At 34.6% G+C, this 116,519-nt stretch overlaps 14 protein-coding genes, 1 long non-coding RNA gene and 7 pseudogenes across 17 annotated transcripts; 14 read left to right on the top strand and 8 right to left on the bottom strand.

The window, feature by feature from the left end:
• Positions 1-9,563: 9,563 nt before the first annotated feature.
• Positions 9,564-12,930, bottom strand: LOC120156663 (annotated as a pseudogene).
• Positions 12,931-15,674: 2,744 nt separating this feature from the next.
• LOC120156661 lies at positions 15,675-17,983 on the top strand. Its single transcript, XM_039167958.1, has 3 exons — positions 15,675-15,768; positions 16,023-16,210; positions 17,503-17,983. Exons 2-3 carry the CDS (start codon positions 16,029-16,031, stop codon positions 17,687-17,689), a joined length of 369 nt encoding a protein of 122 aa, XP_039023889.1. The 5' UTR covers positions 15,675-15,768; positions 16,023-16,028; the 3' UTR covers positions 17,690-17,983.
• Positions 17,984-19,123: 1,140 nt separating this feature from the next.
• On the bottom strand, positions 19,124-19,921 carry LOC120156683 (annotated as a pseudogene).
• Positions 19,922-22,312: 2,391 nt separating this feature from the next.
• Positions 22,313-24,317, top strand: LOC120156660 (IST1 homolog). The gene is made up of 5 exons (XM_039167957.1): positions 22,313-22,790; positions 22,878-22,981; positions 23,385-23,556; positions 23,666-23,806; positions 23,990-24,317. The coding sequence occupies exons 1-5, from the start codon at positions 22,698-22,700 to the stop codon at positions 24,311-24,313; spliced, it is 834 nt and encodes a 277-aa protein (XP_039023888.1). The 5' UTR covers positions 22,313-22,697; the 3' UTR covers positions 24,314-24,317.
• A 7-nt stretch (positions 24,318-24,324) lies between these two features.
• Positions 24,325-26,631, top strand: LOC120156659. Of its 2 annotated transcripts, none has more exons than XM_039167956.1 (2): positions 24,325-25,037; positions 25,338-26,631. In XM_039167956.1, the coding sequence occupies exons 1-2, from the start codon at positions 24,363-24,365 to the stop codon at positions 25,434-25,436; spliced, it is 774 nt and encodes a 257-aa protein (XP_039023887.1). In that variant the 5' UTR covers positions 24,325-24,362; the 3' UTR covers positions 25,437-26,631. The 2 variants fall into 2 exon arrangements, with proteins under 2 accessions (XP_039023887.1, XP_039023886.1); XM_039167955.1 differs by having other exon boundaries at positions 24,353-25,037.
• A 3,254-nt stretch (positions 26,632-29,885) lies between these two features.
• On the top strand, positions 29,886-33,188 carry LOC120156662 (annotated as a pseudogene).
• Positions 33,189-33,725: 537 nt separating this feature from the next.
• Positions 33,726-35,230, top strand: LOC120156582 (60S ribosomal protein L31-like). The gene is made up of 3 exons (XM_039167881.1): positions 33,726-33,828; positions 34,006-34,116; positions 34,813-35,230. Exons 2-3 carry the CDS (start codon positions 34,034-34,036, stop codon positions 35,090-35,092), a joined length of 363 nt encoding a protein of 120 aa, XP_039023812.1. The 5' UTR covers positions 33,726-33,828; positions 34,006-34,033; the 3' UTR covers positions 35,093-35,230.
• A 423-nt stretch (positions 35,231-35,653) lies between these two features.
• On the bottom strand, positions 35,654-38,224 carry LOC120156579 (asparagine--tRNA ligase, cytoplasmic 1-like). Its single transcript, XM_039167878.1, has 6 exons — positions 37,662-38,224; positions 36,821-37,411; positions 36,487-36,743; positions 36,275-36,404; positions 36,125-36,183; positions 35,654-36,045 (listed from the first exon to the last, which is right to left on the bottom strand). Exons 1-6 carry the CDS (start codon positions 38,100-38,102, stop codon positions 35,862-35,864), a joined length of 1,662 nt encoding a protein of 553 aa, XP_039023809.1. The 5' UTR covers positions 38,103-38,224; the 3' UTR covers positions 35,654-35,861.
• Positions 38,225-40,766: 2,542 nt separating this feature from the next.
• On the top strand, positions 40,767-43,379 carry LOC120156581 (vacuolar protein sorting-associated protein 32 homolog 2-like). Its single transcript, XM_039167879.1, has 8 exons — positions 40,767-40,893; positions 41,033-41,136; positions 41,515-41,614; positions 42,227-42,312; positions 42,421-42,512; positions 42,671-42,785; positions 42,890-43,082; positions 43,214-43,379. The coding sequence occupies exons 3-7, from the start codon at positions 41,524-41,526 to the stop codon at positions 43,079-43,081; spliced, it is 576 nt and encodes a 191-aa protein (XP_039023810.1). The 5' UTR covers positions 40,767-40,893; positions 41,033-41,136; positions 41,515-41,523; the 3' UTR covers position 43,082; positions 43,214-43,379.
• Positions 43,380-44,949: 1,570 nt separating this feature from the next.
• Positions 44,950-45,906, bottom strand: LOC120156685 (transcription factor RAX2-like). The gene is made up of 3 exons (XM_039167974.1): positions 45,711-45,906; positions 45,504-45,633; positions 44,950-45,436 (listed from the first exon to the last, which is right to left on the bottom strand). Exons 1-3 carry the CDS (start codon positions 45,844-45,846, stop codon positions 44,950-44,952), a joined length of 753 nt encoding a protein of 250 aa, XP_039023905.1. The 5' UTR covers positions 45,847-45,906.
• A 1,285-nt stretch (positions 45,907-47,191) lies between these two features.
• Positions 47,192-48,207, top strand: LOC120156580 (annotated as a pseudogene).
• A 1,263-nt stretch (positions 48,208-49,470) lies between these two features.
• On the top strand, positions 49,471-51,271 carry LOC120156583 (annotated as a pseudogene).
• A 186-nt stretch (positions 51,272-51,457) lies between these two features.
• LOC120156744 (ATP-dependent 6-phosphofructokinase 3-like) lies at positions 51,458-55,962 on the bottom strand. Its single transcript, XM_039168007.1, has 13 exons — positions 55,545-55,962; positions 55,206-55,252; positions 55,090-55,129; positions 54,799-54,861; positions 54,562-54,699; positions 54,080-54,238; positions 53,913-53,966; positions 53,761-53,829; positions 53,514-53,643; positions 52,990-53,246; positions 52,836-52,884; positions 52,551-52,705; positions 51,458-51,917 (listed from the first exon to the last, which is right to left on the bottom strand). Exons 1-13 carry the CDS (start codon positions 55,653-55,655, stop codon positions 51,741-51,743), a joined length of 1,449 nt encoding a protein of 482 aa, XP_039023938.1. The 5' UTR covers positions 55,656-55,962; the 3' UTR covers positions 51,458-51,740.
• A 20,981-nt stretch (positions 55,963-76,943) lies between these two features.
• On the top strand, positions 76,944-77,941 carry LOC120156640 (annotated as a pseudogene).
• Positions 77,942-78,478: 537 nt separating this feature from the next.
• LOC120156641 lies at positions 78,479-80,434 on the top strand. The gene is made up of 3 exons (XR_005519075.1): positions 78,479-78,539; positions 79,039-79,148; positions 80,250-80,434. It is a non-coding gene; the product is annotated as an uncharacterized LOC120156641 (long non-coding RNA).
• Positions 80,435-85,008: 4,574 nt separating this feature from the next.
• On the bottom strand, positions 85,009-88,946 carry LOC120156639 (phosphatidylglycerophosphate phosphatase PTPMT1-like). The gene is made up of 6 exons (XM_039167936.1): positions 88,714-88,946; positions 88,486-88,608; positions 88,204-88,297; positions 88,027-88,109; positions 87,827-87,916; positions 85,009-85,411 (listed from the first exon to the last, which is right to left on the bottom strand). Exons 1-6 carry the CDS (start codon positions 88,921-88,923, stop codon positions 85,148-85,150), a joined length of 864 nt encoding a protein of 287 aa, XP_039023867.1. The 5' UTR covers positions 88,924-88,946; the 3' UTR covers positions 85,009-85,147.
• Positions 88,947-92,664: 3,718 nt separating this feature from the next.
• On the top strand, positions 92,665-94,073 carry LOC120156650 (annotated as a pseudogene).
• A 244-nt stretch (positions 94,074-94,317) lies between these two features.
• LOC120156630 (acid phosphatase 1-like) lies at positions 94,318-96,573 on the bottom strand. The gene is made up of 3 exons (XM_039167929.1): positions 96,135-96,573; positions 94,679-94,888; positions 94,318-94,591 (listed from the first exon to the last, which is right to left on the bottom strand). Exons 1-3 carry the CDS (start codon positions 96,539-96,541, stop codon positions 94,414-94,416), a joined length of 795 nt encoding a protein of 264 aa, XP_039023860.1. The 5' UTR covers positions 96,542-96,573; the 3' UTR covers positions 94,318-94,413.
• A 1,985-nt stretch (positions 96,574-98,558) lies between these two features.
• Positions 98,559-99,179, top strand: LOC120156600 (profilin-4-like). The gene is made up of 3 exons (XM_039167898.1): positions 98,559-98,729; positions 98,816-98,953; positions 99,045-99,179. The coding sequence occupies exons 1-3, from the start codon at positions 98,601-98,603 to the stop codon at positions 99,177-99,179; spliced, it is 402 nt and encodes a 133-aa protein (XP_039023829.1). The 5' UTR covers positions 98,559-98,600.
• Positions 99,180-101,321: 2,142 nt separating this feature from the next.
• On the top strand, positions 101,322-102,971 carry LOC120156671 (profilin-1). 2 transcript variants are annotated; one of them, XR_005519079.1, is made up of 4 exons: positions 101,336-101,557; positions 102,099-102,236; positions 102,596-102,811; positions 102,871-102,971. XR_005519079.1 is itself a non-coding variant. In XM_039167963.1 (3 exons), the coding sequence occupies exons 1-3, from the start codon at positions 101,435-101,437 to the stop codon at positions 102,728-102,730; spliced, it is 396 nt and encodes a 131-aa protein (XP_039023894.1). In that variant the 5' UTR covers positions 101,322-101,434; the 3' UTR covers positions 102,731-102,841. The 2 variants fall into 2 exon arrangements, 1 of the variants encoding a protein (XP_039023894.1); XM_039167963.1 differs by lacking the exon at positions 102,871-102,971 and having other exon boundaries at positions 101,322-101,557; positions 102,596-102,841.
• A 128-nt stretch (positions 102,972-103,099) lies between these two features.
• LOC120156670 (glucan endo-1,3-beta-glucosidase 13-like) lies at positions 103,100-105,677 on the bottom strand. Its single transcript, XM_039167962.1, has 4 exons — positions 105,511-105,677; positions 103,747-105,012; positions 103,517-103,550; positions 103,100-103,389 (listed from the first exon to the last, which is right to left on the bottom strand). Exons 1-4 carry the CDS (start codon positions 105,563-105,565, stop codon positions 103,236-103,238), a joined length of 1,509 nt encoding a protein of 502 aa, XP_039023893.1. The 5' UTR covers positions 105,566-105,677; the 3' UTR covers positions 103,100-103,235.
• Positions 105,678-107,858: 2,181 nt separating this feature from the next.
• Positions 107,859-108,510, top strand: LOC120156645. Its single transcript, XM_039167945.1, has 2 exons — positions 107,859-108,093; positions 108,196-108,510. The coding sequence occupies exons 1-2, from the start codon at positions 107,891-107,893 to the stop codon at positions 108,461-108,463; spliced, it is 471 nt and encodes a 156-aa protein (XP_039023876.1). The 5' UTR covers positions 107,859-107,890; the 3' UTR covers positions 108,464-108,510.
• Positions 108,511-116,519: the final 8,009 nt, after the last annotated feature.

The raw sequence follows: 116,519 nt of genomic DNA on the forward strand, positions 1-116,519 counted from the left end.
TTATGAGGTTATATGAGAAGATTATAGGAGTTATATGAAATTGAATTAAGTAAACATATTAGATTATATATAGAGAAATAATAGAAGTGAGATTGTTTATAAGTCTGCCCTAGATGAATACGAAATATAAGAGTGCTATATATATTATATTAGTATGATCTTGAGGATATATATAATATGGTATATGAAAAATAATAAATGAGATATTATATACACAATATATAATATTTATATATATAATATATATATATATATATATATATATATATATATATGTCTAAGAGAAGACATAAGATTAAGATATAAGCAATGTGACTATAAGTATATGTGCTTTAAGTGATATGACTTATAAGTATTTCTATTATAATGTTACATGATTGTTATGTATGTTAAAGGAATTATGTGATGGTAGAATTGATAGGAAATATTATGTGAAAAACAAGTATATGTTACGAGACAAAACTATGATTATAAGCTACGTGAAAGTGTTCATATATGTTATATGAAATATATGATCATAGGTGAACAAGATATGATGAGCATGTGAATTATATGGAAATGATCTACGTGTAAGTGAACTACGTGACTATGTGATCATATGAAAAGAAGCTATGTGATAAGATATGTGAAAGTGAATTACAAGTTTATATGAATATTTGAAATGAAATAAATGATAATGCCCATGTTAGTGTCATGAGAGCTAGGGGTATAGTTGGCATGCCAAGAGTCGAGGGTCTACGCGGTTCTTAGGGACATATGTATATTCTTTGGAACATGTGTGAAGTCTGGAAAGACACATACTTGATCCCTAGCATATGTATATGATTCTTAAAGAATTCTATGTGGTCCTTATGGACATTATACATGGCACTACGGTGCAAGTCTACGCGGTTTCTAGGGACATATGTATATTCTTTTGGAACATGTATGAAATCTGGAAAGACACATACTTGATCCCTAGCATATGTATTCTTAAAGATTCTATGTGGTCCTTAGGGGACATCATTATATGGCACTACGGTGCAATTCTACGGGAACTTCGGTGCATTTACGACGAGCTGTGGTGACAGCATAGTGCACACCTCTATAGACCACATATAGATAGTTCTCACATATGTACATGGGCTAATCCAGAGATATGAACAAATAAGTTAGTGGTATGATAAATGCTATAGAAATGATATGTTGTGTATAGTGTTGATGAAAAAGTATGTGATTATATGATAACCTGTGATGATGAATTGTGTATGTATGTATTTACTGCAATTAATCTGATATGATTTTATATATGAAAATGCCTGGAATTGCTAACATGCATGTATCAATATAGTTTTAAAGTGCATTATAAGTGGTTATGCCTCACTAAGTCTTCGACTTAGCGTGTGATTGTTTCACACGTAGGTTTCGAGAAGAGTAAGGAGGGATGCGGAGCAAGACAGGTCAGTTTTCCTTACCAAAGATCAGATCAGAAATATTTGACAAAGTATGTATTTGGTTATGTATAAAGTGTTGGCATGTAATAAGTCCTTAAGTACGAGCACTCTGATAAAGTCTTTATTTTGATTTAATAAAGTTTTAATTTCCCGGGATTTTTCTTAAGAGTCAAGGTTTGAAAAGTTAATGTGACACTTCGGACTCGTATCCGGGTCGGATACGGGTTGGGGGTGTTACATTTAATGGTATCAGAGCTATGGTTTAGCCGATTATCGGCATAACCGAAGTCCAAAATGTCATAAAAGGTGTACATGCCAACATAGATTAAAAATTTCTGATCTGATAGTGTAAGGAATACGTTGTCTTGCTAATAAAATAAGAATAGTTTAATACAGTAGAAATCCGATCGTGATAATTTCGAAGTAAGTGAAAGGTGATTTCCTGATTGTGACAGCTATTCACTTGCCCTGGCCAGGCAGGATGAAGAGCGGACACCTCAGGAACTGCCTAGTAAGATTAAAAGTTGATTTCATAAAGCTGAAATCATATCGAATAATGATAGAAAATTTTCATCGTTTGGAATTGGAAAAACGATGTAGAGTAGTTTTGCTATTATGTGAATAAGATAGAAGATGGTGAACGGGTGTCACCATAAGAATGTTAAAAAGATCTAATGACGTGATGATTACGTATAGAAAAATTCAAGGATAAGTGCATCAGTGACAAGCGTATAAGATGTATATGTCAGAGCTTATGAGTTCGAAATGAAGGAATAACATTGTGTATAAGCCAGAGCGTTTATATGATAAGGGTTTGCAGTTAAGACGGAAAGTTAGCGTTAGCTAACAAGAATATGCGATGGGAATGTACTGGAATTATAAGATTATAAGATATTGTCAGGATATGATAACTAGATCTGCAATGGATCTGGATATAGTTGCATTTTGGATCATAGTAATGTGGTATAGTAAAGGAAAAGGAAGTAAGAATTTGTATATTTAAGTAAAGCTGAGGATGATAAGAAGAGTTTGAGAATGTATATCGATGATCAGATTATAAGACACAGGAAGTCAGAATGTTGAGTTTGAGCAAAAGAAATTTCAGGATATATAAGAATAGAGGTGAAATTGATAAGTTGAGTAAGTGAATTTTAAGATAATTTCGATTTGAATGGATGTATGTGTTTAGTTGATTAGGGTTTGTACCCTAGATTGAACATATGTTATTGACTAGTGTCAGAGTAAAGGTGATAGAGTTATAAGACTGAAGGAAAAGACAAAGTGGAGTTAATTGATTATGATGTGAATTTGAATATGATTGTATATTCTGAGCAGATAACTATGATGTAGAAACTGAGATAAGTATTTGCATGGAACCTTCAGGAAGGAAAATACAAGTATAAGAAATGATAAAGAATGAAGTTATGTATAAGAAATGGGTTATTAAAGTAATGAGGATGCAATGAAGATTGGTACATAAAGATGAGTATAAGTAATAAGACAAGAGTATGTGAACATGAAAGGAAATATATGATTAATGTATAAGGAATAAGGAATAAAGAAATGAAGGGATTGAGTTAAAGGATCATATACGATAAATATGGAAGTACAGAGGACAATTTTGATATGGAAATAAGACCAGTGTGCAAGGTGATGTGAAAATATTGTTTGACTCCTTAAAATATATGTTTAATCACATTGAAGAAGATTTAAAGTGAGTTTTGGTCAAATGATGACGACATACAAGTTTGGTATGGTTATAAGGTAATTAGAGAGTTATGAAGAAATAGATGGATTTATGATATAGAGATGGATGTTACTGTCAATGTGATGAGTGACATTATATGGAATTTTAGAAAGGTCAAGGAAAAATGCATAGTCGAATGAGAGAAAAGACAACAATGGATTGGTATTACTGGTTATTGTTTATATGATAAGCAACAGAAGATGAATGTATAAACGAAAAGATAGTTGGAAAACTTAAGGATTGAAAAGTAAGTTTCCGATGATGACAAGAAAGAATAAGTCAGGGAAGCAACATAAGAATATTGGAAGATATGTTCTTACTAGATGTTCAGTGAAAATTCGAGGGCGAATTTTCTTATAAGGAGGGGAGATTTGTAACATCCCGAAAGCGGGGTCAGTGACTAAAATGTAAATTTTGGGGAATTTAGTGCTCAATTTTGAAATAAGTTAAAAGTTTTGGGATTTAAGTAAAGATTTTGATGATGGATTAAATAGCATAGATGGATAATTAAAGGGGCAATTTAGTCTTTTCAGCTTAAAGAATATTTTGTATTTCTTTAAATATAAGTGATACACGTGGGTTTTGGGAGAGTTCTGGAAGCCTTCTTCTTACTCTCTTCTTCTTCTTCTCGTAGCTTCAACTTAAGGTAAGTTTGATTTTAACTGTTAATTTCTGGAATTTATAAGTTGGTTTTGAATCTTTGGGTATTAAATAAGCTTAAGGAAAGCTTATATAGGATTTAAACAATAAGATAAAGGAATTATGAAGGAATTTACAATATGAGTTTAAGATGGAATTTTGATAGGGTATGGTTGTTGAAGTTTTATGGATGAATTTGACTTGTCATCAATCTAATTAAGAAGTATGAGGTGTTAGAATTGGAATTAGAACACATTGAAATTTTGGTATGATTTTTGAATCTCGTATGGAATATAGGATTTTGAGGTTTAAGATGAAATAAATGAATATAGATTGGTTTAAGTATGTGTACTAGAGTTAAGAATGAAAAGGAGATGATATATGAAGTGTTTGAGAGGAAATGAAGTAATTTTCGGGTTGAAAATATGATTTCTGGGCAAGGGGAATCGGTACCCATTCAAGGGGAACCGATACCCCTTCAAACGAACAAGAATTTCCAGTATGTCATGGGGAACCGATACCCCCATGGGGGGGAACCGATTCCCCCTAAAGGAAAATTGGGAATATGGATTTAATAAGTCATTTAAATTGATAGTATCCAATTACAAGGTGTAGGTATCTATGATTGTCTCGAAATGTACATTTATGTAGATTCTACGCATAAAGAAATTCCGAAACGTTTGGCAAGTAAGATCGATCAAGGGAAAGATAAGAGATTTGAATTGGCTAGTGAGGCCAGGTGAGTGCATATTAGTTAGTTATGGTGCTAAATGGAAACAAGACTTGCGACAAGTCTATTTCCTATGTTAGAATGCATGAATATATGATTATACGTATATGAATGACATGAATTGTATGTATGCATGAATATATGTGTTGATATGCTTTTGAATGTAATGTTATGAGAAGTATGTGCTATATAATGTATATATATACATATGTGAAACTGAACTATGTGACTGCATGAGAAAGATATGAGCCATATGATATGATATAGGTGAACATGAGAAAGCAAAGTATGAGATATAAACTATGTGGTCATAGTAAAATATATATTATTATATGATAAGTAAAATAAGCTGGATAATATTGATCTATAGGATGAAGTGAGAATAGTACACTAACTAGGGGATTTGAACATAAATGATAAGATGAACGTATAGATAAGCTAGATGGGAAAGATTCATAGGTTAAATAAAACTATAACACATGGGTTGTATGATAGAAATTTATGAGGTTATATGAGAAGATTATAGGAGTTATATGAAATTGAATTAAGTAAACATATTAGATTATATATAGAGAAATAATGAAGTGAGATATGTTTATAAGTCTGCCCTAGATGAATACGAAATAAGAGTGCTATATGATTTATATTAGGATGATCTTGAGGATATATATATAGGTAGATATGAAATGAATGAAATGAGTTATATGAATACACAATTATGTGATGAAATGGTGAATTACTGAACATGTGAATATATATATATATATATATATATCTAAGAGAAGACATAAGATTAAGATATAAGCAATGTGACTATAAGTATATGTGCTTTAAGTGATATGACTATAAGTATTTCTATTATAATGTTACATGATGTTATGTATGTTAAAGGAATTATGTGATGGTATAAGAATTGATAGGAAATATATATGTGAAAACAAGTATATGTTACGAGACAAAACTTATGATTATAAGCTACGTGAAAGTGTTCCTATCTGTTATATGAAATATATGATCATAGGTGAACAAGATATGATGAGCATGTGAATTATATGGAAATGATCTACGTGTAAGTGAACTACGTGACTATGTGATCATATGAAAAGAAGCTATGTGATAAGTGATATGTGAAAGTGAATTACAAGTTTATATGAATATTTGAAATGAAATAAATGATAACGCCCATGTTATGTGTCATGAGAGCTAGGGGTATAGTTGGCATGCCAAGAGTCGAGGGTCTACGCGGTTCTTAGGGACATATGTATATTCTTTGGAACATGTGTGAAGTCTGGAAAGACACATACTTGATCCCTAGCATATGTATATGATTCTTAAAGAATTCTATGTGGTCCTTATGGACATTATTACATGGCACTACGGTGCAAGTCTACGCGGTTCTTAGGGACATATGTATATTCTTTGGAACATGTGTGAAGTCTGGAAAGACACATACTTGATCCCTAGCATATGTATATGATTCTTAAAGAATTCTATGTGGTCCTTAGGGACATCATTATATGGCACTACGGTGCAATTCTACGGGGCACTTCGGTGCATTTATACGAGCTGTGGTGACAGCATAGTGCACAACCTCTATAGACTCACATATCGATAGTTCTCACATATGTACATGGGCTAATCCAGAGATATGAACAAATATAAGTTAGTGGTATGATAAATGCTATAGAAATGATATGATGTGTGTGTATAGTGTTTGATTGAAAAAGTATGTGATTATATGATAACCTGTGAATGATGAATTATGTGTATGTATGTATTTACTGCGATTAATCTGATATGATTTTATACGATATGAAAAATGCCTGGAATTGCTATAACATGATAGAACATAACATGCATGTATCAATATATGTTTTAAAGTGCATTATAAGTGGTTATGCCTCACTAAGTCTTCGACTTAGCGTGTGATTGTTTCACACGTAGGTTTCGAGAAGAGTAAGGAGGGATGCGGAGCAAGACAGGTCAGTTTTCCTTACCAAAAGATCAGATCAGAAATATTTGACAAAGTATGTATTTGGTTATGTATAAAGTGTTGGCATGTAATAAGTCCTTAAGTACGAGCACTCTGATATAGTCTTTATTTTGATTTAATAAAGTTTTAAATTTCCCGGATTTTTCTTAAGAGTCAAGGTTTGAAAAGTTAATGTAACACTTCGGACTCGTATCCGGGTCGGATACGGGTTGGGGGTGTTACATTGACTTCACAACACGTTTCGTTATCTTTTTTTCAGTACATGGTGTAACACGATGTTCCAAGGTATCGACCTTTCAAATGTGCTCCGTCAACTATAATAACTGGGCGCATGCAAGTAATAAACGAACGAATCTACCAAATAATATACACAAGAAATATAATCATTTAAATGTGAAATGCATGTAACTAACAAAAATGAGTCAACAAAATTATATTGATTTACTAACCGTAGCACCAATGGCGATAAACAGCAACTCAAAGTGTCCATCTCTATCTGTTTTGATATGAGTTACCGACCCAGGATTTTTCAGCTTTAAATTGTGACAATAAGCCGGCAGTTGGGCAAACGATGCTTCTGGCGACCCCCTCAACAATTCCAAGGCATAACATTTGGCTCTCCAAGCTTGAGAATATGATATACTAATCTTGAACCGAGCATTCATGTCAGTCATAATTTCATGTCCCCGATATACCCTGCCATTCAAAAACATTAACTCAGCCAGAAAACCACCCAACATCTTTTTGTTTGTCTGTCTATGGTGAGGAAAAACTTGGGTTCTTGAACATGTATGTTTATCAATAAAAGTCCTAACTTGAAACATTTCGCAATCTTTTATTCTCTTTGCAATCATACGCCACGTACAGTTTTTGTCAATCATACACCTTGTTTCGAAACGATCTTTGCTTGATTTGTTAACTTTTAGTTGATAGCCATCTTCCACACATTTCGTATACAAAGCTATCTTCAAGTCTTCCTTTGTATCAAAACAATCATCTTTCTTGATACGAATAACTTTTGTGTAACAATCAACTGCTTTCTTTACCAACTCTTCTTCCGGTATCTGAAGTAATTCTGGCATATTCCAGTTATACGCCGTGGCATTTTCTTTTCTTCGGGGACTTTTTCTTCTTCAGGATTATATGAATTACAGAATGGATGTTCAACATGTTCATTCACAGTCGTAACTTCCTCCTCATTATCATCAACAATACATTCTTCGGCAACGGCTGTTTCATCATCAAAATTCGGGTATTGACCAATATCAAAATCATTACACGCAGGGTCTGTTCTTCTTCTGAAACATCATCAAAATCCGTGTATTGACCAATATCAAAGTCCGGATATTGACCAAGACCAAATTTCGAATACTGACTAGTACTCACAATTTTTCTGTTGGCTCATCATCGTCTAACTGGTCAATACGAAAACCGGAATTTGGTGCTGAAAGTTGATTGGGATTTGGATTAGAGAAAGGTTGTGGGTTTTGAGAAAAACTTAGTTGATTACTACCCGCTACTGACCCAACAATACTACTTCTAGGTTCAACAACATACAATGTAACATCATCTTGTGAAACACTAATGTAAGCAATGAATCGTTCAACATCTTCATTGTCGGTTAACAAATAAACTTTATCATTCTCTGATAAGATAGCCTAAATCCACTTAGGGGCTCTAAATTCAATTTATTTGAAACACGTAGCATTAGAGTTTCATAAGTTAACTTTGTAAAGACAATTTTAGTTGAAGATTCATGGGTAAAGGCATATATTGTAAAACACCATGAACATTATCCCATGACCCTCCAATACACAAATCTATCCAAACATGATCAACATTAGATGATTTCATGGTTGTAAATTAATTTACTAAACAGACGAGCTGCGAAACTAAAACCTGTTGCCGGATTGGGAAGGATGTCGTTGGATATAGGAACGGATGTCGCCGGAGAGAGTGATAGATGGAGATGGAATGAGTTGCGATTTAGGGATTTAGTTTATGATTTGCTGCTGTTGCGTACTTATATACCCAAAATTTCAGTGTTGTGATTTACAGATTCTCGTTGCGATTTATGGATTATCGTTGCGATTTACAGATTCTCGTTGCGATTTACGGATTATCGTTGCGATTTACGGATACGCGTTGCGATATACGGATACGCATTGCGATTTACGGATACGCGTTGCGATTTACTGATACGCGTTGCTATTTACGGATACACGTTGCGGTTTACGGATACGCGTTGCGATTTATGTGTTCGCGTTGCGATTTTTATATTCGCGTTGCGATTCTTGAAAATCGCAATGCGAATTTGTACTATCGCATTGCGATTTTCAAGAATCGCGTTGCGATTTTGGAAACTGATTTGCGATTCTGGGGATCGCGTTGCGATTTTTATTTCGCGTTGCGATTTTGGTCATTTTGGCAAATCCAAAAAAAGTTGGTTAAAATCGTATATTATAAGGCATTTTTGGTCACTGAGGCGATTTTCTCAAAATATAAATACAAAGACACATGGTTTTAGTGAATTATGTTGGAATGATTGTTTAGGTCATTAAAGTTTTAAATGTTACTAAATGATTATTAGAAATTTTAAACAATTACAAATTAATCATTGAATTTATCAAAATGATAAAATAATTACTAAATTTTATGAAATATTAGAAAATGATGATTGAACTTATTAAATTATATAATTTATTATAATATCACAATAACTATTTTATATCTTTTAAATTTTCAATAATTAAAATAATTATTTGAAGATAAATTAATGAACCTGAGCATACTTTATCCTAAATCTATACAATGTCTTACAAGAAACACGACTCATACATACATATATATATATATATATATATATATATGAACATAGGACGGTTAAAAGAGCTGGATCGACGTAACCAATAAATACCATTTTGAATACATATATATTATTTTTATATGATAATCTAGGCAAATCTTATTATACAAAAAATTAATATGAATTAAACAAAATGATATAAATATTTTAAAATAAGTTGAAATGAACTAATATTACATTCCAGATGAAAGAGCCAATATATGATTGTCTCGTTCTCGAGCAGTTGCTGAAAGCTGGAATACAAATGCATTAAGAATAGCACCAGCAGCCTATGCCATACAGCTACTCGTGCCTTGAGAATACTTACTGTCGACAATATCAGCGCATCTTGTAGAACTGAACTCTCGAAACCACACAACGTCTACCGTTCAACGAATATTCACCATTATATCGACGTCTCTCAGGTTCTTCTTGTTTGGTGCAACAGTCATGCTCCCAACTATTGCCTCCCCTTCGCAAATGGTTAGCACATCCTCTAGGTAAAGGACTGTTTGCTTCCAATGTGTAGCTCCGATTTCGGCCTGTATTTTGTTTTTATTCGAAAAAATCGATCTTAGTTTTTTTTAGATAAAAATCGGAAACATGGACATGAGACTTGAGCAGACGCATTATTGTATTGTTGAGTTAAAGGTGATACATAGAATGAAATGGAAATGCAGAAGAAAGTAAAAGATGTAAACCTGTGGAGAAGCCCATCAATTTGTGGCACTTGGTAAATGATACATCGAAGTATGCAACGAAAGCATGGATATAATCATCACGTTGTGCAACGAGCTTAAAAGATGCAGTGAAAGAAGCATCACCAGGAGCCATTTTGGAGATATCCATTGTCTGAACACAGCAGATGAGTTCCAAAGACAATAAGTGGGAGATATGCATAGGTGACACTTCTGCTATTTATTCTCACCTTGAGAAGGTGGCTATTTGTCACAATTTGATTCTGGTCAACTGTGTCCACAAGAGGTTCCATCATAGCTTGCTTTTTGATGCAACTCATGTCAAACCCGTAAACATTATTCCAAACTGTAACGAGGTTATGTCATGGACAGATGTGTAATATAAGAATATGATAACTAAATTCCAAGGAACCACGGTAGAAAAACTGATTGAAAGCACATAACTACTTATGAACTTGAATACAAAGAATGATATCAAAGGATCAGTCTACAATGCTCACATTCAATCTTGTCATCTTTATAATCTGCATCCTCAATTGCTGTCAAGTAAAGAGAAGCCTTATCAGGTAGCACAACACCATCATTGACCTGGCACAGGAAACAGAATAAGAAAACTGAATGAAAAAAACAAATGCAGCATATGGGGAACCAACAAAATCTTGCTTTCAAGAGCAAAGCAATAAACTTAAGGGCAACTCGGCCACCACATAAAACTACAAGCACAATATTACTCAATAGACAATGAAACAAGGGTCTAGTTAAACTCTCAATCGATTAACAGTTATATCTGGAACCTAATCCCTCATTTACAAGCCTCGTTGTGCAAATCATTGCATCCAACAGAGAACGTAAGCAATCATGTTAAAGATTTTAGACAAAGTGCCTCAAACCAAATGAAAAAAAAAACAAGTGGAGTGTTGGAAATGTCAAGAAAACATGGATATTGACCATGCATCATGCAGTTTGTTGTATTAAATTTTTAGATCAGTTGCACAAGAGTAAAGTGGGCATAAATATCATAGGGAAACAACCTATAGAAGGTAACCTTCTTTCATTTTCAGTTGACAATAACCGAAGCCATACCTAACACATACAGCTCCATAAATGTGCCATAGATAGCATACATTATGCTCACTTTTTTGGCCTGTATATGCAAGCATGTAATCCAAGTTGCATGTCAGTTTTACACAACATGCACGCAAATGAATCATCAAGGAACTTTTGATTACATAAAATAAACACAAAAGTACATCTCTATATCAGAAACCATAAAACATATGAAGGAGACTTTAGAAGTACCAATAGAAACAGCAACTTACGAGCCATTTATCACGAGCATATAACACCGTATTCAACATGTTCTCAAACAACAAAAAGTAACCCATCCACTCTGATATAATTATGTCTACTTTGGCAACAGGAAGCTCAATCTCTTCAATCTTTCCCTTCAAAACTGTAACAACTGTAACATAAAATAATCCTCGCGTAAACAGTGGGATGAAATAGAGAAATCAGTATGACAAGACACAACAGATTTTAGTAAAACCCCACCATCAGACAAGCCATTTGTTTCAACAATTTGTTTAGCCATGTCTGCCATCTGAGAGCACTCAACCTAGGAATGGGAAAATATTAACCACAGTAAGCAAACTTGGGATGGAGACTAAGAATGAAATAAATGTAGGTCAGAGAGATATTAAAAGATATATCGAAAATACATATACATATAAAACACAGAAACACATACTGCATAAACATGTGCAGCCCCTGCCTTCGCACAAAACAAGGACAAAATTCCAGTTCCAGCTCCCACATCTAGAACTACTTTGTTCTGGAATAGAAACTTATTCCGATAAATAACGTTTTGATATGTCTTAGTTCGCACTCCATCCTTCAGCATTTCCTGAAACACAGGGACTGTCATCAGAAAGTAAGCATGACATAAATTCGTGGTCAGTTCAAATAAAATGAACAATTACAGCTGAATCTTCATTTACAGACGTTCACCATCCCATATATCAAAAGGCAATTGTACCAAAGCAAAACTATTCTATAAATAACTGAAAATAACCAAGCAAGACAAAGAGCGGCATTGAATAGTCCAAGTCCAGCACACTTACTTCATGAATTCCTGCATACGAAAAAAATGAAGAAAACAAATCAAAATAAACTTCAAAGAACGTATTATCTGAACATAAAATAATAAGAAGCCCCAATATACACGTGCTACATCTCTAAATTTATTGAACATATAAGATGTAATAGGAATAACTAGAACTTCATTAGCTTAGATATAACCAAACTATTGAGCTGAACAAGCTCTTATTTTTGCGAAGATAGAAACTTTCTTCCCTCACGCGAAGCTTCCTCACAGGCCAAGTTAAAGCCAACACTAAAAAAAATCCTCATTCTTCCATAGTTTTCTAATCAACAAGACAAACATCCAAGCTTTAATGAATCTTAAACAAAATAAAAGGAATAACATACCGAAATGAGAGTACGAGTCGAAGTAGTAATCAGCACTGGTTTTATCATCAATATCTACAAAGGTGACTTCGGGCTCTCCCATGGATACATCTTCAGTAGCTTTATCAACGGCGAGGACTGATTCATCGAGATTGGAGCTGTCGGCAGCGACTGCATCGTCGTCGGCGTCTTGGAAACGAATCTTGGTTCCTTCGAATTGGCTCGAAGAGTTGGTGGAGGTTTGACCCGTGTTGCTTCCTTTGCGGCGACCCATTTTCTTAGTGACGGTGATTTAGGGTGTAGCGGAGGAGAGTGGGAGAAGGTTTAGGGTTTTTGAGAGGGCTTTTCTGCTTTGTATTGGGGAAAAAGGTGGGGTCCACTTATGGGCTATCGCAATTTGCTTTGCGTTTAAAAAATTATTGGTTGGCCGCTTGTCGGTAGATTTTTATAGGGACGAAAGTTGTTAATTTTCCAAAAGAAAAAAGGTTAATTTACCAAAAAATTCAAACTACTATGAATTTTTAAATTAGTCCTAAAATTTTAAATTCTTCCTTTCAAGCTTTCATAAGTATATTGTAATGTTGTATTAATTATGTTATGCCATTTGCTAAATGCACTAGTTTTACCATTAAATGCATCTAAAATCTTACATGTGTTCATCAATTAAGTTTTTATTTTTTTTTTGCATCAAAATTTTAAAATATTAGTATTGCATGGACACCATTCTTCCATTTATTTATCAATTAATTTAAAACCACGTATGTTTATCACAAACAAATTAGATCTAATACGCCAAAAAAGACATCAATAGCAATAAAATTCAAGGATGTTATCAAATCAAATTATGTTAAATTTAAGTTATTCATACAATAAGTACACATGTCTTGCCCGTCTGGCTCAGTTGGTAGAGCACAAGGCTTTTAACCTTGTGAATCGTGGGATCGAGTCCCACTGAGGGCAATTTATAACGGAGGTCTTCAACGGAAGTTGTTCTCAAGCTGGTGTTGGGGGCAGCCTACTATCCTACCTCCCCCTTACCCTTTTACATATGAGAATAGAGTCAGCTAATTTTTTTTATACAATAAGCACACGTATTCTCGTTTTAATATACATATTTTAAATATATTTGAAGACATTTAACACCCAAAGAATAGTGAATGGAAAAACTTGATTAACACGTTACTAGTATTTTTTAGGGTTCAATTCGAATGGGTACTTTTGGTATGAGTTGGAAATGAAAATAAATTATTCTACCTTATTATCAAAATTAGTTTTTTATTTTTTATTTTTAGTCTTTGTTAAAAATTGTAATTTCTTAATATTTCTTTTGATCATGTTAGACACTAATAAATTTATCTTACCATTCTCTATCATTTTTATTGATTTAAATTCTCTTGAAACTCCTTTTAAAACTCATTAAAGTAAACACAAAAAATCTACCATTTTGATGTTTTTGGTGTTTATTCAAAAAATTTAAACAATGAAGAGTATTTTTTCGATAAAATAAACTCATACATCAAAATTAGTCTCACCGAATGATCGTAAAATGAGATCAAAGCATTAGAAACTTAGACATTTGGATGGATTTTCACTAATTTTAAACGGATTTTGTGAAAAATCAATCTAAATATAATAAAAATGACTGAAATACAAATGTTTGATATTAATATTGTCACGAATGATGACTAATGACAAGTGATAATTGATCAACAACGAAAACTATAATAATTTACTATTTTCTCCAATAAATTAATTATCTTTTTTATCACATTAGTAATAATTTAATGATCCAATATCGTAATTGATACGCAAACTAAAATTAAACTCAGGTATAGAGAGAGAAATGTATAAAAATTAAGCAACGTAGAAAGGTATCTTAGCAAAAGTAAGAGTTTAAAAAGTGAGAGAGGTGGTTAGGGATGGGCATTGGTCGGGTTAGGTCGGATTTTTGGTTCATCTGATTGATCTGACTAAAACAAGATTTCATCCAAATCGAACCCGAAATATAACTTAAAAGTCCGACCCGAAATAATAAAAAGAAATGTTGTTTTTATTCAATAAAAATAATGACTTATTTGAAAAAATAATATACAGATAGATATTATTATAATTATTCCTAAATATATAAGGTAAAATTATGTATTTTTAGGTCGGATCGGATCGGATATTTTTACCCTAAAGCCGATCCCAATCCGACACAAACACCACATTTAAAAAACCGACGACTCGAATTCATTTTTTTTTAAAACCTAACCCGGTTAAATCGGATCTGATCGAAACCCGTCAGATTCGAGTTTTATGCCCATTCTAGGTGATCAAGAATAACGTCATATCTAATATTTATAACTCATTATGAGATTTGATTAATTATTGTTCAGAAGCTGATATTCACATTTAATTATTCATAACATTATAACTTGAATTTTTATTTATAAATTTACTGTTTTATTTTGTTAAAATAACCGATAATCAAAGATAATCTTATATATTTAAATAATAATATTGAATGAATCAAATATTAATGGATGGAAAGGTGATGAATCATATTTAGGAGGATTATGGGTTAGGTCGGACTAAATTATACATGGTTCATTTGAATTCGATTTTAGTATAACACTTCTTCTCTTACCATTCAACAAGATTCTTAAAGTAAAAATTTACACTCAATCATACTTGACTTTTAACTCAAATATATATATCTCACCCGACTCTAATATATAATTATTATTTTTATCATGTAAAAAGGGATCTAATTAAAAATATATATAAATAGATGAGTATTATAGTAATTGTCCTTAAATATATAAAGATGAATTATATTATTATTCTTGGATCAAATCGGATATTTTTCACCCCAAATTTAGATCCAATTCGATTTGATCTTATAATTAAAAAAGGATCAGCTCAATCTGACCCGAACCTCTAAACATATTAATATTATAAAAAAAAACTTTACGCCAAAAAATGGGGTCAAATACCCATCTATAATCGTATTCTAACCCATTCTTTAGTTGCTAATTGGTTGTTGATGAAGTTTGGACCTTGCAAGCAGCATATTTGTTTCGATTTTTAAGCCTGCTTTGTTCAGGCTGGTCATTAGCCCACTGATCCCAAAAGCCCGGGTGTTCTTCCCAAGGTAAAGCGGCGTGATAAGCCTAGAGCAGTCCACCCTTCAACCTTCTATCGTCTTTCATCTTCCACTTTTATCTCATCAAAGGTAAGATTCAGTTCCTTTGCTTAGATCTACAATTTGCTTGATCTTAGAACATCTCCCATTGTTTTCTTATATTTTTTATTCCCATATCTATTGATTTTAGAGATCGATCACAACCCACAGTGATTTTGTTTTCAATTTCCTTTGCCTTTTATGTTGATTTTTTTTTTCCGCATTCTTTTCGATTGCACCGTTATTTTGGGCAAAACAATATACTGTTTCTTAAAACAATTATTTATGTTTTCAATATGGTGCAGATTTTTATGGCATCAAAATTGCAACAATTGCAATCTAAGGCGTGCCAAGCGTCTAAGTTTTTGGCCAGGAATGGAACTGCTTACTACAAGCAGTTGCTGGAGGAGAACAAACAATACATTCAGGAGCCACCGACAGTTGAGAAGTGCAACGAATTATCTAAGCAGCTGTTCTTCACTCGACTTGCTAGGTATTTGTTTCTTGGCTCTGGTTATTTGTGTTTTATGGGTTACTGCCGTGAAGACCCACAAGTTCTGTTAAATTAATAGGCGCAATGTGTTGTTTAGCACCTCACTTTTATTAACTTAGTTGCCACTTCCACCATGTGCCAATATATATTCTGATTTCATTAACGAGTTACCGAATATGCCTCTATCAAATTGACCACTAAATGTATGCTAGGATGTTTTTTGTGTATTGCACCTACATTATCATTTAAACAAGATTCCATGTGTGTTGGCCCTTGTGACGATTAATGTTAGCCGGACCTGAGGGAGTTTATATATATATGGGGAGAATCATAACCTGCACCTATGTCCAAATATTAGCCACACATGCTATATGGAAAATGAATTCCGGGTAATGTAGATGACTAAGTTTATGGTTCTATTCTAGTGCCAGCGGTTTTGAGCAAGGAAGAATGAGACTGAGACATTAATGTTTTTGCATGTCAAACGTATGTTGTAGAGCTCCAAGATTTTAGGCCTAAAATTTAAAAAAGGCTTATTCAAATTTGCTCTATTTAACTGATGAATACAGTAATTTGAAACTGTTGTAAAAGATATATGATATAACTAGTCTAAACATCAATCAAGTTGATTCTAGCAGTATTTCTTAGACATAAAGCAAGAATGAATTTTTTTTTTTTTTTTTTTGATAGAGATGGCCATTTACGAGGTTGTTTTATAAGAATTTCAACTGTAAAGTCAAATCATGCAGTAGTAACATGATTTTCATTTAGTTCAAAGCTGTCCACAGCCCCCCTGCTATTGCAAAGTTAATGTTTTCGTTGCTTTACCAGTATCTGCTAAAACTTGTGGTTGTTAATAGAGAATTGGATATATTGGCTTGTTAGATGAAATTGCAAGACTTAGATGGTCTTCTGGTTGTATATTGTGCCTGGGAGAAAGAATGAACCATTTTCTGGGAGAATTCCCGGAAAAATGTTATTGTGTTGTTCCTCTCCCTCTGTGTATGTAGCTTGTAGTTTGAGCTTACTAGCAAATATGTCAACTACCGATTTGATGAGAACCTATAAATGAGACTGCAAGGTGCTTGATTGCTTATGATCCCTGTGAACTCATCATTTGGTGTGTTACGACTTACGAAGAGTCAATCATACAACTGCTACTAGTACTACTGTGTTTATTGGCAGTTTCCTTGTTATATGCTTGTGTCATTAGAAAAATATATTGCGGTTTACTCGATGAACCAGATTCCTGAGTAATATCAGAATAACTCCTTTTGGGGCAATCTTTGCAGTATCCCTGGCCGTACTGAGTCGTTCTGGAAGGAGCTAGATTACGTCAAGAACCTGTGGAAGCACAGGTCAGAACTGAAGGTTGAAGATGCTGGTATTGCTGCGTTGTTTGGAATGGAATGCTTTGCATGGTTTTGCGCTGGTGAAATAATGGGAAGGGGTTTTACTTTCACCGGTTACTACCCCTAATGGGTAATCATTTAGTGGAAGGCATTTCAGGGATTTTCATGTATTTGTATGCTTTTTATCATCGTTTGCACGATTGGATTGCGGCCATTATAGATGCATATTTTTCTTGTTTTCGATGAAGTTTTTGAAGCTGAGAAATCACTGATTAACTCGATAGCCTGAATAATTTTTGTAGTCGATATGGCTTAAGCTTGGCAAGTCAGTTACTGTTGTGTTATCCGGTTATTTTAACAAAATTTTATGCACCCTACCCCACTACAAGTTTAATGATAATGGTGCAAATTAATCTTTTCTTCTCTTCTTTCTTCGATGATTTTAATTGTTTCAAGCCACTAATTCGTGGTATATTGATTGTATAGTAGGCTGTTAGTGGTCTAATCTCAAACTGGCCTAGCAATCCTTTAACGGATGCACTTGAGAAAATGAATTATTTGAGTTGATCGAGTTAACTTGAATTTTTATTTAAATTAAGTCAATGTTATGACCCTGCGAGAGAAGAAGAATAATCGAAGGAATAGAGGAATAGAGATTCAAGAAGAGAAGAAAAGGGATTCAAGAAAACTGTGAATTCATTCAATCATATCATGCCTCAACCTAACCTAGTACATTGTTTATATATTTACATTGTACCAACCTATTTATCAGCTGGCAATACAACTGTCTCTAACAGATAGATTCCCTTGCAGGTGCTGTTGGCATAACTTCTTCACTGCTGGCAGTCCTCCCATCTTCTCCGATTTCTATATCTCTCATGATCATGACAATACCCCCTCCATGAAAAGATCCTTGTCCCCAAGGATCAAAACTTAACAATTGTGCCTTAAGCACAATGTAGTTTACCCCAATGACGTTTTCCAACCTTAAATTTATCCACTGCATTTGATTGTACTTCTTCTCCCAATGTTTGTCAAACTTCATAACAAATTAGACCTTCAACTGTCCCTTATGTCCCAACTTGGAAGGCTCCAATGAGGTAATATGTTGATCTCTAGATTTCTTTTTCAACCAACTATCATAATTCACTGTTTGCACCTTCAAGGACTCATATAACAATTTATATGCTACTAACCCCATGCAATGTAAAACGATGCAGGTACCATAGACCCTTACTGCTAGCCTTAATCCTTTTTGAAGAGCATGTGAGGTTTGATGGTAAGATCGAAACTTCAGGTAAATTCTGTCCTTTGTCTTTATACCTCTGTCTATCCATTTTATTTTAGCAAAAAATTTCGGCCTTGCTTGAGTCTTCTGAAAAAAATTCAGATTCAACAGTTTTTGTTTAAGTAACTGATTCCTGCTGCTTTCTTTGTTGAATTCCCAGGTAGTTATGACATTCCACTTCCCTTGAAATGATCCTTGTCCCCAAGGATCAAACAATTTCTTCCTTACAATGATGTGCATGCAAAACCCACCTTTCTCGAGCAATGCCCTTGCCAGTGTAAGCACCCACTTGGTAACAATTTGATTTGCTGTAAATTTTGGCGATGAAACTCCGACACTTTTGCAGTAATCACTAATAAGAACTTTTCCCCCTGGCTTCAACCATTTGAATAAAGATCTAAATAGTGCAGGTTTGTCTTGAATGTGCATAATGGTGTCACAGTTGTAGATAACATCAAAAGTGTTTTCCGGGTAAGTTATTGTAGTGTAATCAACAACTTCAATTTCAACCGCGCAATTGAGTCCACTCGCTCGTTCAAGAGCAATAGCTATCATATTTATGGACAGATCAATGCCCACAACATGGACATCGAATTCTTGTGCCATATAAGAGTCACATCCACCAATGCCACAGCCAACATCGAGAACTTTTTGGCCAGGCTTAAGATCCAACATTGCTACAAACTCTTTGGTTGTGTCGATGTCTCCTGTGCTCACAAATCCTGGACCAAAGGTATGTTCATAACGAAGTATGCTACTAGATTTGTACTATACAGTATCCAAGAAGCGCTGGAATCCCCCATCATAATATGCATTCACCTTTTCCCAGATCCAACAAATATGATTTTGATCCCTTTGGTGATTAACATAAGCACTGATGCACTTGAAGCCAACTAAAGAAAGCTTAAATGAGTTTCATGAATCATCAGTTGCTTGGCATTCTGTAAAGACCTGTGAGTAAAATGAGGGCTCACGGTAATGAGTTGGGTCGTGCTTTTGCTTGCTATCACCAGATGGATGAAAACAAGTCTCCCTGAAGAAAATATGCCATCCTACTTTCAACCACTTCATTTAAACATCCTGGTCCTCTGCCTCATATTTCTTGTTGTACTTCTTCAAGTTCTTTGCAATCACTTCATCCTTTTCATGAGTCAAAAAGGATGGTGGCCTCTGGCGCCACAAGAACTGGAAGAATTGATCCTTCAGTCTCCGATAAAGTGGCTTGCCATTAAAGGACCATATGTTGAAACCATTTTCCATTTCATGAACCGAAGTCACTAAAGTGGCAACATACCTTCCATTGGAATCCCATTCAACGTTTGTTGCCATAAAATGTTCAGCAGTCGCCATGGTTTCAATCTCATCAACGTTGAAGAATTCCAATTGACCATTGAAACCCTTCAATCCAGCAAAAACTATGAAGCGGCCACCAGATGACCAGAAAAGAGAATTTGCTTGCTTGGCTTTTAGAGTAGTGAGCTTTGCAACACGACCCAAATTGTGAGTGCTTCGCATCAAGTAAAAGCTAATATCAGACCTTGGATTATCTCCATGTATAACAACAAGCCTATGCCCCTTGGGCTCCCACGCAAAGGCAAATATCTTGTCATTTTTATTAAAGAGTTCCAAAACTTCAATTGGTATGTCCCTTTCTTTGATGCGGAAGAGCTCAAATCCAGTATATGTGCTTTTCTTTGTTTTTGTATAGCGATCAACCCCAGCAATTTGATTTCCACCTCCAGGTTCAGGAACAAAAAGTGCAATGATGGGATCAGTTGGTGACCAACTGAAGTCCACAACATTCTCAACCTTAAAGGATTTCTTATCGATAAGACTGAAGGTCTCTGTTTCATAAACATATTTCATATTCTTCCCAAGTTTGGCAAAATACTTGTCCTCCTTTCCAATTATCTTCTCGACCTCTACTAGCGCATCTTTAAAATTAATTTCCATTAGCAATAATCTAAACTTGTAAGGGTTATCTTCTTCTGCTGCACCATTTGCATCAGGATTAGGAAATGTGTGGGCTGCTTTAGCCTATATAGGTCAACCAGGGAATCTTGAGACTGTCTGGAAATCACTTGACATTGATCATCATGAAGTTCAAGAGAATGAGGATTTGACAAAGACGCATATGAAGGCAAATTGATTTATGGATTCCAAAAATGTGATTGTTCAGCATGCCCAGATTGTGAATATTGGTATGGAACTTCATCGAACTTTGCAGGACAAGCAATTTCCGAAGTACCAGGACACACATATGAAACTAATGTCTCAGGTTCTTTAGTCTTTGGTGTTAGCAATTTATCGAACACCTGGGAATCATCATGTTTTTCCTCGCACTTTTTTCCAGTCAGCAATTGTAAAATGTGCTCCATATCTCTCTGCTGCGACGCTATTTTATATTCCAACATACTCACCCGACTATCCTGCTTCTGCCACCATTTAGGAGGTTTTGTGCCATCCGTTGCTTGCTTTATCATCTTGGTGAGATCGTCAAGCTGCCTCTGAATCGAAGAAAAATTAATGGAGTCTGCCATGACTTGATTTTGCTTCAAGCTGCCAGGAAATGGGCTCTGAATACCAATTGTTATGACCCTGCGAGAGAAGAAGAATAATCGAAGGAATAGAGGAATAGAGATTCAAGAAGAGAAGAAAAGGGATTCAAGAAAACTGTGAATTCATTCAATCATATCATGCCTCAGCCTTACCAAGTACATTGCTTATATATTTACATTGTACCAACCTATTTACCAGCTGGCAATATAGCTGTCTCTAACAGATAGATTCCCTTGCAGGTGCTGTTGGCATAACTTCTTCACTGCTGGCAGTCCTCCGTCTTCTCCGATTTCTATATCTCTCATGATCATGACAGTCAAGTTTGATTTTGTGAACTCTAGAAAATTAAAATTAAAATAATATTTTTCATCTCTAATTAATTAATTTGATTGCATTTTGATTAAATTATTTTTTATACTTTCTATTTAAAGTTTATTTATTTTATCAAATTGTTGAATATTATGTAACTTTAAATTTTCCTTTTAACAATACATTATTTTCTTCTAATTTAATTTTTTAATTTTATATTTATTTAATTTAATTATCTGACTAGTTTTTTTATTATTTTGTAACTTTTTTTATACTACTGTTTTATTTAAACTTAAATGATAAGATAATATTTGTTAATTTAATTAATTAAAAAAATTCACGATCGAATATTTATTTCTAATGAAAATAACCTATAACTTTTAAAGGGTAACATGGTAATTTAGCATTCATTCGGCGTCGTTAATTTGACGCACAGCCCCATGCATTCCTTTTCTTGCGTTGTTCCAATTCCCGATTGTGGTGTTCTATTGAGATTCCTTTACAGACTTGACATTCACGACAACGTTCAAAAATAGATCAAAGGATTTGAGAAGAATGAAGGAAAAGAATAGTACTACGCTTCAATTTCCGAGAAAGTCCAATCGATTCGGATCCCTAATTTCTTTCCTTCACCTCTAAGATCCTAATTATCGTTAACAATTACGGATTACCGCTCAAATCAAAATCACATCTAAGTTTCATGGTTCGAAAGATTTTAAAGAAAAATAAAACTTTTAATCCTTTGGATTCGATTCACTTCTCATAACCCTCCTTTTTTGGAGGAAAAAAAATGTTTCGCATGAGCTTCAAGCCAGACAAATTGTAAATTTCCATTTTTCAATTATGTTTCAGTAACTGTTTTGTTAAGGTGGTTTTTTGGATTGAGGAGGATGTGATTGTTTGATTTTTCGCGTTTTCAATTTTTACTTATTTATCCAGCAAGCTAGCTTTAAAGCTAGCGATACCGCGAATAAAAGTAATGAAGAACAAGAGGGAAGCACATTTTAAGCAGTTAAAGAGGGAATTGGCTCAATTACTGGAGTCTGGGCAGGATCAAACTGCCAGAATTCGGGTATTGCGTTTTCTTCTGAGTTTTATAATCATGATTTTGTTTTGTAACCATGGTGTTTTTTATTTTTCCTTGTAACATTTTTTTCAGGCGGAGCATGTGGTTAACGAAGAAAAAACTATGGCAGCATATGATCTTCTTGAGATATATTGTGAACTCATCGTGGCACGAATGCCAATGATCGAGTTTCAGAAGTGTGTAAATTACTTTCCTTACTATTACATATTTCATATTATTGAATTTCGTTAGATTATCTGGAGTTTTCATTCATCTTAAAATCCCCTTTTCCCATTTCAACACATTCATATACATGACGAATACTACTCCAAATACATAAAATAACTTTAGAATTTTGAACATTCTTGTATCTGATACATACCTGTATTTCACTTTCATGTTTGGGTGACTTAAATTAAGGGGATTGCAGCTAGAGTTTTGAGTGCCTGTTTGTTTAATTGGATTTATATTTGTGCTTAAAAGGATGGATAAAATGCATTATGGCTAGTTCATGGAGAGGATGATCTTTTAAGAGTTTTGGTATTTCTGCCATTGTTTTTAATAACTATCGTCTGGGTTCTACCAACCCGAATCATTCAGAAACTGCCCAATCGACTTGAAGGAGGCAATTTCGAGTGTCATTTTCGCATCTGCAAGGTGTGAGGAGATACCAGAACTCAAGGATGTCACCAAACATCTTACAGCAAAATATGGAAAAGATTTCACTTCTGCTGCTCTTGAACTGCGTCCGGATTGTGGTGTTGGTCGTTTGGTGAGTTTGTATGAACATTAATGCATGAATGAACAATTGTTGAAATATAACCCAAGTTTGGAAATAGTACTCTTGACTGACTGATCCTTACGTTGTCTGTTTCCTTTAGTTGGTTGAAAAGTTATCTATCAAAGCACCTGATGGCCAGACCAAACTCAAAATTTTGATTGCAATTGCAGAGGAACACAATATCAAGTGGGACCCTGAATCATTTGGAGCAAAAGAACCAAAGACATATGATGACTTGATGGTAAGAGTAGTATGGTGCAAAATAGATTGTCTTTGTTCGACATATCAATATATATAATCATGCATTGAATCATCCTTGGATAAATATTCGATTATGAAGTGGCTGTATGTTGTTATTTGTTTGTCAGAGATAGAATGATTTGCTTGAAAACTTATTTCTTTCTTTATGAATTTGAATGTGCAGAATGGGCCAAATGCTTTGTTGGAGGCCACCAAAATTTCGGCAGGTCGTCCTAATACCCAGACTTCAGGCAGTCATTATGAGCAGAGACCGACTAGTGTTCAAGTTCCTAGTCCTAATGTTCAATCTCCAAAACAAATTGCTAAAAATGATGTGCCCTCAAGCTTTAATGAGCTCAGCTCAAGATTATCTCCTCATCCTAAAAAAATTGATTACTCAAATATTAGTGTCAATGATTCAATCTCGTCTGAAACTTATCCTCCAAAATCAAAAACTCGAGGTACGCATATTGTTCAGTTCTTACTTATCTTATCCATTGTTTGTTAATTATTATTATATTTGGGTGTTTTGCTTTACAGAAACTGATTATCAAGGGATGGAATTTAGAAATTCATCTTATGGGAATGAGAGTTCTTTCTCCTCACCTAGGCAACATGGGAATATGGAATTTAAGAATGCTACTGCTGCTGCTCGTGCAGCTGCGGCATCTGCAGAGCGAGCAAGTATGGCTGCCCAAGCTGATGCTGAAAATCTTGAAAATATCTCCCAGCAATATTCAATGGACTCAAACATGTCAGCTCATGGCATGAGAGATGAGGAACCAAGAAAGAATACTGTCTCGACCTCTCAATATGAACATCTTGCCAGACGTAAAGTTAATAATTCCTTCCATGGAACGAATTATGAACAAACTGACAGCAATGAACAATACAATCGAACAGGAGAGACTGAAAATTGTCTCAGTAACATGATGAGGAATGATGATAAATCCACTCGTGGTGCCTCTAAATCGACAGCAGCTACCTTCAATGAAAAATCATTAGTTACTAATCAAATTCCAGATGCATATTCTCAAAGAAACTCATCTGTTGGCAGGCAGATGGAGCATTTTGGTGAAGTGAGCATGAAGAGAGACTCAGTCAATGAGATGCATTTTGTGAACGAATTGCACGGTATTAAGAATACTCGGAATGTTGATCATCATGAAATCAAAGACGGGGAACAATCAAGCTATTCTTCTCATTCTCAGTCAAACACTTTTAGAGATGATTGTGATGGTGCTTCTAATTTAAATGGGCAGAAGTCTGAAAATGATAAGAGAAACTCAGATGAAAGGACACAGTTTGTGAATGAATTACATGATATAAAGACTTCTGATTTTGCTGATTATCAGGAAGGGAGGACTGGGAAGCAATCAAGCTCTTCATCTTCTAGTTCAGGTACTTTTGCTGATGATCTTTATGGTGTATCAGATTTAAATCGTCGGAAGTCGGGAAACTTTTCTGTTGAGAATTCTTCTCTTTTCAACGATAAAGAAAGCCCTCAAAGAAGCACTATAGAAACAACGGGCTTTTATGATAATGCCTCGGCGGTTTTTGATGATTATGGATCACATTCTGAGATAAACTTGATTTGGACGAAGAGCATAAGGTACATGAATACGGTATGAACTTTTCATCTCCATTTCAAAGATCACCATCTCATCCATGTCCATGTACACATTCTTGGAGCACTAAGAAGAAGGTTGAATCGCTTGAAGAGTCTATTTCGCAATCGCATATTTTCTCGGAGAAGCGGTCTACTTCTATCTTCTTTGAAAGTTCAACAAGCTCAGCAGCAGGCCCTTCACATGTAGATGAGTTGCCTCCGACTTTCGATAATTACTGCCATAGTTCAGAAAGTGAAGAGGAGGTAAACAAGTTCGGTAGGAACAACAATTATACTATAGATAGTCAGAAAAAGAATTTGGATTCGCACCAAGCTGAAAACAGTATTTTCAATCAACCGTTGTCTGGGGACATGGAAAGTAGGGAATTGAACTTAGGGAATTTGACAGATGACATCCGAAATAAGGGCTATAGGCATCCACCATATGCTTTATCCTCTTCAGAGGCAGAGAATGATACATCTGCTGGATTTAAGCAATCATCCCCTTCCCTAGTGGAGGATTCAGCTAGTTCTGGATCTTACAATCGAGAACCGAAAGAAAGTGATGAAGTCAGTAGAAACTCAGCAAGAGAGCATCAGTCACTCGTGCTGATTCTAGTGACGATGACTTTGAGGAGGAAAGACCAAAACATATTTTTAGTAGCACTCGCGACCAATACAACAGAATGCCAAGCTCTGAAGAAGATAGAAGATCAACCTCAAGTGTCCCCGTGCCATGTTTTGGTTTGGGAAATAGTGATTCTGATGAAGATCTTCCTAAAACAAGTTCAAAGGCTCATTCAAGAACTCGTTTTCCTCATCAGAAAAATGTATCTCCTTCGAATTCACCTAGAGATACCCAGAAAAGGAACTCGTATCACTTGGAAAGTTTTCGACATTCCCAGTTGGCATCAGAAGCAACTCCAAAGTTGGTTTCAGAGACCAAAACGTTTCCATCTGACGAAGCTTTGAAGATGTCGGAAAAGGAACAGCCGTGTACATCCGTCCCGGATATTGTATCACTGGGTAGTGTCAAGAGTTCAGAAGCTCAAACTTCAATTGGGGAGAGGTCAACTCATGTTCACCCAAAGCTTCCTGATTATGATACCTTAACCGCATTCTTAAATTCTCTCAAACAGAAACGCCAATTAATATGTATGTTCGTTTTGCTTTCTGATACAGTGTTCTAATATCCAATGTGAAAGATTATATACGGCCATGGGATATTTCTATATAAATAAATGTAACTGAGGTATGAATATACAGTGTAGATATTTTACTCGACTATCATCAGGAATAGGCATGATACCAGTCACTTTTTCATCGATCCAATCTTAATTTAGAAATCAAAATCTTTGCATATACGACTTCAATGATTAAATAACTTTTTTATATTTTCAAGTTCCATATTTGAACATTCTACATATCAGTGGTATATACATTCAATAGCAAATAATTGAGAATATCTGAACATATATTATTATATATTCATTAATTAAGAAATCAAAATATTTTAATTTAATTTTATTATATTTCGACTCACCTCTCGTTAGTCCTAATACATAATTTGTATAATTTTTATTTAATAAACTAGAGAGAATTGTAAAGGAAATCATATATGAATACTGGTGATGTCAACAAATGAATTATGATGGTTATAAATTATTATAAAAGACAAAGTTAGTGATGATATGACGGTAATATAATAGTTGATTGGTAACGCTCATAATATAGAGATAAAGGAGAATTCCAAAGAAAGAGTACAAATGAAGAAGAAGAAGAATAAATTATTTTTATAAGGCTTGGTATGCTCGACTGTCATGATATCTATTTGTACGTTGGTAGGATAAAACAACTTGATTGATACGATCGATTATCAATTTGATGTTTGATTTTGCAGATCACATGGCTCCCACCTTAAGTAAGGCTTTGAAAATCAGAAATACTCTTCTGAGGCCTCTAATACGGTTATGTTTTCCGAAAGTCATAATGTACGGCAGTGACGGATCTATTGAAGGCAGAGGGTATATTGAATTCCGTTAGTTATCTTTAATGGTGTTTATTTTGAAATTTGTTTGTGTTATTTTAAAATTTGATTTTTTTTTATTAATTATTTATTTTATTGATAGTGTTTATCTGAAAATTTTATTTGTATCAATATTCAAAACTTTATGTTATTAACATATATGTGTCCACCCTCAAAATTATTTCTGGATCTACCATTACTGGTGAGGTGCAAATATATTATAGCAATTATTTATAAACATATAAAATTATTTTAATAATTATTCGAATCAAAATAGGTCAAGGATCCTAAATCTGATTATGTTTCAATTTCGACTCATACTCCCATAAAAGTGGTTAAATTATTAAAATAATACCTATTTAATTTTTTTTCAAAATAACATTAAAAAAATTATTTCTCAAAATGACAATAATTTCTATCACGTAATATGAAAGTGTGCCTACGTGACAGCATGTTTTGAAAGATTTTTCCTTACAAAATCGTCATTGCTTACATGACAAATCACATGCAAAATAGGAATTATGTATATACTCTACATGATCCGTCACATTAACAACTGTGCTTCTTTGAAGAAAAAAAATCTTTTAAAAGGATGCCACGTAAATCCTTATACTTTTAGCTCATAATGTGTTTTGTGGATCTCAAAACGATTAGTTTCAGAGCTCATAACGTCTATAATTGAAGATGATGACCTTGTAAACAATTGTTTCTTATATTTTTTAGCTTCTATTTAGGGGTGTTCATTCGGTTAAAATCGAACCAAATCGAATAGAAATACCTAAACCGAATTAACCGAACCGAATTTTTTATGAAAGTATTAACTGAACCGAATAAATTTCGGTTAATTCGGTTAATTTTCGAATTAACCGAATTTTTTTAGAATTTAATATTTTTTAATTAAAAAACAGTTTTGGCAGAAATCAAGACAGTGTTGCCTCACCCATGCTCCACTACACCATACTCCACCTGCCATCTCATGCCCATACCATACACAAAAAGGCAAAAAAAAATTATAACCGAGGAAATTGCAACGGATTTAAGACTAGTACCATGAGTCTTGGTGCAGATGTTATTGTATTTTCTCAGTGTTGAGGAAAATAGGTAAAGCGGTTAGTCTTTGTTAATATTTCTAGGCCAGTATAATATTTGTTAATTCATTTTTATGGGTTTCGTGTATATTTTTAGGAAGTGGGGGGCAATGTCCCTTGGATATTCTGCAAAAAGCAAAGTAGCAGACACAATTGGACAATGTATTTATGAATATCTATTATCTAGAAAAGAAAGTGGGAGTCAGTAGGGTGAAAAAATATTAAAAAAATATTTAATTCGATTAATTCGGTTAATTAATTGATTTCAAACCGAATTAACCGTTAACCGAATATCTAAAAAATCATTAACCATTAATCGATCGAATTAATTCGGTAACCGACCGAATTAATCGAACTAATTCAGTTCGGTCGGTTAACCGAATTAGTTCGAAAATTTAAACACCCCTACTTCTATTGATGAAGTGGTTGTACTTAATTGTCATCTTCCAGGGCTGTTATGGCTACTGCACCTGATGCGGGGCAGCTAATTGCCATGCTCTTGAAGCTAATAGATGCTAAAAGGACAACGGAGTTTTCACCGGATACTCACTTCTGCTTACTGCTCTTACAGTTCCCGAGGATGGCAAGGTAAACAATCCATCTGTTCGGTCAAGACTAATTCATTAGCCCATAAGTAAACAATCCGTAACATTGACTTGTGTAAACTAACGTGGAAGCATCCCCAGCTTTCCTCTGTACGAAACCGACTTGAAGATCATGTACTCGATGTTGTCTGTGCTCTTCTTTACCGTTCGTTCTTGTGCAGATTATAGCCATAGATATGAATCGAGAAGCATATGAGATAGGGCTACCTGTTATCAGAAAAGCTGGTGTCGAAAACAAAATTGACTTCATAGAATCGGAGGCTTTGCCAGTTCTTGATAATCTTCTTGCAGATGTAAGGATGAATTATTTTAGAAGCCTTGTTCTTAGTTCCATTCATCGTCTCTCCATACATAAATCAATTCGTTGTCCCTGCTTAGCATCTTGTCGAGGCCGGATTGTCATTAATATCTCACTTGGGTATTTCCGGTTGCAGCCTGGGAACGAAACAGCTTTGACTTTTCTTTTAAATTTATATTATAAAATTGAATAAATTAATATTTTATTTTTTTATTTTTTAATTAAAAACATGTAAAAACTAAAAATTATATTAAATTTAATCCGATGGAATTCAAATTCTTAATTCGAATCGGATCGAATTTTTAAGCCTATTTTGTATTGACTAGAAATAACGCGCCGAAAGGCTCAAACCCAAACAATTTTCCATTTTAATAGTATATATCACGTGGAGTGCACGTGATGAGTTCCCTTTCCTGTTCGCGTCTTCACAGGTTTTATTTATAAATAGTAACACTAAATTATCCCCCCAATTTGTACAACATAATTTCCCGCCTCACGGTTCTTCATTTCCCGCTCTGCAAAACCCTAAGCCTCCATCAAATGGGAAAGAAGCAACAAAATCCCAACGCCGATCCGTTACCCGAGCCCAAGAAAAAGCGACGCGTCGGTTTTTCCAGTATCGGTCAGTGTCATCTTCTCCGGTTTCATCAGTATATGTTTTAGCTTGTCCTCCCTAATTACGTTTTCTGTTTCCAGTTCACTTGGTTGTAAATTCCATTTTATTTAATTTTCAAGGAGTTCTTTTTTTATTTCGCTCATTGTTTTTTTTTTTCGATTGGCCTTGAAGCAGATGATGGAGTTGATCCTATTGACTGCATTAAGGTTTACTTGGGTTAGTTTCTTTTTTTTTTTTGTTTACTTTATAACTTATTTTCGTTTTTTTGTCAATTTTATGAATTGTTTTGGGTTTTGCTATATGTTGATGGATGAAAAAAGGTTTAAAAATGAAAGTTGATTTTTTCACTTTGATAACTGGATGCTCTTATTGTCTTAACTGACAGCAAAAACAATACCGTCTTTTATTTTCGTTAGGAACTTTATTTATAGGAGTGCTAACTTTTCTTAATTTATGTGGATTTAGTTTCTAAGAAAGAGGAAGTTGGAACTTCAGATGGTTTATGTATCAATCCCGTTGATTTGAACAGCTTTTTTGAAGAAGATGAGAAGATATACGGTTACCAAGGGTTAAAGGTAACATGCATTCATAAATTGCAGCATATTTGCCTTTAAATATTATTTTGTTTTCTTGATGGTTTAGTGTTCATGTATTATTTTATTTTCCCAGATAACTATTTGGGTTAACAGCATTTCTTTTCATGCGCATGCTGATATCAGCTTCCAATGCACATCTGATGTAAGTAGAAATCTGCAACCCTAACTATTAGTGGTTTTAATCTCCATTTCTATCATGTTGAGTCAGTGAAGTATTTCCTTTGTCTTTTTTTCATGATATTTTAATGGTTTTCACTGTTGTTTATTCAGGGGGGGCAAAGGAATTACAGACCTGAAATCTGCTCTTGAGGTACACATTATCTACCATGTTTAGCTTTAGCTTAATCTCTGACATCAAGAGGCTTCCCTGATTTTATGACCATTTTGTACAGAAAATTTTTTGTGATACTCTTTTGGAGAACAAAGATGACTTCGTGAAAACTTTTTCAACTGAGAATAATTTCGTTAGGTATTATGCCATGAAATCTTATGCACATATAAAGGTTTATTTCCCTTTTACCTTAGCAATCTTGGCTTTCTATTTTCTTTGCTTATGTTTTTGTGAACTCAATATCATATATTACCCTTTTCAGTTCTGTTGTTTCCCATGGAGAGAAGTTGCAAACCAAAGCTTCCAATGGCCATATAACTCATTTTAATGGCAATTCAGACGCAACCTCTTCTGATCTGGAGGTAATTTTTCCATCTTTACATACACTGAAATATTTGCTACTCTCATTAATTCCATCTTGAATTATGTATGAATAAAGTGTTTGTCATGTTGCCTAAATGTCACTGTATTACTATTCTCAGTTCCAGTGCCCGTTCTGAAAATTCTGTGCAATCTTTATTTTGTTTGGATTTTAATTTTTGCATTAGACCTGACAGCACAAGGAATTTTCCTTCTCTTTTGCTATTATCTTTTTGTTAGATTATTCCTTGTTTCCCTTTTTGTTGCTAGTTTCAGTCTTGGTCTGGTCTCATCTTTGTGAGAGTCCTCCTGTTGTGGTTTTCTTTTTTGGCATTACATGAAATTCTCAAGCATCCACAACTAGTAAGTTCTATTTCCTTCCCTTACAGTCATGGGGTTGTATGTTTTATGCTAATTTACATGCGTAGGAGATTAGCTCTGGTGATTCTGCTCCTTAACAGTTCAACAACCATGGAGAGTCCCACTCCCATGAGATAAATTATAGGGAAAATAGTTTAAAAGATGAAGTTACCTTGATTTTAACTGTCTGGTTGGTTACATAACTATAAAATGGTAATGAGCTTCATTTATGCAAAGGTTAGCCATGTTGATTTGCTTTCTTCCTGTGTTAGGTTGTTCGACTGAAGATAGATAATTTGGCTGCTGGGCATCTCTATAGTTGCTTGGTACCTTTGGTTCATCTTCTTGTTGACGGTAGCTGCCACCTTCACTGAATGTTAATGGTATAATGCATCTCATTCTTAATATAATCTAAATAGTTGTATTTTCTTGACCGGGTAGCAATCCTATTGATGTAACTGACCCAAGCTGGGAGTTGTATCTCTTGAGTAAGAAGAAAAATGATCAGCCTGAGAACACTCAGCATTTATTGCTTGGTTTTGCAGCGCTCTATCGTTTTTATCATAATCCTGATGGTTCACGGTTGCAATTCAGCCAGGTTAATCTCTTTCCTTGCCATTATTCATGTTAGTATCTGAGGTGTACTGATTGGAACCCAAAGTATTGCCGCTCTTTAAGAACTGTTGCATGTTGATATATGTTACCAATCACGAATAGCATTCTTTTATGAAATTATTCCTTTTGTTGGCAGATTCTGGTATTGCCTCCTTACCAGCACAAGGGTTATGGCAGCCACCTTGTGGAGGCTCTTAGCAACGTTGCAATATCTGAAAACGTTTATGATTTGACAGTTGAAGAGCCCTAGATTACTTCCAGCATGTGCGGACCAGTTTTGATATAAAACGTCTGATAGCTTTCGAACCAGCCCAGGATGCTGTTAAATCAGCTGTCTCGCATCTGAAGCTGGGAAAATTGTCTAAAAAAACCAATATTCCTCAATTCTTGCCAGTTGCCACCTCCTGATGTAGTTGAGGAAGTCAGGAAAACATTGAAAATCAACAAGAAACAGTTTCTTCAATGTTGGGAGATTATGATATATCTTGGCCTTGATCCCATAGGGAAGCATACGGAAGACTATGTAACAATCATTAGTAATGGGGTGAAGGCTGATATCCTAGGGAAAGATTCCGAGATTGCCGGAAAGCAAGTAATTGAGGTCCCGAGTGTTCATGATGAGGAGACGTCATTTGTCATGTTCAGATCTCAGAACGGTGAGGTTGGCGGTGTTCAAATGGACGAAGATCAGGCAAAAACCAAAGAACAACAACTGCAGCAGTTGATTGATGAGAGAATCAAGGAGGTGAAGTTAATTGCAGAAAAGGTGTCTCAGAAACATGTATAAAGGGACCCACCTCATTGGCATGATGCATTAACATGGTTAATCATATCTCCGATAATTAGTTTAAGTAGTGCTGTAGGATGTGATCAATTTGAGGCTTGTTTTGTAAAATTTGAGCGGAACTTCAGTTTAAGCTTTATTTATCTTAAAATATTCGATGACTATACAGTCAAACTGATGAACTTTCATGTGCAAAATGTCTATAATATGAAATATGTATTTTTGTCAAAATATCACATATAGACTTGAATTGTCATCTATTGTACAAATGGAATTGCTAAAATTCACGTATTTATCAAAATTTAAGATTTTTAAGGATAACAATTTTTTTTTTTACTATCGACTTTTTATTGAACTTATCTTTTTGTATTATTATAATATGTGAGTTATTACTATTAATAAATACTAAACCAATCATGATAATCTATAAGTATTATAATAATACATAAAATAATTATTCAATTTTTACATTAAATATTTTTCTAAAACATATATTACATTAGACATCAAAATTAAGGTACCAAATGTGAGATTATCCTTTTGTTACCTTTCGGATCACGAGGCCGTCTATTTAGACATCAAAGTGAAGGCCGATTATTTGGTCCACCAATATTCATAAAACGGCACCGCTTTACAGAGCTGTATGCTAGCTAGGGTTTTTTGGTTTGTGTATATTTTTAGACCTTCCCTTTAGTCTCTCGTCGGCTCACTTCTGCTTTCCGTCAATCCAATCAGGTATCTAACGCCTTTTCCCTACGTTTGGTTTCCTAGAAAACCCAGTCGGAAACTGTAAAATTAAGAAAGAACTGTATTACTATTTTCTCTGTTTCTGATTTATTATTTGTTCTTCATGCTAATTTCCGTTGATGAAGAGTTTGTTCTTGAAAATGACGAGTGGGTGACTGAATGCAGGTAAGGTCCAACGTAAGAGGGAGTGCAAATGGTTGAGAAAACAAGGGGAAGAAAGGAAGAGGTGGTGACCAGAGAGTACACCATAAACCTTCACAAGCGCCTCCATGGCTGGTAGCTGATCTTTCCCTTATAACAAAGAAAACCATTTTATTTGTTTTGCTTTGCTCGTCTGTTTCCTTTTTAATCTTTTTATTGTGCTCTTTGCTTGGTGGGTTTTTTTATTTGGTTGTAAACATTGTCTTTTGCTTTATAAATTTGTTCGCTTGATTTTTTGACAATTTCATCACTCAAAGTTTGAGCTTTTCATGTTGTTATTGACTATTAGGCTGAGCTATTCTAGTCATGAATTTAGCTGTCCAAGTAGTGATTTTTCATGGGGATCAGTAATGGCTCTTTAGAGATGAGCCTGTAAGTGATTGTGAGATTCATGAACCCCGGAATGTGTTGTTTTTACACCGTTTGATTAGAAGTTGTTATTGATATCATGTCTCAAGGTGCTGCTGCTGTTGTTTAAGTTTAATTTTGTGGCTGGAAGCTGAGGAATGAATGTTAGTTATAGGAGAATCATGCTGGGTTTAATGCAGAACTCATTTATACATAATTTTGTATGATATTCTTGTTATTTGGTCTGCTTTGGCTTTATAGAATAATCTACAACCATGATGAATTGGGTGGAATCATGAGTTATTTCTGGAGCTAAGAGTCACTTTGTCCCAGAATATGTTTAATCGTATGCTAATTGATGATGTTCGACGAAAGGTTTTAATAACTGATTCACAACTTTCTTCATGGTAATCTTGTGTACAGTACATTCAAGAAGAAGGCTCCCAAGGCTATAAAGGAGATCAGGAAGTTTGCAGAAAAAGCAATGGGGACAAAGGATGTGAGAGTTGATGTCAAGCTGAACAAGCACATCTGGAGCAGAGGGATCCGAAGTGTCCCAAGAAGGATTAGGGTCCGCATTGCTCGCAAGAGAAACGATGATGAAGATGCAAAGGAGGAGCTCTACTCCCTGGTAACTGTTGCCGAAATCCCAGCTGAAGGACTGAAGGGTCTGGGCACCAAAGTCATTGATGACGATGAGTAATTTCATTGATCTTTAGTTCACCAAAGTTTACTTCAGAATTTTGGCTACTGTTACAATTATGGCTTATGATACATTATTTTCCTCGTATGTTTTGTCTATCGTTGTCTAGACTATTGAAGCCTGCTCCTGTTTGCGGAATTTCTTGCAGAAAGAGTATCATGTTTTTCATCTTAAGCTACTGTTATGTTATTGTCATGAATTGAACCACTAAACTTAGCAGGTTTAACCATTGACATTGAGGACAATCATATTGATAATATTCACAGTTTTAGATTAAACAAAAAACTTAGCATCACGTAAAAGTTTGGAATTTAGTTGATACTTTTTATCAAATACAAAATCATTGTGATGGATGGCATACGACTCGGAACCATGGCTTAACTAACAACAATTTTATCATTATAAATCAAGGGAATTGACGAAGAATCATGCCAAGGGACTGTCAGTCACATATTTGTCCTATGAATACCTTTTTTATATTATTTATTTTACTTTCCGATATCTTTTTGAGTATTGATTCCATATAATTAGAGAAATTCTGCCAAAAATTGAGCTTGCATGGAACAAATAGGTCTCTTATTGCATTGGAAAATAATAACTAAATAGGACTAAAATCCCATATGTGAGGAACCTGTTAAGGATGAAACAGAGCAAGAGCGAAAATGAAGAAACGGTTTTACGTACTACAATTTCTTTTCCGAGTATGTAATAATAATATCCTTGAGTATTTTAGAACTGAAAATAAAGACCATTTTCTCTGGAAACACAATCAAAGATCAGCTCTCCCGGGGTATCTTGGGAAGGGAATAACATCTCTAATGTTGTCGATGCCAGTCGCAAAGAGTATCATTCGTTCAAAGCCTAACCCGAATCCACAATGTTTAACGGTTCCAAAACGCCGGAGGTCAAGATACCACTCGTATGGCTCAAGGGGCAGTCCCATCTCTGAAATTCTGTGAGGATTAAGAACAAAAATCAGTCAAGTTCACTGTAATGTTTTATGATATACACCAAAGAAATGCTACAGCTTACCTTTCCCGAATGACATCGTAACGCTCTTCCCTTTGGCTACCCCCGATCAGTTCTCCAACCTGAAATGTTTGGAAAATATCCACTCAACAATGTAGCAAAACAAAGTGGAAGTTTGCAAATACACGTGGTGACATAAAAGAGAATGCTGACCTTTGGCACAAGGACATCCATAGCAGCAACAGTCTTCAAGTCATCATTGAGCCTCATGTAGAATGCTTTTATTCCCTTTGGGTAGTTATAAACAATAACAGGTTTTTGAAATTTAACTTCTGTCAAGAATCTGAATGTCAACGCAAAATAAGATACTAGTGTCCATGTTCAAAGTAAGTAGAAGAAATAATTAGAAAGAAAGACTTGCATACCTTTCATGCTCAGAAGCTAAATCAATCCCCCACTTCACTTCATTCTCAAATTTCTTACCACCTTTCACAGCTTCCTCTAAAAGCTCCACCGCTTCTGTGTATGTTATTTGCACAAAGGGAGTCGAAGCAACCATTTTCAACCGATCGATACAACCTTTATCATAACTTTTAGCCATGAATTCCATATCATCTAGGCATTTATCAAGCAACCAATTACACATGTACTTCACATAAGCCTCGGCACATTTCATGTCATCCTGCAAAAGCATCCAACTTTGATTTAATTTCCACATTAATATTTTTGGTGGACTCGCATGAATGTAGCCAGACATACCTGAAGATCTGCAAATGCTATTTCAGGCTCTACCATCCAAAATTCTGCCAAATGCCTTGAAGTATGAGAGTGTTCAGCCCGGAAAGTTGGCCCAAATGTATACACATTACTAACAGCACAAGCATATGTTTCAACTTGCAGTTGACCGGACACGGTCAGAAAAGCTTGACGAGCAAAGAAATCTTGAGTGTAGTCGATCTTGCCATCTCTTTTCGGAATCCCGGGTTTCAATTTAGATCTCTCCTCCAACTTAGAGAGATTTTCCTTTGCTTTGTTAAGTTCGGCCACAGATATGGTGATATCCGATTTGCTAGCTTTAGCAGCTTTAAGTTGTTTAACAGCCTCTCCTCTCGCACTCACAAGTTGCCTAGCTGCTTGTATATCCGCCTCGGACGGAGGAGGGTTTTTAATCAGTTCCTTCTCCACCTTTTCAGATTCACTAATCAAAGTTGTCACTTGAAACATCTCGCCGGCACCTTCACAATCACTAGTAGTTATAATTGGAGTGTGCACATAAAGGAAATTGTGCTCTTGGAAGAATGAATGAGTAGCAAATGCAAGTGCGTTCCGAATTCGAGCAAGGGCAGCAATCTGAATCCATATATAAAGCAGAAGCTAAATAGCATGCATATTGCACAAAATATCTTGGATATAAAAAATCATGGAAACCGCAACATTAAACGTTCCTAAAGTTACCAAATTGAATTCAGCAGAGTTAACTCGTCAGGAAGATGACAAATTCACCTTCAGTACATTCAGTAGTATTAATTAAGGAAATATATCGTTTATCAACGTTATATAAAGGGAAAGCCGGGCATTTAATTTGGATAAAGATTCATACCGTGTTGGTCCTTGAACGAAGATGAAGATGATCCCTCAAGAACTCAAGCGTGAGCTTCGTTTTCGGAATAGGGTACTTAGCAGGATCCACCTCGCCTACAGAAACCACTTTTTCGACCCGAAACTCAATCTTCTGCCTCGTGCCTTCAGGTGGGACCTTCAATATTCCATCCACCACCACGCACGTGCCGGTCGCCACCAGCTTGCTCAGAACAGCAACTCCGGCGTCGATAATGACCTGCAAGTTCCCCGGGCACGATCCGTCATTCAGTTCCAAGAACGCGAAAGTCCCTTTTCCTTGCTCCCTCCCTGTCTTTACCCAACCACCAACCCGGACTCTTTGCCCATCAAGGCCAGCTCCGCCGTCTGGTCGGCCGACGATTGAACGGATCAGGACACGGTCGGAGAACGCATGTTTCTCAACGGCGTTCGTCAATTTCATCGCGGCGAGTTGGTCCGACGGAGGCGGCGCCTGTTCTGTTTCCGCCGTTGGATTTTCTAAGCGTAACAGAGATGAACGGTAAAAAGGAAGGCTTGTATTTAGAAACTTAAGAATATAAACCCTAAAAAATAAATTTTATATGTAGTGAGGCGTTGATCTGTTGGGGCCAAGAGTACATTAATTTCAATGTGCTCCAACGCGGGCTGGGTTACAAAATCTTTTTCGTACACGTGTAGTCTTTTTATTGGTAGGCCATGACTCCCGGAGAATCTTTGACTTCCTTTGAGCCTGAAACAGAGGGAAATACCAAGGATTCTGAGCCACGTTATTTTAAGGTGGAATCTTGTTTCATGGTGGCGCACTGGCGCTGCTAGAATCTTTCACTGTCCCAAAGCTTGTTTTAGCCATTTGTTTTAATTAATAATTTAATTTAATTTTGTGCAATATCAAAATTCATTTCATCATATAGTAATTTTTTTTTATTTAATTTTAATTTCTTTAATTTTTTATATAAATTTTGTTTCATCATATAAATTTTGAGCACTCCAAGCTACCTTCAAAATGCAAGAAATCAACGACCTACTCTTAAGGGGTGTTTGGTTCAAGGATTGTGGGATTCCTATGGGATGTGAATCTCACATTCACATGTTTGGTACTAATAGTAGATTTTTTGGGGTATATTACCGAGAATGTCATTATCTCCCTTTCCTTAGGTATTGTAACATTACCAGCGTTTTGGACTAAAATGCCCTTAAATTTTTAATTTTTTCAAAAATATCATTCTTCTGTCATTGAATAATAAAAATTCTACGAAGGTTAAATTACAAATTTATCCTTAAATTATTTTAAATTTAAAAAAAAAATCTATAATTAAAATTTTATATGAAGTTCAGGGGTTAAAAAAATTTTACTCTTTCATTAAACCTTTTTTATATTTTTAATTTTGTAAAAAAAATTATATAAATATTATGAATTTAATTTTTTAAAGAAAATATATAAATATTTTACAATTTGTAATATTATACAAATATATAATAAGGACAATTTGATCAAATATACATTCCAATAATCTTTTATTCCTTTAACCAAACACGGTAATCTTACATTCCTGCTAAACCAACCAAACACAAAATACAACATTCTCAGTAATCCTATTACTGGTAATCTTTTATTCCCACTGATAATCCTACATTCCGTGAACCAAACACACCCTTAAGGAAAGTAACAGCCCAAAGCAGCTCCTGATCCCAAGTCATAACTGGACGAGAAATATTACTCAATCTCAAACCCCCCCACCTATGCCGAGAATGAACAAGAAAAGAAGATATGCTCCCTAGTATCACATAGGCCACAAAAGACACAAGAACTGTCAACAACAATGCCCCATTGCAGCAACCTATCTTTTGTACCAAGTCTCCCCAAAACTGCAAGCCAAGCAATTATAGAGTGCCTAGAAATCCGGAGAGGAAACCATATCAGCCTATGCCAAGGGACAACGCCACCTTAACTCAGACCAAAGCCAAGAGGAAGTAACCACACTCTAATTCATCACATAACCAAGAAGGGGAAAAGCTTGCTCCCTAAACTTAAGTATCCTCTTTATGGACCATCTAAAATGACTTTTAATCTCAACTTGCAACAAATGTACACTTACTTTGAAACTTAATGTTTTATAAAATAATAAATTTTTATTGAAAATATAAAAATTTAAATTCACTTTATTTAAAATTTTATATCAATTACAATCGAAACTATATATAAAATGCATTTAATTATAATTGATCTATTAGATTTATTTTTAGTGATTAAGGTGTCCTCATACTTCTTAATTAATCTAGATTTAAGTTAATATTTTATTTTTTTTTACTTTTTATAATATTAACTATAATATATATAAATAAATAAGTTTCATGTTTAATAATTAGATATGAAAATTGACTCAGTGATTAAGGTATATCTAACCCTTCAAAATCTTAATTTGAATCCTCACTTAACCATTTTGCTTAATTTTTTTTTGTCATTAACAACAATAATATATATATGGTTAGGATCCACTTAAAGTTTTACATTGTGTAAGTAGATCCTAACCCATATATATAAAACATATTATATCTCAATACCAAATTTGTAATTTGATCCAATGGTAGAGGCATGCCCTAAGCCTCTCACAAGATCCTAGTTCAATCTTCATTTGCTTTGTTTTAATCAAATTTATTTTATCATCAATTAGATGGTGACATATGCGACCTTAAACAAATTAAAATAAAGAAAAAATATATATTTATCTAATGGTTTATCTATTTTGAAAATTAAAATTATTAAAACTAACTAAAAATATGACCAAATTATTTAAATGTATAAATAATGAGAAAATTTCTATATTGATATGGTTTAATAAACAACATTTAAATAATTAAGTGATTTTATTGATAAAATTAAAAGACCAGTTGTCAAAATAGAATCTACTCATAGTTAAATGGTAATGGTTGTAGTTTACTCTAGAAAAGGTTGACACCTGGCAGGTAACACGATCCAAATGTGCATATGGGGCGGACCTCCTTTAAAGCCAATCAACAACGCCCACGCGGAATGCCAATGACGTCAACGTCGCGAAGAAACAGAAGGAAAACTAGCTAAGGAAAAACAGCTTTTATTCGAACACAACACGGTTAAGGGAAAAAAAATCCCCAAATAAAATCCAATTTCATCTCTTCCATCCCTTTCTGCACGGAATCTAGAGATCTCTCGCCCTCTATCGACTTCCCAAATCCCTAATTTCTTAATTTTACAGGTTAGAGCTTCACCTTTTTTGCAATGTGTTTTTTTACTTTTTTAAACGCTTAATTGAATTTATTGATATTTTTCCTGTTTCCAAGTGATTGATTATTGTTTCTTCCGATCCGATCTTATTGGCGATCATCGTTGAGCAGACGCTCGGGGGTTTTAATCACGGTGAATCAACCATGCTTGGTCGGCTTTTGGGAAACCCAAGCAGGAAGCAAATGCTTTAACCACGCTAGATAAATTAAATGAGGTAGATTCTCAAATTTCTTTAATTGAAAAATTACTTATTTGATGTGGATTTCCTATTGCGATGCGCGAATCTGTTATGTGCTCTGAATTCGAAAATTGGCTTTTGGTGAATTTGGGTGGGTTGAATTTAGCAGTCGTAAGTGGTTGGGAGTTGGGACTTTCGGATTTGGATATAAGAACTGAATTATTGGCTGACTGATTAATGGAATAATATCATATGATAAACTTCGGTGATTTGTTAAATTGTTTGTTCAAATTTTTTAAGTTATGTCTCAATTGTCGGGAAATAATGGAATAATGGAAACTTGTATTACATTATTTCTCATCTACATTTTCCTTAATTGGAATCCAATTTCCTATTTTCATCTTCGTCACACAGACCCTTGAAATGCTGGAGAAAAAGGAGAAAGTACTTGTGAAAAAGGCTGCTGCAGAGGTTGAAAAGGCCAAAGAATTCGCCAAAGGAAGAAACAAGAGAGGTATAGTTGCAATATATCTGCTCAGTATTTATTGTTTTCGTAGTTCTCCATGGTTTCCTCTGATGAAAAGAAAAATGCATACAAGTTTCATTGGAACCTTTTGATTTTGTAAATTATCAATGTGTGTAAATATGTTATCAGCAGCAGTATCATGCGATGACTAGATTACTTATGCAGGAGTGTCATGATAATTATTCTTATTTCTTTATTGTACCATGGTTCTTTTCCATTATAGCCCGGTTCTAGTGTTTGCTTTCCTTCTCGAAAGAAAGAACATATTAAAGTGAAATAACACCCCCCCCCCAAACCCAAAAAAAAAAGTCTCAGATGTTTCAAAGCATTGCAAGTTTCATCTTTGGGGGTATGTTTTCCGCTAATGTGAGTTCTTAATGATCTTTGGACATTGACTGATGCTCTACTACAGAGTAATTGTTAACATGGTAAGATATGTTTCTGAATTTGTAATGTGTAATGTGTCATCTCTTAGAGTTTTACATTCAGTGATCTTGTCCTTGTTGAGAAAGGATTAAGTTGTTTAGCTATGTATCATTTAAAATCATATTGGTTAAATTTATAGTGATCTTTTTATTCATTACTGCTATTCTTGTGCAGCTGCTATACAGTGCCTGAAGAGGAAGAGATTATATGAACAACAAATAGAGCAGCTTGGGAACTTCCAGCTTCGTATTCATGATCAAGTGAGCTTGATTTTTTTTCTTCTTTTTCAGTGTTTTAACTATTCCCTTGGAGGGTTTATTATTACTATAACTATACCATTACTTAATTGTATATATCAATTTCCACAGATGATAATGTTAGAAGGTGCTAAAGCCACAACCGAAACCGTAGATGCATTGAGAACTGGAGCTGCTGCAATGAAAGCAATGCAGAAAGCAACGTATGTATTCCGTTAAATTTATCATATCATTACCATATCATTGATGTTTGCTGGCCTGCGGTTTATGCTGTCTAAATTAGCACTTATATTTGGGTCTTTCATGAAGCACGGGCAGTGGCTAATTCTCACAGTTAAACTGAAATTTGCTTTCTTTACAGGAATATAGATGATGTTGACAAAACAATGGATGAGATCAATGAACAAACCGAAAATATGAAGCAGATTCAAGAAGCTCTGTCAACTCCTATTGGAGCTGCTGCTGATTTTGATGAGGTTAGTGTCTTTTGTTTTTCCCGTGCTATTTATCTATGTTTACAAGTACCATGTCTAGCATTCATACTCATCTAACAATGACTTGAAAACTTTTGATGCTGTAGGATGAATTGGAGGCGGAACTCGAAGAACTTGAAGGTGCTGAGTTGGAAGAACAACTTCTGCAGCCTGCAACAACGGCTCCTGCAGCTCCAGTCCAGGTACCTGCTGGTAGGCAACCAGCCCGACCTATTCCTCAAAAGCGCACTGCTGAGGAAGATGAACTTGCAGCATTGCAAGCAGAGATGGCACTTTAAGGTAGTTCATTTTATTTCAGTTTGTTCCGGGGAATTTTACAGGAAGCTTAAAACAAGGCGAATTGATCTGATAGCATATAGTTCACATTTCTTTTATGCTAATGATTTTTTGATTTGGTTTTTGCTCTGTAGGCATCTAGAGAACCAATTTTGTTGATTGGAGTACTGCAGCCACAGGTCATGTTGCAAAACATGAAAGAGAAACCATTGTTGTATTATTGAATCTCCTACTTTAAATTTGTGTGCTTTAAGGTTTGACAGACAATGTACATAAAGTTATTTGCATTATCTGTACGAATCTTAAACTCTCCATTCTATCTTAATATGTGCTTGATACTTGATATGTCTGGAAATGGCCATTCTAACTTCTTCAACCTCAAGAATTCTACCCTTTGTTTCTTTCTTGAATTTGTTTTTGAATCTTGAGAATGTTTTTGGGGGAGGGTTTAACTAGAGACTGAAAGCAGAGAGACTTTCATTTCCAATGGCGTGATAGAATCAACAATGTTGTAAAACCCTACTTGATGGGTGCCACGAGTAGGACCCAAATGACGGCTGCATGTTGCGAGTCCAGGTACTGTTTAGCTGTGTTCCCTGGACTCGTCCAATGAATGATAATTTTATTTTGATTCAAGTCTATAAAAAAGACTAGTCAGATTTAGAATGTTCATATTCGAATCTTATTATGTGTAAATAATTTGTATAAATTTTCAGTCGAGATTTATTTTGATTTTAGTTTTGCTATATATGGATTATGCTTAAAATGATTTTGTTATATAGATGAGTTCAAATGTATTTTGGTTTTCTGTTTCATCTGCGTATTGTACACTCGTATCATTTAGTTGAAATAAAGAAAGTTCTTTTACCTGTTCTGGTTTCTGTTCTTTGTTGATCTTGTGTGTTGGGTTCACAGCTTGACTCTAGGCAAAGTAGCATAGGGTCTTGAAAATGTTGTATGGTCACCCTTTTTCTAGTAGAAATCTATAACTTAAATGTTATAATTTAAGGTGATATAGTCAATAAGTCTGATAATATAAGAGCTAAGAATTTTTTTTAATAATTTAGAGTGATTACAAGGTAGTGTTTGTTCATGAAAAAAAAAGAGTTGTTCATAGTCTTTGATTTGGATAAAAGAATCACTAAGAAAAAAAAGAAGTTGGAGTCGCCGATTGATGATAACTTATCTTTTTCGGTTCAAGTAAAGAATTGTTAAAAAATGAAGGTGACCAGAAGTAGGATTCGAGCTTAACTTCTTATTCTCAGAAAGAAAGGAAAGAGAAAAATATTTGGAAAAAGCATCAAACTCCATACGAGACATGTCATCATCTGCGTGTACGATTCATTAATGATTAAGAATTTTAAGAGAGTGTTGTTTTTTCTAGAAGTTATAGGTTTAAGCAATTGCATATACGGATGTTTGTGCGTTATCAATGACTAAGAAAAATTTTAAATAAATAAAAGAGAAAAATATTTGGAAAAAGCATCAAACTCCATACGAGATAGGCCATCATCTGCGTGTACGATTCATCAATAATTAAAAAATTTAAGAGATTGTTGTATTTTCTAGAAGTTATAGGTTAAGCAATTGCATTGTCAATGACTATTAAAAAAAACCTCAACAGTCCAAAAAATGTTTCACATGAGTAATTGTAGTCCAAAAATTAAACATTGATTATAGTAGAAAATAATACAAACCACATGAGTAATTTATTCACAAATTGTTTCATTAAACTTAAAACAACTTTAAAAGAAAATAAAACCCTTTACCAGCTTCATTTTGGATGACTACGTACATTAGGGTTAATATTATAAAGTACTCGTAGCCATATTTATACGTTGTACAGGAAAATACATCCCACTAGTTTTCACTACATCTGATCAGGGGCAGTGAACAGATAGTGAGGCCCCTCAAAATCATGATGATCCAATACAATTCTTTGATCTTCAGCACTTCCATTGCTAGACCAAGCAGTAGAGTAATCCTCCAGGGAAAAGAAAGATGAACTGAAGAGATTCGAAACATCTTGAGAAGATGACATACTGTAATTGTTACTTGCAGTAGTACTCGTCGTCGCGCTATAATCCATAAGCCCCGGTAGAGGAACCTGATCGATCTGGTCCAAAACCGACCCCGAAATATCATAATTCTGCTGGTATTCCACGTCTGCCATGGGAGAAGACGATATTGTAGTTCCAGTTGCATTCAAGTGAGCAAGAGCTTCAGCTTCAACAGGAACCGAACTGGTGGAGGTGTTGGTTTTTGCCGACGATAATCTTTTCTTCAGGTTGCTGTTCCAATGGTTCTTTACATTATTGTCTGTTCTTCCCGGAAGTTGGGCAGCTATAATAGACCACCTAAATTAACCAAGATGGGTTATTTTCTGGTGTAGACGAAAATTAAACCATGTTGAAATTGACTTGCCTGCTTCCTATGCTGTTATAGAGGGAGCATATGATGTTGTCTTCTTCGTCGGTAAATCTTCCATGCTTGATGTCTGGCCTGAGATAGTTAAGCCACCGCAGGCGACAACTTTTCCCGCAGCGTTTAAGGCCTAAAATGCAGAACCATTTACATCAGATACAGTTTACTTTGAATCGCATTCAGAGTTAATTAGAGTTTAGGGTATACCTGCTTTACGTGGAAGAGCGATCCAGCTGCCGCCGGTGCCATGTTTCTGGAGATAGTTTCTGAGCGTGTCATCTTCATCAGGCGACCATGACCCTCTTTTCACGTTGGCTTTGTCACAGCAGGGAGCTTTTCCCATTGAAAAGAGAATTTGAGAGAGAGAGAGAGGAAACGAAAATGGTTGAGTTAACTCGCTTAGGTTGGTATGGGAGAATACATGGTCTTAAAGGTAAGTGAAGACTATATAAACTTTAGGAAACTTGACTGTGTTCTGACCATTTCTTGTTGAATTTGGGATAATTTTGTGGCTACTTTTTCCTTTTACGGATGATGATTTTGTTTGTTGGAGAAAGCGGAAAGGTACGTGAAGGAGAGAGCACGGAGATTTCATGCATTGGGTGTCAGCTGCAAACCCTCTTACATATGCAGATATCCGTAAGACTCGACGCTTTTGTAACTTTCACGCGGTTTCTGCTTCACCATGGTCCATGTTTCCCGTCTGGCTCTATCTGAAACAAATATATGTACTAATATACTAATATTGTACGATTGTCAATGACTCAAAAATTTCTGCTTTACCATTGTCAATGATCCATTAAGAACATGGTCAAAATGTAACACAAACTCTAGATTGGACCTATATTCATCAGTTGTTGCCCACGAATTGAAATAATAACCATGACTGTTAAGCATGAATTTCTCAACGTAGTAGTCGTTTGAAATAATACATTTAAACAATCTTTCTTAACATCTCGAAACAAAACTTCTCGGAAATTTTCATTCTTGAAGTAATACGAATTAGAGTGGAACTCGAAATATATTGAATTATCTTTGACAAACAGAGAAATAAACCTGAGATTTCTTGTGATGTTAGACACATGTAATAAATGATCCAAAAATAACACTCCTCTCTATGAGGAGTGTTTTGACTGAATGTTGGATGCGTTATATATTTTTTTTTTTTGAATTAATCATTGGTATCCGATCTATTGACCGATTAATCCAGTTCGGGTAATGCAAAAGCGATAGCGACCCTCCCAACCCAGTTTGCTCCATTCGTAAACTCCAGGAGTCGAACCCCTGATCTTACTTAAGGGAAGTGAGTTCGGTTGAGGGGTTTGAGTGTTACTATTTGTATCATTTGAAGGTAATTGAGTGTATTTAAGAGGGATGCAAATTTGTTGAATACGGTAATGTTTATATCAGTGGCAGATTGCAAACATTTTGGAAATTTTAGTGCTTGTGTTGCGTTGTTTGCAAATATGGGATAAATGGGTTGGGTCAAGTCCGGTATAAACCAAGCTTGAATATTAGGCCTCAAGTGCAAGTCCAAATGTGGCTTCAGGAATACCAAAGAACTGACACGTGGCACCACGCGGGAGCTGTCAGTGTCAAATTGTTACACTTTCCCTCGCTAATCACCATCGTCCTTTCCTCTTCCATTTATACGAACAGTGATTCTCTCCTCTACATTAAATTCCATAAATAACCTCACGACTTTTGCATCTTTTCAGTCCTACCCTCCGTTCCACTTCAATATCAACACTCCCTCTACTGATAACTGATCATTCATTCATTAGTCATTACTGCACCATTTTCACGGTTCAACTCGTTTCTAATAAACCCAATTTGAGTTGTAATATGGGGTTTCCTCTCTCTGTAATGAATCTGCCATCGTTTGAATGGCTCTGTTCTGTTACTATTTCTCCCTTTTCCTCTTTGTTTTTACCATAAACCCTTGCTTCGCCGCTGATGAAATCGATGAATTCTCGATCATCGACTTGGACGTCCTCTCCACTCACGGCGATTACTCTCCGCCGTCTCCGCCGCCGTCTCCCCCGCCACCCCTTCCGCCGTCTCTCTCGTGTGGAGATTTAAACGGAGTTGGCTCACTGGACACTCTATGTGAGCTTCATTCCAGCGTGGGTTTTCGTCGCGACGTGTATATAGCAGGGAACGGAAGCTTCCGTGTATTTCCCGAAGTCATTTTGAGTTGTCCTTTAAAGGGTTGCTCAATTACCATCGATATGAGCCATGAGGAATTCAGTTTGGCCGGGATTCCCGCCTATTTCCGGGAACATTGTTTATTACGGCTAGGAATGCGTGTTTCTCTAAGGGTTCAGTTGTAAATGTAAGTGGCCTAGCCGGTCAACCCCTGGCTCAGGCCAGTGGAACCCTTTCGGGGATTTAAGGTGCCGGCGGGGGCCACAGTGGTAGAGGCGCTAGTTGCGTGATGGATAACATGACACTGCCGGACGATGTTTGGGGACGTGATGCTTACTCTTGGTCATCATTCGATAAACCGTGGAGTTATGGGAGTAAAGGAGGGACGACTAGCAAAGACGAGGATTATGGCGGGGAAGGTGGTGGGAGGATAAGGTTGGAGATGGAGGAGGCAATTGAAGTTGGCGGGAGTATGTTGGCAAATGGAGGTGATGGCGGTGTAAAAGGTGGTGGAGGCTCGGGTGGAAGCATTTATATCAAGGCTCACAGAATGTAATTTAATTTGTTTCCCCCTCTATCAGTTATATTTGTTCTTTGTAGTTTGTGAGTGATTTATGATGCTTTTAGTTCAGTCAACGTTGGTTCATTTATTGCAAGATGACATTGTATTTATTTTCATCGCCAAGGATGTTGTGGTTATAAATTGGAAGGCCAAGATTCATCACCTGGGGCTATCAGTGAGGAGGAAAGTAAAAAGAACGAGGAAAAGTCAAAGTGAATTTGAAGTTTAAAGAAAGAAGATGCATAAACTTATGGAGGCATTTTTAGAACAGAGAGATTGAGTGAATCTATAAGATATTTAGGACTTTATGAATTTGGGTACAAGGTACTTTAATGATTTAAGTTAGGTTATTTCTCGGCCAAGGAAATGTTTATAAATAATACCACAGTTTTTTTTTTTTTATCTTTTTAAATATAGCTTTGTCATGTTTTGTGTTTGTCAATGGAAGGTTGAATTGGTTTCTGGTAATATACATTTCCATTTGTTAAATTGACTGCAAAGATTTCTATACTAATAAAATTATTTTATTACAGCCTTACGAACCTGGTCGGTTTTGTGACCTGATACCATGATTATTGTCATTAGCACATACGAGACCTTCCATGTTTGCCGTGTTTGATGGTAGGAAACTGCATGTTTCAGTTGCAGGCCTAATAATATTCGCAGACTGCTTTAGTTACTTATTAGTTAAAGGTGGAAACAAAAACAATGAAGGGGTTGGAGTTCGTGTCTCTGACGGTCTATGTTCCGAAGTCGGTGTGCTTATGCTCAAGAAAGGAGGATACTTATAAAGTGGATGCTGCGGTGGCGACAGCATTGTGCGTCAGAGTTGTCAACCCGATGTCTAGTGGGATTGGAGGTGGAGCTTTCATGGTTGTTAATTAGGTCTTCATTGACTTCACAAGTCGAAGCCTTTGATTCGAGAGAAACCGCGCCCTTTGGCGCTTCACAGGTTAAGAATTCTTCAGCTACATTACTTCTGAGACAAGTTATCTATTATTGGTTGAATCTTTGGTTGCAAATAATTATTGCTTCACACATGCTTAAATATGTATATGTCCGGTAGATTCTAACGCTGAACCCTGAAATCAAACTAGGTAATGTCCTTTATCCGGCCGAGTTGCAGGAAGCATTTGTCTAGAGGTTCATGTTGTATCAATTTGCCCTTGCCTGTGTGCTTTTTGTTGAGCCAAAATTCAGGGTGGGCGCAGGGTGAACAATTTTGAAGCGGAATCCCCGCGATCCGCTGCCAAACTTTTTCCGATTCAACAAGCATTGTCAATAGTATCCTTTGAAGAGGACTCAAGCCACGAAAACCATAATGATCCTAGTTTTTGTCTTGTTTGTGCCTGCTAACACTGTAGTAATTGTTAAACTGCAGAATATGTACGCGAATGATATGAGGGCCAAGTACCATGGTGCATTGTCAATGGGAGTTCCCACCTTCTTGAAGCTTGGTCAAGATATGATCGACTAGATTGGAAGACACTATTTGAGCCTGCAATAAAACTAGCTAAAGACGGATTTGTCGTTGGACCATATCTCGGATTAAACATTGCTTCGTATGCGCAGAGGATAACAAATGATCCTGGCTTAAGGCAGGTGTTTGCACCGGAGGGGAAGTTGTTACGAGCAGGTGAAAAGTGCTACAATGTAGAGCTAGCCCACAGCCTTGAGGAACTGGCAGAACATGGACCGGGGGCCTTGTATAATGGAACCGTTGGAGAAAAATTGGTCGAAGATGTGAGACAGGGTGGTGGGATTTTGACAATGGAGGATTTAAGGAATTACAAGGTTGAAACTACAGATGCAATTTCTGCAAATGTGATGAATTACACTATATGGAACGCCACCACCTTCGAGCGGAACGCTTGGGCTGGCTCTGCTGTGTAACATACGATATATTCATATCTAATGCTTTAGATCATAGTAGCATTGCGACTTTAAGGCTTCTAAACATGTTGACATGAAACAGGTTATGAATATCTTGGACAGCTACGGAAGTGCCAATGCTGCAACACCGCCTGATTTAAGCTTCGAAACACATGTTTGCCAAAAGAATGAACTTGGGCGACCCTGATTTCGTTAACATAACCGAATATTTATCCAAAATGCTTTCTGTTTCTTATGCAAAGCAAATCCAGGAGAAGATATTCGACAACACGACTTTCTCTGCAAGCTATTATATGTACAGGTATGTATGGTATACAAGCAAACCCTTTAGATTCTTGTCGATGAAGTTTCTGAGCTTTGTAATCCTTTTTGTTGCCAGATGGAGTCAATTTAGAAACCACGGAACTAGCCATTTCTGCGTTGTGGATGCAGATCGCAATGCCGTGTCGATGACCACCACCGTAAATTTCCCTTTCGGATCTAGAGTGCTATCACCTTCCACCGGGATTCTCATTAACAACGGGATGGGTGATTTCTCAGCACCAACAGAGATATCCCCAGACATGCTCCCTCCTGCTCTGGCAAATTTTATCAGACCAAACAAGAGACCTCTATCTTCCATGGCACCACTTATTATTACCAAGGTTTACCAGCTGGTAGGAGTCATTGCTGGCAGTGGTGGAATGAAAATAATACCAACAGTAGCCCAGGCATTTCTAAATCATTTCGTCTCGGGGATGGAACCCATAGCTGCAGTTCAGCATCCAAGGATCTACCACAAGGTACGATTCAATCGAATACGTAGATACAATAGTTGTATTTGAAAGTGTATCCAACGAGCTTCACATCGGTTTCCTGCAGGTAATACCGAATGTAGTTTCCTATGAAAACTTGACTTGCATCAATGGTGTTGACATCGAGTTTGCAGAGGAGACGAAGATATTCCTCAGAGATAAGGGGCATCAGCTGCAGCCCATGTCAGGTGGAGCTGTCGTTCAGTTTGTTGTTCAAACACTCCAAGAACCGATAGAAATGGGTCGTAAATTCAGACAAGATTCGTACATATTGCGCGGAAAATTAACTGTTGTTAGCGACCCTAGAAAAGATGGCACGCCTGCGTCCCTTTGAATAACTTGCAAAGCATCGGTTCTAGAAACAATATGCAATCAAAGAAAAATTAAATGACCATGCCCTTGCATGTTGCAGACAATGACAATCCCCTTTTAGTTCTCATTTTTTCACAACAATTTCGTTCTTAATGTTTAAATGTATCCTATACTAATGATATCATTCGAATTAACATTTAATCAGCAAAATCTTAAAAAAGTTAACATAATTCAAAGGCCAAAGCTTAAAAAAGACAACACCTGTTAATTTAATAAAAAATATTCAAGCAGAAGGTCTATCCAAGACCCCAACATAAGTTGATAAAAATTCTTTAATAAAAAATATTCAAGCAGAAGGTCTATCCAAGACCCCAACATAAGTTGATAAAAATTCTTTGGAAACCCAAAAATCAACATGCTGAATGTTAGTACACAGCATAATCATTTCAGGACTTATGGAAGAAAACTAGGAAGCCGGCTAATTTGCTTATTATAAACTCGGTGGTACAAACGGGCACAGCTAAGCTATCAACCGCAATTGGGGCTGCAGTTTCCGTTATCCAACAATGTAGTTGCGGGTTCATCATCGACCTTGTCTTCAATGATATCTTTGGGGTGCAAAAAGCTTGGTTGATTCGTCGAAGAAAGAAGCCTTGCCCACATCCTATCCGTAATCACAACCTGGTTCTGTTTCTCGGTAATCCGCTGCACACAAAATATCATCCCAAATATCTCGTGTTATCAGTTTAGCCATGAAGGTAAACAAGAAAGCAATTATTTGTAAATAAACAACTATAAAATCTCAACTTTTGGTTCCGAACTCCTTGGAATGTGGAAACCGGGACAAGAATTGCGACAGAATACGATGCAAATAAGGTCTTTGAATAAGACTACACATACTCGGACAGCAGCTGAAAGAAAATTACCATCAACAGTGATGGATTCATCTACCACCCCGGAAAGGAAAAATAAACATCAAGCCATGGATTCATATATGATATATCTAATTCTATCCCCACCCTCGTGAGTTTGTGTATACTTATATCAAGGCAAATTCTTTGGGAGAGACTATGATAGAGCATAGGTCTATAACCCAGAAGAATTGAATGCAAGTGTTAGAAGGAATACTAGAACCTGAACATCACGAAAAAGACAAAATTAACTGACCACCTTGAGAAGTGATGCATGCAGATAACCAGAAAGGTTCAATGTTGCAAAAGGGATACTAAAATGACACAATCTTTGACAACTGTGGCATTATAAAACATGCAATAAAAAAACATTGGGTTTCTAGACTAAATTTACAAATTAAAGATCTTCATGTTATTTCAAACTCACATTGAAAGGTATGTATGTCTGCCTGCCGTTGACAAGACCGCTTGTGTATCCGGTGTACCCAGCCATTGCTCCATGAACAGCACTTTGAGCAAGAAGTGTGCAGTAAACATTGTCAGATGCATTACTTGGAATAGCGCGAATCATATAAGTAGGATCTGCGAGAAGATGAAGATAAATGCTCAGTAACTTCTGCAATTAATTAGCAATTTCAACTGAAACTATGGTTTCTATTCCTCTTGAAAAATGAAATCTTCAAAAAAAAACTTAAAATTTTATTTGACTGACCTATATATTTGAGGTTTATGGTCATCTTCCTTTCTTTTGAAAAGTGGTCCTGGAAATAACAGGCAAAAGCCAATGAATGTCACATAAAAAACTTTCATATTATACATCATTACATGCCTGTGAATTGTTCCAAAGGCGAAGTTATATGACATACCTTGATCCTCTGTGATACCCATAACGCGACATCCTGGAGAAGCTTGTTTCCTGAAGCATCTTTCTGTGTATTTGATTCAGCAAGCAGCTCCTGTCCTGCACCCTCCGCTATCACGAGAACCATATGCCCATTTTCTTTAAGCCGGCTCTCAATGTATTCAAAAAGACCCCCAGGTCCTTCAAGATAAAAGGGTGACTCTGGTATCAAGCAACAATCCACATCTCTGCTTGCAAGAGTAGCATACATCGCAATAAAACCTGAACATAACTCGGGGTTAGATTGCATTAAGGAAAAAAGAGATAAGAAAAATCTAACACAGTTATAGTAAACAAAGAAGTATGATAAAAGGGAATGTAAACTCATCTGCAGAACAAAAGCATAAATGAAAGGAACAAAACCAATATAATTTAAAATGAAGCAACTTAAACCAGTATAACTAAATGCCGCCACTTGATAATTTTAACTCTCGCACTTTTTGAAGTTCAGGATTAACACTTCAAAGAGACGCCAAACAAGAAACCTACCACTGTAGCGACCCATCAACTTCACAAGACCAATGCCGTTCTCAAAACTTTCAGCTTCAACATGAGCAGCATTAATGGCACGTTGAGCCTCCTCAACAGCAGTGTCAAAGCCAAAGGACTTGTCAATAACCTATCATGTGTGAAAAGGAAACAAGTATAAAAAACCCTGTGGTAACCAAATAAAATAGGTTGCAGTTTCTAACATTCTTCTGGTTCAGCAAGATTCTATACAAGCCTAGAGGATTACCGGGACATCATTGTCAATGGTTTTAGGTATTCCAACAACTGAAACTTTGAGACCACGCCTTCTAACTTCCTGTATAGTATGGAATAAACTTTCTTTAATATGTATAAATTCGCATAGCAAATCAAGGTCTGTATATCCTATCACAGAATCACCTCAAATATAGCAGATGCACCTCTCTGAGTTCCATCTCCACCGATAATGTAAACCTGAGTTACCAGACACTCATATGTCAGTTAGATCGGTATGTCTTGATCATAATAACTAATTATAGTTCAATTTATAGGAAACAGTCACAAATATCATTGCATTTCTATCTGACCTGATTAATGCCTCGATCCTGAATGCTGTCAACAATCTTTGCAGTATCATGCCCACCTCGTGATGTTCCTAGGATTGTTCCACCACGTTTGTGGATATCATTGACAACCTTGGGATCTAAATGCACGGTATTTTTAGCATAAAACCCCCTGTATCCTCCCTGCAAATGCACAAAACTCATTAATTGTTAATGCACCAACTCATTCAATCATGGAAGACATTTATTTTAAAACATCTAATCAAGTGTAAAACATACCAGCATGAGAATGGTAGGTTGACACATTTAATGAAGAAGTCCATAGAGTAGGCATTTATATGTTTCCATTACATCATTTAGATGGGTTGCTATTATTTGCAACTTAAAGCCAGAAACCATATTAATGCTTCAACAATGACTTTTCTTACTTATTTATGGATTATGGTTTGTAAGGGAAATGAAAAGGTGTAACTCCATAAGGAACAAACTTGAGGCCGATCACTTACATCTATCCCCAGAACTTTCTTCACACCATACATGTGGTACAAGCCACACACGATCTCTCTAATCACGGTGTTCAGTCCGGGGCAAAGACCACCACACGTTACAATACAGGCATGAACATCATCAGAGTGAAAATATACCTAGGAAACCATCAAAACCCAACAGATTACAGTAAAAACACAATTTAGGATCCCATCATTCCATATTTATTCACAAGGTACATAATGCTAAGTGCATACCTTTTGACGTGGTCCAGCTCGTCGGAAATGCACTCCTCTGGGACTATCCTTGTGGACAACAACCTATAAATACAAAAAAAAAAAAAGACAAACAAACAAACAAATATCAAAACTATGTTAAAATTACATACCCGATTCGTGTATACTTAACTTTTTTTAGTTTCTTCGAATATTAGGATCCATACCCATGTCCGAATATATACATATACTTATACATACACACATATACATATTATATATATGTGTGTGTGTGTGATGTATTAAGGGAGAATAACGAATTGTAAGGCTAACCTTTTGAGGAACGGTGTCATCTACGTGGACAAAATATTGCCTGGTGAAACAGGGAAATTGATATGATTAATACAAATTTAATAGCAAAAAGAAGAGACTTGAGGAATGGGACTTACTTAACAACCGAGTACGCTGGATTGTCTTGCAACGGATTGGTATAGACCTTTCATATGACAAAAAGTGAAAGAGAATCAGATTTTATAAATTCAGACATTATTGTTTAAATAATTTATAAAGATGAATATAAAGATACAGTAATCTAAAACTGAGTATGCCGGATTGTCTTGCAACGGATTGGTATCAATTAACCATAAGGAGAGATGAATATAAAGATGGAATCTAAAACTGTAATATGTTGCCCAGAAAAAAATACTGGGAGATCGCGCTTTTGAAAAGATAGTATCCTTTTACTTTTGCAATCCAATTTATTAGCAACAAATAAATCATATACGTACAGGAAGATCAGGGATGTAATCCGATAAGTGAGGAACATCTTCCAGAACATAACCACCGGGACCGGTGATGATCTTAGGCTTAGCGGTTTCAGGCGAAGCGGAGGAAGCCATCGTCAGAGAAGTCAAACAATCGATCTTCAAACAACCGGAACTACCGCTAGTACTCGAACGACAACCGCTACTACAATAATAACCAATATTAACCGAACTGAACTTTCTGAAATTAAAGATACCGGAACTGGATGGAATCGAAAAGCGCGATTTAAACGATCTGATTGTTATTGTTGTGATTCAGAGGAGAAGGGAAAGACGACGTGGAAGAACGGGATAGAAGGGAATTCATTCAACGGGACATTGGGGCGAGTTTATGGGAACGAGAGAAAAACCCATTTTTATAGGAGAAGTAACTGTTTGACTAGGAAAAGTAAAAGGTTTTACGGCAAAATCTCGTTGATAGTGCGTTGAAATTTTTTTTTTCGTGAAATAGTGGGATCGCCAGATTAATTGCTCGAGTGGTGTCCTCTACAGTACCGGGGGTAGGTCGCCATGCACGCCCGGCGACCTACCAGGTCGCCATGCACGCCCGGCGAACTACCAGGTCGCCATGCACGCCCAGCGACCTGGTAGGTCGCCAGCGACCTACCTCAACCTCCATGCACACCCATGCACGCCCAACGACCTCCATGCATGCCCAGGCACGCCCAACGACCTCCATGCACGGCCATGCACGCCCAACGACCTCCATGCACGCCCAGCTCGCCAAAGGTCACCATGCAGTCCATGCTTGGACTGAACAACGTTGGGCCATGCAGGATAGGTAGCAGGAGAACCTATTCCTCCTGCTCCTCGCGTGATTCCTCTTACATCTGCTCAGGAGACTCATGCATGCAGCTGTAATAGCTGTATTATTGCAGCATGATTTGAGCTGCAAAGTGTCATAGATTCGTGCCCTAGCGTCTAGCCATAGCTTGTCCCTCATGCCATAGCTTCGAGACTGTTCACTCTTGTTATCATAGCTGTATTGGTGCAGCATAAAATCAGTTGTGTTGTATTATTGCAGCGTTCAACGGTTGAAAAATTTACAGCTTTCAACGTGAATTATACAGCTCAAATTGATTGCAACTTACCTACCAACCGCTGAAATATCATTATATATTGGATATGAGGGGTTTAGGGTAGAATCATAAGAAAGAAAGAAAATTTGGCGAGAGAAAGGAAATGAAAGGAAAATAAGAAGAAGAGGAAATGGAGATAAAGGCTCAAACATCGTTTGTGAGGTAATTTTTAATTGTTTAATTTAGTTTATTAATATGAAATTATGAAATAATTAGTTTGTTAGTTTAGGGTTTAGGATAAAACAGAAATTTAGTTAATTAGTTTGTTAGTTTAAGTTATATTATATTAATTTGTTAGTTTAAGTTATATATTAGATTATATAAAAAATTAGTTAATTAGTTTCTTAGTTTAAGTTATTAAATGTAAAAAATATTTAATTAATTGTTAGTGTGTTTAAACGTATATTAAGTTGTTTGTTGAAGTTTAAGTTAAAATATTAAAAAAGTTAATTAGTGCTTAATTAGTTTGTTAGTTTGTTATTTTAACTAAATTATATATAATAAAGAAATAGTTTATTAGTTTAAGTTATATTATATATTAGATTATATAAATTTAATTTTTTAAATTTATTGTTGTTTAAAGAAATAATTTTTTTACACGTACAGAGCATTATTCCACAACATTTTTCCACGTACATATTGATTCGAAGAAAGAAACAATAAAGGAAAGGAAAGGAAAGGAAATGAGCAACAACTTTTTCACGATTGTCCATTATAATGGACAAATTATGGAAAATGAGATCGGAGTAGTTTTTCAGTCTGAAAAACCAATAAATATGATGTTCAAAAAAGACATCACATTTATAGAAATGAAGCATAAGATAGAAAGAAAAATTCGAGCTGCAGTTGATGGTTTGAGGTATAGGTTTATGATATGCTCTAACCCAGTCAGATATGCTGCAGTTCCACTTGAAGAAGATGATGATATTGGAACCATGGTTGGATTACATGAGTCAACCAATATAGCAGTTATTGAATTATTTGTTGATGTGCGTAACATATGTGATGTTCCTGGGTCATCAAGAGGTGTGGCTCAAAATCCATCTGAAATGGCTTTATATAGTCAGTTTGAGGAGCCGACATACAGGTTCCCGAACAGTTTTATGGCACTATTGGAAAGTGTAAATGAAGTCGGGGGGACATCTGCAACAGAAGAGTGTGAGACGAGAAACATACCGGAATTGGTTGTTGATATTGACGCTGAAAATCGATGGGGAGAAATTCATGATGATTCAAGCGAAGATGAAGAAACCGAAGAACCCGTTTTGGGCGGCGACGAAAATATTTTTGGTGGAGGTGCAATTGATGAAGTTCCGGCACCGTATGAAGCTACTCCTCACATGTACGAGATAGACTATGATGCGATGAGGGCACCTGAATTCCCAGACATGCCACATTTACCTCCATACCAAATGACTGCATCATTCGATAATTCTGGTGAATTTTCAGTTGGGGTGCAATTCAGAGGAAAAAATGAAGCTACCCTAGCGATTAAAGAGTACTGCATAAAATGCCATGTTGATATCCATGTTGCAGAGTCCAACCAGAAAACCCTATACGCGAAGTGTGTAAAATATGGCCTAGAGTGCAAGTGGAAGATCAGAGTGTCGAAAAATCAAAGGCACGATGTTTGGGTCATCACGAGGTACAATGGTCCGCACACGTGTTTGCGAAACTTCATCGAACAAGACCACCGACTATTGGACTCCGATGTAATATGTGAATACGTGAAGGCGATGGTTGAAAAGGATCCAAGGATATCTTGTTCAGTGTTAGCTGCATCTATTCGAAGCCAATTTGGATATCAAGTAAAATATGGCAAGGTGTGGAATGCGAAGATGAAGGCAATGAAGCTGACGTATGGAGATTGGGATACATCGTACAATGAGCTACCACATTTGCTACAAGCAATGAAGCGATTTATCCCAGGAACCATAGTGAAGTCTCAAACCATGCCCGCATATGACGAAGAAGGTCAACTTCTGCCAGGGAAGAAAATATTTCATAGACTATTTTGGGCATTCAAGGCATGTATTGAAGGATTTCCATTTTGTAAACGTATGATCCAAGTAGATGGTACGTGGCTGTATGGTCAATATAGGCATGTACTTTTGATGGCAGTTGCTCAAGATGGTGAGCGAAATATCTTCCCAATTGCATTCGCCATTGTTGAGGGAGAGACAACAGAGGCTTGGGATTTCTTTCTGACCAATCTACGTCAATATGTCGTTCGTGAAGATGGAGTTTGCTTGATATCCGATAGAGGAACGGGTATTTTGGCGGCAATTGAACGACCAGGAAGTCGTTGGATACCTCCGTATGCATATCCGACATATTGTATCCGTCATATTGGCAAGAATAGTATCGACCAATTTCATAACGCACACATTCGTAGCGAGATAGTCAGCATGGGTAAGTTTTATTTTCAATATTTGTGCATTTTTTACATGGTTTTTTTAATTGCGGTTTAACACAGTATATTATGAAACAGGATACGAACTACGTCGACCAAATTTTGATAAGAGATTGGAGAATTTGAAGGTATTTTACGATGATCAGCGTGTTTGGAAGTGGGCTTCAAAAATACCGCGGGAAAATGGTCACAAGCATATGATGAAGGTCGGAGATACGGACATATGACCACAAACCTTGCTGAGGCCATTAATTCGGTACTAAAGGTACACGCCATCTCCCAATTGCGAGTGTGATGAAAGAGACGTACTTTAGATTGGGTAAAGTTTGGTCGGACAAAGGCAAAGAAATAGAGAGTCTTATAAATAGAGGTAAAACTTGGGCTCCTACAGTGGTGGAATCAATGGAAGCAAATGAGCGATTAGCAACATCAATGGTTGTTCATAATTTCGACCGAGTTGGTCATACTTTTGTCGTGTCGTGCATACGCCGTAACGTCGGAGGAGAAGACCAAACATTTAGAGTTGATTTACGACATAAATGGTGTGATTGTGGTCGTTTTCAGGCATGGAAATATCCATGTGCTCATGCAGTCGCAGCATGTATGTATGCTGGTGTAACCGCATACACTTATGTTGATGAGTGCTTTCACTTACGTAGGATATTAAATGTCTACAGCTATGAGTTCAGACAGATACCAAATGAATCATATTGGCTCAGAAAAGATCATGACGAATGGCTGCCAAATCCAATGCTTCGCAGAAGTCCAAAGGGTCGACCTGAGTCCACTCGTATTCATACCAGTATGGATTTCCATGCTAGAGAGAGAGGTCAAACAAAGAGATGCGGATTATGTAGGGGTGAAGGCCATTCAAAAAACAATTGTCCTAATTTACCAAGATATAGGCCTCATCATTAGTAATGATATATGTATTTCTATGAATTTCTATGTATTTATAAGATTTAGTAATGATTAGTAATGATGAAATTATTATTAATATTTAATGATTTAATAGTAATTTGATAGTAATGATTAGTAATAATGAAATTATTATTAATTATGTATGATTGATAGTAATGATTTAGTAATGATTAGTAATAATGAAATTATTATTAATTATGTAGGATTTGATAGTAATGATTTAGTAATGATTAGTAATAATGAAATTATTATTAATTATGTATGATTTGATAGTAATGATTTAGTAATGATTTGATAGTAATAATGAAATTATTATTAATATTTAATGATTTAATAGTAATTTGATAGTAATGATTAGTAATAATGAAATTATTATTAATTATGTATGATTTGATAGTAATGATTTAGTAATGATTTGATGATGATTTAAATATTTAATGATTTGATGATTTAGTAATGATTTGATAATATCAAATTATAGTAATGATTTGATAATAATCATTATAATAATGGTTTAGTAATAATCATTATAAAAATGATTTAATAATGATTTAAATATTTAATGATTTGATGATTTAGTAATGATTTGATAATAATCATTATAGTAATGATTTAGTAATAATCATTATAAAAATGATTTAATAATGATTTAAATATTTAATGATTTGATGATTTAGTAATGATTTGATAATATCAAATTATAGTAATGATTTGATAATTATTACTAATAATTATAGAATACTAACAAAGTAGTGTACAAGTGTGGATTACTGAGTTTAAATTTATACATAGTCGAATTTATTAATGATTTTTAAATATTTAATGATTTGATACTAATGATTTACTAATTATTTGATACTAAACATCATTGTTAAGGTTAAAAAAAGTAGTCTAATTTCAATAAATAATTTGTAATAAATAGCAAACGAGTTTACAATTGTTGTCGATGTCGGGGTGTTGTTGAATGATAATGTCGGGGCGGACGTCTGATACGTTGTGGCCGTTGTGGCTCAGGAGTATTGTACTCATCCCCCTCATTCATTGGGGGTATTTGAACTGTCATGTGTTCAAAGTCATACGTCGACGAAAACGTAGGAGAATAGATGGGTGCCTCAGGCTGCACAAACTCTGGTATGTATGCCGGGCCAGTAGAGTCATCAACTGCGTGATGCAACGATTGTGGTGCGCTATTATCCACATCGGTCATTTCCGCTTCAGTTTGTAGAGATGAACTCCCACTCCCACTCGGTAGAGAGTATTCAGCTTTACCAAATCTTTTCTTAAACCTCAAAAATTGTCGCCTCTCTACTATTGTTGTGAGGAACGGCTTTCCATTATCCAAAAAATAAGCAAGGTAAGCCGAAGTCTCAAAATTAAAGTCGTCGTCTTGAATGGCGTCAAGAGATGGCATGAATGAAGCCCTATTGTTCCAAGCATTAATGTAGGTTGCATGCTTCTCAACCCAATTAACGCTTTCTTTACGACGACCATCAAATCTGTGCAGGTCGTCATGCGTCTCAACCCAATTCACTGGACGACGACCATCTAAGTTTTGGAGGAGGTCATGATCCCATGGACTCCGCGGAATAGGTTGGTGGAAGTGGAATTGCCTCAGCACTCTATCCCCAAATTGGATCTCAACAAAAGCAAAATTGATCAATGGTGTAACAGCACACCAATATTGAAACCCGTCTAAAATATCGTGCGGTATCAACGCAAATAATTCTTCATTCATGTATGGTCTCCAATTAAACTGTAAAATTACAAAAACAATAAAATTTATTTAAATTAGATAATATAGTTAATTAAAATAATAATTAAAAAATACAAATTATGCATACCTCCTTTTTGGCCTTAATGTCTATCTTCAACCTGAACTCTTTAATGTTGTTGTGCACCAACCCTGTGCCTTCAATTTTATGCCTCCATCTGTATATCAATCAAAACAAAAATAGAGACATTTTGTTCAATAATTTTAATCAAAATAAATATTTTTAATTAATATTTTATATTAAAATAGAGGATTCATATTACCTTCCGGCAAGTGGAAAGTCAACCGCAGTCCGACTAATCGGTGTCAAAAACGGAAGTCTATGCCAAGCCCATGATTGTAGAAGCAACAGACATCCACCGATTTCTACTGTATTATTATCATTCACGACTAATGACGCCTTGCACATCTCACGATACAAGAACGCCAATATCGCCGAACCCCAGCTATATTGCCTACAATTCTCAAAATTTGTTAAAAAAAGAAGATACTGAGTGTGAACATAACTACCGGATTTATCAGGCATCAAAATTCCCCCAATCAATTGTATATATATGCTCGTGTTGCATATATAATTTCGTGCTCCGTACTATTTGATTGAAGTTGAAATTCATTCTTCAACCATGACAACCTCACCCGCCACCCTTTACACTCTGGTGGTACGGGCGCTTTCCCAAGAAACAAGTTGCAAAGTTGTTCCACCTTATTAAACTCATGTGACATTACCACCGGCATCCCATTAGTTTGGACCCCGAGTTGCATTGCCACATCCTCCAAAGTTATCGTGCATTCTCCACACGGCAAATGAAACGTGTGCGTTTCTGGTCTCCAGCGTTCAATCAACGCACTAATCAAACCTGGGACCAACTTGTAATCTCGCACAAATGTGATATACCAAAATCCAGCCTCTTGCAAATTTTCTTCTATTAGTGGGTGTGGCTTGGGCACTTTATGTAGTCGAAGACGAAGGACTCGCTGCTCGTCCTCCTACAATTAAATATTTCAAAAAAATTATCACAATCATAAAATAATATTCAAATATTTATTAATTATAATTCATTAAACAAATATTTTATTCACCATTATTCCCAAATAACTTGAAATATGTTCATTGTCAAGCCTCAACAGTGGAATTTGGTCACCCATTGGAATGAATCTGTAAAAAAAATTAAACAACAATATTTAAAAAATCATTTAATATAATCTAATATAAACTAACTAACTAATTTACAACACTAAACTTTAATATAATAACTTATAATAATAACTAATAAACTAACAAACTAAACTTTTTAAAATATAAACGTAAACACCAAACCCTTAAACAACTAATAAAATATTTTTTTATATAACTAAAACTAACTAATAAACTATTTTTTCATTATAATATACTACTAATAAACTTACTAACTAATTTTTTATAATATATATTCAACAAACAAATATAACTTAACTATTTAACTAACAAAAACTAATTAAATAATTTTTTTATATAACTAACTATTAACAAAAAACTAATTAATTATTTTTTAACTATAGAACTATCAAACATATACTAATTAAATAATTTTTAATTTATGTATACTATAACTTAAACTAACAATCATATAACCCTAAACTAATAAACTAATTAACATTTATAATAATAAACTAATTTAAATATAAACAAATTTACCTTATCTCCCTTTCTTCTTCTTACTTTCCTTTCTTTCTCCCTTTCTTTCTTTCTCGGCTGCAATCTCTTCTCCCTTTCTTCTTTCTTTATGTGTGATCTTTCTTCTTGCAATTTGCACACCCCATATATAACCGGCTGCCTCAATTATTTCACCAACAATGGTTCAATTATTGTGCATGCATGGTCTCGTCTCGTGAGCTAGGATCACATGGCATGCTGTAGGCATGCAGCGGGGAGCAGGAGCACGTGAAGTTATCTTGGCATGCATGCAGGCATGCAGCGGGGAGCAGGAGCACGTGAAGTTTATTTGGCTGCATGTGCATGCATGGTCTCGGGAGGTAGTGGACGCCGGGGCGACCTACAAGGTCGCCGGGACTACATGGCGACCTACAAGGTCGCCGGGACTACATGGCGACCTACAAGGTCGCCCAGACTGCATGGCGACCTCTCTATTGGCTGGCTCGTTTGCATGGCGACCTCTCCGTTGGCTGGCTCGTCTGCATGGTGAGTATATGGCTTGTATGGCTCGTCTGCATGGGTATGGCTCGTCTGCATGGTGAGTATATGGCTTGTATGGCTCGTATGTCACTCGTATGTCTCCCGTATGTCGCCTGGATTGCATGGCGTCCTACAAGGTCGCCTGGATTGCATGGCGTCCTACGAGATCACTGTAGAATTCACCCCATACCAGCAATTAATCTGAAATGTACATTATATCGTGAATAAAAAAAATCGAGAACATTATATCGTGAATTCACCCGGGAAAACCGGACGAGGTTTGGCTTCGTCAAAGATGGCCTTTATATAGTAGAAGAAGTGTAGTTCATTGCAAAAAAAAAAAACCTGGTTCCGCCCCTTTCCTTGATTTAATGTGTGGTTTTTGACGCCGAGTGAAAGAGAGAAGGGATCGTAATCGTACGATTTTGTCTTCCTTTTCCTTATCGGTTTCCTGTCCCAAGTTGGAAGTTCACCGTACCATTCACAGCAATGAAAACGAAGGTTGGACTTTGTTTTGTTTTTTCCTTTAACAATTTCTATTTAATGAGTGGAAGGTAAATTTTTACTTCTAATGAATATTGTACCATAATTTAAGAGAAAGGAAAGATATTAAATTATTAATTGAGAATTTTTAATTTATTGACTGAAATTTATTTTTTTAAAAGTAAAATAACTTTTCAGTCTTTGGGGACAAGAGAATACCGTGTGTGATTACGCCCATTGGATTGGATGCAGGTTCTGCTGTAGCTAAATCTATTGTTTTACAGAATCTAATGCAAGTGCACAATGCACACCACATGTTTGTCAAAATTACGTCCATTGGAAATTCGGCATCTCTTTTAGATTTTAGTTTACTTTTTGAACACGAACCCTCTATATTTATTAACCAGCTAGGTATGATAATGGCTGATTTATGAATGTTTCCATGAAAACTTCATGTTGTGTGGTCAGATTTGCAAGATCTGGGGGTTCCTGGCTTTCATTTTTTCCCCTCTTGGATCTCGGCACCATGGCTGGCACCTGTCTAGTTCTGTCGGCTGCAAACGACTATTCTCCGTTTACCATTAAATTTTCCAGAATGGTTTTCCCTTCGGTGAAAGTAAAATAGAAGATTCAGACGACGAAGACCTTGACATAAGTGTGAATTTTGCATATTTATTTAATTTATTTTTATATTATGATATGCAGAACTCAGTTTTAAGGAATTTAGAGCTTAATTTGATAAGCTTATATTATAATACAGATTATTATCTTCTTAATTTTCTACTTTAAAATAAGTAAAAATTTATATAATTTGAAAAATTAAATAAATAAATAAATATTTTCGTTATAATTGATTAATCACATTATACCATATTAATTTTATATAAGATGATATATTTTTAAGTGGCATGTTATTTGATTGAACAAAAATAATTGAAATAAATTGTTTTATATTCACCTAATTGAGTACTAGTTAACAAAGCAATTTAGATTTAATTAATTAAATAAAAAATTAAATTAAATATAATAATTTAAAATTTTTAAATTAAAATAAATTATTAAATCCTTCATATAGAGTTATCAATTAGATGGGGCTTTCTCCCAAGGGAAACCTTGCGTCATTTTTCTCCCTTCGTCACTCGTTTCTTTTTAATTTTTTTTTTATAATTAACTATATCAATTCTATTGTTGATTGATAACCGTATGTATTTCTTGTTACTCATTTATTTCTTTATATCACATATCTTTTTTTAGTTTCTAATAATATTTTGTATGACATTTTTTCTTTTATGGAATTTTTTTTTTACTTTTATGGCATGTTTTCGGTCATTTTTTCGTTTGATGTTTTAGGACTAGATTTAAAGTTACATCGACTGATCAATATGGTGTTTATATGTTATCATGTTGATTTTTCCTACTTTGAACTATCATATTGGACTTAGATATACGGTTTGTGTTCATAGATAGTTTTCTCATGACACTCAATTCTGATTTGCGATTGTAAGTGGTCTTTCAGTAGATTAATCCTTTGTTGTGGTTCATTTGTTGATACAACCAGTTTTATTCATATGTGTCTTTTGTTCGAGTTTTTTTGAAAGATTACTCAAAACTCATTTAATCCTTCTTATACTTATCTTACGACATACTTTAAAACATAAAATACTTGTTCTTGGGATCCCCGCTATATATAATATTATTCTAACTGTTATCATCTAAAAATAATAATGAGTCTTTACGACCTTTTAATTTAGGATAATGTTAGCAAGCTCGACGAGTATAGACAAACACGATAAATAATGAGTATTATTAAATTAAATTAAATTATAAAATGTTAAGTCATGAACTAATAAACATATAATTATAATTTAGTTAAAAATTAAAATGTAATTTAATAAAAATATAATATTTCTAAAAAATTAAATTTTATAATTTTATTTTAATCAAATTAGATCAAATATAAATTTGAGAAATTTATTATCCCTAGTTTATTTCAATATCTTGTAAACCACTGCCACCATTATCATCGCCGCCATTGGTATCGTCTTTCGCCACCATTGGTATCGTCTTTCGCCAATGAGTGAGTATTTTTCGTTCATCCCTATCGACGTGCCAGTCGTTCACCATCGTTCGTGCAACCAATCCCTTAAGGTAAGTTTTATTAATTTTAATTTGTTTCATAATTGGGCTTCCGACCAAGCAATCATCAAAGGGTAGGACCTCCCTGGCTTTCGGCGCCTCCAATGACAGTGGTCGTTGATGCTGGCGTGGTGATGCCTTCATCTTATCATCTTTCTCTAACCCTTAATTCATGAACCCTAACCCTAATCCCAACCATAATTTCTCAATTATTGTAATTAAAAAACTCTAATAATCGAATTAAGTATCATATTTACTAAATTACAACTCCAATTAGAACAATCGAGCCTTAATTTCCACGTTAGAGTCGTATTTTTAAAATCCAATACTGATTTCCCAATTTCTTTCCCGCCGACCATACCTGTACTATGGATCTTGTGTACTGATATGAGAGCATGCTAGTATCAATACCCTACACGTACCAGTACGATAATTGTACATTGTTTTTGTTTAAGTTATGAGTATCGATACTCTATATCAGGGTATCAATACACTGTATTTTCAAAAACATAAACAAAAGTAACATTAATAAGATGATAAATGACATTATCAATCGCAATAACATAACGTAGCACAAAGCAAACATATCGTACTGATACATTGATATAGAGTATTGATACGTATAACTAAAACAAAAACAGTGTACAATTATCATACTCGTATGCATTGGGTAATGATACTAGCATGCATGTGTGCTGGTACACAGGATCCAGGGTACGGTTGGCGGGAAAGAAATTGGAAAATCGATATTGGATTTCAAAAATATGGCTCTAACGTAGAAATTAGGGTTTGATTGTTCTAATTGAAGTTGTAATTTAGTAAATATGATACTTAATTTGATTATTAGGGTTTTTAAATTACACTAATTGAGAAATTAAGATTAGGGTTCATGAATTAAGGGATTAGGGAAAGATGACAAGATGGAGGAAGCACCACGCTAGCATCCACGACCACTGCCATTTGAGATACCGATAGCCAGGGAGGTCCTATCCGCTGGTGATTGCTTGGCCAAAAGCCTAATTATGAAACAAATTAAAATTAATAAAACTTACCTTAAGAGATTGGTTGCGCGAACGGTGGGCACGTCGATAGGGGTGAACGGAAAATACTCATTCGTTGGCGAAAGACAATATCAGTGGCAGCAACGGCTTACAAGATATTGAAATAAACTAAGATTTATAAATTTTTCAAATTTATATTTGATCTAATGTGATTAAAATAAATTTTTAAAAATCAATTTTTTAGAAATACAATATTTTAATTAAATTATAATTTAATTTTTAACTAAATTATAATTATGCGTTTAGTACTTTATGATTTAACATTTTATAATTTAATTTTTTAATGCTCATCGTTTACCGTGCTCGTCTACGCTCGACAAGCGTGGAATAACTTTTCTTTAATTTATAAATTAAAATATAATTTCAACATGAATTCAAAAAAATAAAGTTCTAACATAATATCTAAATATAAACAATTATTTGAGATAAGGATGGAAATGTGGATGTCTAAGGAAAGACAACCTAATATAAAGCTAAAAAAATTCGCTACCGGAAATGTTAACATTTTTAGTAGAGCGCTACTTAAAATGTTATTTTTTTCTATTGAAAATGTTAATATCATAAATATTCATTTTATGTAACAAAATTAAAATTTCTGGTAAAAAAATATTTTAGGTTACGCTCTACCGGAAATATTAAAAAAATATCCGATAACGCTTTTTTTTAACCTTAAATTAGACTGCCGTTCAGCAGAACTACCCGATGGAAATAAAACGGATATATGATACACCATATTCGAAACATATATTTATTCTCGTTAAATTAGATGTAAAGTAAGATGAGTCCCTAAGGAATATGTCCACTAACTTCTTTAAATTTTCAATTTACTTAAAAGTTGGAATAATATCAAAATTAACTTCCCAACTTTTGTCAAATTATTCATTTTAATTTATATTTTAGAGTATTTTGACTCATAATATTTTATTTTATGATTAAAAGACTTTTAATATTTGATTGAATAATCACTTTAATCTTTATTCTTTTTGCTAGAGTATTTTCGCCTTTAATGTTATATTTAGAATAAAAATGTTCATATTTTAAAACGTTAATAGTCTGTCAACTAATAATTTTTATTTGTAGAGAAAATTTTTATCATAAAATAAAACATTAAATTAAGATATATTTAATTAAACATTAAGAAATTTTGATATTATGTCTTTACAAGTTTTATAGTATTATATTTTAAATTAAAATGAAATCCTTTAATTTGAATCATAAAAGAAACATTTGCTTTATAATATGCGTTTGTCCGTCACGGACAAACAAAATAGAGAGGTCACGTGGTAACGTGACGTGTCGGATCATAAAAATAAAAATAAATAAAAGAAAAAGCAGTCATCAAGACACGGGCTTCACGGAAGGGCATGAGATGAGTTGCTTTTCAGGACTGGGTTCCATCTAGAATCTAGCAAGCAGGCATTGCATTGTGATTAATAAAGTCTGTAATGGGACGGCACAAAATTCAACTTCCACCTCCCTTATTTAAAATAATAATATTTAAAAGATATATAAATAATATAATTCAAATTTAGTTTTAAGTCGAACATTATTTGTTAAAATATTATTGTCAAATTATATTATTAATTTTTGTATTATGCATAAATTGTAAACATGGTTTTCAGAAACGGATCGATTAGCGAACTTGTCATATTATCGGTTTACTGGATCAACCGGTCGAACCGGTCCGACAGGTCGGAAGAATCGGACGATGTCATAATTATTTAAAAAATTAAATAAAAATTCCAAAAATATTTAATAAAAAATAATTTTTTATATCACAATTCATATTCAAAGCAAATCATAATATATATAAGTTAAAAACCATAAAATCAAGTGAAACAAAATGATTCAAATTAACTACAACATAATATTTAAGGTAAAACATATTAAATAATAAATATAATTATATAACTATAATTAAAAAATAAATTTGGGGCTAAAAAATCATAACAAAATGATATTATTTGGTTTAATTTTTTTTTAAAAACAATCTCACATGGTTAAGAAACATAGAATATCATCCCAACTAACTTCTATAAATAATAGAGGTAATTTGACATTCAAAATCATGGAGTCTTTTGGTGAGCATTGAGTGAACTATTCTTTCACTTCAATCAAGCTCGAATTTTAGGCTTCAATCGAGCTTCTAATTTTTTTTTTGAGTTCAAGCATTTTTGAGTTCAAGTTTCAATATTATATTTCCAGTTCGAGTTGAACTTGATAATTTTTAGCTCGTGAGTTTGAGTCGAGTTGAGCTTACTTTTAAATTTTTCAAGTTCGAGTCGAGCTCAACAATACTCGAGTTCGACTTGACTCGTTTAGCAAACGAAGTCGTTTGGTTTAATTTTTTTAAAAAAAAAAAACAAAATTGGCGAAGTTTTTTTTTCGGTTTTCTCGGTTTTTTCCGGTTTTTCAGCCGGTCCGGTTTGAACGGTTCAGCGGTTCCGGTCGGCTCACTAGTAGCGGTTCAACCGGACTAGGCAACGATTCCCAGTTGAACCGGCCAGTCCTGTCCGATTTTCAAAACACTAATTGTAAATTAATTTTTAAATATCAATTATTTTAAATTTATTTAATTTAAAATATATTGACTAAATCTATTATTTACTATAATATAAAAAATAATGATAACATTTAATTAAAAATTAAAAAGAAATGCATTAAAATTTTAAAAACAAAATAAAAACATAAAAAATAATTAAAAATAATGCAACTTTATTTTAATGATGTTTAGATTAAAGAACCCAGTGAAAAAACCTCCATTTTTGAATCCACCGTTTACAAATTCACCTGACGGTGATGAGCCAGCTGTTTTCTTTTTGCCGTTTTTAGTGTTGAACGCTGTCACGTGTAAACACTGTGACTGTTCTACACAACTTTCTACGAGAAAAATGGGGCAGCTTAGGTTAAATTAGTTGATAGATGTTGCTCAACCAAATTTATATCTTTAACTATAAAAAATAATTATTTTTTACATTTAATTTAAAAGTAAAAGTATAATTTACTTACCAAAAAAATAAAGTATAAATTTATTTATTATATTATATTATTTTAAAAAAATTAATTCAATTTTGTGTCATCGGCTATTCAAATATTAAAAATTTAAAAATCTAACATATAATTGAAATATAAATATTTGAAAATTACTTATGAATAATGACATATCATAAATATTTTTAGAAAATGATAAATATTAATAAAATAATTTTATATGAAATGAGCACAAATAAAATCTTAGTACACATACAATCAATACAATAAATAACTAATTGAAGAAAATTCAGACTTCATAATAGATACTTACCTATCCAAAATTTACCGTAAATACATAGTTACTTTTGAAATTATAGTTTATTCCCCTAAAAGTATATAAACTAATACATAATAAATATAAAGCTTAAGGGTTACTTTTGGTTTTGTAGTATACTCAATTTATTATTTTCGCTCTTATGGTATTTTCACATCAATTTAGTATTCGAAATTGTGCAATTGAATCAATGTTTAAAATATTTACTATTGTAATGTTTTAAATTAAGGTTTAGAGTTTAGAATTTAGGCTTTTAAATGAGGGTTAAGGTACAAGATGATGTAATTAAACAACTTTGAGGACTAAATTAATGTTATCATAAAGACGAAAATGATAAATTAGATGTATCACAGAGACAAAAGTCACCCTTAAGCTTAAATATAATAATAGATACATAATAAATTTAATATTAAAATATTAATCATTATATATATATATTCACTAATCACTGTTTGCATGCATTTGCAAGTTTCTAAATTTGAGCAAGATGACAAACTTTGGTTTTAATTCACCGTTTGTAAATTGTAATAAAGTTCCTTCCATCAAGTTTCGATATCAGGTTCTGCGCAGTGAATCCATCGTAGCGGTCATCGTAAACTTCGCGGCAAAGTTCAATCATCATCTTCCCCGTGTGATGTGATTTTCTGGGTAAAATGGCTTCACTAAACCGAAAAACATAAGAGCAACATATTGCACACACACACGAAAAAAAAAACAGATAAAAAACAGTTTAAATGCACATGTTTTGATGTTTGGTGGTAATATTATTAGAATAATTTAAAATTTATGAATTCAATATATTTAAGCGCATGAAATCGATTAAAACCTTGCATTACCATATCATGCGTCTTGAATTTCCTTACCATCCACTATTATGATTTCAGAGGATGAAGCCTTCAACATGCAGGCAACAGCAAATCTGATTTCTGGAAAGCAGCTCCATGAGCATGCCTATCAAATTGTTCATGTTTAAGCAGTGGCAGATGCAGCTTATTCTGCCTTAGAATTCGATTTTTTTTAGTTAATTATTTATTTTACTGATTATTCTCACCATAAATTTTATTTGTATCAATCCATATAAAAAATTTATATTATTAATATATGAATGCTTACCTTAGAAAATATTTCTAGATCTATTAGTACCTTTAAATTGCTTATGTAAGTATTTATGATGATGAATGGTGGTTCACGTTATGTACGAGCAAAGAATCACAACAGCATTCGGACATGAAGGTAAAGCACTGTGTTTCATGAAAGATAATAGGCCATTCATCGAGTGAATGTAACAACAAAAGAATTGCAAAAACAAAGGGCAGCCAACATTTTCCAGGCGTTATGGCAACATCAATATGCTCCTTCACAGCAAAATCAATGGAAGTTGGTACAGAGTCAGAACACTGAGTCACAAAACACGAGGCTGGTTACTCATCGACTGAACCACAATCAACATATAACCCTATTGATGCTGCAGGGTTCTGTTTGACACCAAATTCAAAGAGCCCATTTTTCGAGGAATTAAAAAACAGATGATCTTCTCAAAGAGGAGACATAATATATACAGGAGAGCATATATTCCTCAGGAAAATGCATATTCATAGATACTGCGGATGCTTCTGAAGCAACCATTAGGCAGAGTTGTAATCTTGGTTTTACTGGGTTTAACATGATCAGGCAATGAAGGTGGTAAGGGAACTCCTAGTAGAAGAGGATATTGTGGCAACGGCACTTGAATTGGCAAACCTCGCAGTATCAGTGATAGATCAAGAGGTATGGGAAGCAGAGACACTTTAAAAAAAAAAAAATCTCACATGATTTATATATTTTTTTTCGAATTTTTATTAGTAACTTAATTTTAATCCTTAAATTTATAACATAATTTCTTAAGACCATATCCTCTAATAAAAAATCATTGTCAATTCTTATACTCTAGTATGGTGACCCTATACTTCAAAACAAATTGTTTATTGTAATTTTTGACGGATCATTTTTTATGAATTGACGGAGAGTCGATGAATGAGTTGAAAGAAATGGTGAATAATAGAGATATCATGAGATAGAGAATTATTTTCTCTAGTCTTATGATTTATATATATGCCTTTAATGTTAATTTCAAGTCTAAAGTGGTAAAAATTATTTATAGGTTGATATATCATAAAAAAATTAGTTAATCATACTGCACTAATCAAAAGAGTAATTTGATTCTCTCAATTAAATTCCATTTGGGACAAAAAGAGAAACCTAGTATACCTCTAATCTTTGCTCACATCACAAAACTTCACTTACATTTGGCCCACCTTTCCCCCTACTATGGATGGCATAATGACCCGAATTCGATAAGAAAACCCGAAACATGATCAAGTTCGGGTCGGGTATCGGGGATTTTTTCGGGGACGGGTCAAGATATTCCCGTCCCGCCCCGCCCCGCCCCGATTATATATATATATATATATATAATATTTATATTAATTATATATATAATATTTTCGGATTCGGGTTTGAGTATAATATTTTGGGTTGGGTTCAGGGACGGGAAAAAAAATCCACGATGGGGAGTCTCGATAAAAAAACCCGACGGGAATCGGGTCGGGGTCGGGGTCGGGGATTGGGATTTATTTTGGGTTCGGGGACGGGGCGAGCAAAACCCGCCCGTTGCCATTCGTACCCCCTACCCATATTCTTCTAAAAAAATATTTTAACAAAATTAATATTAAATGAAAATAAAATAATTATTTGATACACTGGTGGTAGAGTTTTATTTTTGGCAATCGACTTTAATTTAACATAATGTGTCTTTAATTATTTATTTTTAAAAAAATATCTTATTAATCAATGAACTCTAATTTGTATATCAATTTGATCATTAAGTTTTATAACTCTTTAATTTTAGCATCAAACTTTTGACATTGACTTTTTAGCACTGAATTGTTTAATATTAACATCCGTATGACATGATAATTTTATGCTGACGTGTCAGTTAAAAATAATTTATTATATCTCTCATATTTTTCATGAAAATCAGAGGATTTTCATCCTTTCATCAAAAATTTTAATCTCTACATTTTTTGCAGTCACCCTAAGTACAAGTAACTTGTCTCATCATGTTTTACTATTTTATTCGTTTAAATTTTCTCAAATCATTTAAAACTGATTAACACAAAAATCATTTTTGAAGATTTGGAACTTTCTCGAATTTGAGAGGTTTTACGTGTTTGCACAAAAATTTGAAGGGTGAGAAGCATTATTTCAAGAAAATAAAAATACCTCAAAAAAGCTTCACTAGACGATCATTGGAGGATATAGTGCTTTAACATCAAATTTTTAGATTTTCATTAATTTTGAGTGTTTTTTGGGAAAAATCATTAAATGAGAAAAAACGAGGAGTGAAATATGAACATTTTGATGCTAAACTTATCGGAATTGATGATCGATGACTGGTGACGATTGACTACTAATGATGATAAAAGAAGTTGCCATGTTTTGAAGGGAAAAAAAAGGAAGAAACGAGAACATCAAAATATCATTAACTATTTAATGGTGTTCAAGAAATTAATGTCGAAATCTAGTGCTAAAATTAAAGCGTTTTAAAATTTAATGATCAAATTGATACGCAAAATAAACTTGAATGACTAATGAAATAGTTTACTCTTTATTTAAATATTAATTAGAAACACATTATATTAGTCATTTTCTGAAAACGGATAAGAAATTGTCAAATTATGCGGTTAACGATTTACCAACAAATAATGGAAATTTAACAACGAAAGTGTAACCTAAAAATTAAAATATTTTAAGTTTAGTGACTAAATTTATTACACAAATTAAAATTTAACAATTAATAGGATGATTTTATTATTATTTAAATATTAATTAATGCGTTATATTAAAATCACTATGGAAAAGTTTCACCGTCAAAATATTAAATATTAATTTTAAAAAAATAGTCAAAGAAGCAATCGAGCATGGTCATCTATTTGTTTTGCAAACATATTTAGGGTCCCTCATCATTCAACGGATTTCTATTTTATTTTTATGTTTACTTGAATGATTACGTGGAGCCTTGACCATCGTTGAATCTGATCCAATTACTTTTCCAACGGAAAGATCTACGAAATTGGACCACATAATTGTTCCACTTCCATGCCCTTTTAAGTGTATTATACAATCCCTTACCGCTCAAAAAAGGGTCTAATTCTGTCGCCACTCCCAACCTCTTCGTATTTTTGAAATTTAGTCCTCTATTTTTATTTCAAAAATTCAATCGCTTCATGTCTTATTTAAGAATTGAAACGCTTTTACATTAAACTTCATTTTTAAATAATTTTTTTTAATATTACAATGTCAAAATTTCAGATATAGTGAAATTATTACAATATTATCATTGGACTATAATTTTCAAATAACATAGATAAAAGAACAAAATTCTTGAAAATAAAAGTAAGGGAATTCAATTTTAAAAGTTCCAATAGTATAAGGATCAGAGCATTAATAAACCCTAAAAGCAATATTAAACCAAAGCTTACTTAATAATATATCGGATATTGCAGAGACAAAGACAACCCTCCTATTACAGTTTACTCCAATCGCAAATATCAGAGTTTGAACCATTGATCTTACTTAAAGATAACTTAATTTAATTGTATTTTCGTATAATCATTTTTTAAAATGAATCTTTTAACAAATATAAATCTTAGAAATTCTATCTGTCACATCAATAAATATGTGTCCTATAAAATATATTTTTATAAAACTATTAGAAAACAATTAGTGTATTAAAAATATCTTTTAAATGTAAATCCAACCACAAGTTTTATTTTAATGATTTGGACAATTAAAAATATATTTTTAAGATTTCTTTTAACAGTAAATAATGCACACAATCTATAAAACATTGTTCGAATTTAAGATTTCAAAAAAAAAATCTCTTTAACTATTAAATTCATTTAATAAATCCGGTCATAAATGTTATAAAGTCTTGATCATTAACATATCAACATGAAAAACAAAGCAACCTAGAAAATCTAATGCCAACAAAGCTCTAATTTCTAAATCCGTCGTTATTTCCCGCAAAAAAGATAAACTATATTTTTAATTTAAATTATTTTTGTTCTATTTTAATATTAAATTTTATTTTTTTTCTTAAAATCATGTTTAATGTATAATTAGTTTTCATATATATATATAATAGTATATACACGTTTTTTTTTTCTTCTTCTATATATACATGAATAACTATCTGTGTATATGATTTTATTATATAGATTTGAGATGTTAGTGGGCCACGAGTACACACTGTTTATCACTGTTCATTTGCCTTGTATATCAAGCAACGCCGTAATTCTTCTCTCTCTGTCTGCCTTCCTTTCTCTATCTGCAAACCATAACATCAATGGTGAAAAGAATAATCATCACCATCCATCTCAAACCCATGACCTCTCTTCTCATCTCCTCGCTTTTTCCCTTTTATTAAACCCTTTTTTCATATACCTCTCTCCCTAATCTGTTGTAATCACCTATATATATATATATTATGAACAAAAAGAACTGTAATTTTCCCCTTAATTACATATGCGTATCGTCTTCCTTACTCAAAGCTTTCCAATGCCACGTCTATCACATATCATCAATATATATATATAAAAATGAAAAAAAACTTATTTTGGGGTATATTTTAAGTATAAAGGGAAGTATTTACGTATATTTGAAGTATATAGATACAGATGGGGGTTCTCAACTTGCCATGCTTTTGTTTTTGTACCCTTAAGTAACAGCTCTGAAGACCGTTTCCTCCTTTTCCTTGCTTTACTAGTCAAGTTCTTGAGCTTTTGAGCAAGAAGAATATCATTAAAATCTTTTCCCTTCTTTGCTTCGGTTAAAGTAAGCGAATTCTGGTGTTGAGTGACATTTCCTCGAGGGAAAGTGGAAACAGATATATTCTCTTGAACCATATATAGTTTCCATCTGGGTTTTAATTTGCTTGCAATTCCTTGTTTCTTGATTGGTTTTTGGTGTTTTCCGAACAGGCGCTTATGGTTGTGTTATAGAGAAGAAGCTAACTGGGAGGAAACTAGAGGAAGAAGATGAACAGGGGTAACCTGGGATCCGTCAGCAGCTCCGATCTCATCGATGCGAAGCTCGAAGAGCATCAACTGTGCGGATCAAAGCACTGCCCTGGTTGCGGTCACAAGCTCGAAGGAAAGCCGGTAAGAATTTGTTAAAGCCTTCTTCTTTTTATGTTTTCTCTTTTTCGCTTTAGTTGAAACTTTGATTCTGAATGATATGAAATTTGCAGGACTGGTTAGGTTTACCAGCCGGAGTTAAATTTGATCCCACAGACCAAGAACTGAGAACACCTTGAAGCTAAAGTAGAAGCCAAAGACATGAAATCTCACCCTTTGATCGATGAATTCATCCCCACCATTGAAGGAAGATGGCATTTGTTATACCATCCTGAGAAACTCCCAGGTAGCTCAGAATTTGTACGTATGTATGTATGCATTGTTTCATTGAAGTTTGTTGCACCTAAGTGAACCTAACTTGATTTCTTTTGGATTTGGTTTGATTACATTTCTTGTAGGAGTAAGCACAGATGGATTGAGTAGGCATTTCTTCCACAGACCATCAAAGGCCTACACCACCGGAACACGAAAACGGAGGAAATTCAAACGGAATGCGACTTACAAGGCGGAGAAACGAGGTGGCTAAACCGGAAAGACGAGGCCGGTGATGGTGAACGGCAAGCAGAAAGGGTGCAAGAAGATCCTGGTTCTCTACACGAATTCGGCAAGAATCGGAAACCTGAGAAGACGAATTGGGTGATGCACCAATACCATCTGGGTCAGAACGAAGAAGAGAAAGAAGGAGAGCTCGTTGTGTCGAAGATATTTTATCAACTCAACGAGGCAGTGCAACTGGTCGGATAGAACTGCGACGACGACGACGACTAGCGAAGCAACCAATGCCATTGCAAATGATCCGAATAGCCGAAGAGATAGTGGCAGTGGGAGCTGTTCTTTATCAAAGGAAATAATCCATCTTAGAGATGAAGTCGCCGGTTCTACTGCCGGGGTCACGGCTGCTTTATCGAGTTATGGCGCTGTGTTGCCATGGATATCCAACAGTTAAAATCCGATCATTTCGGTTTCACCCCATTTAGAAAAAGCTTCGACATTTTTGTTTCATACATTGTGCTTTATTCCCCTTCTTTTGACATTCATCAACCACCACGAAATAAAAGCATAACTGATGGCATTGACATTTGTACCTTGTAATTTTCTGCAATTTATCCAGCTTGGTTTTTGTTTCGAGTGTCTATTCCAGGTGGGGATCGGAGAAGCTTCGGCCGCAAGGGAAGCTCCGGCTCAAGGCGCTTGTGAAGAGATACCGGAGCATCTCCGGCCACATCATATGGCTCATGATCATAATCAGCAACATCTACACCACCACCAACAACAACAACAGCACACACATCATCAGATGACTACGATGGCCTTCCACATTAGTAGGCCGTCGCATCCCATCGCCACCATTATCTCCCCACCCCCTCCACCACAACTCCATCATTCTCGACGATTCCTTCCATGTCTCCAGAATAATGCTTCAAAACGAAAATTTCCAGGTAATCTATATAGTATATACACATATCACATTGTTTATCAAATCAATTAACCTCCATCCCACCAGTAGTTTAAACAAGCTCACATTTTTTATGCATAATCTGTGATTACAACTTTGAGTGGTACTTTGTTTTGAAAAAATGATACATATAATCTCTATGTACTCAGTAGGAACAACATGACACAATGTTTTACGCATGCATGCCACATTACATATTAAGTACGGTACTCATTAAGCTGAAGCACCTTTTATGGTTTAATTATAAATGAATATATGGGATGCATGCAGCTCGACCGTGAAACTGAAACTCTGGGATTTTGGTGGGTAATAATGTAGTAAATGTGGCAGACTCAATGTAGCCATGCTTACTTTCTATTGTCAGCTAAACTGGGAACAATGAACTGTCTTTCTTCTTCTTCATCATCTTCTTCTTTATTTTTTAAACCCTTATTGTTCATCCATTGTTTGAATGAATAAAACTGCAGCAGCAGCAGCAGCAGCATCAACAACAACAGCAGCAACAACAGCAACATTATAACTGGGAGGAAGGTCTGCATCAGGCTTGGAGGAACTGATAATGGGTTGCACTTCATCATCAGATAATAAAGAAGTGAGTAGGAACTTTTGACTGATCTGAAACTTATGAGCTTTGTCTTTCTCATATATTACCAATTTACCAACCAAGCAATGGACTAAAGAAAGAAAAAGTTAAGTGAATAGTAGATAAAAACAATGGATAAAAAGAAGTGAATATATATATATAAAGAAGAGAGAGAAACCAGAGTTCTCTTCTTTTCTCTCCATCTCTTTTTTCTTTTTTCCATAGATTTAGCATGGCATTCAGCATCCTGTAAAGAAATGCACGTAGCTATCATACTACAATAAAGTTCTGTCGAGAAGAGTGCACAGCCTTTTCAAAATGGTTTAATTCATAATACAGCCCTAAAATATACCCGTTTTCTACTTTGACACCTTAACTTTCTTTACACACTTTGGCATTTAAACTATCATTATGTTCAAATTTTCTCAAAAAAGTTACTCAATATGAACATGTCAAGTGACACATTCTCATAAAAAAATTGTTAACTTTTTATACCAAAATGAAAAATGAGTATAATTTAGGGAGAACAATGAATTAAGCCAAAAGTGATTAAACATAAAACTCTTTCATCAGTCATCCATACTCAAATATATTAGAATGTGAAACTATGAATATTTCAAATGAAGCCAAATCCCTGAAAACTCTATATAATCTTCTTTTATATTTCTCTTTAGGACAATATATATATAAAAGAAAAAGTAATTTGAAAACTAAAGAGCCTATACTACTTTCCCTACACCCCATTTGGTTTTCATTTGCATACAGTTGCTTTACAAGTTGCTGTAAAATCCTGGAAATTACCCCCCTTTGAAGCTATTTTAAGCATCATGGGAAAAAGAAAGTTCCAAAAAGCAAAGAAAAAGCTAGTCAGTGAATAACATTCTTTTGGTTGGGTTCATGGGAAAGGAAGTATAGCGACATGCATGGAAACCCTATTATCACATTTGTTGCATAAGATAGATACACCAACAACCAACTTGATTGTGTAGTTGGAGAGAAGACAAAAGAAGGCAGCTTCTTCATTTTGTTGTGTTTTGGTTAAAATCCTAATTATAAGTAGTGTTTTTCATTGCTGAACATGGGCTTTGTTGTTGTTTGTTTTTGGAACAGGGATCATCCATTACAAACCCACAAGAAGCTGAATGGTTGAAGTACTCTTCATTCTGGCCTGACCCTGACAACCAGGATCATCATGGGTAGAAAAAAAGAAAAAATTGTCAAAAGAAAGGAAATTCCTTACAGACATCATTATTAGTATACCTGAAGCCTAGCTCTGGTCAAGTTCTTTTCAAGGATAAAGGCCAAAGGAAAAACCAACCATCTATTACTATAGTTTTTTCCCCTCTTTTTGTTTACTCTAATGGGGGAGGACCAGAGGGGCCTGGTTTATATGACTTTCAAAGTCTCAAATGAATTAACTGTTAAACAGTCCATGTTGGAAAGAGAGAAAGTACAAAAGGAAAAGAAGGAGAAAATACAGAAAAGGGAAAAAAATACCCTTCCCTGCATGAAAATCACCGCCATTATGATGACACAATATCATCTTTGGGCTAAACTCACGATATAATGCCCTCAAAATAAATAATTCACGAAATAACGTTATCCCAATATTTGCTGAATAGGCGAAATCAACAGTGTGGCCGTAGGTCGCCATGCCTTCCGGGCGACCTACGACGTGGCTTGCTCTGCATGGGACATGCACAACCCAACCATAGGTCGCCATGCACTCCCAGCGACCTCCTAGGTCGCCATGCACGCCCGGCGACCAAGGAGGTCGCCATGCACTCGGGGCGACCAAGGATTCATGCATGGGGAGATCGTGCCATGCACTCGGGGCTCGGTTCATGCATGGGGCACTCGAGGCGACCAAGGAACGGTTCATGCATGGGACACTCGGGGCCATGGAGTCCCGGCAAGGTCGCGAGCAGGCGAGCATGCAGCAGGGCATGGATGGGCGTGCTCCTTTGGCGAGATGGGCGTGCATGGGCATGGAGGTCGTTGGCTGGTAGGTCGCAGGGCATGCATGGCGACCTACCAGGTCGCTGGGCGTGCATGGCGACCTGGTAGGTCGCCGGGCGTGCATGGCGACCTACCCCCGGTACTGTAGAGGACACCACTTGAGCAATTAATCTGACGATCCCACTATTTCGTGAAAAAAAAAATTTCAACGCACTATCAACGAGATTTTGCCATCATCTTTGTATGTCTATTCTTATTATTTTATTGTTTCAAGACTCTGTACAATTTCTTTCCGTATGTTCTTTTTCAAACAAAGAAAGTACCAAAGAGTTTGTGCAAATTTGCAACACATACTGGTTGATCTATGTTGTGTTGTTACTCAGTTTTCTAATAAAATATGTACAGAAATGAAAATATTTGTTTCAGAACTGTTTTTGTTTTTGATGTGCCACTTTTTCTATTCTTCTTTTTTCATGGATGATTTTCAAGGCTAGAGCTAGCCAATTGTTATGCAACATTTCAACTAGGTAAGGATCATGAGTTGTCTGCGGGCCATGTATATTTATCTGCAAAAATACCCTAAAGGAAAGGAGAATTAGTCCTTAATAATTAGGAGTTATAGATCATGACCATGACAACTTTTCATCATACGTATATATATATTTCCCTGGTCAAATCCCTTCTTTGAAGTAAAATCAGTTTCCCTCCATTGCTTTGTCCCTACAATATCATCTAAGGGGGACAGCTCTGCAACTACACCATTATATATGCTCACCAAATCAATGTCAAAAGAAAATGGAAAGAAAACTACTATTGCTAATGAGCACGAAGAAAGTTGGTGCAATTGATTTTTTATCAGGTCAAGTATTTTCTTTTGTTTCCTGTATCTTTTTAATCCTTTGCAATTTGCTTTTAGTGACAAATTTCCTTTGGTGCATTGTGTTGGTACTGATGTTTTTGCCAATTGAAAAGTAGATGTACTTTACCCTGGTTTTGAGTAAATCCGAACCTCGGATATAAAACAAATAAAAAAAAATTATTTGACTCATCCAACACTCATTCTAAATCAAGAGACGTATTTTGAGGTGACAAATGGGACGTTGCCACGATGAAGTTTACTTGCATGTTTACTGTCTTATCCATTGGTTTTTTCTTTGGCAAGCGCTTGTCATACTCGTAATAAAGGAGTTGATTTGTTTGGTTCTCTGGATTTTAGAGAGATAAGAGAGAATGTGGGGTATCATTAAATTCTTTAATCTTCTCTCTTATTGGAATCTTCGAATCTTTCATTAGAATATTACAGCATAAAACACATTCTAAAATATCTGTCTATTTTTTAAATTTGATGTCGTTGTTTCTCATTTAAGAATTTGATTTAATTCAGTTTAAGATATAATCAGAACTCATATAATATGGACACCAGAGATATCGGACCAATAAAATATACTTATAGATAGAGAGGGGAGGAGAGGTAACGTGCATATATATTACTATATTTCCTTTCATGGGACATGCATGAAATAAAGCTAAAAACTGCAAATGGAGGGTGAGGCATGCAGCTTCGTAGTAGTTTCTGAAAGGGAATAAAGCATGGAATACAAGGGAATGAGCAGAGAGACAAGAATAACCTTTAAGCATTGAAATGACTCTAATATGTTATTGGCAAGATTCTATTTTCTTGTCATATATACACACACACTGTACTGTACTATATCTTCTATATCTATTGCTATTATACATTATTATATGGACATATATGCTACCCCATCTATCTGTTCCAACAGAATGTCAACTTTTGAACCAGGCATCTTTCTGTATACAACTCCATCTCCCCTTTGTAATTAATTTTATATTATTTACAAAAAGGGGTTTAGGGTTTCTGGGTTTGCAGAGATTTGGTCCCATAAAGAAGTTGCAGGTAGAATTTGTGGATAATGCAACAAGGAATATCACAACATGGCAAATTCTGCCTTTTTGGATTCTCTACACCCACCACCATGGCCATACTAGCCCCATGAGGCCAATGCTGCTTTTTAAAGGATTATTTAAATGCCATTTTCTTTCTGAAAGTACATTGTGGGGTGAAGATAAGGTTATGATAGATGCAATTACTATGTACAAAATTTGGCAGCTTATGTCATTCTGATGTTTGAAAATGCATGCACCAAGTAATAGTAAGGATTCAAATCGCGGTCGTGTTTTCGGATAGTATTATTATCACTGTATTACGGGCATAGCGAACGCTATTGCGGAGATTACGGGTGTCGCAATCAAATAATAGCGTTTTCGGAGGGCACTGCTATTGTTATTATCACGGGCGCTATCGTGGTCACGAACCGCTATTTAAATCTCTGAGTAATAGTGTTTAAAAAGTTGTCAGTACATGTATAAACAAAATACCAGGCAAAGAATTGTAGCCAACTGTCCTAATTAATGAAGAGATGGTAATATTGGGATGGTAGACAATGAAGAATTATCAAATTTTGTAGTGTACCTGCAGGGAGTAGCTTCCTTTGATAAAGATTTGTTTGTATCCTTTCTCATCTGTATAGTAGTTGCCACATTCTTCTTGTTGGGGAACAGGTGACAAACAAAAGCATTGACTAATCATACTTCCATCTCACCTTCATGAAGTTTCCTTCTTTCCCTTTGTTTCATGGACATCACATCAAAATGAGAGACGGTTTGGCAACTTTCAAACAGAAACGAGTGAGAATTAAATATTAGCATGAACCGAAATATTAGATTATTTAAGAAAAATATAAAGACGTATTAGGTATTTAAACTTGAAATTTAACATGAACTAAACAACCTTAGTGATTAACGGATTGTTGAGTTCAAGCATATATGTAGGGGTATGAGCGTTCATTGTCAAATAATTGAAAGTATTTGTACAAATATTACCTTGTATTCACCCTAAATAAATAAAAAAAACTCAAAACTCAAAACTCTAAAGACAACTTCTAATTTGTCTAATATTTAAACTTATAATGACTTAAATTGTAATTAGACCAAAAATTTAGAATACAAACTTATTATTCTTTAGTTCAACCCTCACTTGATTAAATATTTAATAAATTTTTATATTTTTTAAATTTAAATATTTATTTTTACATAAATCAAAATACTATTAAACTAAAATTATATCAAATATATAAATTTTAATAAGGGCGGCCCCTTGGCCATAAGGAGCTCCGTCCCTGCTTACAAGGTACTGTATAATGCAACATTTCTCACCCATTTGGAAAATCCAGATGACCAAAGTGCAGAGTTGCTTTCACTGAACAGTTTCAGCTAAACAACAAAAAGCAATAAAAACAGGGAAGTATCAAGTATGCTACTTCTTACCAGGCTAATCAGGACACCTGAAAACTGTATAATCTTTCATTTTCTTGTTCCATGTCCACAAAAACATGCAAAGCATCTGCTTTTTCACAGATGAAAAGTTTTTGCACGATGTAAACATGTGTATATAAGACATCATAGCTGATTATATAATTGAACATATGCTATGCATATATCGTTGAAGAAGTCTTACAAGGTACTTTATAATGCTATACTGCTCACCCCTTCGAAAAGCTGTTTTGGTATACAGGCAAGAAGAGATGACCTAAGTGCCGAGTTGCTTTCACCGAACAGTTTCAGCTAAACAACAAGAGCATTAGTCACCCCATGGAAACTGGGAGGTATCGAGTGTGCTACTTCTTACCAGGCTAATCAGGACACCTGAAGCTGCTAAAATCTCTCATTTCTTAGTCCATGCCCACGAAACATGTAATTTACATGCTTTTTCAAAAATGGAAACTCTTTGCACAATTCAAACATGGGTATATAAAACAGCAAAGCTGACTGTATAATTGAATATACGCTAAATATATCGATTATCATTGAAGAAGTCTTCTGGCTTTCTGTGTTTTATAGTTTTTCCTTCTGTTTCTGACATACACACTTACATAGATCTTTCGTAGACCACTACAATCTATACTTATTTTCTATTTTTATGTACAAGCAACAACAACAACAACGAATGTTTTCATGGAGCAGCAGACTCAGCAAGCATGTGCTTCGTGAAGCCTCCCACTTACAGGTCCAAAAACACCAGAGACTTTGAATGATGATAAAAGGCACGACAATCTTGCTATCATTGGGCTGGAACTCACCATTCTTGGAAGGATTACAAGCTCCTTATCACTGGTATTGTTATCAAAAGTACTATGATAACCTTCAAGATCTGCTTTTGTAATCATAACTGCATCCACTGAAGGAGAGTGTATGGAAGCTGGTTGTCGGTGCATGCTGTACTCCACAACTGCCTTCTCGTAACCGTAAATGGAAGAAATTTTGTAATTAGTTCTGTCGTAACCGGTTTTCGTCTAGTTACGAAATATTTATTTGACATGAAAATTGATGTGAATAAATGATTTTTGAAAATAATTTGGGAGTCGCCATCGGCCTTTTGGGTCAGGTAGGTCGAATACCTAAAAATTATTTTTTTTAAAAGAGTTTTAAGAAAATATCAATTAAAAAATGAACTGATCTGCGTTTATAACAAAAAATTCGTTCTTTTTAATAATAAAAAGGGATTCGTGGTCGGTTACGTTTAGGGAAGGATTAGCACCCCTACAACGCCCAAAATTGGTACTTTTTAATTATAAATTGTCTCTATTATTAAAATTTTAAAAATTCAAAATATATTTAATTTATAATCCTATTATTTCAAAATTATATAAAAAAATATTTAAAAATATCGGAAAAAGACTTCTAGGTACCTTAAGACAACTCTTTTCTTTGATATTAATAAATATTAATTTGAATAAAATTAAATAATAATTTTTTATAATATTTAATTTTAAAATACCAGAATAGGACATCTAGTTGTATTAAGACTGCCCTTTTCTTCGATATTGACAAATAAATGTTAAAATAATTTATTAAAAAAAAATATAAATTATTATTTATTATATATATATTTATGACTACAAAATATTTAAATATATAAACAAGTAAAATTAAAACAATAAAAATATAATTAGAACTATATATTTAAAAGCAATAAAATAAATGAAAAGATTTAAAATTAGTGACTAAATTATAGTAAAATTAAAATTAAATACCTAATTCATAATTAATCAAAATTATAGGGATTAAACATGCTATTTTCTTATTTATTAATTTAGTGACTAAAATAAAATTATATAAAATTCGGATATTAGAATAAAATAAATTAAAACATACTATTCAGATTAAAATATTAATTATTAAAATTATAGGACTAAATCTGTTATTTACCCTAAATATATTATTTTAATACAAAGGACTAAAATAAATAAAATTAAAATTAAAGATCTGAATTAAAAGGATTATAAACTCGATTTAGTGACTAAAATGTAAGGATTACAAATTCAAGGGATGGCGGACGAGATTTAACAATTAAAAATTACACAAATAGCCCTCCCCGAAACGACGTCGTTCGGGAAGGGCTATTTAAAGCCAAATCCGACTGTCCCTTCGGGCCATATCTCATTTCTTTTTTTTTTATTTCTCTCTCTAACTGAGAGAGAATAAAAGTTCTCCCTTCTCTCTAGCTTCCCTCATCGGAGGGAAGCCGGTCACCGGACGGCAACCGTCTGCCGCTGTGACTCTCACCACCGGCCACCGCATCCGGTGGCCGGAAAAAATTATTTTTACACCATTATGTAGACCGGACCGTCCTAATGACGGTTCCGGTGTTCCTTTATTTTAAAACGCTCCTAATCGGAGCAAATCTAAGAAAGTACCTTCGATTTTCGAAGGTTTTGGTGACGTTTGAAGAGGTCCGGTGGTCGTAGCTTCCTCGGTAAGCTTCTCTCCTCCCTTTTCTTTTGTTTTTTGTTGCTGGTTGTTGTGAATTGGTCTCTATTTTTGTATCTTTGCTCTCGGTTTCTGTCTCTCTCGGTCTGTTTTTTTTTCTACAGATGGGGTGATGGCTTTATAGCCATCACCGGTGTGGCCATCGGACCGGGTAAAAGAGTGGAGTTTGGTGAGTCACCGGACTCCCAGTGGTGACTCACCCATGGCCATAACGTGGACGGCTGGTGTTGGAACTTCTGGAGCCTTCGGTTGGGGCGTGGCAGCGGCTGGAGCGACGTGGAGCGGCGGCCGCTGGTGTAGTCCCTAGGGTATCATAACACTAGGGTTTCGTCTGGCGCCATCTGGACCGTTGGATCAATGCTAGATCCAACGGTGGAGAAGCAAAGCGGCGGCAGCACTAGGATAGAAAACCCTAATTGGGTTTTAGGATTTCTGATTTGGGCCTGTTGGGTCCTTTGTAATTGGGCTGGTCCAATCTGGGCCTGTTTGTAATTATTTTTTTAATAATAATAATATATATAATAATTATAATAATAATTATAATAATAATAATAATAATAAAACGAGTAAAAAAAAATAAAATTTAGTATCTTCAAGTTCGATTTGGGAACATGGATCTATTCTCAGTTCATATGCAAACAATAAATGGATATGGAGACGGGAGATTTTTTTTTTTTTTTGCAATAAGAAAACTCTGGCAATTCATGTATCCTAAAACTAACAAAAACAGATCCACTAGAGAAAGTATGAACTTCATTGTCATCAACCTCATTCCCCGCATTTCATGTAGAGGGATTCGGCGCAAAACATGCAAAAGAAAAAAAAACCCATGTATTTCTAAGGAAATTTCATACTCTGCACATGATAACAACACATACCTTCCACTGTAACGGGGCAAGCAAAACTCGAGGTCTTCGAGACCGAACATATTCGGGGGCACCAGCAGGTGTCATCTGGTTATGCTCTACCTACCAGAGTTAATTCAATCATTACAATGAAAAATCAAGTACAGAGCTTGCCTCAAAGATTACTGAACAACAGTTTCTCAACAAGCACCATGCAATAGGTAGAGAATTACCAGGTAGCAAAGCACAATGGTGGTACTCCTTCCTCGTCCAGCTTTACAGTGCACGTAGGTGGTTCTGCCACACGAAGCATTCTCTATAGCAAAAAAAACAAGGAGGGGGGGGGGATCGGGTGTGACAACAATCAGGCAACGGTGATTAACACAGGTAGTTGAAAGAAAGTATCCTACTATGAATGAAATTCACAGCTCTGCTGATATCTGAAACTGAAGGAGCAAATAAATAATCTCTCGTTGGAATCACTAGGTGATCAATTCCATGTGCCTGTCAATAAACCATAAAGCAGTGAAGGTAAAGATGAAGACACAAAATAAGCTATTTCCAAAACAAACAAACAAAAAACCAATCACCTTAAACTATACATGTGTGTGTGATCAGGAAAATAAGCTCAACTGGGGGAATTCATATTTTTCAATTAAACAATTAAAGATTTTAAACAAAGAAAAGCTTACATGATATAAAGAAGTGGAAACGAGAGTTTCAAAAGGCTCATTGAGAGTGATGACGCAGCCAACGCCCAACTGCTTCAACCGTCGAACATCCCCGGGAAATGGAACCGCCCCCAGCAATAGAAACTGAAGTTAAAACGAAGAAGAAATCATCAGCAAAACAGATGAAAATCAAAGAAAGCCACAATTTTTAATCGATCCTCAAAGTGTGAATTCAGAGAGAAGAGAAACCTGGTCAACTTCGTCCCACCATCTGAATTCAGATTGGATTTTGTTTCTGAAGACATTGTACAAAAGGGTCGGGTAAAAAAGGATCCGAGCACCCGCTCCGACTATAACTCGCTTCGCATCGTCGACTTTAACTATCTGCAACTGCTTGGCGCCGAAATCGACGTCTTTTATCTGATCATTCTCCACGTCGTCTAAATCCTCCATCTTCATCTCAGGAAAAAAATGGCAACTTCAATTTTGTTTGATTTTCTTCAGATGGAATTGAAATGCTAAACTTGAAGAGATTAAAAGTAGTAATTTGCAGCAAATGAGAGAAGATTACATGGAATTAATAAGAGGAAAATGGAACTTCGAAAGGATTTATCGAGAATTTAAGAAAATACGAGAGAGCGTTTACTTCACTTTGATGCTAATAATAATAGTAAAATTATTCCCCCCCCTATAATTATCCGTATCATTTTGATAAATAGTCCTTAATTTTTAAAACATTTATTAAAATTAATATATACATGTAGATTATAATCGCATCCTTTATAAAATTTAATTTAAATTTTAAAAATTTATCATATGTAGAGGCCACATTATGTGATGTTAAATGATGAAGTTATCTTAATGGTTATAAAATTATTATTATTTAATATTTTAAATTTGAACATCATATATGTTAAGAGTATGATTAATTGATTGAAAATTTTTAAACAAATATTATCTCATAAATTAGCTGACCCTCATTCCCATATATAATGGGATAAGGGGGAGGTAGGATAGTAGGTTGCCCCTAACGCCAGGTTAAGAACAAATCCGTAGGAGACCTCCGAATTATGAAATGCCCTCCGTGAAACTCGATCCCACGACCCCCAAGGTTAAGAGTCTTGTGCTCTACCAACTGAGTTGAATGGTCATTTTCAAATATTATCTTATAGGTACTTCAAATTAATATATATATATATTGATAATATTGAACAATTTTAATAGTAAAAATAAGTATTGTTCGATCTAAAGATCTTGAGTTTGAGCAACTATATCTACATAATGTGTTATCAGATACTAAGAAAAATTATAAATAAATATTATAATATAATCATCTTGGAATATTCAAATATATATATATATATATATATATTATGATTTATGTTTGCAATATGATTAATTATTTTTAAAATTTAAATTTAAATCTCCTCTTTAAAATTATAATATACTTTATTATTATATTTAACACTTATTGATTATCTATTTGTAATTTTGAGTATACCAATGATTGATTGAATAGTATTGAAAAATGATAATATCTTTAAAAAATTTAAATTCTTATATAAATTAAATATTTTATGAATAGTTTAATTTTATAATTTTATATCATTATATAACTTGTTAAAAATACATACTACTACCAAGAAATGTACTTAAGCATACCCCAACGATGGGAAGAACCATTGGCCACAAGGCCTCAACTACCAGAATTTGCTCCTCCATTCTAATGTACACAATAATTAATCCAACAACTTTCCTCGTGATACGGTAATCTCTTAGAAAAATACACTTGCCTACATCTGTTAAAAAAATATATATGTTTAGCATTACTGATAATTAACTAATATAGTGAGATGAGATATAATTAAAATTTTAAAATTTGATGTTATAAATATTATAAATTAAATTAAAAAAAATAAATTTATAATAATTTTTATAATGAGATAATAAATCTAATTAGGATAAACTACGCTAATAGCCCCTTTTATTTTCGATCTGACCGACTTTGGTCACCAATTTAAAAATTAAGGAGAAATAATCACTAACGTTATTGATCCGTTCGATTTAAGTCCCTAACGTTATCGGTCTGTCCAATTTAAATGTCTCCACCGTTAACTTCTGTTGACCCCTTAACGAAAATATGAAGTGCCAATTAAAAAATAAAATAAAATCAGTTCGTCCTCGTATCTACTAATCACAAATCTTAAAAGCTACTACTTCATTACCCAAAATCTTCTTTCTTGACCTGCCTAACTCTTCTCAAATATGAAAATTCTATCCATTCTAAATCGTTAGCTGACAATCTTTTTCACTTTTCCTTGTTTGTTAAGCACTTCTACCTTTTTAATTTTTTTTTTTTTGGTTTTCTTCTTCACTGTGTTGTTTCATATCAATACTGTAATCTTCCATGAAAAAAATAGACTTTATATATATAACTAAAAGCCTTTCGTTTACATTTTTTTAACTTTGGTAGGTTTTAATCCTATGGACATTGTTCAACCCTCTATCGTCACTGTTGTCGCCAAAGGCTCGACCTTTTCCTTCCATTTTTAAACCAAAACGCCATTAATCATAAATGTATCATGAATACACCGAGAAAAACTATCCCACAACATTAAACGTTTGCTTGTGATCCTCTTTTTGTTATTTAGGGTTCAGGTTTAGCCCTGGTTTTGATGTCCGAAAATGCCCTGCCGGTAATAACCCTTTTATCGCCATTGAATCTTTGCTCTGATTGTAAAGATTTTGGATTATACGTGAAGAATAAAAACATCAATAGACACAAAATGAGGAAGAATAAGAAGAAAAGGGTTCATCTCAAAAGCGAGAATGCATCGACTGATGCCACGTTTTTCAGCTCATCTTCTCAAGGAAGTGGTAATAATCATCACTTTGGGTCGTGGTGATGGCTTAGCAGTGAAGATGAAACCGAGACACTTTCTTTTCGAGGAACCTCTAGTCGGATTCATCCTAATCTTTCATCGACCGGCACCATCACTAGAGACGTTTCGACCGAAAAAATTGTAGCAATGTTCGTCAGAGAAGGGCCAAGAACCAAAGTTACGACATGGGAGTTTTAACGTGTTTTAATGGATGCTTTTGTAATTGAAATGGTTGTGTGGGTGGTTTTATGAGAAGAAGAAGCAACATATGATTTTTTTAAGTGTCACATAAAATTTTTGTTAATGGGTTAACATATATTAACGATGTCGAACAGAACAATAACATTATAAATTATTTTCGCTTAATTTTTAAATTGATAACTAAAGTAGATAATATCGGAAAAACAAATGTGATTATCACGTAGTTTAAAGTGGTGATTCACCTTATTGGGTCACGTGCAATATATCAACGTGCAGCAATTAACCGGTATTTATAATATGGTTGGATCCTATCTTATCACCTACATCTTCCCAGCCTTTCCTCTGATTTTATTTATTTCAATTTACGACCATCAGCTACCACGCAACGTTATAAAGCTGTAACTGTATAGCTAAGCTTTATAGGGACAAGCAGACAGTTAAGTAGGTGGATTCCAGTATATTTTTAATTAATTTATTAATTCAACTATAACTGGATATACGATTTTTATGGTATTAATTGATCCAATTGTTTTATTTTTATATTTTTAAAATAATATATTAAATTATATTTAAGGGATCAAATGAATTCAAATGATAGGTCGGGTAATAAAATGAAAAATAAATATTTTTAAACTTCAAATTGTTTCAATTTAATCTTGATCTCAAATAACTTTAAGTACTTCTTATTACAATATAATTATCTTCTTTTTAAAATATATATATATATTAAAAATACTCATAGTTAAAAAAAAACATTATCAATATTTGATAACATATTATTTATTTATTTATTTTCAAATACTAGGCCTTCATTGTTATTACTATTTTTCTTTTATAATGCATTTGCCTAGGGACCAAGGTCAGGCTTTTCTACCGCATCAGGCCGTTAGGCATGGCCATGAGAGCTCAGCCAAGTCCAACAGCCGCCCTTTTCTGGGTCTGCCACATTAGCCTCTCAAGTCAACTTTTGCACAGTAAAAGCAACGCGTACAACAAAAAGAAGAGCCCCAAGACCATGACCGAACCATTCACAAAAACAAATAATTAAATAAAGCATTCATGAGCAAATAAACCCCCACCATGTACTGTCTTCAATGCAGCAGTCTAACCTGCATTTTGCTACACAAACATTACAAGAAAACTTACCCATCAGTATCACAGTAAACATCTCACCGTCTTCAACGTAGAGGAAAAGAAAATGGGCAAGTTCTGGCTCCTGGCTTTTATCCTTTGGCAGATAATTCCAACACAAGCAGCAGCCATGACCGTGGGTGGAGGTGTCGGCATTAGTATCGGCAATGCTGGTGGCGGTGGCGGTGTTAGGATTGGTGGAGGAATCAACAGCTACAACAACAACCCAACTCCATCAGGCGCTCCAGTTTCAAAGCTGAGCAGTGCTTACACTGCTCTTCAAGCATGGAAATCTGCCATCACAGATGATCCATTGGGGATTTTGAAGACTTGGGTTGGCTATGATGTGTGTGCTTATAAAGGGGTCTTTTGTGCTGGTTCTCAAGGTGCAATGGGTCCATTTGTTGCAGGCATAGATCTCAACCATGCAAATCTACAAGGCACGCTGGTGAAAGAACTGTCTTTGCTGACTGATATCTCGATCCTCCACCTTAACAGCAACCGTTTATCGGGCACAGTCCCTGAAACTTTCAGAGACATTATATCACTTCAAGAGTTGGACCTCAGCAACAACCATTTCTCAGGTCCTTTTCCCACGGTTGTTTTATACATTCCCAATCTTGTTTATTTAGACCTTAGGTTCAACAGCTTCTCAGGACCCATCCCTGATGATCTATTCGACAGAAGACTCGATGCCATCTTCTCAACAACAACCAGTTTGAAGGTGAACTCCCACAAAATCTGGGGAATTCACCGGCTTCGGTTATAAACTTGGCCAACAACAAGTTCAGTGGAAACATCCCTGTGAGTTTCGGGCTATCCGGTTCGAAATTGAAGGAGATTTTACTGCTTAACAACCAGTTAACAGGCTGCATTCCGGATGGCGTTGGGCTGTTCTCGGAGATGCAAGTTTTCGACGTGAGCCGCAACTCGCTGATGGGTCATTTGCCGGACACGATATCTTGTTTAAGTGACATCGAGGTCCTCAATCTGGCACACAACAAACTATCCGGTGTACTCCCTGATTTGGTTTGTTCATTAAGCAGCCTTATGAATTTGACCGTTGCATACAATTTCTTCTCCGGGTTTAGCCAAGAATGTTCCAAGTTCTTTAGGAATACCGGATTTGACTTCTCGATTAATTGTATACCCGGGAGAGACATGCAGAGACCGCAACCAGAGTGCTCGGTGATCCCCGGAGGAGGGTTGAGTTGTCTCAGAATCCCCTCTGCACAGCCTCTGGTTTGTGGTGCATTGCTTGGGAACTTGGTGGTTAATGTAAGCTCAACATCTCCATGATCTCGTTACGGTGGAAATTACTGGTTGTCAATTTTCCCACTTATTAATGGCAAATTTCAACTTGGAGCTTCTAACTTCATGTCCTGTTTTTCCTTCTTTAAAATATGATATCTATCCTAAACCAGACACTACACTCTCCCAACACGAACCCAAACCTAAAGGTCTATTGAACTCATTATCACTCAATTCAACAGTCATTGATCCAATCATAATGTTTGTCTGATTAGAAAACCAAACCAATCCCTACAACTTCAGTTCAGGATCGACAAATTCCAAAGCTCTGCTTAGACTTGTAAGACTAGAAGCCATCAAAGATTATCTAAAGTAAAGTGAAAGCAAAAAAAAAAATGCTGGATAAACTAGTCATTAAATTTGAACATCAGGAAGTGGAGTAACAACAATAAGTTGCAGGCAATTGCCCTTTTTTCAATGTTTTCTAGCCTATGTAATACATTGGATTAGGCAGTTTAAAGGAACGTTTTGCCACTGCAAAACCCAGCAAGTCACTCCATTGATCTCCAGAGCTCCCATGAATTCTATAACCTCCATTTGACAGAACCGATCTCCTCTCTGATTTGTATACTGTCGCTGGTATCCCTCTATCTGAAGCTCCTCTGTACCATAACCCATTATAATGTTTTTAGAAAGTATGATCATTAAAACCAGAACCGGGGAAATGCTTGCTTGAAAGCTTAACATACCTCAAGATAAGCCCTTCCCAGCCAGTATACCCGGCAAGCTCAAGATTCTTGCTGGTGTCCTGCCTCTGATGTTCCCTTCGGCCGGTAAGCACAAATATTTTGAACCCCATCTGCTTCAATGCGTTATACAATTTCAAACTCGATGGCATGGCTGGGGCCTTGGCTAATGCCACCCACTCATCCCAGCAGCTCTCGTTGAAGACTTCTGATCTACATTCATCGCAAGACAGCCTCAGATTTCGATGAATGAAAGCCACACGCATATAAAATGTACGACAAAGTAAACAGATCAGATAACTCCTTTCCATTCGGTATACACAGATAAACATGAGCCGCCCTAGTCATTGCCATATATCAACCTTTTTGCACAAGCCATATGTCATCAACCACCAATATTAGCAATAGACAAAACTAACAACTAGGACCACGGAATATGCACGTTCCTCATCCAGTGTCAAAACACAACCAAGATGAAAATCATTTTAGAATAGCGAAATAATGTTCTTGAATCAATCTCCCAAAATATACTACAATGATTCCATCACATAATCCCACCACAAAGAGGGATTCTTTAATTTTACCTGACTCGACTGATGTATCAAACGTATTTTCATCACCATAATTGATCTATATTAAGATATATTTTACTTGGATTGTCTTAACTCTCTTAAAGGCAATCTTTAAAGTTTATTAATCTGGACTGAATAATATAAAGGTCCATCATGTGACGCCAATTTTCTCTTACGACAAAGGATCATTATGAGCAATTATTTAAACCCAATTTTGTCTCGAATCCATACTTTACTTAAGAAATCTCCCACCTCATCCATCTACCAATAATTAATTAATCATTACCAATTTTAAATAATAACTAAGCATATTTTTAAGTAGCGAATTCATTTTAATTTAGGGGTAATTCCATTGCACCGGAAAATATTATTGTCTTTGATGTAGTTTTTTTTCCCGCAAAATTTTGTCATTGCATTCAAGAAAAAAAAAACAATACAGTACAATAGTTATCATTTTCCTTCCTTAAATATCAATATTAATAGGCTAAGAGCAAATGATTCATAATCAATATTAATATAATTTTCATGTGCTCGCACGGTAACCGTGGATTAACAAAGCCCATCAGTGATCTAACCCGCTAAGACCAACTTTACACCGCAAGATCTGAGTTTTTCAATGCCATTAACGCAACCAAAAAGCAAAGAGAGTGCATCCATTTCGAATCTTATCTGACACATGGGATTTAAAAAAACAAGAGTAAACTATCAGATTCATTTCATTTTATACCAAATTTTATTTTTTTTCAAAATCGGTTACTAAATGAAATCTTAGGTATACTTTTGAAGCAAAATAAAATTTAGATACTAAAATAAAATAAAAATAATAATTTAGACATTAAAATACGTAGTTTAACCAGAGAAACAAAGGAGATGGTCAATGTACGTACCCGAACCCATGATCTATATAGTAGGGCATATTGGTCAACAAAGTCTCGTCGACATCGAAGATCCAGGCGTCTTTCCCGTCGGGAGCCATCTCGACGGTGGAGGCAAATGCGAGGGAGAAATTAGCGACGACCTCGCAGTCGGACTCGTAGCGTTTAGCGGTCATGTAATATTTGACGTAGAAATGGCAGCGGGAGGGGATCTGGGTCCAACCGCCGGCGTTATTGGTCTCGGCGGCTAGATGCCAGCTTGCACAGTAAATTCCGTCTTCGTCGCCGTGGGATCGGCTGTCGGCCTCCGTTGCTCTCGTCGTCGGGAGTCGGATAATGGGTTCCAAAGTAGCCGAGGAATTGATACCGGAGCCGATGAGGAGGACGAGGAATACGGAGATTAGGGACCGAGAAGCCATTGAAGCGAAAACAATTATTCGGTAATTTGAGAGGGAGAGTTTATTTTATTCTTTTTATTGGATCTCTCCCGTAGAGTGGCTGATGCATTGAAGATCCGACCGGGCTATCCTAAAATTTATATACCACGACTGCAGTAAAGTGTAAAACGCTGCCGTCTTTGTGTTTTGGTTTTTTAACCGTTGACTTTATTTCCTTGATTAGATAGATTTGGTTCTATTTGTGTGACGAGCCCAACGCTGGCGGGACGGTTTCACTCTTTCAACTTATCCTTTTTTTTTTGTGAATTCAAGGCAGAGCTAATTATGATGTTTCGAATTTCTTTTTACAAAAAAAGCCACGTCATCCCTTAAAAATCTTAATATATATATATATATATATTATTTGAGTAGTAAAAAGTATGACTCGTGTTATAAATCATATAATTTTGATAAATTTATATAAACAAATATAAAATTTAAAAATTCAAACCACATAAAAATACATATATATTCATAGATAAATATTTTATTAAGTAAAAAACACATATAGTTATATACACATATCATTAATTAGATTTATTAATTTTATATGGTTAATCTAATTCAATTATCGATTTTGAATACTTAAACTTGAATAAACTGATTAATTATGTGTAGATATTTAATTATTTTAAATTTGACATAAAATTAAATATTTAGATAAATTATTTATTAAACATAAAAAAAATGAGTTTTTGAGTACTTACTTCGAGCTAATATTTAGATAACTGATTAATTATGTGTAGATATTGAATAAACTGATTATTTATTAACATGAAATAAATAATTCTTTTTTATTTTTATTCAATTAAAATAAAGAACTAATTGAAAAATGTACAGATATATAGAGATATTATAAAAAAAATTATTATTATTTTATTTGATAAAAAATAAATATATAAAAAAAGATAAATTTTATTTTTATTTGATAAAAAAAATAAATTATGGATGTATAATCTATATTATAATAAAAATTTGATTATGATATTTTATTTGTAATCATCTCATAAAATAATTTATATCGTTAATACAATTATTCTCACCTATCCTATTTTGTCTTACCCTTATGTGATACATGTATGTAATTAAAATAAAAAAAAATTATATGATGAAATGGATGAAGCGAAATGGAGAATGTTTGTTTGATGAGTTTTGTGTGCTGGGAGGAAGAATGTTGAAGTCATGGTGCTATGTTAGTGTTTTAGCAGGTTTGGTGATCAGGGGTTCTGTTGTTATTTGGATACGTTCCTTTGCTGCTGTGTTCGCTGCAGATCAATATTATGGTTGTCCAGCTCGATCTGTCTTCGTTTTGTTGCATGGTTTGTATTGGTGTTAGTTTGAGTTGGGTTGTGGCTTGGGGTATGCCTTATGTGTTGTTAATGTGATTTTTGTATTCGATACTTTCCACCTCTTGGTTCACTCTTTTTCCTTCACTTAAGGTTAGGGAGGTTTTTTAATGAGGTCCTCAAGGTGGTGTACTTTGCAATTATTCGTAATACAAAGTACGCTCTTTAAAAAAAATGGATGAAGCGAGATAGACTATTATTGTAATTATTTAAAATGAATTCATCGAGTTGTTTTAGTGGTTAAAGAAATTTTATTTTACTTAGAGATCTTAGGTTCGAGCAGTTGCATTTATAAAATATGTAAACGTTGTTAATTAATTGAAAAATTCTAAACATATATTGTTTTATTTAAAAAAAATTATCCAAAATAAAATTGGATTCCGTTCCGTTTGAAAATGAAGATTCAGCCGGTTGGAAAAAAATGGAACGGTTTGGGTTTTTATCCGTATGAGTCTGGACTCCAATGCATGCTGAAGTAAAGGCGGAAGGTGAATGGCAGTAATGAAACGAAGCAAAACGCATGGCTCACAATTCCTCAAAACTTGTTCAAATCCTTCACTTAGTTATCGTCTTCCCAAACTCTTCAACCCCATTGCCTCCCCACTTCCATTTCACAATCAACAAAAACAAAAATCAAAACAGAAGGGAAAAAACCCAACATCTCGTGGTAAACAAAACAAACCAACAAGACGAAAATGTCGTGGCAAACTTACGTAGACGAGCACTTGATGTGTGACATCGAAGGCCAAAACCAGCACCTTACTGCCGCCGCTATCATCGGCCATGATGGCAATGTTTGGGCTAAGAGCGAAAAATTTCCTGACGTACTCGTCACTTTTCATGCTAACCCTATTTGTTTTCTACCTTTCTCGTCTCACGTGATTCCTTTTTTTTTTTTTTTTACTTACAGTTGAAGGGCAACGAGATCACCGACATCATGAAAGATTTTGACTCCCCGGACCACCTTGCCCCGACAGGCTTACACCTCGGCGGAGTCAAGTATATGGTGATCCAGGGCGAGCCCGGTGCTGTCATTCGTGGCAAAAAGGTAATGCACCTCCTAAATTTCTAATTTAACTTTTTAAATTTATATTACGGAATAAACTCCTATATTACGACTTGGATTTGGTGCGGTGTAGGGATCGGGAGGGATCACGATTAAGAAAACGGCTGCGGCACTTATATTCGGGATATATGATGAGCCAGTGACTCCGGGGCAATGCAACCTTGTTGTAGAGAGGTTGGGAGATTATCTTTCTGATCAGGGCATGTAATTGACCTACCAAATCAAATCCAATTTTGCATTTTTCTCTCATTGAAAGGAAAAAAAACCCTAATATTTTTGTTAAGTTTAAGATTGTTTGATTCACTCCATAAATGTTCTCTTTTGGACACAGATTGATGCCATTATTATTTTTTAATTTATTTCCATGTTCTGGGTTTTTCTTATAAAGAAGATTCGAATATTATGTGTCGTAATCGATTTTTAACTGTGAAGATCGATTTGACATTTTTGAAAAATAAAATAATTTTAAGAAAATATGAGAATCGCCACCAATCATTGTTAAGGTGAGATTAAATTAAAGATTTGGTTACATCTTTTTAAATCTTAAATTAAAGATTAAAGTTTATGTGTGTTATCCTTTATTTTTTAATGGTATTAAATTAGACGTTGTTATCTGTTTCTTAATGGTATTATGGTGTGATTTGATTACATTGTATAAAACTTGTTAGATTTACATAAAAATATAATTATGGAATAAGCTAAATACAAATGGACGATTAAGATTAAAAATTTATTATTCTAATTATTTCGTGAAAATTAGAAAAGAATGGTGAAGTACATAAATGGACATTAAACTATGTTGAAACGATATTTTTGGTCATTGAACTTTTAAAACTTAAAAAATGATTATTTAACTTATCGAGTTGTTATAATATTATCATTTTATGTTATAAGATAATTATAAATGTCAATAAGTTTAAGGTTCATTTTATAATAATTTAATAGGTTTAATGATCCTTTTGTAATTGTTTGAGAAGTTTAATGATCATTTTATAACTTTTAAAATTTTTAATGTCAAAAAGATTATTTCAGTATAATTTAGTAATCATTTGTATACTTTACCTATAAAAAATAATATTTATATATAAATTTTAGAGTTAATTACATCATATGTTCCTAAACTATAATCTTCATTTTAAATTGATCCTCAAACTTTTGAATATTCCAATTTCATCCTCAAAACATGACTCTCATTCTAAATCAGTCCTTAAACTTTTGAACATTCTAATTCCATCCTTAAAATATGACCCTTTTTCTAAATTAGTCATTAGACTTTTGAATCTTCCAATTTCATCCCAAATTTCATCCAAATGTGTAATTTGTTTCAACCATAGTTTAACCTCAAATTTGTTTTTTCTCAAACATAGAATAATATATCTTGACATGACGATTTTATTAACAAGTGATGTGATTAGTATACATATAGTTTGGGATAAAATTGGAATGTTCACAAAGTTTAGGGACCAATTTAGAATGAAGGTCATAATTTGGGGATGAAATTAAAATGTTCAAAAGTTTGAAGACTAATTTAGAATAATAATCATATTCTAATGATGAAATTAAAATATTTAAAAGTTTGTGGATCAATTTAAAACAAAGATTATACTTTGGGCGCATGAGGTGTCATTAACTCAAATTTTTAATCTATTTGGATTCCTCCAATGATTATATATATTTATATTAACTAATTTTTTGTAACAAATAGATTGCTATATCACTAAAGTTGAAATATGTGTCTAATTTGTTTGGTGTAATAATAATTTTAGTCACTAAAACTTGTAAATTTTATCAAATCGATTAACCCTTCATATTCAAAAGTTCTATTAATTTAATCCTTTTTCATAATACTACTAAATCAAGTGAGACTATTAGACCAAAATAGCAATTAGATAATTACACTCTACTATAAAGCAATAACAAGTTATTTTTAAACGGTTATTATATCATAAAAACATTATAACATTCATTGGAGACGAACAAGTAATTTAGTAGAAGAATAAAAATTAAATTGATAAAATTTTGAAATATAAAATATAAAATTTATTTAGTCTTTTCAAATCAGGATCAAAATGATAAAATTTATAAGTTTTGAGATTAAAATTATTATTATGTTAGATCACATAACTATTTAGTCTAATATGTAATGATAAGTGACATGTTTGTAATAATATTTTAATTAAATGATTATATTATGATTTTTAAAAACAAAAAGAGACCTTTTATAACCAAACTAATATTTGAGTGCCTTAGATATTTTACCCAAAAATTTGTTTGTGGCCCAAACAGGAAAGAAAATTTAAGGAAAAATAACGAAAAATAAAGAAATAAAGCATCTCTCGTTGTTCCTACGCTATATCTCCGTGTCTCTCCCTTCAGTCAAAACACTTTCTCAGTTATTTTATTTTTTTGAAACTCTCAAGCTCTACTAGAAGAAATCAACGGAAGCTTAGGAAGAAGAAGAAGATGTCGTGGCAAGCTTATGTTGATGATCACTTGCTGTGTGATATCGAAGGCAACCATCTCACTGCCGCGGCTATCATCGGCCAAGACGGCAGCGTTTGGGCCCAGAGCTCCAATTTCCCTCAGGTTATTCTTCACCTCCAAATTCCCCCTTTTTTTGGTTTTGGGTTTGGTTTCTCGAAGAAAAAGATTGATCCTTTGAGTTACGGGATCTGATTTGAATTCTCATTGTTTGATTTATTAGCTGATCTGATTTGCTCCGAAAGGACTGTTATTTGTTTACTCTTTAGTGAAACGATTTTTTTTTCGAAGTTCAAGTTGGGTGTTTTTTTTTTTGCTATGATTTATTAGTTTATGTTGCATGATTTATTGAAAGATTTGACTTTTCATGCATGGAAAACATGTATGATTTCTGGGTTTGTTTCTGTTTGTTTAGATTTATTTGTTTTATAAGCATTATCCATTGTTTAAATCAATTGAAATCTACTTTTGCTAATAGATCTCTGCAGTTGACCATGATTTAGAGAATGCAACATTTTGAATATGCAAATCCTGTTCGTTTAGCTGGTTTTTTAGGCTTTTAGACAGTAGAATGTAATGGTTATTTACTTTTCGTTTTCCCGATTTGACCTGTGCTTAAGTCTTCTCGGTTTTATGTTAATTTCAGTTTAAGATGGAAGAAATCACGGGCATCATGAATGACTTCAATGAGCCTGGATCACTTGCCCCGACTGGATTGTACCTTGGTGGCACTAAATACATGGTGATCCAAGGTGAACCAGGAGCCGTTATTCGAGGGAAGAAGGTGATGATTTTCGGCGGTTCTGAATTTCGCTGTGCTTGTCACACTAACAAATCTCATGAGCAGATGCATTCTTTTAGATTATGATCAAGACAAATAGATTTGTTATTTATGCATTTAGATCCGAGTGTAGTTTCTTGGTTCAACCTTTTGATCAAATTAGTTGCATTGATGCTGTGCTCTCGTATGTATTTGGTATGCATCTGGTTCATGATCTTACTTCTATGCACCTTACTTCTTGTGTTCTTGTGCCTCAATGCATTTGAGATTGCATAGGGGGTGTATTTCAGATGACCGCATAACTTTCTAGTCTCTATCTTGTCAATGGTTGTATTCTGAGCGTTTTGTCATTTTAATTTCAGGGACCTGGAGGTGTTACCGTTAAAAAGACCAATCAGGCCTTGATCATTGGAATCTATGATGAACCAATGACCCCCGGGCAGTGCAACATGGTTGTCGAAAGGCTCGGTGATTATCTGATTGAGCAGGGTCTTTGATCTCTTTGCTGTGTCCTTTATTTGTAGCAATTCTTCTTGGCATTTATACAGAAGTGCTCTTGGTTACCTCATGTTGTAATTGTTGAGTGCAGTTAGTATTATTCTAGTACTTAAGGGAACCCTTTTCCAGATGCAGAAAGTTTGGTGTTTGTAAGTCATGCTTATGATCTCCTGCTCTGTTTACGAACTTGTTTCGTGGATGGTGTTATTGAAGGTCTGAGTTTATGTTGGCTTTCTCTAATGGGTTTGGTAAATTATTTGGCCAACTTTGTTCATGTAATCTTCTGTTTGTGCCTGTCAAACGCTTAAAAGAATTAAGCCAAATGCTAAGCTAAACAATACCAAAACCAGGGACATTGATGAGGTGAATAACACAGCATTCACTTCAAGCAGCGGCAATGGACAAAATATTCATTCCCATTTTACAGCTTCTCATCATATAACATACAAAAAAGCTAGTTGCTGCAGTAAGTTCCTCCCACCCCAAACGCATGTCAGACTCTCCTTAACTGTCTTGAAAATGATGCATCGGGTTTAGGACGAATGAGATTAGTATCATTAGAAAGAAACTAGCAACCCATGTGCACACTTCAGTCCGTCTGGACGACGAAGAAGAGCTAGCAATGGCAGTCGTATTACTTGTTGTGGTTTTGTTGACCCTGTGTGATAGATAATCACAAAGTTCAATACGTTAAATGATCAGATCAGAGGGCGACGCCAATGCATGCTGAATATAACATAGATAGAGTAGGATAGAATGAAGGATGACAAAGAAAACATGCTTACCCTCGTGTGGTAACGTAGATGCAATTATCATAGCCTGCACCAATAATTAAACAAGTTATATTCTTTTGCACGATGCATCCGAGTTAGGGCACATTGAAGCAAATTATAGTGTCATTCGAAAACATCCACCTAAACTAAAGGTTCACGCATACAAGTGGCGTCGGAATAATAGGTAATGACTATGCATGTATAATCTAGGAATCAGATTCAGTTTGAAGTAATTGACTTACTAGGATCCTTGTCAACTTTGACCCCATTTCCCCCGAAACTGCAAGCAACATCAGTAGCGCCATTTTGCTGGTAGTAACTGTTGAATGCGAAGGAGGCATGAGAAAGTGTATTATCAGGCTCGAAACACGGCTGGCTAGGCTGAATAGGCGAGCAATCCACATTCCCAGGACCACAAGCCCAATCTAGAGCATTCTGTAAATCATCTTCAGAAGCTTTGCTAGAAGCAATGCACCATGTATTCGATTTGGTGCCGCTAGTACTGTTTGCCTCAACAGTGCCTTTTCCAGTGAAGTCCAGGTTATAGACACTAGTCTGGTCGGGATAAAATAAACCCCAGTTTCTCTCCGATTCAAGTCCAGGCTTCCGGTTCTCATTAAACAACGAGAAAATATACACGTCTAGTTCTTCGCCGGGCTTGGCAGGAGTGCCAGAGCCATTGATAACATGACGGATTAGATTGTCGTTATAAGTCTGGGCATTGTCGGGAGAAGCAGCTTTCTCTTTCGGCGAACCTTTGGAAGGCCATCCAGTTTCAGTGACCATAACACGGATTGTTCTGAAATTTAAGGCCATCAGGGCAAAATAAAGGGCATCTATCTGGGCATCAAACATGTTAGTGTAAAGTAAACCAGTGTTCGGATCTATAACCTCCGAGGACGACTCAAACAAAGCATAATCCAAAGAGATATTGCTTGGAGAATCTCTATAAGCATAATAAGGATATAAATCGATCATAAAAGGTGACTGATTATCGGCTAGGAATTCCAACATAGGTTTCAAGAAAAATGCATGGCTGCTGTTAAAAGCACCCGCAGAAGGCGGGAATGATCGGGACAGAACCCCGAGGGAATGAGTGCTCGAAACTTTAATCCTTTTATGCAGACCGACATTTTTTAATGCTTTGAGAACATTTTGCATAGCAGGCACAACCAAGGCAGAGGCATTATTGGGGCTCTCTGTTACTTCAAGACCTACTGTGATGTATGTTACCTTTGTGGCCGGGTAGTACGGAAGGATGCTATTCTTTAACCAGGAATCTGCAGTTGATTGAAACTGGGAGAACGCTAACAAGTCCGAATTCGGAACTCCCACCATAAGCTCGACCCCGGTGTTTGCAAAGGCCTTCAGCACTTGGATATTGGAATCATAAATCCTAAGATATTTGATTTTGTGAAGTTGCACCAATTTCGCAACTTTATCAGGTGTTGGAAGATCATCGGCATTCCTTCCGTAGCAAACGCCAACAAAGCTTCCTTTGCAGCAATCTGTCATAGAAATTGGCATCAGTAATGTCATAAATTCCCGGAGCTAGTACAAATTCTCTCGCAACACACAACATAATTAGCATGTATTGCCAAGGCAAAAACATAACATGACATAAAATGTGGTCAGTCTAGGATTTATATAAACCCTAAACCCTAAACCCTAAACCCTAAACCAAAACAAACATTGTAACATAGCTGTCCTGGTCTCTAGACATTAAAGCCCCTGCCTATTTGATAACATGAATGCAAGAACTAATGCATCTGGTGGTCTACAAAGATAACATTTGATGACAGAGCTAAGACGACCCAAAGAGCAATTAATTAAAACAAAGATGAGATTTTTACTCTGTTTGCTCAAAATCAGGGGATACAAGACTGAAAAATACAAAATTTGAAGCAAATAACGAATAGAGAAATAGCTAAATAGTAATAAAAAAGTAACAAGGAAAAGCCCCAAAATGAAGCACTGTTATTCACTCTGTTGCAGAAGAAGCATACCCAGAAGTAGAAGCAACAAAGAAACTACAAATACAAGCCTAAATCTCGAAGCCATTGTTCCTTAAAAGATATGAACTTTGGTCCTGCGAAACTTCCAGCGTTCTTCAGCAAGTAAAAGTCTTTAATTCTCTGTCTTTGTTTCCTCTTCCTACACCGTGAGAGACAGTGAGTGAGCACTTAAGCATGGATGCCTGCCTGGCGTGTGTGGTGTCAGAGTGACGAAACGGACATAACCATAAATTTTGTGAATTCTAGTTAAGAAAAAGTATCTCAATTCCGGCTCTTTGTCCCTTGGAGCATATTTGTTTGTTCTCTTGTCTTGTGTCTACTTTTTTTTTTCATGTTGGGCTGTCACCATCAAAAGGACTGATTCCTGAACGAAGGCTGAAACAAGCGCAAGTTTTTGCTTGATCCGAGTAACAGAACCCAATCTAAAAGTTAAGAACTTTAAAATTGAAAAGTGTCCGATATTAAGTCCGAAATGACCCGAATAAGTAATGTAAAGTAATCGGACCTCAAATTAAGTATAATTTTATTTATAATTTATAAATTATTATTATTTATATATTTATCGATATTTAATCTATTAACATATTAATTCGAATCAAGTATTATAGAGATTTTCTATGAAAATAATCCAACTTACCTTATTTATAAGGTTAGAATTCGAATCTTTAACCTTATTTAAGATATATAGGACTTAATTTTTAGCATAAAACATTCCAATTGTCTCATATTAAATTAATCCATAAAGATATTTGCAAGAAGAGAAGGAACCGAATCCAAGATAATTTTAATTAAAGCCTCAATCTATTCATTTATTTCTCCAACTTTTGCAATATTTTTCATAATAGGTACACGCATTTTTTTACAATAAAAACAACGAATTTATAAAACTTTAGTGAAAAATAAATTTATAAAATTTTAAAGGTAAAAATATATCATTAATAAAAATAAACAAAAAATCAAAAATATAAAAAAAATTAAAAATTTTAAAAGAGTCCTCTTTAATCCATCCCTACTCTAGAATCTAACATTTAAATTTTTGATTCATTTAAATTTTTGATTTGTGTGCACGAACCAAACTAATTCAATGATTAAAGGATGGTTGTTATCTTTAGAAGTATAGATTGGACGGCTACGTTTTCTTAAAATAATACACTAATTCTATTTGCCTTCCTTGACCAAATGAAATTATCTGTTCCTTAAATTCAAGACAGATGTTAAGAAAAGGATGGATTGTAATTTTGATGTTTTTCGATTTAATTTGAATAAGAATCAACAATTATAATAAATTACGTTGATCTCGGAATTTTCGTAACTTTTTTTAATATTATTTAATTTTTTTTATCCAAACAATATTTAAGATATTGATTTGTAAAGGTAATTTTATGAACAATTTCATATATCTAATCACCAGCTGGCCATTGGATTAAATTATTAGCCATTTTACGCACAGTATAAAGCTTCTTTAATCAAACAGCTTAATCACTTATTCTCTTCATGTCAAAGCAAATTTCTAAGAAGATTGATTTCAAATCCTTGGATACAACTTGGGGTTTTGGACATTTTTTATGTATTAAAATTTATATAAAAATAATAATAGTATAAAATTATCAATAATAATGAATAATCGATCACAAAAATAATATATATATATATAACTAATTGATAGTGGAATGAGACATTAGATTCTTTTGATAAACGTATTAAAACGAAATAAAATTAATAATTTAAATACCAAACGTGTAATTTATCCTAAAAAAATTCTAAACACACCACAATCCGTACAAAATCCTTTCCTAACTTATAAAGTCTATATACATATTTACAGTTGTATGAATGTTAAAACCTTAAACAACATGTATCATATCATGAGAGTTTAACATGAAAACTTATATATTAATTACAAATTTTCAATTTTAATTTATTTCGTCATCAAACAAATTTTTATTTTTCAGATTAACTCCTTCATTGTTTCAACCTTTACAATCTGATCGCTGTTGGGACATGTAAAATGTTGTCATGGCTTTTCGAAGCGAAGTTACTAAAGATAGAGACCTAACTTTCAAAGAAAGAGACCGAGTAGGATATGGATACCTTCAAATTTAGATCTTATCCATTGTCCTAGTACAATGGGAAAGGCATATTAAATCTACACCATTAGTAGATATGTGATAATGACAAATCTTGGAATAATGGAGTACAATAACCGAAATCATTTATTCAATTAAATAATTAAACTGCTCAACCTTATCCTATGCTTATTGCCACCTCATATTATCACCAAAACCAATGGCTTTACATATATATATATGCTCTTTCATAGGGTTTTCAGAACTCGGATCTTATTTATGTTCTTGTTCCTGCTGTGAATCAGATGAAGATGGATATCAATGAAGCTTGGGGCAGCAACTTGATGATCATGGAAGGAGATGACTCGTCCTCCTCTCTTGGTGAAAACTCATCTGAAAACTCCATTTCTTCAACATCTTCATCAGACTTGGTTGAGGATGCATCATCATCATCATCCAATGGACCTCTTTATGAATTATCAGACCTCATGGCTCAACTACCTATCAGGTAAGCACCGACAACATGAACCATTTCAATAAAAATCTGAAATTGCAGGAGACCAATGCTTGGTTCTGATCAAATTTGTGCAAAACTCTAAACCATTTGCAGGAGAGGGCTTTCAAAGCATTACCAAGGGAAGTCTCAGTCATTCACATCATTACCAAGGGTGATGAGCATAGATGATCTTCCAAAGAAAGTGTTGAGCAATAGAGCCAAGATGAAATCCTGTAAGAGCTATGGATGGGGACTTGATGGTCAAAGAAACAAGTCATATAGTCCTAAGGCTACCATTTCAAAGAAGGGTTGTTCCAGTAGAAGCTGTTTCATGTCTTCTCTGAGTAAGAGAATTAGTAGTGAAAATGAAGGATTGAGGTAATATTGTTCATGTCTAGGATGATTAGGTTGGTTCTGCAAAGCAGCAAGAGAGGTGGGGTTTTGAATGTATAGCTGTTTTTTCCATTTTCACGGAAGGAAACAACTGACCACCTCACCATTTTTGGGTTTTAAGATTACAAAATGATATTTTTCAGTAAACCAGAAGTTTACTTGTTTAAATCCAGACGTGTATGCATTTGTTCATGGCATCCAAGTGCAGAACTGAAAAAAGGGGGGGGGGGGAGCTCTGCCGATGAAATATTCTTTGAAACAGGATAATGTAATGGTAGAAACGGGTGTCATCTGAGCTAGTTAGTTCTGCCCTCTTGTGAGAGAGCAGGTGACAATCAAGTGTTAACAACCATACTTTATTTTACCAAGAAACTGTCATGTTTAATCATGGAATTTCTCGTGCAAAGAATTTCTCTTTAATGAAAATTCCAAGAAAACATCTTTAGAGAAAAGATTTTGAATGTATAACCCCCTAATAACCAGAATAAAATCTACCGAGCTTGTAAACCTATGAATAACCATAATAACTTTATGTTTGACATCAATATTAAAGGTCACTATAAAATCTCTCCATCAAGATTAAGAGAGGGGTTAACATCTGACACCTTCACCTTGCACGCTGGCTTATTGTAAGAGTGTGTGAAGATTGCAGAGAGGTATCGACACACAACATTTTTGGCATCAGATTGGCACAAGCCTCTTTAACAACCTGAAAAAAGTGAGATAAAAGGTGTGGAACTAAACCTGGGTCAAGAAGCAAGGAATTGATTGGATGTTAGTTCTTGCCTCGGCAAATGAAGCACCAGCTTGGGATAAAGTCTTCCATCCTATTTTGATATCTGGTGCTGGAAGAAGATTTTGAAGGTGAGAGAAGCTGCAGTTCAGATCTTTAGGTTAACAGTTGTCAAGTTCAAGGGATGAAATACCCTGCAAGCATCCTACGTCCCTGCCTGCAAGTAAAGTTTGGAAGGAGGTTAAACCCAAGGCAAGTAGAGTTTCCAGGCATTCATTTATAGCTTGGATGACTTATTAAAGGCTTGGCGAATGAATGTTGACGATGATTGCAGCTTGTGTTGTGCAGATAAAGAATCAAGAAACCATTTGTTTATGGAATGTTCTTATTCTAAAGGGATTTGGAGCAAGATTTACAGTCGTGTGGTTTGAAGAGTGAACCAAGCGATCGGAGTCATGGACTACAGAATATCGTTCAATTTAAAACACTAAATTGAGTCACTTTTATAATAAGTTTAGGTGATATTTAAATTGAATTAATATATTATAATAAATTATAAAAATATTTTTTTAAAAAGAAAATAATTTTAGTTAGAAAACTTGACAAATTACTTCACTGTATTTTAATTTTTTTATTTTTTTCTCCTTAATAATTTTATTCTTTTAATAATATATGATTTCAATATTAAATTACACATCATATTTTCGGAATATGCATAATCAAAACGACTAAAACTTTAAATTTAAAGATTGGCATGCAATTAGGATTTTTACTGTCTTAATAATTAAATGATATTAACACAAAGGCGACACTAGAAACTTATTATAGTAGAGTAAAAATATTTTTTATTTTCTATAAATATAAATTTTAAGGGTAATCTATGTCAAATACCACTCATCTTTATGCTCGGGATCGAAAATGCCACTGACGTTTTAATTTTGTCAATTTTAGCACGGACGTTTATGTTTCACTTCAATTTTGCCACTCCGCCGTTAATCCGTTAACGGCGCGATGACATGGCGTTCGAATGCCATAACGGCGATGACATGGATGGTTTAGTAAAACGACATAGTTTTGCAAATGACTATTTGTATTCCTAAAACGGTGTCGTTTTATAGTTTTGTGTTTTATTATTCCCGAAACCCATTAAACAATTCATTAGTATTCAAAAAAAAATTAAAACTTTGCGTTGGTTTCCCAAATACAACCCATCAGAAGAATGAACCAGAAGTTTTCATTCATTTCGTCATTTGTATTCCAAAAGAGTGTAAAAATTCTTTATCACTGAAAAACATTTCCTTCATTTCATCTGTCACTGCAAAAGCAAAATGGAGAAACGATTCTTGCGATCGAAAGGAATGGCGAGCATGAAATACGATAATGGCGTTTGAAGAGCCTCTGACGTTTTTTTAAGATTTTTTCGAAATACTTTTAGAGATTTTTTGAAATACTTTTAGGTTTTTTTATGAAAACACTCTATCTCTAACTATTTGTTGTTTTCTTCGTTATTTATGTAACTTAAATATGGTTTTATTTATGTTTTTGTATTCCAAAAGAGTCTAAAATATGATTGTTGTTGATTTCCCACATGATTTTTATTTCAGTGCATATATGATTGCTTTCCCGCATGATTTTTATGCCTTTGCATATGACTGTATTGAATGAATAGTTTATCCATATTAATATATATTGCTGGATGTTGGGTATTTTAAAACTTTTTTTATGGTCGGTGGTTGTTGCATCAAATTTGCTGCATGTATGATTAATTGTTCTATAGTTGTCATCAATGGTGGTCCCAAATTTTAGTTTTTTACAAGTTAATGATGGCCCGTATACTGGTTTTGTCTTCTTGTTTGCTATCAATGTTGTAAAAGTAGTGTAAGGAGACCACTAGTATTGTAAAGTTAATTTTTAATGCGTTGACTGATTTTTTAATGCATTTTGACAGGTAGAGAATCTGAATATTTCACAATTGTTATGCACCATAGTGCCTTTATGGTAAATTCATCTGGTTTTAAATACACTGGAAAGGAGTTAAGTTTTATTGATATGTGCCATGTGGACAATATGTCAATGCTTGAAATGTATGATATTGTGGAAGAGTTAGGTTATTCTGGTTTGTGGCATTTGTTTTGGGAACAATCTTAGCATAAATTTGTTGTTAAGCCATTAAGAACAGATTGTGATATCATTAGCATGTTAGAAGATATGCCCAGGAATAGGCACATTCATTTGTACTTAGAAGAAAATGAAGCAAACTTCTCGAACGAAACCACTGAAACCACTCAAACCAGATATCACAATGCAACTGAAACTCATGAAACTGTTATAACTGAAATGCATGAAACTCATGAAACTTATGAAACATTCATGACTGAGTTAAACTCTGAAGAAGATATAGAATATGTTATTGATGACACTGATTCTTCTATAAGTGGTTTTGAATACAGTGAAAATGATGTGAGTGAGGAAGAGGGGTCTGTACATGAGGTACATGTAGTTGTAGATTTTGAAAGAGATTTTAATGGGTTAAACAATAGAGATGAGGGAAATATTAATGCATCTTTGAATGATGAAAATGAAACTGATGAAGTAGAGTCATTGCATACTGAAACTGAATCTGATTATGAGTCTGACTCTGATGGTCGAGGAAAACATAGATGTCCTGAGTTTAACGATGAAACTGATATGGAAAACCCACAGTTTAAAGTTGGAATGATTTTTGGTGATAAGTTAAATTCAAAGAGGTTGTCAGGCAGTTTGGGATTAAGAATAGGGTTGATATCATATTCAAAAGAACTGACAGTGTTAGGGTGCATGTTGTTTGCAAGGAAGGGTGTCCATGGTATATTTGGGCATCAAGGGTTGATTGAAAAGATGAAACAAACACCTCATGGCAAATTAAGTCTTATATAGGAGATCATAATTGTTTGATGGGTTTTAAAAATAAAAATGCAACCTATAAGTGGATGGCTAAAACATATCTTGAAAAATTTAGGGCTAATCCTCAGTGCCCAATTACAGCTTTAAGGCAGGATGCATTAGAAGATCATGTGTATAAAGTGTCATTGAGTAAATGCTTGAGAGCTAAGCACTTAGCTCTTGATATGGTCCTTGGGAGTCACAAGGGTCAATACTCAAAGATATATGATTATATTGGAGAAATTAGGTCTTCTAATCCTGGAAGCACAACCATTCTAAAATTGGATAATAAGGTGTTTGAAATAATGTACATATGTTTACAAGCATGCAAAGAATGTTTCAAAGGTTGTAGACCTATAATTAGCATTGATGGTTGTCACCTTAAGGGCTATTATGGAGGTACTCTTTTGGCTGCTGTTGGTATTGATGGTAATGACAACATCTATCCAATTGCTTATGATGTTGTTAGTGAAAATGAATCATCTTGGACTTGGTTTCTATTACTGTTGACAACTGATTTGGAGATTGAAACCTCCCATAATATCAGATTTATGTCAGATAAACAAAAGGTAATTTTGATTTACCCTTTAATTAATTATTCCTTTCTATTATGAACAATTTTTCTAATACTTTGCGTCTTGTTTTTTAGGGACTAATTGAGACAATGATGCATGTTTTACCTAATGCTGAGCATAGGACTTGTGTGAGACACTTGTACTCCAACTTTAAGAATAATGCTCAATTCAAAGGAAAGAACTTAAATGATGCACTGTGGAAGGCAGCTAGAGCTACCTACAAAAAAGAGTTTGAAGATGCAATGGATGAACTGAAAGCATTATCAAAACCAACTTTTGATTGGTTGAATGCAAAAGACCCTGCCCAATGGTCTAAATCTCATTTCTCCCCAAGGACTAAATTAGACATGCTTCTCAGCAATTTGTCTGAGTGATTTAACAAGGTAAAATGAATAAATTATTTAAATATGATTATATTATAATATGATTCTAAGCCATTTTTTGGTTCTGTCACAAGATGATTCTGGAAGCTCGCGATAAACCAATTTTGACTTTAATGGAGATAATTAGGACCAATATAATGGAAAATATTGCCAAGAAAAAGGAAGTTGCAAACAAGTACACTGGAAGTTTGTGTCCAAGAATCTAAAAGAAAATTGAACTTGCAATTTAACAGTCCACCAGGTATTGTTAAACTATTTATTCTTACTAATGTGTAGGTACTGTTAAGTTTTTTTTCCAATTAAGTTATTTATTCTTGATTCATTTTTATGTGTAGGTGCTGGCCTACACACGCAGGAGGTTAAAAATATCAAGTGTCTGCTGGACCATCTAACCAGCATGCTATTGATTTAGAAAATCATTCATGCTTGTCGAAACGATTTTTTTTCTGAAAGGTGAAAAAAAGGTGAGATTTAAAAGCCACATTAATTTTTAATTTACCTATTTCAATTGATTTTTAATTTAAAAACAAATGTGATTTGAAAACCTCTCGTTTCGAAAAATTTTGGATTTCTTTATGATCGAAAAAATACAGTTCAAAGAGTCGCCACCAATCTTTGATTAGGGTGTGATTGGGCACCCAAAAATGCTTGTTATTTTAAATAAAAATTAATTTTAATTAAAACAACAAATTAAGGTCTGCGTTACCAAAATCCGAGTTCGGGAGTCAGTTACGTGTGGGGAAGGATTGGCACCCCCACAACGCCCTAAATCGGTACCTAGTCGATTAATTAACGTTTTTGCAATGAACTTTACAAATTCGATCTTAATTTGATTTTTGATCCCATAAAATAAAAATGTAAATTTAAAACATTCAAGAACACTCAAACAAATTAAATTAAATTAAAATTGCCAAGTCATTTTAGAAAGATAAAGAATGTTCGATTATTTACAAATATCGAGACCAGATCTTAAAGATATAACAACCTTTTCTCGATATATTTAAATAAACGAACATTTCTTTTTCTCTCGTTCCCAAATTTTAGGTGACGAATCAATTTTTTGGTTTCACTTTAGGGATACATTTTTATTTTAAAATCATTAAAAGCGGACCTCAAATCAGTTATGACTGCCCACTTAAAATAATTTTAAATTAAAAATATATTACCCTTAATCCAATTATGAATACGTCGAGTTATGCAAGTGAGGCTATCATGCATATTATGAAAAAAAGTATGTTGTACCAAAAATTAATTATACAAAATTAAAAATAACATACAACGTGACATTTTAATACAAAAATTCCATTAACATGTTTGTTATAACTATAAATTATAAGCTATATTTATTGATATGTAATGTACCAATGTGACATAAACATAACAAACAAAAACATAACCTCTCAAATTACAAATTTTAGGAAATAATTGTACCTATTAAAATAAGGACTAAATTATATTAAACCAAACTCTACAATTTTAAATACAAACAAAATAATAATTAAAATGGACATATGAATATTACACCAAAATAAACAATGAAACTAAAACAAATAAACATCATAAAGGACTAAAATTAGAATAAACCCTAAACACATAAACATGACTAAAAAGAAACATGCAACAATTTAGAGGTTAAATGTCTAAAACTGTGAAAAAATAAATACAATCACAATGTGGACCATAATTAAATGTGCGTAAAGTATAAAGAACAAATTGAAAATATGAAAGACTCGATTCTAGGACTAAAATGACTTAAAACGAAACCTTGTGTGACCCAAATGGTGAATAACCCATAATTCCTAATATAGAACCTAATTAAAAAAAACTAGACTTAAACTGACCATTCTTCTCATTTTTTGCATAGCCGTTCAAGTCTCCATTCTCCCCTATCTCTTCTCCAAACCCACACAGACGAGAATCCTATCCACTCTCCCACGCTCGAAATCTCAACCACCATAGCCACCTACTGACCCCCTAACGGCGACTACATTAAACCCCGACTGCTATTGGACTATTAACCGAAACCAGACGACCTCTGTTACTCTCTATTGTTCGGGTTTCTCCACTCCGGCGGCTTCAACTCCGGCGATTGACTCCTAGGTAAACACTAAACTCTTCCTTTTAATCACACCCCAAAAGAAAATCCACTGTTTGTTAAAAACCTTGAGAAAAGTTTGAAATTTTGGATTTTTTTTTGATTTTCTGTTTTTTAATCTCCATAGACCTCACCTATGCTCTCGACCGACGCTGCAGCACCATGAAAGTACAACTAGACGAGTCACGCCTGAAACAAACTCCGATCGAGACCCGAAATAGGCAAAGGTAAATAGAAACTAATTTATCCCGTTTATATTTCTACTAGCTTCGAAAGAAAAATGATAAACATGTGCGTTTAGTATTTCTAAAATATGAAGAAAATAACCTGCTTATATTGCCTGTGTTGCTTTCGTTGTTAGATTGTATTATGTATTTGGTGTTGTTTTTGACTTGAGAAGATGATACTACCCTTTGTGAACTTTCCTTCGGTTGGGAGAATAATATAAAACAAAACTTGCTTCTATTGCCTTTCAGAAAATAAAACTTTACACCCTGTTTTTCGTTCTTGCTCTATTATGTAAAAAAAACTAATAAAAAAGGTCTTTTTCATCGTAATGGTGATGGGTTGCTGATATCTCTCTTCTTTTTTGCTCCCCCCCTTTTTTCTGTGTGTAATCCTCTGATTTATTCCTCTGGTGGTTAATTCCCAAAAACTGAACCCTTTACAGTTTTTTCTTGCCCCAGTATCGTGCTCCTTAACTACCAATAATGGCTCTCTCTTTTTGTTAACTGCCTTCTCACGTTTATTTCTGGTTTTTAACTCCCCAGAACTGCTTTCATTTGAAAATGGTAAAGGCCCCAGACAAATTAAGCATCTACAACTGCCCCTCTTTGCTCATTGTCGTATAACGAGAATAGGGCAAAGATCAAAAGATGATCGAATTTGTCTGGTCATGAGAACTTCAAAAAAATAAACCACTCACTGTTACGTCAGGATAAATAAGACTTGAAAAATCTTCAAATGACGAGCCTGCTCCCTATTCCTTCAGGAAGTATAAGACTCGAACAATCCTTTGCAAACGTGTCTTCTCCCTATTCATTCAGGGAGTATAAGACTCAAACAATCTTCAACAAACTTGTCCGCTCCCTATTCATTTAGAGAGTATAGGACTCAATCTTCAACGAACTTGTCCGCTCCCTATTCATTCAGAGAGTATAGGACTCAATCTTCAACGAACTTGTCCGCTCCCTATCCATTCAGAGAGTATAGGACTCAATATTCAACGAACTTGTCCGCTCCCTATTCATTCAGAAAGTATAGGACTCAATCTTCAACGAACTTGTCCGCTCCCTATTCATTCAGAGAGTATAGGACTCAATCTTCAACGAACTAAT

The sequence above is a fragment of the Hibiscus syriacus genome, unplaced genomic scaffold (genome assembly GCF_006381635.1).
Source record: "Hibiscus syriacus cultivar Baekdansim isolate YM2019G1 unplaced genomic scaffold, ASM638163v2 tig00111234_pilon, whole genome shotgun sequence".
NCBI classification, from domain to species: Eukaryota; Viridiplantae; Streptophyta; class Magnoliopsida; order Malvales; family Malvaceae; genus Hibiscus; species Hibiscus syriacus.

Bases quoted from the DNA above. Each gene is read 5' to 3' on its own strand.
- LOC120156661 (XM_039167958.1), top strand. From the start codon at position 16,029: ATGGCATCAAAATTGCAACAATTGCAATCTAAGGCGTGCCAAGCGTCT. The intron at 16,211-17,502 runs GTATTTGTTTCT...CAATCTTTGCAG, and splicing joins TTCTTCACTCGACTTGCTAG to TATCCCTGGCCGTACTGAGT.
- LOC120156630 (XM_039167929.1), bottom strand. From the start codon at position 96,541: ATGGCTTCTCGGTCCCTAATCTCCGTATTCCTCGTCCTCCTCATCGGC. The intron at 94,889-96,134 runs GTACGTACATTG...CGATGAATGTAG, and splicing joins TATATAGATCATGGGTTCGG to ATCAGAAGTCTTCAACGAGA. The intron at 94,592-94,678 runs GTATGTTAAGCT...GTTATGGTACAG, and splicing joins TGGGAAGGGCTTATCTTGAG to AGGAGCTTCAGATAGAGGGA.
- LOC120156600 (XM_039167898.1), top strand. From the start codon at position 98,601: ATGTCGTGGCAAACTTACGTAGACGAGCACTTGATGTGTGACATCGAA. The intron at 98,730-98,815 runs GTACTCGTCACT...TTTTACTTACAG, and splicing joins AGAGCGAAAAATTTCCTGAC to TTGAAGGGCAACGAGATCAC. The intron at 98,954-99,044 runs GTAATGCACCTC...GGTGCGGTGTAG, and splicing joins CTGTCATTCGTGGCAAAAAG to GGATCGGGAGGGATCACGAT.
- LOC120156645 (XM_039167945.1), top strand. From the start codon at position 107,891: ATGAAGATGGATATCAATGAAGCTTGGGGCAGCAACTTGATGATCATG. The intron at 108,094-108,195 runs GTAAGCACCGAC...AACCATTTGCAG, and splicing joins ATGGCTCAACTACCTATCAG to GAGAGGGCTTTCAAAGCATT.
- LOC120156671 (XM_039167963.1), top strand. From the start codon at position 101,435: ATGTCGTGGCAAGCTTATGTTGATGATCACTTGCTGTGTGATATCGAA. The intron at 101,558-102,098 runs GTTATTCTTCAC...TGTTAATTTCAG, and splicing joins AGAGCTCCAATTTCCCTCAG to TTTAAGATGGAAGAAATCAC. The intron at 102,237-102,595 runs GTGATGATTTTC...TTTTAATTTCAG, and splicing joins CCGTTATTCGAGGGAAGAAG to GGACCTGGAGGTGTTACCGT.
- LOC120156660 (XM_039167957.1), top strand. From the start codon at position 22,698: ATGAAGAACAAGAGGGAAGCACATTTTAAGCAGTTAAAGAGGGAATTG. The intron at 22,791-22,877 runs GTATTGCGTTTT...CATTTTTTTCAG, and splicing joins ATCAAACTGCCAGAATTCGG to GCGGAGCATGTGGTTAACGA. The intron at 22,982-23,384 runs GTGTGTAAATTA...CGAATCATTCAG, and splicing joins CCAATGATCGAGTTTCAGAA to AAACTGCCCAATCGACTTGA.
- LOC120156744 (XM_039168007.1), bottom strand. From the start codon at position 55,655: ATGGCTTCCTCCGCTTCGCCTGAAACCGCTAAGCCTAAGATCATCACC. The intron at 54,239-54,561 runs GTAAGTGATCGG...GTGCATTTGCAG, and splicing joins AGAAAGTTCTGGGGATAGAT to GGAGGATACAGGGGGTTTTA. The intron at 53,967-54,079 runs GTCAGATAGAAA...CTGGTAACTCAG, and splicing joins AGGATCGAGGCATTAATCAG to GTTTACATTATCGGTGGAGA.
- LOC120156685 (XM_039167974.1), bottom strand. From the start codon at position 45,846: ATGGGAAAAGCTCCCTGCTGTGACAAAGCCAACGTGAAAAGAGGGTCA. The intron at 45,634-45,710 runs GTATACCCTAAA...TCTGCATTTTAG, and splicing joins CGCTCTTCCACGTAAAGCAG to GCCTTAAACGCTGCGGGAAA. The intron at 45,437-45,503 runs GCAAGTCAATTT...TGGTTAATTTAG, and splicing joins TATAACAGCATAGGAAGCAG to GTGGTCTATTATAGCTGCCC.
- LOC120156582 (XM_039167881.1), top strand. From the start codon at position 34,034: ATGGTTGAGAAAACAAGGGGAAGAAAGGAAGAGGTGGTGACCAGAGAG. The intron at 34,117-34,812 runs GTAGCTGATCTT...TCTTGTGTACAG, and splicing joins CACAAGCGCCTCCATGGCTG to TACATTCAAGAAGAAGGCTC.
- LOC120156659 (XM_039167955.1), top strand. From the start codon at position 25,433: ATGAACTTTTCATCTCCATTTCAAAGATCACCATCTCATCCATGTCCA.
- LOC120156579 (XM_039167878.1), bottom strand. From the start codon at position 38,102: ATGAAATTGACGAACGCCGTTGAGAAACATGCGTTCTCCGACCGTGTC. The intron at 37,412-37,661 runs GTATGAATCTTT...ATATGGATTCAG, and splicing joins TTCGTTCAAGGACCAACACG to ATTGCTGCCCTTGCTCGAAT. The intron at 36,744-36,820 runs GTATGTCTGGCT...ATGCTTTTGCAG, and splicing joins TAGCATTTGCAGATCTTCAG to GATGACATGAAATGTGCCGA.
- LOC120156639 (XM_039167936.1), bottom strand. From the start codon at position 88,923: ATGAAGATGGAGGATTTAGACGACGTGGAGAATGATCAGATAAAAGAC. The intron at 88,609-88,713 runs GTTTCTCTTCTC...TTTTAACTTCAG, and splicing joins GGTGGGACGAAGTTGACCAG to TTTCTATTGCTGGGGGCGGT. The intron at 88,110-88,203 runs GTAGGATACTTT...TTTTTGCTATAG, and splicing joins AGCTGTGAATTTCATTCATA to AGAATGCTTCGTGTGGCAGA.
- LOC120156581 (XM_039167879.1), top strand. From the start codon at position 41,524: ATGCTGGAGAAAAAGGAGAAAGTACTTGTGAAAAAGGCTGCTGCAGAG. The intron at 42,313-42,420 runs GTGAGCTTGATT...CAATTTCCACAG, and splicing joins AGCTTCGTATTCATGATCAA to ATGATAATGTTAGAAGGTGC. The intron at 42,513-42,670 runs GTATGTATTCCG...CTTTCTTTACAG, and splicing joins AAAGCAATGCAGAAAGCAAC to GAATATAGATGATGTTGACA.
- LOC120156670 (XM_039167962.1), bottom strand. From the start codon at position 105,565: ATGGCTTCGAGATTTAGGCTTGTATTTGTAGTTTCTTTGTTGCTTCTA. The intron at 105,013-105,510 runs GTATGCTTCTTC...TTTCTATGACAG, and splicing joins TTTGTTGCTTCTACTTCTGG to ATTGCTGCAAAGGAAGCTTT. The intron at 103,551-103,746 runs GTAAGTCAATTA...TTATTGGTGCAG, and splicing joins CAAAGTTGACAAGGATCCTA to GCTATGATAATTGCATCTAC.